Source organism: Semicossyphus pulcher, unplaced genomic scaffold (assembly GCF_022749685.1).
Source record: "Semicossyphus pulcher isolate SPU_LCO1_2020_fin unplaced genomic scaffold, fSemPul1.0.p SCAF_15, whole genome shotgun sequence".
Taxonomy (NCBI): domain Eukaryota; kingdom Metazoa; phylum Chordata; class Actinopteri; order Labriformes; family Labridae; genus Semicossyphus; species Semicossyphus pulcher.
Genome location: NW_027211659.1, coordinates 8,916,701 through 9,050,037, shown reverse-complemented (window position 1 = coordinate 9,050,037; position 133,337 = coordinate 8,916,701). Strand labels below are relative to the sequence as shown.

The 133,337-nt window shown below is 41.0% G+C and overlaps 2 protein-coding genes across 2 annotated transcripts; one reads left to right on the top strand and one right to left on the bottom strand.

Annotated features, from left to right (window-relative positions):
• The first annotated feature begins 39,373 nt into the window (after nt 1-39,373).
• st6gal2a (ST6 beta-galactosamide alpha-2,6-sialyltranferase 2a) lies at nt 39,374-104,339 on the top strand. The gene is made up of 7 exons (XM_069662912.1): nt 39,374-39,499; nt 63,044-63,100; nt 63,191-64,228; nt 83,861-83,958; nt 84,900-85,001; nt 91,590-91,764; nt 100,200-104,339. Exons 3-7 carry the CDS (start codon nt 63,277-63,279, stop codon nt 100,445-100,447), a joined length of 1,575 nt encoding a protein of 524 aa, XP_069519013.1. The 5' UTR covers nt 39,374-39,499; nt 63,044-63,100; nt 63,191-63,276; the 3' UTR covers nt 100,448-104,339.
• tmtops2b (teleost multiple tissue opsin 2b) lies at nt 97,230-133,123 on the bottom strand. The gene is made up of 4 exons (XM_069662913.1): nt 132,674-133,123; nt 116,722-117,047; nt 104,385-104,618; nt 97,230-97,445 (listed from the first exon to the last, which is right to left on the bottom strand). Exons 1-4 carry the CDS (start codon nt 133,038-133,040, stop codon nt 97,230-97,232), a joined length of 1,143 nt encoding a protein of 380 aa, XP_069519014.1. The 5' UTR covers nt 133,041-133,123.
• Nucleotides 133,124-133,337: the final 214 nt, after the last annotated feature.

The following is a 133,337-nucleotide window of genomic DNA, read 5'->3' as shown; positions in this document are numbered from 1 at the left end:
TGTTTTTGGATTGTGGGAGGAAGCCAGAGTACCTGGGGGGAACCCACGCATGCACTGGGAGAGGATGCAAACTCAGAAAGGCCCACTTCAACCAAAACTGGGATTCGAACCTTCTAGCTGTGAGGCAAGAGCGCTATACCCACTGGACCACCGTGCCTCCAAAAGAGACCTTTCACTTTGGAATTTCTTTTCAGCATTGTTAGGGAGCCCGAGAATTAATTGCAAATATTCTATATTCTTGCAACTTTATTTTTATGTGTGTGGTTTGTGCTCCCTTTGATGTTCATTTGATAACATTGGATCTTTTTGTGCATACTTGCAGACCCTACCTCCCCCCGTAATACATGAGCATACGGGTAGAGAATAGATGGCCAGCCCTTGAGGAGAGCATTTGGCACTGTCTTCGAGAATATCAGCATGATTTGGTGCCTCTCCTCCTCTGTCTGTCCTGTCTCTCCCACCTCTTCTGTCAATTGCACTTGAAGACTTATGATTCCTCCACAGCTCAGACAGAAATCCATCCAACCAAGGACAATATCAGAACTGTGTGTTATGTCTGCAAAGCGTGTTACAGAAGGGAAGGAGAGCGAGAAATTAATGTTTGCCCAGAGGAATTATGTTTTCCCTCCTCCCTGTATTCATCCAGAGAAGTAAGAAGAAAAGAGTATGGCTCTGAATCACTGCATATGATGGTATCAGCTGAATGGAACACAATCTGCAAGTTACTGATGAACTGCAATTGACTGCATATTTCATTTAATACTAACAGAAGCAAAAACAGTATATGAGTGAATACTTTTCCAGGAACATAGCAGGATGTGATACAGAGAAAAAGAGGCGGTGCAGGTAGTGTACTCTGTACAGTGTGTCTCAGGTAATAAAGCTTCCATTGTGTCTTAATGTGCAGGTGTTATCTGCAGGTTAGAGCTAAGCAGGTAGAAAAAGATGACGTTAAAAGAATTGACAGAACGTTGCTGAAACCTGCAATGTTAAGTGAGTGGAAGGAAACAACCCAAAGCCCTCCGAGGGTAGTAATCACAATTTAAAACAGATTAACTGTTTTTGATTGTTAGATCCTCGCAATGAAATTGGACACCAAGTTTTTACAGATTTATAATCAGTGGGACATATGGTACACTAGGGCGCCACTTTGGCTCAGTGGTGACAGCAAGAACCACATATACAGAGACTCAGTCCTCGATGCAGGCTGCCAACCCTAACCCTAACACTCCCTAACCCTAGGGCTCCTGGTCAAAGGGCCTGCGCTCTATCTACTGAGCCACCAGATAAGTTGGAAACATGAAACCAACATTAAACGTTAACCACCCTGCAGTTGTTAATCAATAAAATAAAATAAAAATCCAAATGGAATTCGCCCCCACCCCCTTGATTTCGTTCTCATCAATCTTTCCCTGGTACTTTTTTTCACTCCCGCTCTCTCTTTTACACACAGAACAATAGATAAATTCATGGGAGTAATCAAGAGTCCATATCTATATTATGCTTACCCAGAATCCTGAACCCAAACCCCAATCATAACCATTAACACACTGTAACCCTAACCCAAGTTGCTATTTTGAGCTGCTTGCTCCTTCCCACTTCCAACTTCCAAAAGTAATCAAATTACTATTCATCAGATTACTTTTACCAAGTAATGAAATGATTAGTAATCAGATTACTTCTGCAAAAGTAATCAAATTACTTGCATTCGGACTACTGTAACAAAAGTAATCAAATTACATGTAATCAGATTGCTTTTACAAAAGTAATCAAATTACTAGAAATCAGATTATCCCTTAAACAGTAATTGAGTAATGTTTGGAGTTCATTCCAAATAAACAGCTACAGGCAGGAAAATCAGATAGCACATGGATAGAGTTACTCTCCCTACCCTCATCTCCGAGAACCTTCAACTTCCACACAACAAAACCATAGCCATTTTTCACAACAGGGCCGGGGAGGTTCCTGTTGTCACATTTTGAGGTCGATTTCTGACTTCAGTTTTTGACCCTGTTTTTTGACGACGGGGGGGTGGTTTCTCAAATTCAGATTTCAGGTCGATTTCTGACTTCAGTTTTTGACCTCGATATTTCACGACAGGGCCGGGGTGGTTCTCAAATACAGATTTCAGGTCGATTTTTCTTAATTTTCTGACTTCAGTTTTTGACCCTGTTTTTTGACGACAGGGGGGGTGGTTTCTCAAATTCTGATTTCAGGTCGATTTCTGACTTCAGTTTTTGACCCCGATATTTCACGACAGGGCCGGGGTGGTTCTCAAATACAGATTTCAGGTCGATCTTTGGTAATTTTCTGACGTCAGTTTTTGACCCCGATATTTCACGACAGGGCCGGGGTGGTTCTCAAATACAGCTTTCAGGTCGATCTTTGGTAATTTTCTGACTTCAGTTTTTGACCCTGTTTTTTGACGACAGGGGGGTGGTTTCTCAAATTCAGATTTCAGGTCGATTTCTGACTTCAGTTTTTGACCCTGTTTTTTGCCGACAGGGGGGTGGTTTCTCAAATTCAGATTTGAGGGTGGATTTCTGACTTCAGTTTTTGACCCCGATATTTCGCGACATGTCCGTGGTGGTTCTCAAATACAGATTTCAGGTCAATTTTTGGTAATTTTCTGACTTCAGTTTTTGACCCTGTTTTATGACGACGGGGGGGTGGTTTCTCAAATTCAGATTTCAGGTCGATTTCTGACTTCAGTTTTTGACCCCGATATTTCACGACTGGGCCGGGGTGGTTCTCAAATACAGATTTCAGGTCGATTTTTGGTAATTTTCTGACTTCAGTTTTTGACCCTGTTTTTTGACGACAGGGGGGGTGGTTTCTCAAATTCAGATTTGAGGGTGGATTTCTGACTTCAGTTTTTGACCCCGATATTTCACGACAGGGCCGGGGTGGTTCTCAAATACAGATTTCAGGTCGATCTTTGGTAATTTTCTGACTTCAGTTTTTGACCCCGATATTTCACGACAGGGCCGGGGTGGTTCTCAAATACAGATTTCAGGTCGATTTTTGGTAATTTTCTGACTTCAGTTTTTGACCCTGTTTTTTGCCGACAGGGGGGGTGGTTTCTCAAATTCAGATTTCAGGTCGATTTCTGACTTCAGTTTTTGACCCCGATATTTCACGACAGGGCCGGGGTGGTTCTCAAATACAGATTTCAGGTCGATTTTTCTTAATTTTCTGACTTCAGTTTTTGACCCTGTTTTTTGCCGACAGGGGGGTGGTTTCTCAAATTCAGATTTCAGGTCGATTTCTGACTTCAGTTTTTGACCCTGTTTTTTGCCGACAGGGGGGTGGTTTCTCAAATTCAGATTTCAGGTCGATTTTTCTTAATTTTCTGACTTCAGTTTTTGACCCCGATATTTCACGACTGGGCCGGGGTGGTTCTCAAATACAGATTTCAGGTCGATTTTTCTTAATTTTCTGACTTCAGTTTTTGACCCTGTTTTTTGACGACAGGGGGGGTGGTTTCTCAAATTCAGATTTCAGGTCGATTTCTGACTTCAGTTTTTGACCCCGATATTTCACGACAGGGCCGGGGTGGTTCTCAAATACAGATTTCAGGTCGATTTTTGGTAATTTTCTGACTTCAGTTTTTGACCCTGTTTTTTGCCGACAGGGGGGGTGGTTTCTCAAATTCAGATTTCAGGTCGATTTCTGACTTCAGTTTTTGACCCCGATATTTCGCGACATGTCCGTGGTGGTTCTCAAATACAGATTTCAGGTCGATTTTTGGTAATTTTCTGACTTCAGTTTTTGACCCCGATATTTCGCGACATGTCCGTGGTGGTTCTCAAATACAGATTTCAGGTCAATTTTTGGTAATTTTCTGACTTCAGTTTTTGACCCTGTTTTTTGCCGACAGGGGGGTGGTTTCTCAAATTCAGATTTGAGGGTGGATTTCTGACTTCAGTTTTTGACCCCGATATTTCACGACTGGGCCGGGGTGGTTCTCAAATACAGATTTCAGGTCGATTTTTCTTAATTTTCTGACTTCAGTTTTTGACCCTGTTTTTTGCCGACGGGGGGGTGGTTTCTCAAATTCAGATTTCAGGTCGATTTTTCTTAATTTTCTGACTTCAGTTTTTGACCCTGTTTTTTGACGACAGGGGGGGTGGTTTCTCAAATTCAGATTTGAGGGTGGATTTCTGACTTCAGTTTTTGACCCCGATATTTCACGACTGGGCCGGGGTGGTTCTCAAATACAGCTTTCAGGTCGATTTTTCTTAATTTTCTGACTTCAGTTTTTGACCCTGTTTTTTGACGACAGGGGGGGTGGTTTCTCAAATTCAGATTTGAGGGTGGATTTCTGACTTCAGTTTTTGACCCCGATATTTCACGACTGGGCCGGGGTGGTTCTCAAATACAGATTTCAGGTCGATTTTTGGTAATTTTCTGACTTCAGTTTTTGACCCTGTTTTTTGACGACAGGGGGGGTGGTTTCTCAAATTCAGATTTCAGGTCGATTTCTGACTTCAGTTTTTGACCTCGATATTTCACGACAGGGCCGGGGTGGTTCTCAAATACAGATTTCAGGTCGATTTTTCTTAATTTTCTGACTTCAGTTTTTGACCCTGTTTTATGACGACGGGGGGGTGGTTTCTCAAATTCAGATTTCAGGTCGATTTCTGACTTCAGTTTTTGACCCCGATATTTCACGACAGGGCCGGGGTGGTTCTCAAATACAGATTTCAGGTCGATCTTTGGTAATTTTCTGACTTCAGTTTTTGACCCTGTTTTTTGACGACAGGGGGGGTGGTTTCTCAAATTCAGATTTGAGGGTGGATTTCTGACTTCAGTTTTTGACCCCGATATTTCACGACAGGGCCGGGGTGGTTCTCAAATACAGATTTCAGGTCGATCTTTGGTAATTTTCTGACTTCAGTTTTTGACCCCGATATTTCACGACAGGGCCGGGGTGGTTCTCAAATACAGATTTCAGGTCGATTTTTGGTAATTTTCTGACTTCAGTTTTTGACCCTGTTTTTTGACGACAGGGGGGGTGGTTTCTCAAATTCAGATTTCAGGTCGATTTCTGACTTCAGTTTTTGACCCCGATATTTCACGACAGGGCCGGGGTGGTTCTCAAATACAGATTTCAGGTCGATCTTTGGTAATTTTCTGACTTCAGTTTTTGACCCTGTTTTTTGACGACAGGGGGGGTGGTTTCTCAAATTCAGATTTCAGGTCGATTTCTGACTTCAGTTTTTGACCCCGATATTTCACGACAGGGCCGGGGTGGTTCTCAAATACAGATTTCAGGTCGATTTTTGGTAATTTTCTGACTTCAGTTTTTGACCCTGTTTTTTGCCGACAGGGGGGGTGGTTTCTCAAATTCAGATTTCAGGTCGATTTCTGACTTCAGTTTTTGACCCCGATATTTCACGACAGGGCCGGGGTGGTTCTCAAATACAGATTTCAGGTCGATTTTTCTTAATTTTCTGACTTCAGTTTTTGACCCTGTTTTTTGCCGACAGGGGGGTGGTTTCTCAAATTCAGATTTCAGGTCGATTTCTGACTTCAGTTTTTGACCCTGTTTTTTGCCGACAGGGGGGTGGTTTCTCAAATTCAGATTTCAGGTCGATTTTTCTTAATTTTCTGACTTCAGTTTTTGACCCCGATATTTCACGACTGGGCCGGGGTGGTTCTCAAATACAGATTTCAGGTCGATTTTTCTTAATTTTCTGACTTCAGTTTTTGACCCTGTTTTTTGACGACAGGGGGGGTGGTTTCTCAAATTCAGATTTCAGGTCGATTTCTGACTTCAGTTTTTGACCCTGTTTTTTGCCGACAGGGGGGTGGTTTCTCAAATTCAGATTTCAGGTCGATTTTTCTTAATTTTCTGACTTCAGTTTTTGACCCCGATATTTCACGACTGGGCCGGGGTGGTTCTCAAATACAGATTTCAGGTCGATTTTTGGTCATTTTCTGACTTCAGTTTTTGACCCTGTTTTTTGCCGACAGGGGGGGTGGTTTCTCAAATTCAGATTTCAGGTCGATTTCTGACTTCAGTTTTTGACCCTGTTTTTTGCCGACAGGGGGGGTGGTTTCTTAAATTCAGATTTCAGGTCGATTTCTGACTTCAGTTTTTGACCCCGATATTTCGCGACATGTCCGTGGTGGTTCTCAAATACAGATTTCAGGTCGATTTTTGGTAATTTTCTGACTTCAGTTTTTGACCCCGATATTTCGCGACATGTCCGTGGTGGTTCTCAAATACAGATTTCAGGTCAATTTTTGGTAATTTTCTGACTTCAGTTTTTGACCCTGTTTTTTGCCGACGGGGGGGTGGTTTCTCAAATTCAGATTTGAGGGTGGATTTCTGACTTCAGTTTTTGACCCCGATATTTCACGACTGGGCCGGGGTGGTTCTCAAATACAGATTTCAGGTCGATTTTTCTTAATTTTCTGACTTCAGTTTTTGACCCTGTTTTTTGCCGACGGGGGGGTGGTTTCTCAAATTCAGATTTCAGGTCGATTTTTCTTAATTTTCTGACTTCAGTTTTTGACCCTGTTTTTTGACGACAGGGGGGGTGGTTTCTCAAATTCAGATTTCAGGTCGATTTCTGACTTCAGTTTTTGACCCCGATATTTCACGACTGGGCCGGGGTGGTTCTCAAATACAGATTTCAGGTCGATTTTTCTTAATTTTCTGACTTCAGTTTTTGACCCTGTTTTTTGCCGACGGGGGGGTGGTTTCTCAAATTCAGATTTCAGGTCGATTTTTCTTAATTTTCTGACTTCAGTTTTTGACCCTGTTTTTTGACGACAGGGGGGGTGGTTTCTCAAATTCAGATTTCAGGTCGATTTCTGACTTCAGTTTTTGACCCCGATATTTCACGACAGGGCCGGGGTGGTTCTCAAATACAGATTTCAGGTCGATTTTTGGTAATTTTCTGACTTCAGTTTTTGACCCTGTTTTTTGACGACAGGGGGGGTGGTTTCTCAAATTCAGATTTGAGGGTGGATTTCTGACTTCAGTTTTTGACCCCGATATTTCACGACTGGGCCGGGGTGGTTCTCAAATACAGCTTTCAGGTCGATTTTTCTTTATTTTCTGACTTCAGTTTTTGACCCTGTTTTTTGACGACAGGGGGGGTGGTTTCTCAAATTCAGATTTGAGGGTGGATTTCTGACTTCAGTTTTTGACCCCGATATTTCACGACTGGGCCGGGGTGGTTCTCAAATACAGATTTCAGGTCGATTTTTCTTAATTTTCTGACTTCAGTTTTTGACCCTGTTTTATGACGACAGGGGGGGTGGTTTCTCAAATTCAGATTTCAGGTCGATTTCTGACTTCAGTTTTTGACCCCGATATTTCACGACAGGGCCGGGGTGGTTCTCAAATACAGATTTCAGGTCGATCTTTGGTAATTTTCTGACTTCAGTTTTTGACCCCGATATTTCACGACAGGGCCGGGGTGGTTCTCAAATACAGATTTCAGGTCGATCTTTGGTAATTTTCTGACTTCAGTTTTTGACCCCGATATGTCACGACAGGGCCGGGGTGGTTCTCAAATACAGAATTCAGGTCGATTTTTCTTAATTTTCTGACTTCAGTTTTTGACCCTGTTTTTTGACGACAGGGGGGGTGATTTCTCAAATTCAGATTTCAGGTCGATTTCTGACTTCAGTTTTTGACCCCGATATTTCACGACAGGGCCGGGGTGGTTCTCAAATACAGATTTCAGGTCGATCTTTGGTAATTTTCTGACTTCAGTTTTTGACCCCGATATTTCACGACAGGGCCGGGGTGGTTCTCAAATATAGATTTCAGGTCGATTTTTGGTAATTTTCTGACTTCAGTTTTTGACCCTGTTTTTTGACGACAGGGGGGGTGGTTTCTCAAATTCAGATTTCAGGTCGATTTCTGACTTCAGTTTTTGACCCCGATATTTCACGACAGGGCCGGGGTGGTTCTCAAATACAGATTTGAGGGTGGATTTCTGACTTCAGTTTTTGACCCTGTTTTTTGACGACAGGGGGGGTGGTTTCTCAAATTCAGATTTCAGGTCGATTTCTGACTTCAGTTTTTGACCCCGATATTTCACGACAGGGCCGGGGTGGTTCTCAAATACAGATTTCAGGTCGATTTTTGGTCATTTTCTGACTTCAGTTTTTGACCCTGTTTTTTGCCGACAGGGGGGGTGGTTTCTCAAATTCAGATTTCAGGTCGATTTCTGACTTCAGTTTTTGACCCTGTTTTTTGCCGACAGGGGGGGTGGTTTCTTAAATTCAGATTTCAGGTCGATTTCTGACTTCAGTTTTTGACCCCGATATTTCGCGACATGTCCGTGGTGGTTCTCAAATACAGATTTCAGGTCGATTTTTGGTAATTTTCTGACTTCAGTTTTTGACCCCGATATTTCGCGACATGTCCGTGGTGGTTCTCAAATACAGATTTCAGGTCAATTTTTGGTAATTTTCTGACTTCAGTTTTTGACCCTGTTTTTTGCCGACGGGGGGGTGGTTTCTCAAATTCAGATTTGAGGGTGGATTTCTGACTTCAGTTTTTGACCCCGATATTTCACGACTGGGCCGGGGTGGTTCTCAAATACAGATTTCAGGTCGATTTTTCTTAATTTTCTGACTTCAGTTTTTGACCCTGTTTTTTGCCGACGGGGGGGTGGTTTCTCAAATTCAGATTTCAGGTCGATTTTTCTTAATTTTCTGACTTCAGTTTTTGACCCTGTTTTTTGACGACAGGGGGGGTGGTTTCTCAAATTCAGATTTCAGGTCGATTTCTGACTTCAGTTTTTGACCCCGATATTTCACGACTGGGCCGGGGTGGTTCTCAAATACAGATTTCAGGTCGATTTTTCTTAATTTTCTGACTTCAGTTTTTGACCCTGTTTTTTGCCGACGGGGGGGTGGTTTCTCAAATTCAGATTTCAGGTCGATTTTTCTTAATTTTCTGACTTCAGTTTTTGACCCTGTTTTTTGACGACAGGGGGGGTGGTTTCTCAAATTCAGATTTCAGGTCGATTTCTGACTTCAGTTTTTGACCCCGATATTTCACGACAGGGCCGGGGTGGTTCTCAAATACAGATTTCAGGTCGATTTTTGGTAATTTTCTGACTTCAGTTTTTGACCCTGTTTTTTGACGACAGGGGGGGTGGTTTCTCAAATTCAGATTTGAGGGTGGATTTCTGACTTCAGTTTTTGACCCCGATATTTCACGACTGGGCCGGGGTGGTTCTCAAATACAGCTTTCAGGTTGATTTTTCTTTATTTTCTGACTTCAGTTTTTGACCCTGTTTTTTGACGACAGGGGGGGTGGTTTCTCAAATTCAGATTTGAGGGTGGATTTCTGACTTCAGTTTTTGACCCCGATATTTCACGACTGGGCCGGGGTGGTTCTCAAATACAGATTTCAGGTCGATTTTTCTTAATTTTCTGACTTCAGTTTTTGACCCTGTTTTATGACGACAGGGGGGGTGGTTTCTCAAATTCAGATTTCAGGTCGATTTCTGACTTCAGTTTTTGACCCCGATATTTCACGACAGGGCCGGGGTGGTTCTCAAATACAGATTTCAGGTCGATCTTTGGTAATTTTCTGACTTCAGTTTTTGACCCCGATATTTCACGACAGGGCCGGGGTGGTTCTCAAATACAGATTTCAGGTCGATCTTTGGTAATTTTCTGACTTCAGTTTTTGACCCCGATATTTCACGACAGGGCCGGGGTGGTTCTCAAATACAGATTTCAGGTTGATTTTTCTTAATTTTCTGACTTCAGTTTTTGACCCTGTTTTTTGACTACAGGGGGGGTGGTTTCTCAAATTCAGATTTCAGGTCGATTTCTGACTTCAGTTTTTGACCCCGATATTTCACGACAGGGCCGGGGTGGTTCTCAAATACAGATTTCAGGTCGATCTTTGGTAATTTTCTGACTTCAGTTTTTGACCCCGATATTTCACGACAGGGCCGGGGTGGTTCTCAAATACAGATTTCAGGTCGATTTTTGGTAATTTTCTGACTTCAGTTTTTGACCCTGTTTTTTGACGACAGGGGGGGTGGTTTCTCAAATTCAGATTTCAGGTCGATTTCTGACTTCAGTTTTTGACCCCGATATTTCACGACAGGGCCGGGGTGGTTCTCAAATACAGATTTCAGGTCGATTTTTGGTAATTTTCTGACTTCAGTTTTTGACCCTGTTTTTTGCCGACAGGGGGGGTGGTTTCTCAAAGTCAGATTTGATGGTGGATTTCTGACTTCAGTTTTTGACCCCGATATTTCACGACAGGGCCGGGGTGGTTCTCAAATACAGATTTCAGGTCGATTTTTCTTAATTTTCTGACTTCAGTTTTTGACCCTGTTTTTTGCTGACAGGGGGGGTGGTTTCTCAAATTCAGATTTCAGGTCGATTTCTGACTTCAGTTTTTGACCCCGATATTTCACGACAGGGCCGGGGTGGTTCTCAAATACAGATTTCAGGTCGATCTTTGGTAATTTTCTGACTTCAGTTTTTGACCCCGATATTTCACGACAGGGCCGGGGTGGTTCTCAAATACAGATTTCAGGTCGATTTTTGGTAATTTTCTGACTTCAGTTTTTGACCCTGTTTTTTGACGACAGGGGGGGTGGTTTCTCAAATTCAGATTTCAGGTCGATTTCTGACTTCAGTTTTTGACCCCGATATTTCACGACAGGGCCGGGGTGGTTCTCAAATACAGATTTCAGGTCGATCTTTGGTAATTTTCTGACTTCAGTTTTTGACCCTGTTTTTTGACGACAGGGGGGGTGGTTTCTCAAATTCAGATTTCAGGTCGATTTCTGACTTCAGTTTTTGACCCCGATATTTCACGACAGGGCCGGGGTGGTTCTCAAATACAGATTTCAGGTCGATTTTTGGTAATTTTCTGACTTCAGTTTTTGACCCTGTTTTTTGCCGACAGGGGGGGTGGTTTCTCAAAGTCAGATTTGATGGTGGATTTCTGACTTCAGTTTTTGACCCCGATATTTCACGACAGGGCCGGGGTGGTTCTCAAATACAGATTTCAGGTCGATTTTTCTTAATTTTCTGACTTCAGTTTTTGACCCTGTTTTTTGCTGACAGGGGGGGTGGTTTCTCAAATTCAGATTTCAGGTCGATTTCTGACTTCAGTTTTTGACCCCGATATTTCACGACAGGGCCGGGGCGGTTCTCAAATTCAGATTTCAGGTCGATTTTTGGTCGATTTCTGACGTCAGTTTTTGAACCCGATTTTTTATGACAGGGCCGGGGTGGTTCTGAAATTCAGATTTCACGTCGATTTTTGGTCGATTTCTGACTTCAGTTTTTGACCCTGATTTTTCACGACAGGGCTGGGGGTGGTTCTCAAAGTCAGATTTCAAGTCGATTTTTGGTCGATTTCTGACTTCAGTTTTTGGCCCCCTTTTTTCACGACAGGGCCGGGGTGGTTCTGAAATTCAGATTTCAGGTTGATTTTTGGTCGATTTCTGACTTCAGTTTTTGACACTGATTTTTCACGACAGGGCCGGGGTGGTTCTCAAATTCAGGTCGATTTTTGGTTGATTGTTGGTCTCAGTTTTTTGCCCCGATTTTTGATGACCGGGCCGGGGTGGTTCTTGGTGTCACATTTTGAGGTAAATTTTTGACTTCAGTTTTTGACCCCCATTTTTCACGACGGTGGTTCTCGGTGTCACATTTTGAGGTCAATTTTTGACCTCAGTTTTTGACTCCAATTTTTCACGACAGGGCCGGGGGGTGGTTCTCGGTGTCACATTCTAATATAGATTTTTGACTTCAGTTTTGACCTTGATTTTTGACAATCTTTGGAATCAATCCATGACCATCTTGGGCCACTTTCATATGTGGACCTAAATCAGATACAGGTCTGATGTTTTGCAATGTGACCTGAGTCTGAACTGTCAAGTAGGAATTTATTCGACTTTTATATCACTCTCAATCAACATTGGTCACAATTCTACTGTAAATATAAACATGGAAGGAATCTTGGCTCCAACTCCGCATCCACACACACCTCCGTACTGAAGTAGCAGCCATTGCTCCACAAAAAGCCACGAAAATATGCCAAATAAATAAAAACATTTAAAAATGTGTAATGGCATATTACATAGGCTATTGTGTTAATTACAATACAGGTTTCCAAGAGAACTTATACAGCCTTTTCCTCCACTGTTAAAACATGGAGAGATGGACAGGTGGAAACAGACAACAGCACAGTGCGACCCATCATTTGCATCTCAGTACTTGGCCAGGTGCAGTGCTGATAATGACAGCACTGCGTGGCCATGGTTGAAATTCCCCAGGCTCTGTCAAACTTTCATCCGGGATTTCAGGGAAATCTACTCCGACTGGGCAAAACTGGCAAAGACTGCCAGCACATTTCCTGTTTCGAATGTGGCTCCAGAGCGTGGATTCTCAGCCGGAGACCGACACCAAGCTCTCCATCATGTGTGGTCATTCTGAACTAATGCTCGCAGAAACACACACAAACACTCATACAGGTGCAACTAAAAAGGTACATATATTTTAATCTTTATTTTAATCCATTTTTTTAAACATAACTACCAGGGGCACCGACAATCATGCCCACAGATATTAATACACGGTCCAGTGTCTATCACGCACACACAAGAATACAGCCGTGTGACCGAGCAGTAAGTAATAAATAAACACTTACAGCCTACCTTTCTTTGATGTTAAGCTCACATAACTTCAATAAATATAAGATCCTGTTCGGTCCTGATGACGGCGTGTCCTGAGTTTTAAATAATTCATGAGTTACGCTGTGGCTCGTGCGTAAATGTTACGCTTCGTTTCTGCTCAAAACCTGTCAGTACGTTACAACAGGCTATGGAAACTTACATGGAAACCTACACCAGTCCTTATTATGTAAGAGACTGCTTTTCAACTGGTGACGAAATAGCAACATATCGACATGCTGTGGGGTTAGTCTGGTGCGCAGTCGGTGAATACCCCATCAAAAAAAAGTCTAGCATGAGCTCTGAACGCACATCACTTTATACATATACATTAGCTTAACACCAATTAAGCTAACGAGCATGTCTTTGGACTGTGGGTGGAAGCTGGATTACCCGGAAGTAAAGGAAATCTCTATTTACAGATTCTACATAGTTGAATAGTTTACATAGTAGAATCTGTAGGCAGGGACGTGGATTTCCGGGAAGGCAAGTGTTCTGGCTTTCATTTGAACTACAATTGTAGTCCAAGTAATATTGACCAATCACGTATCAGAAGGCTGTGGCGTATGCAAGAAAAACAGTCCGCGAGGAGAGCAAAAGCAGGCAGAACGTAATCCGCCGTAAAGACATCCCGGCTCCCATCAGTGTCATCTGACAACGATTTAGCTTTTTATTCATCTCTATAAGAAGACATCTGCAGCAAGTTCAGCTAACAATGTATTCTGGATCTAATATTCAACTTGAGATGAATTCCCTTGATGCTGTGTCACGAAAGCTGTTTTCCTGACTTCCTCGAATACATCAGATCGATCCGACCTCCGTTCAACAAACGTGCATTTTAAAAGTTTTCTTCTCTTGAGGACAGACCTGACAAAGCTTGAATTTTTACTTCTTACTAATCTGCATCATGATGTTGAAATTTTGGCAAACGTAAGACCTTAAGAAGATTAATAACAAGTAAATCTTTTAAGTCTTGTAAATCAAGGAAGTCTTGACGGGAAGTCGATTATCGCTTACCACCCGGCACATTCACCGGTGTCCCCAGAGGCTATATCGTCTCAGACTATAGCCGATGGGGTCCGAGATTGGCCTAAAGGTAAATTGGAAAATTGATACCACTCTGGCCAGAGAATTAAAAAAAGGGAAACCTGTCATCCACAGGTAACAAAATCTGCCAACGAGCACCTGTTAAGCTCGCAAAGTATTGTAACTGTTCTACTGATTTAATTGCCACAACAACTAAAGTATTATGATAAAAATGTGTGGTTTATGTGAGGGTCATGTGTGGGACTATTTCTCGGCTGGGTGCAGTGACTTCCTGAATATCCTCTGGTTGCTTTGTAACCTCACAGCAATGACAAGACTCCAGGAATTCACTGTGCATAGCGGAAGAAAAAAGGACCGCAGATTACCCTTCTTACTCGCAACAAGAAAGCAAATAGGCGTATTTATCCCTTTTTAAAGGCTCATTTACATCAACCAACTCTCTTTGTTGCTGTAGCCCTCAAGAAAAGTCTTTTCTTGCAGTCGCATCACAAGAAACCACGACGTAATGTGAAAATAACAAGAAACTAAAGACAGTGAAATCCTGCTGTGATGATATACAGATCTCAAGCTGCTTCGAGCCTTTGTAAGAAGCTTTTCAGAGCATAAAATTTATGAAAAACAGTGCTTATCTAGAAGGTACAATGTCTATTTTTGACATGTGGAAAAAGTCACAGACAGTCTACGAAGACTCTATACAGTAGGGTTCAGGATAGAGATCACAGGAGGACAGATGAGAAGGCCACAGACCCACAGGGAAGACGTATAAAAGGAAGTCTTGCTCCCACTGTAAATGGAAGTCGTTTATCATCCTTTCATGGCGGATGGGTATAAGTTATCAAACATTCTCCTTTTTTCCTCCCTCCATCTGTCATATCCGCTTTGCTGCATCTATCATTCACAGTCGCTGCCTGCTTCTGACTCCACATGTTACTGTTGTGCTTCTTTTCCTCCACTTTTTACTGTTAAATCTTTCCACTTTTGAAGACAGAACATGCATAAATGTGGCCCTTCTCCTACACTGAGACTCTTCTGTAATGCAGGCCAAGCTGCAAATTTTCATCAATGTTAATCTGTCAGAAAATGTGTGAATGGATAAATAATTAAGTCCATCAAATGTCAGAAAATAGTGAACATGACTGGGAGCCTCCTAGAAGCTCTTTGAGGCTGATCTTAGTGACTGTACAAAAAATATTTTGGGGCGATAGAGGGTCAAATTGGGGGGGAAGGTTTCTGTATTTTAAATTTGATGAAATGAAATACGCATGAAGCTGAATTAACGACAACAGAAACAAAATGTACTTGCTATAAATGTGTAAATATGTGCTTCTCACATCAGACCAGAAAATATATTCAACCTCATCATGCCATAAAAATACCGAAGTATCAGCTTACGTTGACCAGAAGTGTGTGACCTGCTCGACTCAAAGTGTTGGGGGTGAAAACATCACAGTATGCACAGATTTATGTCCGTGAGGGCTCAGTCTGCAAGGCCTGCAGCCTTTAACATTGAACATTTCCACACACATTTATAACACTTATAAAACAGTATGTAAATGTGTCAAGAAGAAAGAAACGTCATATGTATGTTTGGGTTTTGCATAGTTCATACAAACAAACAGTGCTCTATGGAATAAATGACGTCTGAGACTGGAAGTACTCAAAAGATAACCCTAGCCACACACACACACACACACACACACGCACATCCTCTTATGACTTTGCCACCCCAACATTCACCCTTGTGTTGTCTCCCTCCCCCCTCTCTCTCCCAAAGATCCACATCTCCTTTTATCTCTGCTCCACCCCCTCCCATCTGACTCCCCAACCGCACATTCAGATCTTTGTCTGGCGACCTCTGGCAACAGTTGTTTTACTCGCCCATACATCACAACCCGCACCCCCCTATGGCCATTTACCACTTTCTGTTCCCCCATTTGCTCAGCCCCCACCACCCTCACACCTCCTGCCTGTCTTCACGGCCTGCAGTCAGCTCAATCCCCAGTCAGTCAGGAAGTCACACAGGAAGAACATTTACACATGTTTTAAACAGGATACTGGAAAGAGCACAGTGGGCTGGAAGTGATGCCTCATATGAGCCCACATAAGCAAACATGATGTGTATAGTTCAGATTACAGATAAAAGTGGTTACTGTTGAGTAACAGCCTGATGTTTCAATTAAAAAGGCTTTACTCCCCTTTCAGTCGATTCACCTGGTACAACACATATAGTATGGAATATCACGCATACTATGTGTTGTACCTCGTTCCTCTCCTACAGGGAACAGAAGTTATAGTCATAACATTTCGTTTTATGTCTCAATATGGTCATACCACGGTCATCCTGCCACCACAGCATAGAATAAGCGCCATAAAGTATTTAAATCTGCTTATTTAGCTAACTTTAGCTAAATGCTAATTTAGCAATGTGTGAAACTTTTTGTTATAACAAAACAAAAAATCACAAAATGTATTATTTTTAGCAGATATTTAGATTTTTGTGCAAATAAAAAAAATCTTGTGAAGACAATATAAATATTTTAATAATTTATATATTTTTTAAAAACAACAACAAATTGTCTAAATAACAAGAAATGTAGGGTTTTTTTTGTTTCTGTCATTGCTGCGATTAAAGCTGTAGCTTATTTGAAAAGCTGAAGCCTATATTTCCTCAAAGACACAGACAGACACGTTTCTGTTGACCTATGCTAACTTTATGCTGATCAGGTTCCTATCTGAACAGGAAGTTTCATATCTAGGAAAAACATTTTCCTCTTTTAGATCGAGAGAGCATGACACCGCAAGGAAATGTTTACACAAATACCCAAGGTGGATTATCTTGCAAATGAACAGTGAATTAGAACATGCAAAAATAGAAAGACACATGTTGGGGTAGGGAGGATGACCAAAGAAGTGCTTCAGAGTAGAAGCGCGCACCGGCAGTGGTGCTCTGACTGTTGGTTGGGTGGGGTCACCGCTGCAGATGAGCTGGACCTTCAGGTCATGCTTTCAGCAAGCTCTAATGCTTATTCAGCCTTCTCCCTGTGGTGTGTCTGTAGGAGTATCAGAAGCAGCAGCCAGGCCTTCAGGGAACGTTCATTTCATCCAGCTGCTCTTTCATGTGACTAAACTCCTCTCAGCAGCCACAGTCTCTGAATCCCAGAAGATTTCTACTGTTTTCATCAGGGTTAAAAAAACACAGGAAAAAAATCAGCTGAATAACCAGGTCTTGAGTGTTTCAGTTGCATATATTGACACAACGAAACCATGGGGGGCACTTATATATAGTCAGCGCACATTGGATGAGACAGTATTTTCTCATCTGAGTGTGTTCATAACTGTCACAGCTACTGACGTGCAAGTGTTTGTTTTCTCCTTCCTTTTGTCTGCTGTTCTCACGTCTGTCCTCCTCTGTGTCTGTGCAACTGTAATGTGCTACTCTTCTTACATGTTGATTGTTATCGTTTTATATCGATTTTTGATTTATTTTTTAGAAATACTGTGGAGACAGAATTGGCACAGCATTCCAGTCCAAGACAAATTTTCTTAAGACAATGAAGTGAATTGTATCATATTGTATCGTATTGTATTGCATCGCATTGTATCGTACTGTATCATACCATACCATGCCATATTGTATCGTATTAGTATTTGTATTGTATCGTATCGTACAGTATCGTATCGTATTATTTGTATTGTATCATACCGTTTCGTACCATATCGTACCGTATCATATCCTATCGTACCATATCGTACCGTACCACATAGTACCGTATCGTATCCTATCGTATTGCACCGTATCGTATCGCACCGTATCGTATCGTACCATATCGTACCGTACCGTACCATACCACATAGTACCGTATCGTATCGTATTACTATTTGTATTGTATTGTATTGTACCATATCTTATCGTACCTTACCGTATCGTATCGTATCGTATTAGTATTTGTATTGTATTGTATCGTATCGTGTCGTATCGCATTATTATTTGTATTGTATTGTATCATACCGTACCGTATCGTACCGTACTGTATCGTATCGTATTTGTATTTGTATTTGTATTTGTATTGTATTGTATCATACCGTACCGTACCGTATCGTACCGTACTGTATCGTATCGTATTTGTATTTGTATTTGTATTTGTATTTGTATTGTATTGTATCATATCGTATCGTATCATACCGTACCATACCGTATCGTACCGTACCGTATCGTATCGTATCGTATTTGTATTTGTATTTGTATCGTATCGTATTGTAGTGTAGCGTATCATATCATATTCAATTGTAACACACCATATCGTATCATGTTGTATTGTATCTTCCTGTACGGTATCCTACTGTATCTTATCATGTTGTATTCTATTTGAACTGTATCTTATTGTGTCGTACCATACTGTATCATAGTATAGCACACCTGCCGATCCTGTCCACCTGCTTTCTATTTAGTCATCAAAACCCTTATCCTTTACCTTTCATCCTCACCCACTCTGTGTCTCTATTTGTTCTTTGTGTTCAACTCCTAGTTTGCACTAGTTGCTTTCTCCTTATGCTTGGCACCGTTCCTTGTCTGTCTGCCTGCCTACTAATCCTCATGCCATTCCAGCCTGCTGTGCCATTCACCAACTCTCCTCTACTCAGAGCCAACCTTTGGAAATAAACCTTCTTAAACCTCATCTTATTTTAAATGTCTGCATCATGCGCTTTGGTCCACTGTGCAACAAAACAACGGATATTACATTAAGTGATGTTTGCTTTGCTGTACCACAATCAAAAACTATGACATTTTCTGCCGTTATTTTCATTGGGTTTCTTATCTAGACATCTGGGGAGGAAACTGAGCATAAGTCAACAGCAGCTGTGGTTTTCCAATTTACAGCCTCACCAACACTTTTAGGAAATGAGATCCCTCATAACATTTGCAATCTCAGCTCACAAACCAAGAGCCTCTGGGATATTGCTGCAGAAAATAGGGAAGTGAAAGTGATGCTGTAAAGCTAAAACCAGCGGAAAGATAAAAGGTAAATGTTCTGTAAAACATTAACTTTTTGTTCTCAGACAACCTTTTGTTTCACAGGAGTCTAAAGCTTAAACCCAAGTTAAGTTAAAACAGGACTTATCTAATATATCCTGGCTGGTTACAGACAGTTCTACACAGTTTTCCTTTTTGCTCACATGTAATGCTGTCCCTAAAATCCTTCTCTCTCTTTTTTATTTTTTTAGGTTGTAGTCACTGAGTGCAGAGCCCTCCTGTATATAAGCTGCTGCTTTTTGGCTTTAAACCTTTGTTTATTTCTTTTATCTAGTCTAATTCAATCTATTATTTATTCATAAAGCAGTTAACACCTATAAGTAATACTTTTTTTTAACCAATGAGTAAATGAATATTATAGGATCTTTCAGTCAGTTGTCTAGTTACTCATTATTGTCTACTGCATAGTTCTCCATTTGGAATAATAAGGGAAGTACTTACAATTGAATCATAGTTCAAGTTGTTTCCCCATGTGTTCTTCAATAGATCCACATTCCCTCCTGTTGAGGTTTAACACCGATTCCTTTTTCATTCATTCATTCGTTGCCTTTTGACATTTGCCTGTTTTGTGAGCTGCTGTAACGAGTTAATTTACCCTTTGGGGGATCAATAAAGCTGATCTTATCTTGATTGTTCATATGAACTTTAATTAAAGCAGCTTAAACTGTTTCCAAACTGTGGTCTTTGTATGCTTTAAGAAAAACATAATAATCAACATGAGTGCACTCACAACAGTATATTAATTCCTATCTATAATTCTCACCCCAGTGTCGTGAGTTCATGCTGTAATGGTTAGGTGTATAATTTTTATTACTTTAAGAGTGTTTCCTGTTTTATTTTGTACGTCATGTCTTTGTGTGTTTTCCCGCCTGCTTGATTACGTGCCCTGCCCTTATTGTTTTCACCTGCTCACCCGATTGGCTCACCTGTGCCCCATTTGTCTCACCTCCCCAGTGCATTTAGTCATTGTCATCCCATGTCCCTGTGCAGGTTCATTGTTGTCTTACCTTTTCCTTTACCGTTTCCTCGTGGCTCCCTGTGATTTTCACATGTGCTGTTTTTTCCTTTGGATTAACTTTGCATGGACTCTGAAAAGTAAGCTTTTGTTTTGCCTTTTTTGCTCTACCTTTTGACCTCTACCTGGATCCTCTACCTTTTGACCTCTACCTGGATCCTCTACCTTTTGACCTCTACCTGGGTCGTCTACCTTTTGTGTTTTTGTGAACCGTGACATTTCGTGACTCAAAATATCATCAAGCCCCAAATACATCTCCATATTCCAACCACACGTCTCTCAAATTAACCCCACACAGCGTCCAACACAAACAGATCAGCAGTGACTAAACAACACCCTGGAGTGAAAATGGCTCACCAGTTGATTTAAACAGTGCAGTTTTTCTGGCTTTCTTTTCACTCTTCACTCTCCCCTGGAGACCCTCCTAACCAACCCAAGCTTTGTCGCTGCCTTGTTCCTGCCTCCAAAGTAGTCCAGCCAAGCATGAGATGCTTGAATAAATGTTATCTCACATACTGGTGACCTTTCAGGGGCATCATGCCAGGCAAACACTACGGCTGAAAGCTGTGAATGGATCTGTGATGGTCCATGTGTCCCCCCCACCCCACCCCAACTGGTCGTCACACTTGGATGAGTGCACAGAAAGACCTTCTCATTCCACGCTCCTAATGGCCGCCTCTGGGCAGCCTGAAGCAGGAGGTCACAGGGATGCTGAGAAAATATGTGTAAAAGCAAGCTGTAGACTGACTGAGGCTTTGATTTTGGGAATATATTTCACAAAGGTCAGTTTTTAACACCGCACGGTGTGTGTCACTGCAAAGCCTGAAATCCATCCTGGGAGGAATAATGAGAAATCCAGGGGCTCGCAGCGAACTCTTACATGGTTAAAAAGAAAGTAATCCCATGCAAAAAATGACATGAATTTGGTCAGGAATGTAAGCTGGTGTAGTAGACTTCATTAAAGACAGAAATGTGGGTACCAGATGAAGAGGGTATGTAGTATTCCTAGTCAATATTGAGGGACATTTTTATTCTCATTTCTTTTCCACAGCTCTCTTCATAACTTAAGAGCAAGATAATGAAAATGATTTTAAATAGGTTCAAATCAGTGAAGAAATATGTGGTCCTGTGGTCAAAAAATAAACCTTCACATTATTGCTATTTTAAAAGATTTATGTCATCTGCAAAAATGGACTGGCTCTAACAATGGCATTACTGGCTGTTTTATTATGAGATTTGCTGACAGTGGAATAATCAGACGCTGGGAGATCTTAGACTTAATGTGAGGGAAAACCAGAGCAGGTATAAGCAATTAATCTGATTGCAATAAAGATGCTGATAAAAACATTTGAACTTGTAAATATTTAACTCTGTTCAAGATTCTAGTTAAAGGTCTAATCTCGATCATTCATGTGAGCGTCCAATTTGTTTCTTTTTCTTTGGATTTTCACTTATTGTTGAAGTTGTATCTGTAGTCATCGATCTTTCTTTGTTTGTTCAGCCATAGTAGATTACTGTTTACTCGCAACACTTGCAGAGACCGGAAAAGCAGCCGCTTAGCTCCGCCTACCCTCTCTGGCAGACCAACCACTGCTGGCTGATGGAAAACGCGTCACTAACTGGGCGCTGCTTGTGATTTTTTCCACGAATGTCACCCCAGACACCCAGTCTGTAATCATACTATATACTGCAAATGCAAAGGCTTTCATCAGTGGGCCATAGGCTCGATCATCATTGTGTTAACTCATTCGGTGATAGATAGTGACTTAACAGACATTTATCTAAAGGAAAATCTTCGAGATTATACCTTTAGTAAACTAAAATGTATGAATTGATGTACCCTTACAACCAGTGTCAGACTGGGGATCAAATTATGCTTGACCTTCCACAAACAACATGGAAGGATCCACTTTTACACGCAGCCTTTTGACAGTTTTGGAACGTGTTACCCCCAATCACATGGGCTGTTCCAACATCAAGTGGGATGCAGCTGGCAGCTCCATTTTTTTTCTTCACAATTTATCTCCCATTTTGCTGGTGGTGGCCTTTTGGACCACTAGGTTTACCGGTCCATCTGGCATTTGTGAGGATTGCCAGATTGCATGTCCAAGCTTGATTAGAACGGTAACAAAAAACGTGGAATAATGAGAACCTTATCCCTTAAATGGCTCTTGTCAGGGTTGGTTTTTTACTACCATTCTGCGATAATCCAAAAGATAATCCAAAGTAGCTCAGGTATATAGATTTTCTTCTGTTACCTTCGGCTAGTTGATTATTTTCAGGAAGCACTGTGTTGTTCTGGAAGAGCAATAAACCTGCAAGCTCTGTCAGGGGGTTAAAAATCATCCCTCATATTAATATGTAGCAGCCATATTCATGCAGAGATGTTAATAAAGTCACCATTGTATTCCCCCATAATGCATCTCCTGCTGGTTATGCTGCTACCTGCTACACAGTGGTGTTCATGTGGCTAAACCAGCTCAGCCTCCTCTTGTTCTGCTTTCCTACTGTCCAACCTCTCTGTGGCTTCTCTGTTTTGCATCTTATGCTTCCTATTCTGATGGCATGACTCTGTTATAAAACATGTATATCAGTTTTTGTTTCATTGGGTGACTTCTTGAGGTCAAATTCTAACCCTGATAGTCACAGTTACGCGGTTTCTTTGAGCCCTGAGGCCCCATTAACCATCTGCTTGCATAAAAATGAATAAAAACATGTAGCCTAATTAATTTTAGCCATGCATGCAAGCTGCTTTTGGGATGGTAGTTTCAGGTGGATGTTTCACTACTTTGGCATTTTAACTTCCCACAGTTGTTGCAATAAAAATATCCACAAAAATTCAATATCACTGCCGCTAACTTTAATGATCTGCTGATCCCTGCTGATCAACTCTTAATCAGCCATTCAAGCTTATAAAACTTCTTTAAGACTAAACTTTAAGACTCATTCATTACTAATTACTGAAACATGAGGTACTGTTTTTCTGCAATTCATAAGATAAGATAAGATAAAACTTTATTAATCCCGAAGGAAATTCTAGTGCCAGATAGTGCCAAAAAATACAGTTCAAATTAACACTCAAATATCAGTGAAAATAAAAAAAAAGCGTATGGGTTAATGCAAAAGAGACAGTGCCTAAAAGAAAAACATTATTACAATAGTCATTTACAAAAGTAGGCAGGAAGTAATGGTGGCAGTTAAATTGAGTCATATTGACAGTTATTACGCAGCAATTCAATTCAAGTGGAAATACATTATAATGAGTAACTATTATCTGATCTTTTTGTGGCCCAATAAAGTTAAGTGGTGCATCATTCCAGGTGGTTTCTTGGTAATGAGTGGGCGATTCATAATTACCACTTTCTAATAGCGCCACCAACAGGTTACAAATGTTAATTATCTGATAAAATATGCAAACTTCTACTGGATTTGGCTTAAAATCTTGTACAGATCATGATTCTCAGATTATTAATTTTTTTACAAATGTTAGGGGTCAGCACAGAATGAATTGTGACTCTGGTGGTGCTTTGATGTTCTTTACTTATACTGTAGCAAAATGGCATGCAATAATTAAGTTTACTAGCTGCACAACTTATTTTAATAAAGAGACATAAGGCCTACTTTTGGTCTCTGCTGTACCTTTGCTTTAGTGCTTATATGTTAGCATGCTAACACGCTAAACCAAGATGGTAACCATACTGAACATTACACCTTTACACCTGAACATCAGCGTGTGTAAGTGGCAAAAGAGCATGTTAGTAGCATTTAGCTCACGGTGCTACTCTCAGTACAGCCTCGCAGAGCTGCTAGCATGGCGGTACAAACTTTGTCTCAATTCAGAGGCTGCAGCCTTCGAAGGAGGCTGTCTACGGAGGATGCTCCATTCGTAGCCTGTGTAGACCGTAAAAGCCGAACTGAAATGAGACGGTCTGGTCTATGGAGGATTTCCTGTTTGTGTCACCAGCTGTTCATCACCAAACGCCGCTCCTGTCGCCTAGCAACAGTTAGCTAGTGGGCTAACAAGCTAACATAACTAATGTCACATTACTTAACCTGTTATTTTAAAGATAACTTCTTTCAAGGGCCTTTTCGTTTTTTTAAACATGTGTATCGCTAGCTATTCGACTGAGTTGAAACCAAAAACTTTTTTGGTTTATTCGTGGGCCGCGTAAGAGTCCGCCATCTCGTTTTAATTGACGCGCAATGAATCTCGGGATACGTTGGGACATGAAGGATGCACCTGGGAAAAGGAGGATGCATTTGTCGGACACGTTTTAAGGAGCCTTCAAATTGGGACAGCCTTCGAGGCGCCGCAGTGACGCAATCTGCCTTCAAAAACGTCCTTCAAAGGCTGCAGCCCCTGGATTGGGACACAGCTATAGTCTCTTGTTCGCACTTTAATAATGTATCAGAGTGAAAGAACAGAATTCAAACAAAAGCACTTTTAAAAGACTGTTTTCAACTCAATACAACACAAACCACAATCATGGAGGTCTGTCATATGAGCATCACACAGTTTTCATGCAGAATTAATGTGTCAGAGGCGAGCGCACAGTGGGACTCAAGCTGCTGCAGCCTACATACTTTGCTAATTAAGTAGACAGCAGGAGAGACAATAAGCTGGAGGAAACTATACATTCACATGAGCTGGAAGGCATCTTGTGAGGCTCTGCGTCATGAGCGTGTGGTCTGGGTGTTTGTCACACTAATGGTGACTGAACAAGCAAGATATATAGGGAGTTATTTTGAAGAAATGTGCCTGTTAGCGGTATGAGCTAGCTTGTTTGTTGTGTTCATTCTTCTCCACAGGCAGAGTGAACTTTTTTAACTATGGGGCATTCTGCAGAGTGATTTTGTGCAGCGAAGAACATAGTTTTTTTTTTTACTAGTATGTCGCTCTGGTAAAAATAGACGTTATGGATGTGTAGCTAAATTCTGAATTACTCCTTTCCTTCTCCTGGGCACCACAGCTAAATATACATGACTGCCATCCAAATGTGTCCCATTACTGTCTTCCAATCTCTAATTCCGCTGTGCTAAATCAGTCTCTCTGTCTCTTTTAGAAGCAGGGAGTCTTACTCATTACCATTTCAAACCTCTAGTTTGGCTTCCATGTTCCCTCATTATATCTGATGGGGAGCCGGGGCCAGTTTGGGAAAGAGAAAAACAGGCATTCAAAGCTTCGACAGAGAAAGAGAGAGAGAGAGAGAGAGTGAAATGACACAGTGCTGTTTGAAACCACACAATCATACAGCAACAAAAGCAGCTTTGGTGGTCAATATGGTGTTTTTGCATGCTTGTGTATCCGTCTTTCTCTTTCTTTAAGTATACAGTTCATATATATTCAAGGAATGGATGCAAAACAAGCTGCCTCACTGCAAAATAATTACAACTCTGCTCTCTAGCAACCGTCAGCCACACTGGGAATGAATTATGTATGACTAACAACGCTGACTACCAATCACGTCGCACGCGTCTGCGGCCTTACCTGTTGTGCTTTTCATACTCCAGTATAACAGAATCCACTCGTGCTGGGAAATTATGCAGAGGGAGGGCGACGGCCTCCGTTTCATGTTAATAGCATGTTTATTTTGTCATGCAAATCGTCATCGCCCTAAACTTGCTGATGGATAAGACGGGATCGTTGTCAGTGAGGCTTACAGCAAACACACATATTTAGGAGGCTAGCAGTTTCACAATGAGGCGTAACTAAGTTCACTTTGACCTCAGGTGAGAGAAATGTGTGCAAATTTAAGACGTACTTTCAATCTTTGATGTTTGTTTTGGATATAGCGACTATGAAGGTGTTTTTGAGTCTTGCATAAAAACTAGGCCCCTCTCTCACGCGTGGGTGTGGGGGTCCTGCTCTTCTTGTGAATTGCTAACCAAGGCATATGTTGTCTGTGACCTGCAGGTGTTGAGTCACAGGCCTGCTGAGAGTCCAACAGGAGGGGACTCACACGGTCAAGCATACATCCGCTCCAGTTCTGGATGTTTACAGTTTGTTCGGCTCTTTGGATGAAACTGTTATTTGTGTTTAAGATAGTGAAATCGTATTGGCTGTTTCTTTACTACCTGGTAGAAAATGAGCTGTTATAATACGTTTCTAAAGCCAGAGAGGGAAGATATGAGGAAAAGAAGTGCAAAATCTCATCCTACTCACTCAGTAATCCTTTAAAGAAGGCTTTGCTGCCTCTCACTGCCAAACACTTTGATACATCCCTTTTGAAATAAGTGGAAAAAAAGCTGGAACAGGCAGATTTTCAGGGGATTCAGGAAGAGAGAGAGAGATTTGCACTTATTACACATCCCTTCTTAGCATGAAAAAAACATATCTAAATGATCTATTTTAGATGTAATAAAACTCAGGAAAAAAGGAAATTGCCCCGAGCAGCTGCTGATGGCAGTCTTTGAAAACTTAACGTTCTGCCACAAAAAGTGTTTACAGCCTTTCTCAACTGTTTTCGTCTTCGACTCATAATCTGTCTGCAAACATAATTTACTTGGAGGAAGTATTTAGATCATTATCTTAAAAGAAGTAGCAATACTATTATATAAAATACTAGTAAAAGTCTGGCATTGAAATGTCTCATGAGTGAGATTATGTAGTAGGTGAGTGTTGTGCTGTTATTGGCTTTATTATATCATGAATTACATCTCACTCTCACAGTTCGGGACATTGTCAGGAAATGTCATCTTCAAATATGTGAACATGGACATGAATTTTAGGATTTTAGTTACCGTCACGCACTTTAAGTCTTCAAGAAGTGAGATTAGAAAGTATAAAGTAAGACAGTCCGTGTCAGCGGGTGGATGGATGTCTTAAACAAGCGTGGGATTTCAGCTGACATAAGTGACACATGTTACCCAGATTGACTTCCCCTCTTTACTATTTCCGTTAAGGCAGCATGTTTTAACCTCAACCACGATAAACCACTGCAACCGTGTCTGACGCAAGTTAGTCACATGTTACAAAGTCACAGCTGTTTGGGTTTTAGGCACCAAAGCTACATGGCTATGTAGAGGAAAGGTTGTGATTTGGGCTACCATAGTACATCAACGCTGACATTTTGTTTCACAAGGGACACAAACAGCAGTCTCCTGGTGTGAAGAGAAAAAACGTACCTGCAGAAAACCCAGAAAGGATTCGCATCACCTTGTAGTGTGTTAAACAGTTGGGCTGTCTGTCACAAAAAAGGGTTTATTGATGTCCATGTACGCAAATCCTTAAATTACATTGTGTGACTATTTCACAACTGCTTTTCAGATCAGATTGTGGATCATTTCTTATTCATGAATGTGTAGCGAAATATTATTGTAGTTTGTCATAAAGAAGCTGAGTTGAACTCTGGGCCGCTGCGTCGAGAACTAAGCCACTGTACTTGGGGTGCGCACCTCAATCACTGAGCTAAACTGGCGTCTCAAAGGAGCTGATTTGATCTATTTCATACTGTATGTTGTGGTGTCGTTAAATCTATAACAGTATTTTATTAGAGATAACTTTAGTTATGATTTCAGGCTATACAAATAAAATTTGATTCATTGATTAGCTTGTCAAATGCCATATATACATACAGTAGGCTTAAGGCCAGTTCAGATCAATGATACGCAATGAGACTGGATGCAACTGCCAAAAGAAGAAGAAGAAGAAGAAGAAAAAAATATTCTTTAAAAAAAAGGACAAAAACTTGTACACGTGACATTTATTGCATATCTGTGTGTGATAGAGGGTCTAGTGTATACGGTGTGGTATGCTGTATAGATTGAAAAGGTGCATTCTTTATGTGTCATTTTGATAAACAACAGAATGTACCTGACATACAGTTCTGCCCAAAATTAATAAACCACTCCAGATGTTCCTTAAATCAGCATCTCTCTCCTCATGTCACGGTCGGCCCAATCCAGATCTGAACTCCGTCGGAAACCTGCTGAATGTGATCAAGAGGAAGATGGACAGTCACAAGTCATCGAACAAAGCCGGGCTGCTTGAATTTATGCGCAAAGAGTGGCATAGCGTCACCCAACAGTAATGTGACAGACTGGTGGACAGCATGCCAAGAAACATGAAAGCTGTAATTAAAAACCAGATATTGATTTCTGAACTCCTCCTGAGGTAAAACATGAGTTTCTGTTGTTTAAACATGAACTTGATTCTTTGCATTATTCAAGGTCTGAAAAACATCATCTTTGCCTCTTTTTGTTATCTTAACCAGTCGTCGTTTTCTGCAAATAAAAGACCTAAATAAGAATATTTTATTTGCTAGTAGGGAGAAATGTTGTGTACAATAAACAGAAGTTCATTTTACACAAACCTGTAAATAGTAGAACCACAGAACAATATGTGTTTGCAGTGGTCTCTTCATTTTTTCTCTATAGTATAATGGGGCCCTTTTTCCACTCTGAGATGAGCAGAAGTAAAAGTATAAAGTAGCATGAAATGCTAATTCTTGTTTAAAGCACCTCAAATTTGTACTTATGTACTGGTGTGCAGTAAATGCACCTAACTCCGACACACCAAAGAGCATAGCTGGAGGCGATCTATCCTACGTCACACTAAGTGATGTCAAACACAGAACATCAATATGCAAAAGCTTTCTGCAAGAGGAGACTCAGAAACATATCGGGGTTGTTTAAATCTGCGAGCTGTGTTTTTGTTTATTTTCTGTCTCATGTGATGAAGTAACATTTTGTACACGAGCCAAATTTTACACGTCAGAGACTCTTTTCTGTTTACTGTGGGTGTATGTTTGGCTGTACAATAGATGCTGTAGGCGTTAGTAGAGTTAAAGTGTGTCATTTCCACAGTAGCTTGTCAGTGAACGCATCACCGTAATATAAAATGCACTGAAGGTATTAATATGAGCAGATACAGACATGCTAAATCTTTAGCATCCCGTCTTGGCGACAGCACAGGGTAGAAGCGCTCACAGCGGGACCGGCCATCATGCACAGAGCTGTCCGTCAAATACTTCGTCGCCATGGAAACAACCTAGTTCCAAGCTTGCGAGAGGTGGGTGCAGCGATATAATGGAGGACCAGACAGAGACGTGCCTGCCTGCCTGCCTGCCTGGGGATGTGTCGCTTTTAAAGCGACCACCCTCATCCTGGTCTTTCCCAATTAGACTAAATGAGACCAGGGGAGAGAGACTGAAAATATACACAGCTAGAAAACAAGCTGATGTGTGCAAAATGACAAACCCACGGCCATCTTTTTTTTTTTTTTTCAAACAGAGGCCCAGGCCACATGACAGATCTTCCACCATCTCTTTGGAAACGATATTATGGGTTCAGACAGAGTTTCAAAGAGCTCAAGAAGGCTTATCTCACCACCAACATGTAATCATTAAAGGTATTACATCCAGCTTACATCAGTCAGATAGCTGGCAGATTACCAGCAGAGCCACGAAATAAAACAGGGAGAGATGGAGAACAGGAGAAGAAGAAAGACGGAGTCAAAAAGATTGAGCCATGATTCTGAGTTGACGTTAAAAATGGAGCGTTTAAAGCAAACACACAGACTTGGAAAGGATGACAGCAGAGCTTCTAAGGAAGAAAGAGAGTGTGACATCCGACTGAAATCGTATCAGCACTGTGATGATTGTGACCTCGCACCGTCAGACATGTAAAATGGAGAATAATTGCTGTTTTAAAAGGTGTGAGGGAGAAATAGATAGAGAAAACTAAGCCTGAAGCCCCAGAGACAAATGTAGAGAAAGAGAGAGAGAGAGTGACAAAAGGTGAGCTGACGGGGTCTGCCGTTGCCGTATGGTTTGGCTGTGGGAATGGGGCTGCCATTTCCGAGGAAGTGACAGGTACAGTGTGAAGAAATCACAGAGAAACCTCCTGGGGTCCAACACTGCTGTAAAAAAAACAGCAGCTCAAATGAATATAGCTGCAAGTGACAGCAGCTGGCAGGGTCCAGACACTGTGGTTAACTGAAACAAAAATATACTTGAAAATGTGTTGGAATTTCTACTTGATATTTTTCTCACACTGGAGTGTATAAATCTGTTTGGAAATGTACCAACAGAAAAAATAAATAAAAAATAAAAGTAAACTGTCCCTTTTTCCTTTGTCTGCGTTCACATTAAGCCTTGTTATTCAAAATAGTGAAATTATGTCCAACTACTTTATCAGGTCATATTTCCTCTCGCGCTACCATAGCCTTTGTTTAAGTCATTAGTCGTGCATAAAGGATGCAGTCTAACTTGCCCATGTTGTATAGCAATGTAAACTGAATGTTTAGTGGGTTTAGACAGTTGTTTGAACAAAAGATAAATCAAGTTTTTTTTTCAAATTTAGTTGATTCAATGTGGACGTGGAAGCCCTTCACAAGACTTGGTTTAACACAACCCCTCACCTCTTCTGCCACCTTACTAAAATTCCACTGGTGCTACTTCAAAGGATATTATATATGTCTGTTTATCACATATAACAAATATTTAGATAGACATTTACATAGATCAAATAAATTGTCATATTTCACTGGCTCAATCTCAACTGTTTGTCCTGGCACGAAAATGTTGTTTTTGTTCAGATTTGCTGCTAACTAGTATTAATCAAAGTCTAAAAATCTCCATAATCAACATGTTTTTGGTGTCTGATAACCAGATGGATGGATGGATGGATGGATGGATATTCTTTACCCTTTATGAGCTCAAAGCTCATCATGTGCGTCACAACCAAGAGACTATAAAAAAACCCCTGCACCAGTAAAATGCAGTGACTTAATCACGGGTCATAAATGCAACAGTCTGAATGACTGAATTGTTTCAGGTGGCTGAGAGTTGACTGTAAGAGGTTGGTTTTCAAGGTGCAATACACCATATTCAAACAACAGCCATTTTCCCTTGACATCACGCTCAGGGTGGGAAGCTTCCATGTTGTTGTAATGATGTACTGCTAAATTCCAGCTTAGAAATTGTAAAGACGTAAAAACTTACACACTCTTTTCGTTTTACCGCTTAATGTTTGACGACAAAAGACAACAGATAGAAACAAAACAGAGCAAAATAGTGCCATATTTAAAGTTACTAGATAGCATTTAATAGCTTATTAGCCACCATAGCACAACAGCCAACATTAGATTTTAACCACTTACTAGTGAACATTACTGTTTGATATTCTTACATGATACAATAGGAAATTCCATATCTAGCTAATGGTAATGTTAGGAAGCGAAAGAACAAGTTAACTAGCTAATGGTAATGTTAGGTATAGCTTAAGAATAAGTTAACTAGCTTATGGCAAAGTTAGATAGCTAAAGAACAAGTTAACTAGCTAATTGCGATGTTAGGTAGCTATAGAACAAGTTGACTAGCTAACAGCAATGTTAGGTAGCTAAAGAACAAGTTAACTAGCTAACAGCAATGTTAGGTAGCTAAAGAACAAGTTAACTAGCTAACGGCAATGTTAGGTAGCTAAAGAACAAGTAAACTAGCTAATGGCAATGTTAGTTAGCTAAAGAACAAATTAACTAGCTAATAGCAAAGTTAGCTAAGAACAAGTTAACAAGCTAACGGCAATGTTAGGTAGCTAAAGAACAAGTTGACTAGCTAACGGCAATGTTAGGCAGCTAAAGAAAAAGTGAACTAGCTAACAGCAGTGTTAGTCTAAGAACAAATGAACTAGCTAGCAGCAAAGTTAGCTAAGAACAAGTTAACTAGCTAATGGCAGTGGTAGGTAGCTAAGAACAAGTTAACTAGCTAACAGCAATGTTAGGTAGCTAAAGAACAAGTTAACTAGCTCATAGGTAGCTAAAGAACAAGTAAACTAGCTAACAGCAGTGTTAGGTAGCTAAAGAACATGTTAACTAAGGCAAAGTTAGTTGGCTAAAGAACCAAAATTTTCACCTTAAAACACGTGAAAATGTTGTTCCAGATTTTTACTATCCATTGTCTTTTTAATTACTAATCACACAAGACGCAGAAAAATTATAATTATTATGGCTCAATGAAAAAAGTGCCTTTTAGACATTATTAATCTGCTTTTTATCATGACATGTGGAAGAAAGGATATAAAAGTGGGATAACGGAGCATCACAGAGGTCTTTGTTACATGAAGAGAACATGTCAACAGTCTCAAGGTCTTTTCCCAACATTTTTTCCCTCTTGGGTTGCTGAGGTTATCCTGTGGTGTTGTGAACTTGAGGAAACATAGAAAAGAGCAAGTAGCTAGTACCACAACACATCCATCATCGACCGCTCCTCCTAATGCACATGTAATATTTAGGTGGAACAAAGTAGATGTTGGAACAAAGGGAGAGAAGTGCAGCAGCCTGCCTTATCTTTGGACTGATTTATCTTCTGTTTGTTTTCTGCCTGTGTGAGAAGTTGCAGTGGCATTTTCTCAGTAATTCCAGTGTGTGGCTTCACAAACTGGTCTTGACAAAATCCCTGTGCTGTGAAGAGAGGGGAGGATAAGGCTAACCTTAAGAAGAGGGGGATAAAGATAAAAAAAAGGGCAGCGATGAATCCATCAATAAGCAGCGTAAGAGCAAGAAAGTCTTGTTGATTGACTGCATCCAAATGTGAGTTTGAGCTCAGTTAATGGCCTTTACTTGCTTATTATGTACATGTTTGCTAATTGTCCATATATATATATCTTTACAGGTGTAAAAAAATGTTCTTATGCACATGATGCACATTTAAACACAAGATCCAGTGGCGTGTTAACTATTAAACAGTTGGACAGTTTTTTTATGGATGATGTTTTCTACACAAGAATGTGTCAAAATAAATATTACAGATCTAAATGTCAAACAAATAATAATAAGGTTAGTCTATCCAAAATCTGGTGTCGCTCTTTCTTCATTCAAAAAAAGGATCGATCTTGGGTATCAAGCAAAACAAATCTCAGAAAACAATCTCAGAAATAAAGCATGACATATCATCCAAATAGGAATTAATAAAGGGCAAAAGTTCATATTCAACTCACATGTTGGTTCTCTTTGTTCTGCCTGGCAGGTTTTGGAGGGAAAAGAGTGGACAACAAGCCCAAAGGCCGGCTTCTGTAATCTTGGGTAAGCTGCTTGGTCAAGTGTGGCTGTGATGCAGGTCGGGTGTAGACTTTAACAGGTGGGTTCTATTGAGATCACAGGACTGCGTTTTTGAGGGAGCCATGGCCAAGAAAGCAGGATTGCAGTGTTTCTAAAAACATCCTTTCAGGAATGAAAGCTAGCTAGTTGTAAAAAAGTTGAAAAAATGAAAATGAAAAAAAAAAGGAAAAAAAATTCATCATGATCATAAATATTGAGATGAGAACTACTTGTATCACCTACAATTGGCTTCCCGCCAATGCCAATATTTTTGCATCCTTTAAAACATTCCCATCTGCTTTAGCTGTCCCATTTGATTTGTCCTCATTATCAACATGCTAACATGCTGGGTGAACATTGCTAAAAGACCTAACACTGTCAATGCGAGCACTAACCTCGAAACACCCAGCCTCACAAAATCTCCAGTGTGGCTGAATAGTAAACTTGATGTTCTGGCTCTGTTAACTCAACACACAAATGTACAAATGTACAACATTTATATCTGAAATAACTTTTCAACAATATGCTAAAATTAAACACACAAAATTTGGTAAAATGCTTTGACTGCGTCTTCCTGTAAATGCTCAACAAATCAGTGAGCTCATCACACCATCAGAAGGCCTGTAGCCACCTGATATAAGTGACCCACTTGCTGTCATTTCACTACATCATCTGCTGTTTACTTTTCACTCTGTATCTTGTATGTGAATTGACTATAAACTTCATAAACTATGAAATGCTCCCAGAAGGCTCATTCTTCAGTCTGTCAAACCTCCATCGAGTACCTCCACCAGCGTTTTGTTGACGTGAGCGAGCCCATTAAGGCAGTCGAGGCCTCCGTGATGTGTTGACTCACATAATTTCCAAATCAGTCGAGATATTGCGATCAGGGGAAACAGATGGCATGAAATGACCGGGATATTTAGGGCTTGAAACACCCGGGCACATCAGCGAATCACCATGGAAACCGTCACGCTCTCCCAGGTTTCTAATGGGAACAATTAGCTGAGAGGAACAACAAAGCGGGATGACGGCCAGATGTTCAGATATGATTTTAGCTGTGGCTGTTAGCTTTGACTGCTCTCTGATTCATCTCAATCACTGTTATGAGTCTCAGAGATGATTACGCAGGTAGCGATGATGAGGTTAGTGCTGGTGTCCGTGTTGTGATTTTAAAACAAAAAAGCTGACAGTTTATTTATACACAGAGAACAGCGGGGGGCAGTGCTGCCTTTACACACCTTCTTCATAGCATGACAGCTTTTAAAATGAGAGTGAAGACGGTTATTCTCCTGACAGATCTCAGATATATGTGCACAACAAAAACAAACATACTGTATATCTTCAGTTGTGTGAGTTAGGAAAAAAGGAAAAAAATCCTTCCAGTTGCAAGTCTATAAAGGTATGGCAGGCCTTTCAACCTTTACATTTCTTTAAATCTTCAAGAAATACTACAATATACAAAGTTTATAAGTCTATGTATTTTTTAAGACAGTCAAAAACTACAAAACAACAATGTAAAGAGTAAGTAAAGGCTAAAACAGTGTATCTGTAAGATGGAAAACGGTTCACTAGCATGCAAAGCTAACAGGCTTAACTACTAACAGTGATAAACTAAATGTTACTTCACAGGCAAAGACGCTGATTAGCTTAATACATTATCTGTGGGGTTAAAGGTTATTCTAATGCCCCTTTAATGTGTGACTGGTCTACAATGTGGGAGCTGGTAAAAATGCTATTGATTTTACATCAGAGTTTAAGCTAGCAATGGCTACTCTGTCCTGCGCTTTAGCTTGGGAGGATGCAACTAAGCTAAACTTGTTAAATGAGACAGAATTAATTGTGGCACTCTCAGTTAGAAGTTGTGGTTTTTCCAGCAAACATTGTGTAAACTAAGACTTAATATTCAGCAATTACACATTTACTCCATTATTTTCATGTCTTACATAAATCATGGTGAAGATGCTAAGTTATTGCCTGGGGCTTAGCTTTAGCCTCAGACTTTTAATAACATATTTTGTATGTATTTAAAAAGGTTTTTTTTTTAAAGATTATTCTTTTGGCCTTTCTCTAGAGAGGACAGTGGATAGTGTTGGAAACAGGGGACGAGAGTGGGAATGACACGCAGCAAAGGGCCTTTGTATATGGCTGCCAAATTAATCCCTGAGCTAAACTGGTGCTGCATTCAAGATTTTTTTTATTCATCATTTTAGAAATGGAGTTGTCACCCATCTCAGGGAACTTATTAGCTAGCTTAGCCCAAAGTATTTGACAATGGCAGTTGAAATTTTAGCAAGCAAAATTGACTTGAAATGAATCTGCTTTCGTCCCCTTCGGTCTGAAATCAAGGACATATTGTTTGAAAAATTACCATACATTTGAATAAAAAATCTGCCATGGCTATTTTTGTAAGCTATACATGCTAAGCTAGAATGGAGAGCTTGATGAGGGGAGCGGGAGGTCTAATTGGTCCCTTTGATCCTGGTGATCAGCCAGTTTCAAGGGATAGCTTTACAGCCCAGCTGGAAGAGCGAGATACACGATCAAGCACACATATTACACACATACTGTACAGTTTTCTCCAGTCACAGCCCACATACACACACGCTTTCTCACACCTGGTTATGCACCCCTCTTTCCCTCATTGTGAGATTCCTTTTCTTGTCGTCCACTACAAAGACAGCAGCATAATGAAGTGTGGCTGACTGACACGCACCTGGAGAAAGACGATAAGCACCGGAGTCAGGTGTTCAACAAAGGGCTGCTGACCCGCTGCAGAGGCTGCTGGGACGTCTGTAGGAGACATTTCAGTACATAGGTCTTAACATATTGCTCCGGGGACAGAAACACACTTCCCACAGCCCACTCATACTCTCCATTTTTCAGTCACAGTCTCTGAGCACACCAGTGAGTTGGTGTGAGTCATCTGCCTCCAAACGCCCCGCTATTCAGCTTCACTTTGAAGAGAGCAGCATGTGTGCCATGGAGCCGATGCCTCTGGTTGCATTATTTCGAGGCAGCATTTTGAGAATCCGTGCTAACTCCTTGTTCCACATGCATGTGGATCTGGATGTTTGTGTGCAGGTTTTTGGTTGTGGGGCAAATTTGTGTCCCTCCACTGTTACCTGAGAGCTCAGATGAACAATCAAACAGTTTCAGCAGTTAAAGAGGAGTTTCTACTGTAAACAAAATGCAGGTTTAAGTCCAGTTGGTTCACAGACAGCTGCTTAGATCTCTTTGTGTTGTGATTTATTATTCATTGGCAAATTTGGCCGTGCAGCAGTAATTGCAGCATGCAGCAGCAGCGCCTGCATCTGATGGAGCACAAATGAATAAATAAATCTAGATGGCGGAGCCATTTGAACGTTTGACGTTTACTGATGAGGCAATTAAGAGAGCAGCGCACAAACGCACAACCTGCATTACACTGGCTGATCCTTACACGGCACAATAACACAATCTACAAACTATGTTCTTTCTTGCACTCACATTTTTTATGAAGACAAATATTTACCCTTAAATGAACATGTATGTTTAACAGTTCCTATGCTTCACCCATAGGCCTTTAAATTGTCGTGTAAACAAGTCATAGGTGGCTGATCTGCAGGAATGCTGCATATCTAGCTCCACTGCTTATCTCTATTTAACAAACACACACATTCACAAACTGAAACAGTGGAAGAGTACACACAATTCAAAATAGGACATTGGAAAATGACATGAGAACTCACAAAGATAAAAAGTAAATCTGTTATTATTGAGTTCATTCTCTATCTCGGACACAGACAGTTGACTAAACCATCCCACCTCATCAAGTTGCTGTTTTCTGACCTCCTATGTAGATACTATCTTGATTGATCATGACCTTTATCATCAAATGCACTTCGGTCAGTGATTGTTAAATTGCAGGTTTCCATTTTTCTGAATGCTTTGAGGCATTGAGGCAGTTAAAGATTTTGCGCAATTATTTGTTGCAAGTTTTTCCTACTAACAGCAGCCCCTTAGCTTAGCTTAGCTTAGCTCAGCAGAAAGACTTCACATAAAGAGAAACAGCTTGACTGGTTCAAAAGTAACAAAATCCACCTACCAGCACCTCCTAAGATCACCAGTTAACACATTATATCACATTTGATTTATTCATGTAAAAGCAGAAGTGGCTAAACTGACATTTGTGGTTTGTGGTTGTGGAGTTATGTGTAGGACTACTGACTTGGCTGGATGCATTGACCTACTAAAGTCTCTGCTGATTGCCTGGCAGATTCACGTTGCTTCCGTGATGTAAAACCATGTTTCCCCTTTTTTATCAGTTGGAAAAAACACAAAATAAGATAAAATATTTATCTGGAAGTTATTTCTATGGTTAATGACTATATGGGACTTTACAGAATGATGCATTTCCTTTGTTTCCAGTATTGTATAGAGTTATTCATTTCCACCTTACTGTAGTTAACATTTCAAGCAGCAGTCAGTTGACCCAAAAAATGTAACACCAACGGGATCATATTGCTCCACATCTTGGCTCCCATCTTTGACAGAACTCCAATCAATCAATCAATCAATCAAATTTTATTTGTATAGCGCCAAATCATAACCAGGGTTATCTCGAGACACTTTACAGAAAGAGCAGGTCTAGACCGACTCTTTGTTAAGTTATTTAAAGAGAGGCCCAACATGAATCCAACATGAGTAGCACTTAGCAATTCGGCACATTGGCAAGGAAAAACTTCCTTTTCACAGGCAGAAACCTCGAGCAGAACCAGACTCATGTTGAACAGCCATCTGCCTCGACTGGATGGGCCGAACATGGGATAGAAGGAGGTGCAGGATAGAGACAGGCAAAGAGAGCAACAACAACACATGTTCTTGTTGCTACAACAACATATGTCCTTGTTACATGAACAACAACAGACACAGAGAACTGAAATTAGACCCTTATTATTTGTTTATAGAGAACTCATATTCAAAACCTGCATTGTTTCCTGTCCTTGTATCAGCCTGCTAGACATCTGAGTTCCTTTGAGACTGGTGGCAGTGGTTTCAATTTCTATGTCGGTGCAAAAAAGTTATGAAACTCCTCCCTACTGGTTTCTGATCAAAACTCACTGATGACTTAGGAAACAAAATTAAGCACGTTTGGATTATAATGGTGTCTGACTATGTTTAAAATGACTTATGAGCTTACATGTTGGGAAGGACAGAACTGTGGATCAGTTGAATATCTATTAAATAATATTTTGCATGGGTTTCACATTTTTGTGTGTTTAAAAAGTGAAAACTGCTGAATTATTTCTGTAATTTCCAGAATTAATAATTCAAAAAGGTCACCTCTGAAATGGGCCGTTCAGAACAGCTGCAGGTTTCTACGTAGAACCTCGCTTTCGCTGAAATCGACCAATCGTAATTCAACGTCATTCACCTCAGGCTGCCTTCTTGCACTAGCCTGTAGTCAAGTCGCTGTCAAGATTTCAACTCACCATTCTGATACCTCCAGGTGATTCTGGCTCGTACAAGTAAGGCCGAATAACCGATCCTAGAGCAGTCATGTTCGCGACAACTTTGGAGTTAAAGTGCAGTGCAGCCGCTCCCACATGTGGGCCACTCTCAGCCAATCGTAGCTAAGGTCTAATGAATGGCAAAATGGCTTATTCATTTCAGGAGGAAGGAGAGGCTCCGAAAAATATGTATACAATTTTTAAAACGAAACAAACGTAACCGTAGATGGCGTATTTGAGCCATTTCCATAATGCAGATTTTTATACATCTGGCAAGGATTGTCAATATCAACCCCAGCATTTGTGTGTACAACAATATAATTTAGATTACAGTTCTAAAAACATGTTAAAGTGTGCAGTTACCCTTTAAGTAATCATTTAAGTTTCCATTCTAAAGGTCAAAAGCTCCCTCCAAGATTTCATGAGATAGGGTTTTATCAGTATATGGTTTTAGAAAGCAGCTGATTACAATAGCTTAGCTTATGACTGGAAAATGGGGGAAATTACAAGCCTAGCTTCGTGGAAAGGTAACACAAATCCATCTGTTTTCACCTGTGAACTTCGCCAATTTAATTTCTTTAATTCATGCTAAAATAGAGAAGTAAACGCAACAATTCGACCAGGAAACTAGCAAAGATTTGAGCAAATCACTGCTTCCGGCCAAGCTAAGCTAAACTAAGCTAATACGCTGATGGCTGAAGCTTCATATTTTCCAGGCAAATATGAGCGTGGTATCAATTTTTGCCATCACATTTTCATAAAGTACAACATGTCCCGTCACTCTATTGAACAGGACAAATTGGTCATCTTTATAATACATAGCCTATGACTTTCCCTCCATCCTTCCTTCCTCTTTCCTTTCCCCACTTTACTCCCATACCTTCCTTCCTTCCCTCCTTTCCTTTCCTTTCCTCCAGGCCATCAAAGACACCTCGATGCCTGACTAGAAAAATCAGCCCTCGCCGACTCCGCCCCTCAAACTCAGATGTGGATGCGAGAAAAAAGGCCAGCAACAGTGTGACAGACAACACAGCCCCTCCGCTCCGCTCGGCGTAGTATCTCCCTGTATGAACGGAGAGCAGAGGCGAACCAAACCGAGCCGCATGCTCTCTGTGCAACAAGGCGATCAGGAGCGAAATGGACCGGCGGACAACAGCAGCAGCATCCAGTGAGGACCGACTCAGATTTTAGGTAAGGCTTTGTTCGCGTTCCGCTGCATTTCCATACAGATCTGAGCGCTTTGTGCAGGGCACGGAGCAGCACAAGGGGAGGATGTGCATGCACCGTGTTAGGTTGAAACGAGCCAACATGTACGGTTCTGTTTGATCAAAGCTGCGGGGGAAAATGTGGCAGAGGAGCCTTTGTCTTCGTTACTTTACACTGGAACACGGTGATCATCTTAGGGTGCTCATTTAACTGCAGCTCATTTAGTCTCCGCGCGGCTCTTTAACGTCCACACGCTCACAGGGAATATGATTTAATAAACATGAGGGGCATTATGAGCAGCTGAGTTCCCTGTGTTTCAGATATTGACTTTGTCTTGTATGGTGCCGTTGAGTGCTTATAGGATATTCATGTTTCTACACTACACTAGAAACTGAGTTCATTCACAGCTCTTCGTGAAGCCAGGCAGGCCTGAACGCTGCTCTACAACTTGGGCAGAAGATGCAGAGGTTTATGGTTCCCTTGTTAAACACCTTCGTGCACATGATGTCACTCAAGCTAAACAGAAAAGCAAGGCCTCCAGGGACATAATTCTAATAATATATTTGCTTAACCCCACGATAATTTTCTTTTCTTATTTTCATGCAAGAGTAGTAACGCTAGCAGGTTCTGACAGAGTCACAAGACAAAATCTATAGCAGCACATTGATATCTGATAGAGGACATGACACGCACAGGTCTGTGCCCTCTTTTGCTCACAAAGTTCGTTGTAGCAGCGGTTTTAAAAGACCAACATGCAGCTGCTTGAAATGTGTTCATTTCACATCATTACACTTTCACATCCACACAGCTGCACCGCTTCTCAACCGTGGCGGGCTTTTGTTTGGAGCAATTTTAATTAGTGACAGCCAGATACCATCTCAGCTTTTTCGGACCAAACGCTTGAAGTTAAACACAAAAAGTGTTTCCAATCGCCTTCACTTCACAGGAGGAAAGCTTTTGAAAGGCAGAGGAAAACACGCACGTGTCACGGGTAATTAAGTGTTTTTATGTGTGTGTGTGTGTGTGTGTGTGTGTGTGTGGGGGTTGCATGTTGCCTTTCTGAAGTGCTGCGAGTTGTCTGACATAACAGGAAACTTGAGGTCTATCTCTCTGAGCTGTCGAGACTTATCTCATGATCACATCACCTTCAAGAACAGCAGCGGAGGTCGACAGTCACCTAAGACTCATTACAATAGAAAAACACACACACATTTCCACACTTACCAGTAGTCCACCGCAATCAAAGGCACCAGTCTGTTCTTTGTATTTTCTCCCCGGGCGGCTCAGGGAAGAAAATACAAAGCGTCTCTCCAGGTTATAGTGACATTGCGTCAGGAAAGTGTCGTTTTGTTTGTGGGTGCAGCTGCTGAATAATTGCGTTCCCTCTGGTTTTCAAAGCAGTTGTGACGAGGACAAAAGTTGAATCTAGTCGACAATGTTTTCAGCCCGCAGAGTGTAGCAGAAAAGACACATTATATAAAGCTTAAGCTAAATAATTCATCTCTTCTTAGGCAGAACATTTTCTTTTATAGTAAGTGAACTACCCACTCTAATGATGCATTATGAATGTGCTGATGGATACCTGATAAACGCACACAACGTACCCACTGTCAATGTGTGAAAGGGTTCTCGCTGAACATCTGCATTATTGCTCTTACACATAAATATCTAATTACTGCTCCACAACGGCTGGTACCTCTTTGTGTCTGCAGCTGGATATTTATTGTCTCAAATAGGGCGCCCTCCCACTGCGTGTGCAGACAGAGCACAGGTGTGTGTAGGAGAGCTGTGTGCACTCTGCAATATTCCACTATTATCCCACCATGCTAAGCCATTATACAAGAGTCCAGCAGCCATTTCACACACAGACCCTATTTTCCCACATTACTGTATTGCACCAAAATGCATCAATTCCGAACTAAATCTTGCACTTTTTTTCACTCTAGGTTTACTGAAACTTGGCTCAACAATTTGCTTGTCTTTGGTATTATTGGAAGGAGGGTTACAAGCACGTCATGTGGGTGCAGGGCAATTAAAATAACAGCACAGACAAGCCAAAACGCACGTTCACACACTTATTTCATGCCATAAAATGTTTTGTCACAGTGTTGCTACATTTGGGTCTTTGTCAGGTGAAATGTTTATCCCCTCAAAAGTACCTGTTTCGTCCGAACGCCTAGTTATCCAAGGTAACAAAATATAATTTGTTTTCATTAAAGGTATAATAAGTCGGATTTCCTTGAATTTTGTCAACAACACATTCACACTGGGCCCCTCCTCCTGCGCTCTTCATCACCAGAAGCTCACGCTCACTCTCTTGTGCGAGAACACACCCACCCCGCCGAACTAACACCGACAGCATCACGGTTGCCTTTGTGCTAGCATGCTAACCGCCGGTTACCTTTGCGCTAAGTTAGCTTGTCTTACCCGGTTTGAGGCACCTACCTGTCCAACAAACAGAAGGCCAACTCTTCATCGCTCTTTCGCCATGTTCGCCGGTCAGTTGCGAATTTGAACCACTCCCACACTCACCTTTTACGCTGTGATTGGCTCAGGGAACCACGACAGCATCCCTCCTGAAAACGTCCCGTGCAAAGCAAAACAAATGCAGAGGGAAGGGTCTCACAAGGGTCTGCACACACACTCACCTACACACATGTATAGAGGCCCATAAGAGTTGATTTATATTATATTATATTTGTAAAAGTCTGTATTTATTTTTTCCAGGAAAATCCTACTTATTATACCTTTAACAATTTATCCGGATAAAAACGAGTGCTCCAGATCACGTGATACAAAGGAATACCCAATTTTCCAAAGAAATAAAGCAATGTACAAAAAGGAAGTACACATGTCAACAGCAAGTCATGGAGAGCAATTCTTTGTCAGCATATTGAAGCCCGTACTGAAGTTGGAAAGTGTACATTTTTGCTAATCACTGCTCATCCCTTCCTGGACAAACCTCAGATTATTGTGGAATTGATGCACACAGCGTTGCACGTGGGCCTGCAGCTGAGAGAGGCGAAGCAAGAATGAAGTAAAGCAATGTTTTTTTTCTGTAAACAAGCTCACTGATCAGTGGGTCAAGAAGGACCTTTTGGTGGTTGACAAAATAATCACAAAGCTGTTAAAATTCTAACTCGTGAAATGGATAATTGCTGTCAGTGATGACCCAGTAATGCAGAGTAGTTAGTCAAAGATTGACCGCTCTCATTAGCATCAAGCAGACAGTGTGAGGATGGAGGTGATTTATGTGGAAGAGTGTTCTCCGAAGAGACATTCTCATCAGATGGAGTGAAACTTAAATCCCATCTAATTGTATTAATTGAATCCCTCTGTTCTTGAGTTTAACTTGTACTGAACAAAGCAGAATATAAGAAATGTGCGACAGTGTTTAGGGGGCATAGATAATCGATCCTTGCACAGACCAGGCAGGAGTTAATCTTCAAGGACACGTTTCTTTACTGTCTGCATTTTAAAGAGACGCAGACTTTCTGTCTCTGAAGGACAGATGTGTGACGGTCGATCATTTCTCCAGCAGCTCGGTGAATCACCTCTTTAATATGGCACCATTACAGCTTCGAGGCTGCTCAGATCAGTCCCATTGATTTACAAGTAAGATGATATCGCCCATCATAAGGATGAGGTCAGAAAGGGTCAACTTAATCCGACACAAGTCGTGACCAACGCTCTGACGCACCGCCACCTCTTCACGTTGATATGGTCAACTTTAAGCAAACAGCATTATCATTCATTAGGATTCTTGTTTTGTATCTAACTGAATGAAAAGGTGTCATTCACACATTTATTTTGAAGGTTTTAGAGGTTCTGTTATTTATTAGCTGAAAATGTTATGAGAGGTTATGAGAGGGTGAGAGCGAAACAATGACATTAAACACTACGTTAGTGTATATACAGTGTAATATTATTATATTAGTGTCTCAGTAGGTTAATCATTACAAGTGACCCCTTTTGTATTGTCACATTGTAATTTGATTCAATGGTAAAATAACAAATATTAGAGTCTGAGAGATATATGTGTTGACCAATATTAGGCCGATATTTGCCTATCACAGATATATCAGTATATCGTTTTTTTCCCGATATTCGTGGATATGGAAACTGCAGACAATGCAGAGAACAATGCTTGGAGTGTTTCATAAATCATATTAATTTTACAAATTTTTTAGTCATAGCTCCTGTGAGGAACTTTCTGTTTGGGTTGATTTTGGCGCCCCCCCTGTGGACAAAGCCGTACTTCTTATCTCTTTGCTGATATTGTACTGTACATGCTTAGGTGGTGTTTTTTTCTTTTGCGGTTACAGGCCCTAAAAATAACTATATGTAAATAATCAGTCTTGGTGCTGATGGTCTGTTTTGCTTTTGTAGGCCATACAGAGACATCTGAATCACTTTCAGTCGGGTTCATAAACGGTGAAAAACTCGCTTTAAGCTTTAAGTACATTTTTAAATAAAGCAATAGAGATGTTCCAATACTGATACCAGCATCTGTATCGGCCACCTTTTAATTTTTTTTAATTTTTACCTTTTTCAGGTGAATTATCCTTTTAAAATTGCGGATTTTAGTCGAGTGTTATGTTAGTTAAAGCTAGCAAAATATCAACAATCGGTGTGTTTCAGAGAATAGACGGGTACTCGGTATGGTCAAATTCAGTGCGCACTCCATGTAAAATAAAAGGTCTTTATCCATTCCTGCTTAGAAATTCAGTATATTGGTAGCCATGTCATTAATCAGTGATTTTCTTCCCCTAAAATTGGTATTGGTATCGGTCTGAAAAAACCCATATAGTTCAGGCCCTAAGATATTGATTTAATAGCCGCTTCACACACTAAAAATGATGAATTTCTTTCTTTAAAATTCTGTCCTCCGTGTCTCCGCTGCTCTTGAATTGGCAAGGCTAAACTTTTAGATCAACACTTGAGCCTCTTTTTATTTAATGGTAAAATTCTCATAACTGTCAGCCAAAGCTCGAGTTTCCAGTTCCAGACAGGGTATGCGGATACAAAGCGCACAGAGGAGCGGAGAGACTGCTTGGGCAGGGCAGTCTGGGAAGGTGGAGGTGTAATTTCAGATGCGCGCTAACCGGCCAGAGCAGCAGTTATCTGAGCTCAGCCTTCAAAGTAAAGAGCGCTGGAGTCATCAAGAACAGCTGTGCCTCTCACTCCTGTCTGAGTGTGTGAGCGCTCTGAGGACAGGGCTCTCCACGAGACACACACGCAGGTCCGTGCTTATTAACCGCCTTCACGAGATTGTAAACTTCCTGAGTGGAGCTGTTTAAGGCACTCTCGTCTGTGTTGACGTCCTTATGTTGAGTTGTCTTAAAAAGCGACATGGGATGTTTGAGCAGCTTATATTGGGGTAGCTTTCATAGTTGCGCTATAAATCTCTCATAGGCTGCTAATCTCAGTCTGTGTCTAGAAGTAAGTGCCCAGAGTTCAGACAGATTATAGAGAGGTTAAGCTGTCTGAAAATGGCTGTAGCGCTGTAGATTAGTGGGCTTGTTCTCTCGCCAGTCAAACATGATCCCCCCCCCCCACACAAATACAACAGGCAGTGTGTGAAACTCTGATAGGGACAAATCCTGTCAGCATCTTTTTTTTTTAAGCATTAGCATGTGTCGGAAGATCAGCTCTTATGTCATCTCCGAACCAGAGAAATGTAACTCTTAACTTCTCATACTACATCTTCATCTTTTTGTCCTAAGCATGGATGAGCCAGCAGTTTAAACTCCGGCGTAGAAACAAGCTCCGAGGGGTCACTGTTGGTGTGAAAGGACAACTAGTCACACACCTGATGGTACAAGCACAGTAAAGTCCATTCAGCCTCCACAAGAAGGCCAACCGACAGTGAAATGAGCTCTAAGTGGACTTTCTCTACTTCCTCACATCAAACGCCTGCCCGCTGTGGGCGCCGGCGCTCCCAGCTGTATTTATGGGCCATAATGTGAGGTGTAGAGCTGCATTTCCTTCACAGGACCTTGCTGCTGGCAGGCTGTACTCTAGCTGGGCTCTGTGCACCGTGAAAGCCTGTCATCAAGAACCGCTGCCCTGTGTGATTTATCAGAATAGGATGTGCTCAGAAGGTCAGAATGATTCAACTCTTCCCGGCCGCCGAGTTTCCATCAGACGTCCTTTTCTTCTTTAAGTGGAGGTTACTTTTAAAGCTAAACATTAACGTCATTGCTTTTCTCGCCGCTGTGACTTCTGAGCAGCGTTAAGTGCGGTGTTGGTGAAGCTCTGTAGCTGGGCCTCCTCGCTCAGACATGGAACATTTATCGGATGTCTGATGGTTGATGACTTTCTCTTGTCCGTTACTCACTCGGAATGAGTCAGAGGCTTGTTTTCCTCTCCAGCGCCGTGTCAGTGCTGCTTTTTAAATGAAACGCGTCCTCTGCTCTAGTAATTACAAGGTGCATGAACACTTCACATGCTGCTCTGATAGAGGAAGGGGCTAATTGGTAGTGCAGTGTCCTTGTCCAGGTGTCAGCTTGGTGTTATGGTATGCATGTCTGCAGAATGAAGCCTCTGTGTTTGCTTATATGCAGCGTGTAGACCCCTGTGTTTCCTCTCCGCCATGTGGATCAGGTGTGAATTTCCTGCAGCAGATGGACTGTGACAGGTGTGTGCGAGACACTTCCGCCTCCCTGCACCTCTTGGAGATTATTGGGTGTAGTCGCCTCTCCGGAGCAAGATTAATGAGTGTCTAAGCACGCTTTTGCAAAAATAGACATTTTTGCGGTGCAGATATAATCGGTGCTGCGGTTGAAGGAGGAAAGCAGGGGACAGGACAGACTTAATCTCCCTCAGCGGGATCAGTCTTTAATGGAGTTAGTACTTTCTGCTCTGACCTTGCTGGACCCGGCATCACAGCAGCATGAATCCATCCCTCACGAGTCCGATCCTGCCGCCGCCAAGAGAGAATCAGGATGAAAGACGTCTTGTTTTTTCCTTTGATCATTTCAGCGGAATGAGCTTTTTTTTGTGTTTGTGTGTCACATAGAGGAGAGCCGTCTCTTTATATTTTGTGAAAATGTGTATTTCCTCTTTTACCACAGAGACAGTGCGACCAAGTGAAAACGGACACAAATTGCTGAACAGCAGATATGTGACAGTTTTAAGATGAACCAGTGACTCCACACACTAATCTTCAAGGACTCAAAAAAAAACAAACTTAAAGATGCTTTTATTGACATTTCCACATCACCACCAACTCAGTGTTTTAGTGTCTTTCATCTGTTGTTTTGTTTTTTTCTGCCTGAACTAAGCAGTGTTAATTTTGTTACCGAAAATGTTGACGACAAATGTTCAACAACGATGAAGACGAGACACTGATGAGCTAAAAATAGATCGTTGATAATAAGAACACTGACGACGCGTATTATCTGTTTTCGTTAACGAGACGAGACTAAAATGTTAGTGTTTCGCTGTCTGACATTCAAAATCAAAATACAAGCGATGCACTCCTGTGACTGGCCAGAGCAGATCTGCCTGAATCTGACCCAGCCAAACAGGTGATGATGTCCCAAAGCAACAGCTTGTAGACAACATTACAGCATCCACCCAAAACGTGTTTGGTTGGGGAAAAACAAACACAATGCACTGTAGTAACAAAAGACGGAGAGACGCCCTGTGACTACAGATTAGGTGGGAAGAGTCTTTTTACACTGCGGTAACAAAGCTCCGTCCTCATGCCACCTCTGTCATTGTACACGTGACGAAGCAACGATGACCTAAAACCACCCCAGTGTGTGTTTTTTAATAGCCTTTGGGCGTCGAAAAGCAAAGCGTGCGTGAGGTGTAAACAAACAGCCCGTGTTTCAAATACACACACGGCGCCGTTCCACCTATGAACGTTTTACATAGAAGATGGAAGGTAACAGAGGCGTAATAATCCCGCCTTGAACTGGCAGTGTATAAGGGGCTGAAGAGTAATGACTAAAATGTTTTGAGTTGTCGTCGACTAAAACTAGACTAAAATGTTTTGAGTTGTCGTCGACTAAAACTAGACTTAAACTATTAAAGGTAAAAATGACTTAAATGGTGCTTAAACGTATAAACATTTTAGTCTACAGACTAAATTGAAAATGGCTGCCAAAGTGAACACTGTTCCAAAGTTAAGTATACGTAGGTGAGAATTTAGCAGCTTAATGGGCTTAGTGGAGAGTGAGTATTGGACTTTTAGTCATCACAGAATGACTTTAAAACCCTTATAATGCACCTCCATGTCTGGTGGATGTGTTAAAACAACTGTCTAACAGCTTCAACATAAAAACTTGTATAACATGATACTGTGTAAATATGTTTGCAGCTCTTTGTGCTGCCTTAAGGAGGCTGAAAAACATTGTTTATGGCTGCTGTAAAGCTCTTATAACCTGTATCAATGTCCTGTGCAGTGCAGTTGGCAGCTGACTTTGGCTGACCAGAAGTCCAAAATATAAAAATCTTTATTGTCATCGTAGACGATGAGAGCAATGAAATATTCACATTTTAGAAGTTGCAACCAGCGAGTCTTTGAATTGTTTGCTTAAATTTTTTTTAAATGAATCTGTTTTTGTCCTTTTTAGGTTAAAAGTTGTGTTAAAAGTCTTTAAATGAATCAACTGATTGAAAAGAAAGTGTCTCCGTCACATGTGAAAATGCCTCGGGTTATTCCCTTTTCCTTGTTTCCTAAGCTCACCGTATTCTTCGTCATCCACAGTGCCGTCACACTGTCGGAGAGTAACTGTCACGGTTTCGGTTTAAACAAAAAAGGTGAGGACCCAGATGCAGACTGAAATAATGGATTTAATAAACAAAAGGCAAAAATGCAAAAACAAAATCTAAACTCCAACAAAAGACAAAAAGGAAAATCAAAAGGCAGAGCAAAAAACTTATAACAAAACCAGGAACAGGTAATCCAAGAGACACGAGGGGTCAGGGGAAGCACAAAGAATATCCAGGGAAAGGTCATGGACATAGACTAACACACGTTGGATGACAATGAACAGGCAACAAGACAGGGGAGCACAAAGACTAAATAAACTTGGGAGGTGAGGCTAATCAGACACAGGTGAGACAATCAAGGGGCAGGTGAAAACAATCAGGGCAGGGCACAGAATCAAACAGGCGGGAAAACACACAAAGGCAGGAAGTGGGCCAACATGAGAGACAAGGTGACAAAGTAAAACAGGAAATGATCTAACCAAAGAGACACAAGTGAAATACTTAACTAAACAAGACTAAACACTGACAAGAACACAGAATAAACTAAATACAAAACTAAACGATGAAAACTCATGACAAGGGACAAAGTGACAAGGTAAATCAAGAAATAATAACTGAACATCGAAATACAAGACAAAAACAGAACTAAACTAGAATGACTCATGACAGTAACACTCATTGTCCTGCATTACGTTCCCTTAAGTCCCTGCAAGTTGATTTGTAGTCGGGCAGAGCTGGACACGCCTGGCTTGTCTGTGGCCTGCTCTGTGTCTCGTCATCCCATTGTTAGAGAAGGGAACCGAAATCTAACTTCCATTTCGTTGTGTTTGTTTTGTCGTTTTATCGCTGCTCTGTACTTGGCCGCATGCGTGCGTGCAGTCATGCGTTGACATGCTCTCGCTGTATCTGATTGGCAGGCGGTAGGATGGCTGGAATGAGCTGTATCGCCTGCAGTGTGTGCTCGGCTCCACATGCTAGGTGCCAGTGGTGAGACGCCGGCTGATCCACCGCTGGTACTAACACTGCAGCTACACGCATTCGCATTTGGCTCTCACGGGCCGATATACACTAGTGAATGTAATATTTATCGTCTCCTTTGCGTGGGTAAAAGCAGAATGATGAGAGACTTTAGAACAAACGCATATAGACACAGACAGTCAGTGGAGCGGTGTCTGCACTTGCATGTGCATGCACAGCACCACGGCTAAATGTAGGTCATAGAATAAGGCAGATGTGGGGGAAGGAGAGAAGGTGAGCGCTGGAAGTGGAAGTGAAGAGAGGAGGAAGCCTTTCATTATGTCATCATTTCGGAGCAGCGGCAGGATTAGGACTCGGCAGGATATATGGGGAGGCTTTAACCCCTGGATTGTGAGCTTTTGCCTTGGAAGTTTGAAGTCATAATTTTCCCTTCAGTTGGTGAAAAAAAGAAAGTAAGAAAAAGATTCTCCTCTCCAGTCCTCTGGAAGGTATGGCGCAGAATTAGCAGTGATAGCAGACCTTGAACACGGAGAAATGTCAATAAAACGGTTGATAAAACGTCCGTTAGCTCGACATCCTCCTGCCTTCACTTGCCCATTCATTTGGTACCAGGTAGCGAGCCGCTCAGTCTCCAATCTATTCTTAACAGCTGCACTTTGGGGTTTCAAGAAGTGATGAAGTGCACTGGACCCTTCGGAGAGCTCGGACGCTGGCAGTATAATTACGCAGGGTGAAGTCTGGTGTCCTACACGGTAATAACCTCATTGCCTCTTGAGGCTAAAGCGGGGAAGCGGGGAAGGGGTTCATTAAGTTAGGAGAGAGAGACGCGGTTCATTTAATCCGTGCATCTGCTTCTGCTTTGAGCTCCGTTTTATCACTTCTGATGGTCCTGTTTCAATAAGTCTTCGCTCGTGTCTCGTATTTCTTGTCTGATCTGCAATCAAGTTTCCATCCCAACATGATGGAAGAAAGTGCAGCTGTATGTCGTACCATGACAGATTACAGCTTTTATATCACAGCAGTCCCTAAACATGGCGTAAAATCAATGCCTCAGTTTTAATTGGGATTGCATTTAAAAACAACTCTTCTAGGGTTAAACTGCAGTAGGCTCAGATAGATACCTTTCATATAGACGTTTAATTTGCTCTAAGTCAGAACTGAGCGTGTAAGAAGGGTGTTTATAAGATGGTTAATTTCCATCTGTGCGATCTCTTCCTCGTGCATCACGGTTCAGATGGTGAGATTAAACGCTCCTTAGCTGCTTCACAAGTTTGCACCTTGTCGTCTAGCCCTGGGATTAATTTATGATTTCCTCTGCGCACACAGCCGCCATACAGTCGCCCTGTCAGAACGGTAATTAATTCAAAGTTGAGAGTTGGAATTTCAGGAGTGGAGTATGAACTCTGAGTCACGGATGGCAGTTTATTTACTGGATTGTATAAAGATAGCATAAACTGGGCAGGGCGTCGTAATTGTTAGTATCTCCACCCCTTTATGGTTGTTCAGGCAAAACACAATTACAGTTACAAGTTTAGTCAGAGAGAGTCAACAGTCGAAGGTGAGGTGATCTTCCTGCCAAACCCGCCTGACTGTATCGCACTGCCTCCTTGATCTCTCTCTTAAAGCTCAAACTCTAGAGACCGGTTTGCTGGACCTTTTCTGCGAGTGGACATCCAAATATGATGTGATAAAGGCCCTAAGGTCTCCCTCTGCTACAACTCGGATCTTGAGGTAAGACAGAGAGAGTCAAGTGTTCAGTTTGCTGGTTAATGAATATTTGCTCCAACTCAGGGATTGGAAATCCAGAGACGACAAATTGTATATCTTTTTGATGCAGCTAAATGTTAGTTTCAACCAGTGACTGTATGTAAAGGTGGATAAGGCTTCTCCATCTGCTCTCATTGTACAAAATTGAAGCCAAAATACCCTCGGAGGTGGGCGCTGCCATCTTGCTCTGGTGACATTTTTTGGAGCCAGAGACAGCGTTGTGTTGGTCTGAAGCAGAAGTTCACAGATATGTAAACTTCAGTGAGTGATTATTTTATTTACGTCTCCTCTCACCGATCCTCCTCTACTCTGCTAATCCAGAACAGATCGGCTGCAGGAGCTGCATTTGTCAACAGAGCTGTCAATCATGTTTTTTGCAGCATCAAATAACTAATTACAAGTAAACTTGTCAAAAAAATGAACACTTGGACATAAATCAGCATGATAAGAACTAACTATAATGACAGAAACCGTGTTTGAGAAAAATGTATTTGACGTGTATTTTGATTTTATAGTTTGACTCATGTCCCATCTGTTAACATGGAGGAGGCGGGCTTCATGACCTGTACTGCAGCCAGTCAGCAGGGGGCTTTCACTTTTATTGCTGTCATGTCGTATATCCTTTTATACAATCTATGGTTTCAACTTGACGAAAACGTGGAAAATACAAATTAGTCTAAACAACTTCCCCATTCAGTGATGCAATTTTAAAGGGTTGTCAGGACTTGTTTCCAATACGTAGAAGCCGAGGAACAACGTCTTCATTATTTCCATGTGATTACGAAACCAACCCTTGAAATACAGGAATGACTAAGTAATCCATCAGGACGTTGCACTCGTATTTATTGGAGTAATTTATAAATCACCTTGCAAAAGGTTCCACTTTTTTGCTGGACAATGTTTTCTACCACAGCCCCTTGCGTTGACATCCCAGGCCTCTCGTACAGACTGGCTTGATGATAATGAATGATAATCTTGCCTTCTTTCACGCAGAGCTACTGTCTTTCTAAAAACAGCATAGGGTCTTTAGCTGGAGCACAATCTGGCTGTGGTAACCCAAAAACCACTCTACTCTAGCTCCGGTTCAGAAATAACTCTGGGCCCCAGTAGTGAAGGTGTACACACCCACCCTACACCCACCTCTATTTCCAACTGCAGCCTTTTTCTAATTGTGTCTCCCTCATGTAACACTGTACTGGAAAACCTGAAAAATGGGCTTTTTTCCTCACTCTTCATACAAAGAACACATTCGGCATTTGCATTTAATTCATGTTCATTCATGTTCACACTCCTGGGAGACGAGTCCTTGCATTTGATCACGCTCTTCATACTTCTATCTGTGTGTCTGAAAACGCTTAGCGGACCTCGCCTTGTTGCCTCTTTATAACCTGACTGTGATGTATTAGTTTCTATCTGCTTGAACAGCTGCAAGGTGAATATTAAAGGAAAACAGCTTTATATTTTTAGACGAAGAACAACTCCACTCTTGTGGGCTCAATATTTTATGAGGAACAAGCCCTTTGGTCAGTGTTTTATTTGAGGGAACGTGCACAGTATTGCCATGCAGCGTGCTGGATAGAGAAGACAGCGTGTTCTCTTGCAGAGGCAGCCTGAGTTTGGGGACTTAATACCTCGGACATCAGCTGCTTTATTCGTAAGACTCTTTTAATGCTTCCTATTTGTCTTTTGAAGCCACTGTTATGTACTACAGATTAATTTATTTAGCCTAATCTGATTCTTCCTTCTCATTGTGAATTCTCATTTGCTTTGTGCTTAATCATTGAGAGAATGTTCCTGTGATTAAGTCTGAATTCACTGTGCCAAGGCCAGACCTTTTCCCTCCTACATAAACCTCTTTAACTTATTTAAACATACTTTCAAGTTAGCTCTGGTTAAAGCATTCATTACACGGCCTCTTCACCCCGTTTTCTCAGCAGGGCGAACTGAAGGGGACTAAGCAATTTTCTGTGCGATGCTGTGCGGCCGTTTTCCCTCAAGGGCTGTTCAGTCTTTTACCTGGTGGTCAGATAGGGGCTGGAGTTCAGCACGGTCACCTCTGGCAATGCCTGCACTGTCGTCACATTGAGAATATTACAGCAGGCAGCAGCAGTGCATGCTGGGACTCAAGGAAAGTGGTTACATAAAAAATACCTATAAATATAGTCCCTTAATTTACCCTTTTCTGGTTCGTTGTAGCAGCATTTGGCTGAGGGGTTTTATGTTGTGTTCAAGCTTTTTTAAATTTGCACCTGATTTCATGTAGTTTTACAGTTTTAGTTTCCACGCTTATACAGGTCTGAAGATAAAAAAAAAACAAAACAGGAAGATTAAGATGATTGACTGTTCACATTTACCCTGGAGTTTACTCAATCCTTAGATTGTATCAGGAAAGAAAACTGATTAAAAGTAACAACTGTAGCCCCTTTTACACTGCGGTTTCAAGCCGGGATTATTACGCCTCTGTTGCGATTCGTCTTATATGTGAAATGCACAGAGGCAGAATGGTGGGGCGAAACAGCGTCAGTGTAAACAGCGGAGCCAGCAGGCTGACGCGCCTCCATCTGCTCTCATTGTACGGAATTGATGCCAAAACAGCCCCCGTGACGGGCGCTGCCATCTTGCGATAGTTACGTCATTTGGAGCCAGAGTCTGCGCAGTAGAGATCAGCGGGTGGAGCCACTGTACCCACTACCGCTAACCAAAACACACACTTAACTTACCGATAACAGCAGAACAGCTTCTTGTGTTGGTCTGAGGTTAACGTTCACAGATATAGAAACTTCAATGACTGTAGTGATTGCCTTTGTTACCTTTCTTGAACAGATCGTCCTCCACTCTGCTAATCCGGAACTGATCGGCTGCAGGAGCCGTATTGGTCAACAGAGCTGTCAATCACCATTTTTATAGCATCAAATAACTAATTAAAAATAAATTTGTCCGAAAAATGAACACTTGGTCTTAAATCATCATAAGAACTAACTATAATGACAGAAACCACGTTTGAGAAAAATGTATTTGGTGTGTATTTTGATTTCACTTTTAAGGAGGTGTCATGTCGTCCATCTTTTTATCCAGTCTTTCGTGTGTACGTGAAGCACGTGCTGTTTGTTTACAGCTCGCGCACGTTATAATAAGAGTTAATGTTTGTGTTACATCCACAGCACTTGATTAAAGTTGCGTTAGCTTACCTCTCGATGTCAATGTACTGTCTTTTGTGTTTTTATGTTGTTTTTTGTACCTGTTGTGTCGCTGCTTGCCGTCAAATTCTCATTGGATTATATGGGTGTCTTCTTTCAGTTAAGGATTCGAATATGTCAAAAAGAGTCAGAAATTACTTCCACTTTGTTTGTTAAATGTCCGCACTTCTGTCTTTAAGCAGCATCATTGCTGACGCTAACGTTAGCTTAGCCTGTTTCTAGCTTGTTTTTTGAGGTCAGGATTCTTTCCGTGTGAAACAAAAATGCAGGAAAACCAAGCATTTGTTGTTGTGTGCTCTCAGATAATACCTTGAAAACCCCTGTTTTATAACGGGAGTATTCATTCAACTTCATTGTTTTTGAGGCTAAGGTCTGTGGTGCTGTTATATGGTTTGTACTATACTAAAGGTGTTTTTATCATTCATTCAACCCATTTATAGCCGTTGTTTTGAGAGTAAATGTAGATGTAGAAGAGGAAGAAATGAGAGAAGTGTAGATGTTACAGATGGAACGTTAAACCATTTGGCACCATGTGATGTACTGTAGCTGCTGACTGCTCTAATTGTGAAATGTAAATTAATAACGTGTGTTGGGTACAGCTGGGACACAATAAATGCAGGGCATTTCATGATGCCTTGTAGACTCATCCCCATTTTTAAAACAATATAACTTCTCTCTTTTTCTCGCTTTTCCTTGCTGCATTTGCACTTTTTCTCCTGCCTTCCCGTTACATAATCTCTAATCCAATTTCTTCCCTCAGTTAATTATTTAGGCTTATCATTTTAACTTGTAAAATCATGCTCCAACAATCTTTATCTGGGTCAGAGACGGAAAGTAATCTTGATTGCTTCAGAATGGTAGTAATAGTCTTGTAACACAGCCAAACAATCATAGTGGGGGTATGCTAAAGGAGCGGAAACAGCCAGGTGTGCGTAGCCAAGACAATTAGCTTCTGAAACGCTGCTTTTGCCAAAAATAGGCAACTGGAGTACAATCATACAAGCGAAATTACAGGCACCAACACGCAGTGCACCTGGTGGAGGCATGGCAAAATTATATAGCCTGGCACGCAGTGATAGCAACATACACACTGTCCAACGGACAAACACACAGCTGGCAGACACAACAGCAGCAGTAAATAACAGAAAGATGCACAAGCACCAAGAAACGAGCAGAAAGAAAATCGACATGCCTACTGGATGCACCAGCGGGACAGCTTTGGCACGGCAGCCAAACTATAACACACACACACACACACACACACACACACACACACACACACACACACACGCACCTGGCAGACGCAGAAACATCCATCCAGCATTTGTACTCAGATCATATTCACCAGAGGCCATTTTCCTCTGACATAACGCTTTGGGTGGGAAGCTTCAGTACTGGTAGGATGTTGTGCTGCTGTGTTCAACCTTGTAACTGGTATAAATGAACTATATAATACAGCTGTTATTAATTCACCATATCCTCATAAATGAGCACCTGAATGGATGATAAATGATGAAAATGTTGAGGGTCGTCTGGCCATATTTCAAGGTAAAACATGTTTTAACATCAGCTACAGTTTGCCTTCAGCTAGCACGCTAGCATTCAACCATTTCCTAACAGACAATGCGCTAGCTAGGAGGTAAATTCTTAATTAACCCGACGTTAGCTAAGAATTTCTCCTTCCTACAGTGTCGTGTAACAATTGTGTCCCAGTTGTTCCTTAAACCGTTATATAAGCTTTCCGTTACTTTCTAGCTTAAGCTAATATTAGCTTGTAAGTGGCTGAATGCTAGCTGTTGTTGATATACTTAATGTGTTAGCAAATGTGTACTTTTACTTTGAAATTTGACCAGATTTCCCTCCAGATTTTTACTCATAAGTGCTTTTCAGATCAATCCTGAAGTGGTACCATGTGATGATTTGTCAGATACTCTTAATCTATATTATTTACAACCTGAAAAATAGCAGTTTGACATAATAGCATTTGGGCCTCCCACCATGACGGTGACATGGCCACTGTGTGAATATGGTCAATTTCACACGTTAAGCTGCATTTTAAAAATACTTATGTTGATGACAATAAACTTAAAATCTTTTTTACAATAGTCTTAATTAAATAAGCTCTTTATTAAGGAAATTATGGACAGTTTAGACTCAGATTGAATTAAAATGTCTGCCAAGAAGAATTGTGGACTCCTCCCCATGCGGAGGTTAATACATTATTCTTTGACATGTTCATTGTCACATGAAATCATGTGAAGATGCTGAACCATTATGAAAGTACCGTATTGGGCAGAATATTATAATATATTATACATTACAAGACGAAAAACCTCAAACTTTTTGAAGACCAATTTGTTTTCATAAAGACAATTTTAAACAAAATCATGTTTTTCTATATTCAAGATTTATTTAAATAAAATAAAATGTCAATAAATCATTAACCAACAAAGTAAGGTCTATTTATAGTCTTGAAACAGCTGGATGACAGCTCTGGTAACGGGCATGCCTTCATTCTGTTTTTCACTAACATACTCACACACTCTCCTGTCAATCTCTTGGAAGCGACCGCTTAAAAGACCACGGTAAGATTTTCTCTGTTACAATCTGTTAGGTCATTCTGTTAGCATTTTTAAGATGCGGCGGTTCGGCGGCCCGATGCTGCATTTCTCTGGGGGGACTCCCAGGAGCTTAACCATGGTGCAGAGGCTAAATGGCGTTACAGCCGGCCCCTGATCTTTTCAGGCTCGCCAATTTCGGACAATACACTCTGTGACAAGAATTAGAATAAAATTGACATCATTACTCCGCCTCAGTTGTTGGTTAACTTTGCCTACTTTTAAGCCATTTGTTCTGGACGATCACCGGGTCTCTCCATCTTTCATCCCCCTGGAACTGTGAGTGACGGCTGGCCTCACATGAGGGGTACACTCGCTTTACAGATAAGTGGCGCCGTCTATTGTTGTGAACATATTGGCCTTTAAAAGTCTAGACCCCGAATATAAGACGACTCCACTTTTACATAAGTATGTCAAGAGCAAAAAATCGTATATTCAGATCAATACCGTAAATGTGCTAACACAAAGCTTTGGACCTCAAATATTTACACAAAAAGTTTTTCTTAATGGAATAAGAATTAGCTTCATGGAACTCGACGTTCGGAGCGTTGTCATTGCTTATGTCAGACTCACATCCACTGGCGCTGACTTTGGTTAAACATTGGATGGCAAAGAGATGTAGGTAATGTGTGATGGCGTCATGTTGTGAGGAGACAGCGTGGCTCTAAACTAGTTAGGGCTGTTGCAGGTAGCTATAAACATAACAGTCTGTAGAACCCAATGCCTCCAGAGAGACAGACCATTGTTCACATCAAACCCTGAACTAAAGCATGTCACACTGTAGGTGGATGAAAACAGAGCTTGGGCTGCCTATTGTGTAATATCAAACCTCGCTCCATCAACAAGCCATTCAAAACAATGAAACATTCAAATGTCATTGTAAATTAATGGTGCCATATTATAATTGTTGTTCCTTTCTTTCACACGCACGCATAAGAATGTCTTTGAACTGAGGGGAGTCTCACAGGGTACAGCTTGTGTTCTTCAGAAAGTCCGCTTCAGGCTCCTTTCAGGGTTGTTGATTTGTGGATGTGGACAGCCCTAGGCCCTCGCAGACTTCCCCGGAACAAGTGCAGGTTTGCAGCCCCTGAAAGTCTGTGCATCACCTTTCATGCCCTGTTTTTATCTGACTGACGGTAACCTGTAACGTTTGATGACAAAGGCCTGCAGAACATGATTAATCTCAAGGCAAATGTCCATCACGTAGACAAGTGATGGAATGTCCCTCTTTGGAGAATCTAAACAGCTGTATAAACACTGCATTAACTACGCTGTGGGGGAAAGGCCTCGGGCAAAACCAGCTGCTTACTATTTCAGAAAATATAAAGGCCTTAAATCAGCAACAGAAGTATCGAGTGGTAAATAAAAACACAAAAGTATTTGATAGTCATCACTACAATTAAAATGATAAAGCCTAAAAACAACATGACTTAGGTTTGGAGCTACCTCCAACTCGGCACAATGGGGGAACCGTTCTTCTACCAGCACCTCTAATGCTCACCAATTAACACTTTATGTCTTATTCATTTGTTTTGGACAAAAGCAAAAATTGGAAACCAGTGGAGACTCTACTCTAAATCCACTTTGAAGCCAAAACATGTTGGTTTGACTCTGTTTTTTTTGACTGGATTACTGAATGAGTCTCATTGATTAGTTAGCTTTAGACTTGCTGATAGGAGTGCTTCTTGACCTTTGGACATAGTCAGGCTAACTGTTGCCCTATGTCTCAAGGGTTTAAGCTAAGCTAAGCTAACAAGCTGCTAGCTCTAGCTTCAAATTTATTGTACAGACATGAGAAAAAAACACATTTCCCACAAAATCTAATTATTCTTTATTTCACTTTTCAAGGAATGCCAGTTCTTTGTCTTACATCATGAAAAACGTAATGAGTATATAATAAAAGTAATTTGAATGTGTCGCTTTAGGCTTTAGTAAATTATCATTTTCAGTATTAGCTGACCTTTCATACATGATTCATAAATAAATCATTACTTTTAACTCGACTAATTACCATAACGCAGACTACATTTTAAAAATCTTAAATTGTTATAAATTCAACTTCTTTGACAGATTAATTGTTTGTTTGTTTGTTTGTTTCATCAAGCCATCGTAGTAAAGAAATGCTTAACATTAGCCAATATATGAGGATTTGTAAGCAGTTGTCATAAAAGTGTCCACACTTCTTACTGGAGTCCACATTCACGCTTATTCTTCATAGAAGTATCATGGAACACCATGAAAGGCAGTAAATGAGACAATGTAAAGATCAAAGCTCAAACATGAAACAAACACTGTCTGGGTCCCATTTCAGGGGCTGCATCCTTCGAAGGCCATATTTGAAGGCTGATCGCGTCACAGCGGTGCATCAAAGGTTGTCCCAATTCGAAGGCTCCTTCAGATGCGGCCGACATATGTGTCCTTTTTCCGAGCCACGAAGGATCCATCGGGTGCATCAGTGCACGCCAATTCAAACAAGATAGCAAACTCTTAGACGGCCGAGGAATACGCTTTTAAATGTCAAAGTTTTTGGTTTCAAATCAATCCAATAGCTAGAGATACGCATGTTAAGAAAAATGAAACACGAACAAATTATCTTTAAAATAATAGGTTAAGTTACGTGAGTTTAGTTATGCTAGCTAGTTAGCCCGCTAGCTACCTGTTGCAACAGGAGCGTCGTTTGGTGATGCAAGGGTAAGGGCGGATGGTGGTGCAAACAGGAAATCCTCTGTAGACCAGACCGTCTCATTTCAGTTCGGCTTTAGCGGTCTACGCAGGCTATGAATGTCCTCGGAGGCTGCAGCCCCTGGATTGAGACACAGGGCCTGTGTCTGTATGTTCCCTTATAAAATAAAGTAAAACAGTATTTTCATAACTCAAATTCTACTGTGTTCACCAGCCGAAAAATGAGAGCTGGGATCATAAAAGATGACCGATTTCACCAGCTATTTCTCTCTCTCTGTCTGCGCTGCATCTAGCTTCCAGACTGTACAGTCACGTGACTTCCAATAAAAACTTTATTGACTGTGTATTAACTTAACAAAGGTGAAATAATTACTTTGACTGACAAAATATCCCCAACAACAGTAAACCAGATGTTTATGTGTGCATATAAACGAAAAACAATTTAGCAGTCATTAACAGGAAAAGTCAGACTCATTTACTTCCTGTGTTGTTATGGCAACATGTGTATGTATGACAATTTTTTTTTTGACATTCAGACTAAGCGTCAATTTATGGAAATAATAATTTGCAAATTCAGCTTTGCCCCGACAGAAGAGGAAGCCTTCTGATTGGTTGGGTCTAATTTCCTGTTGCCCCACCTGATTTTCCATGTAAGGCTGTAGCTGATACATGCACTGAGAGGTCATCCGTGACTCCCAACAGACCACATCTCCTCTCTGTTCACCTCTCTTTCTATTTTTTCCTCTCATGCAGCTCACAAGCCCCATAATTATCCCCCTGAGGGTGAATGTCATTCAAACATTTAACCCACATCTCCTCTGCCTGACTACAAAAGCTTCACCATACGTTCTCATTGTATGCCGGCTTTGCTCTTTACATTCAATGCTTTTATTTGACTCCTTCTCTCGTCTCCGTCTCCTGCTTTAACTCCCACCAAGTCATTTAGTCGTCCTTTTGCTTCCTGGCAGCGTCTCGTTTCCATGTTTTCCGTTTTGTACTGCTTCTTTGTGTAGCCCTCACAAGACTGGCTCTGTCCTCCACCCCCGCCTCTCCATCTGTGCCACGCATTTATGTTGTTTCGCCGCAGTTACTGAAGCACTCATCCTGATTGCTGCCAGGTGAGGCAAGCTAGCTGCGCACGCAAATACATGCACGGCATGCCTTGGGGACACACATGAACGCACGTGCACGCACACACATATCTACAGTGGGGATGAGGGGCAGCAGTGGTGCATATAGATGGCATTTGCTTGATGACAACATTGTATTTGTGCGTTTTTCCAGCTTGTTTTTGTAGTTTTTTGTGCGCCAGGCCTGCTGTTGTTAGTTCCAGGTGTAAATGGTGACTTTCCACTGAGTCACATTTGACGCAAGCTTGGCAGACATACCGAAACTGTTGCACAGCAAACCCGTTTCAGGCCTTCAGGCATTCAACAAGTTTTCCCAGACAGTAATCATATTGTCGTGTGTTTTTGCAGATGTGCGTTTGTCTGAGTGTCTTTATTTTCTTTCTCCCTTACGGTCTCCGCTCCCTCTGGCCCAGTTGCTCCCTGCTGATTTCCTCCTGCTTAACCAGGGTCAGTGCATGAGCTTTGCCCTCCTGTGTGGCCCTCGGGGCAGGAGGCCTGGATGTCTGAGTTTAAAGGGAGAAGGGGGGGGGACCACTTGAGATCCCTCTTGCTGCTCTCTGCAGGACCCGGCAGCACCAGAGACAGGAAGCTGTAATTAGGACTAGAGTAGGCTTAACACTCAGGAGCTTTTTTTCCCCCCCTCGCCTGCCTCACCCTGCCACCCTCTTGAGAGAAATGCTTCCACATTAAGAGACCAAAGCTCATAATTACGTGTGGTTGAGAGGATTGTAGTCCTCTGATGTGAGGCAATTTAATGCTTCATTTATTTACCTTCATTGCTGTGTATTTCACTCTGCAGCCATCAGTGAACCTGAGGTGTTGTACTCAGGAGCATTAGAGGAAGCCAGGCTGATAATGAGAGTGTTATTTTTAATGATGATGTTTTTTTGGTTCAGCAATTAAATGAGCAAAGACAACTTGTCGGTGTACATGTGAAATGTTCTTTTTAGCGCAGCACAGGAACAGGGGCTTTTATACTGACAAGCCAACTAGAAGTAATGGTAATCGAGCAGGTGTATATCTTTTTATCTACATCACTTATATGTTATTTGAATCATAGACTGGACATATGTTTTTTTTGTTCCAAAAGTGAAGCCAATGCCGAAGCGTCTCAAACCTGCCTACTTTCAATTGGCCAGCAGGGGGCGGCTGCAAAAAGAGACAGACTTTAGGACAACCAGATAAGAGGACAGCCTTTTTTTACATTGCAATTCCGCCGACTTAAAGCCGCCCCAGTGTGTGTTCTGACAAAGCGGAACCAAAATGTGCGCATTGTGTAAACAAACAGCACATGCTTTACATACACACACGGCGCTGTTATGCCCTGCCGGCTCCTCCACTTGCATTGAAGTGTGCGGCTCTTTGACGCCTCTGTTACTGTCTCTGATGCAGGCTCAGAGGCGGAGCGACTTCGCCCCACCATCCCGCCTCCATGCATTGACACATAGAAGACGAAACGTAACAGTGTAAAAGGGGCTAATGAGCCGGCATGTCAGTTGATTTATTCCCTCAGTAAACATTTTTTAAATAAGTTTATTGTCTCAATTACTAGTTTCAAGTCAATGCAGCGTAAATTATAGTCCCATTTAGACAAAAATAGAGAAGAAAGCTGGACACACTTTATGGCGTGGCTACCTTGTGATTGACGAGCTGCTGCAGGGTGACCTGTCAACCAGGATGTAGACATAACAATGCATAACCACTCTGACGTCCAAATACGGTCTCTGGTTTAAAAAAAACAAAGATGGCAACTGCCAAAATGCTGCTTTCACGTGTTTAATTCAGGCTATGATTTAAAACCAATAAGAAACTTCTTCACCAATGTTTGGATTGCTTATTCCCAACGTATTAACAGAATAAACGTGTTTTATATTGGAGATGAATCACCTCACCTGAAACAAGGAGTGCAAAGTGTCATGATTACTTTTTTAAACATGCAAAAAGCCAGAAATCTTAAGAGAAACTGCCCAATTAGTTGCAATAAGTTAGACCTCATTGCTACACAGCCTGAAGTAAGTTTCATAGTCAGCTTTCGGGCACACATTTTACCCAAGTGTGCATCAAGGTGAAGTTGGGTCCTCAGCCTAAACCCTGCTGATTTGTTAGTATTTTATGAATGCAAAATTAATATCCTGTGTGATCTTTGTTGTCGGATAACGTTTGAAACCAGCTGTTTTATGTTCTCGTTGTGTCTTAAGTGCTGCAGATTTTCTGAGGGAAGCTTTAAATTTGGTTCCACTTAATAGACAGTTCCAGCCCTAAAAAAAGTCTCCTTATTTTTATTGTGAGTGGAGAGCAGCCAAGTTGTGCCCTGCAGGAGGTGTTTCCCTGCAGCGAGTCTGTGGGAGCTGCAGTGTTTTTTCATGCACACACCGCCTCATGTATGCATGTGCACTCTTCAGCCTAACTAATTTGTACCACTCCTCTTCTCAGGGTCCTGCTGTATCCCCGAGGACACACGGACATGAAGTAATTGAAGCATCGGTTGAGGTAAGTGTGTCGTCTAAAAAGACTTTACTAGCCAACATTCCCTCACTTTCTACCCTGAACTTTCATTGTGTTTTTTTTTTTTTTTTACAGGCCCTCCAGCTGACCTCTGGACTGCGTCCTGTGGGGATTTGTTGTTGGTGGGCCAGCTGAACAGGCGTGCATGTGAGTGAGAGGTGATGAAGTCCAGCATGAGGCAGTGGCGGAGGCTGGTGCTGGCGGGAATGCTAGCCTGGGGCCTCCTCTTCCTCGCCCTCCTCTCTTACTTCCTGGATGCTCGTGTGAATGAGCCCCTGACCTCTGCTGGCTCTCTGCTCTCCCAGCACCCAGACACGCGCCGCCTGGCCTCCATACAGGGCACCCATCAGCAGCATACAACCTTAACTACAACCTACCCCCGAGATGAGCCCGAGCCACAGCCTTCTGCCAGCTCCACGACCCCAGATCTCAGCCTTGAAGTGAGCCGCAGCCCCAACAGCGCCCCCTACGCCATTTATGCTAGCCAGGAAGCTAGCCAGCAGGACTACCTGGACCAGCAGAACCTGGCTGCCTGGTCTTCCTTTGGTACAGAAAATGTTGGTTCTCACTCAAACCCTATAGTCCAGAGTCGAGAGAAAACGTCGCAGACCACCGAGTATCAGAACCATGTCAGCGCCGCACACAACCACGATGGAGGAGAAGAAGAAGATGATAGGGACAATGAAGAAGAAGAGCTAGGAAACAGAGTAAGGACTGCAGCAGGCAGGGGAGCAGGAGGTGACTCCTCTGATCTGGAGGAATATTACTTCTCTAAGTCAGCCACCGTGGTGCAGAGGCTGTGGCGAGGCCGCGTGTCCGCCGGCATGTTAAGTCCCCGGCTGCAGCGCGCCATGAAAGACTACGTTAGCGCCAACAAACACCACGTTACGTTTAGCGGGCATCGCAGGGCCGCCCAGAGCCCCAAGGAGCTGCTGTGTCAAATGAAAGCTCAGGCCAGGCTGAGGACGGTGGACGGGTCGGAGCAGCCCTTCTCCTCGCTCGGGTGGGCTCGTCTTATTCCGCCTCACGCCCTGGACCAGAGCAGCTTCAAGACCTGTGCCGTGGTCACCTCGGCTGGTGCCATCCTGCGCTCCGGACTGGGCAAAGAAATTGGTGAGTTGAAAAATAAAGGTTTTGGGAAAAGGCAACAAGCGGTGGGTGCGAAACCTCAATTCTAAAAGAATCTGGCATCCAACGCGTGCTCAGATTTGTACTCTTCTTTACTTATTTAAGATTTCTTGTTTTGTTTAATAAAAAAAGTGTTCTTTCATAATCCTCAAAGGAAAGAATATAGTGTTTTTATCAGTGCTTAACCTCAGGCATTTTGTTTGGAAAAACTTAAAATAATAGCAGCCCTGTAGTTGACAGAAGAAAAGATGAGGGATGACACGCTGTAGCCAAACATGTGTGCTGAAAGACCAGGATTTTTAAATATGCTGTTTGTTTCAAGAGGAGCTTAACATCATAAAAGAACTGTACATGTTAAGAAAAGCTGTACATGAAAAGAACAGATCTAAAAAGAAGATCCATGTTAATATATTTATATCTATATATATATATATTTATATATATATATAGATATATATATATTTATATATATCTATATATACTGTAAATATAGGGCAGATTGTCTTGACTATGTGGACATGCCTTAACGAGCAGTTAAACTTAAAAAATTGAGTTTGTATGTATAAGAAATCAACATTATCGATTCTAGCTTCTTCTCTTCTGCTTTGAGCAGTTGCCCGCTAAGGTCTTGAATCTTAAAGGTCAACAAACATCATTTGCACATTTGCAGCTGAATGATTTGCATTTGCTCTCATTTCTGTGCCGCATTTACTGATTAGCTTGTCAAGCTGACTGTGAGCAGGTTTGAATGTGTGCCTAGTAGGCTATACAGTATGTCTTTGCATTACAATGTGTGTGTGCGTGCTGTTGGTTTGGAGGCGTTGGCAGCTTTTTGGTAAGTGGGGAGAGTGTGAACTCAGTGACAGATGGCTCACTAGAAAAAAGCAGAACCCCCCTCTGGTAACCAATCAGGCTTCTTCATATCATGTATAATTTTACTTGTATTATCTTGTGAGTTCAGCTGCTCAAATCTCACGGAGGCTTTAATGTGAAGAATTTTGTCTTCATGCAATCTTATTTCTCTATTATCTCTATACACTGACATCGTTCCGCAGACTGTCCCAGATAACTTGTCCTCAAAAGAGAAGCAGAGCAAACAAGTTTAAGAAAATGAGATGCAAACAATTGGTGCAACCCTGCATCTGAACGTGTGGTCACAGTGGAATTAACTTGTGATGCTGTCGGGAAAAAGTCAGCGCTGCATTCTTTCACTGTTACCTCAACTTCCTGCTCTTCTTCAAAAGAGCTGCAGATGCATCATATTTACGGAAATAAAGATGCATTCAAGTACAAAGCCAGTGTGTGTCTACGTGCAGGTTAATTATGTTAATATATTAGGCATCACTACGATTACTGATACTAGTATAGTGTTCGCCTCCGGTGCAGCCTTAAATGCTGTATTTGGAGTAAGCAGCTGATACCATCATTTATTAACCTTCAAAAGACTTGTTTCTTCCTCTCCGAAACATTAACCTAAATAGCAACAATATATGGTATGGCTGCCATTAGCAACCACAGTTTTAGTGCAGCAAAGAATAACAGCAAAAAATAACTGTGTGGTGCTAACAAAGCGTGTAGCGCAAGTCAAAGCTAGCATAATGTTAGCAACGAAAAACCCTTACATCTTTTTATGCCTGTATTTAATAATATAAGATAATTATATCAAGTAAAAACATTAAATAAAGAGGTTTCATGTTAAAAATCTGATTTTCTCTGATGCTCTTTGGTGGACACAGAATACCCTTACACCTTTTATGGCTATATTTGAAAACTGATGATAATTATAACCAAGAAAAACACAAAGTAAAGATGTTTCATTTTAAAAAATCAGACTTTCTCTGATGCTTTATGACACAGAAGTCAGTCGCTGCTTGCTGAGCAGCCGCTAACATTAGCTTAGTTTGTTACTAGGTTTCATCATATTTCTTCTCAAAAACTGTAAATAGCAGCATTATATATTACGGCTGCCATTAGTAACTCAATTTTAGTGCAGCAAAGAAGAACAGCAAAAATAACTGTGGTGCTAGCAAAGCATGTTGTGTAAGTCAAAGCTAGCATAATGGTATCAACCACTGTTTTACCCTTACACCTCTTTAAGGCTGTATTTAAAAAAATAAGATAATTATAACCAGGAAAACAAAACAAGAGGTTTCATATTAAAAATCAGACTTTCTCTGATGCTCTTTGGTGGACACAGAAGTCAGTCGCTGCTAGCCGAGCAGCTGCTAATGTTAGCTTAATTTATAACTAGGTGCTGAGCTTGGTTTTAGGTTGGAATTCCTGCAGTGTACTGAGCCAGGCATTACAACTATGATAGCACTTCAATACAGGGTTAGTAGTATACTGTTGTTAAAGATAATAATTTATATTTTTTCTATCAAACTGATGTTGAAGTGGTACTTTGTTTTGACTAATCTCGGAACCAGCTATTGTCTCTAGGGGCAACCGCCAACTTTTCGGGGCTGTTTAGCTAGCTCTTGTTCAGAAAAGAGATTAGGGAATTGCAAGACCGAGACTTCTGCTTCCTGTCGTGGTTGGAACACTTCCAACACCCATAAATCCAAAAGTCTTTCGCCTAAAGATTCTTTAACCACGTGGAATATGTTTTATAGAGATAAGGTTTCGGCCAATACTCAAATCTTGGTATGAGAATCATATCAGCAAGGAAAATATGGTGTCTGAACACAACAAAGAATATTAAGGCGTTATTCTGGTTGCTGTTTTCGTGCTGGAGTATGAAGAACATTCGACTGTGTGGTAACTTATTTTAAGAAGCAGAGAAAATAGAGGCAGTCTTCAGCTCTGGGCTCCAGGCCTTCGACTTTAACTCGGCAGGTGCTTCTAAATCTCTGTCGATGTATCATCATTATGTCATGTTTGTTTTTGGTTTCTGTCCAATAATGTGACCCATATGCACATTCTCACGAGCGAAGCAAGGAGTCTGTGTTTTTAACCTCACACTTACATCATTGTTCTTCCTGCGTAGGGCACACATCGCTCGTAAAACGCAATTTTACACCTCAAACACGCAACCAGACAGTCATTATGAAGAGAATAGAGTTGTCAAATATAAAATGGTAACTGATGACTGTTTCTCCTCTACCTGGGAATCACGCACATGTTTAAGTCAAACAGCAGCATCAGGGTGTTGGTTCAGTGTGTCATCATCATCCTATTCCGTTGTTTAAGAAGAGATTTTGCTCTGCAGGGAGATTTGTGACTTGACGAATAAAATGAATGTTACAGAGCAGATTAATTATTGAACAGCCTCACAGTGTTGGAGGAGCCTGACTTTGTTACATTAATACTCAGCCTCAACAGGAAATCAAACCTCATTGATCCCGCTCTGTCTTCTTCTTCTCACCCTGCCGTGCTTCCCAAAAGGCTGCATCAGAACCCATCACATTATGCAGCGCTGAGTCGTGACAAATCACTGGAAGATGAATTTGAAATTGGTTCCATCTTCTGTGAAACCTGCAGGTTGGCTGACATTTAGATTAGCATGTTTCTCAGTGGCTGCAGCACCTCAGCTCATCCAGTGAGGTTTTGGGATGGATAGTGCTGTGTGTGTGATGTGTGGCTGCCATCATGTGGTGAATTGAAAAACTACATCCTCAGGACAACATGGGAAGGAGATAATACAGCATTGTTTAAGTAAATTCCTTGCATATTCTCTTTGTGAGGTTTAGAGGGCGTATTGTTCTGACTCAACTCTGGTGTCAGTTTTGAAATCTTAGTGTTTTTTTAGTTGACATCCTGTTAAGTTTCCCTCAGCCTGAGCTGGTGCCTTCTGTGCCTGTTTGTTAACTTTGCTTTGTTGCAGATTTATTCTTGTCTTGATGCAGATTTCAGAATATGATTTTGGAATGAAAGTATGACAAATTTGTGTAGATGTCCTTATTTTATTCTTCAATGTTTGGAAATAACTGACTTGGCGCCCCCCAGTGGAAGCATACAAAATTACACCGGGGTAAAGTTGTAAAGCCAGAAGATCTGACCTGGTGACACTGAGATAGTAAAGGTTAAAAGTAGCTCATTAACATCTTCAGTCACATCAGAAACACTATTAACACATACATTTCCAATTGGCATTACATTCTAACTAAGTGTATTTCTGTTATTTTTTCCCACCCTGTGTGTCCACAGTGTTAACATGCTGCTCTGACTTCAGTCATCATATTCTAAATGTTATATCAGAAAAGAAGCACTGTATGTCACTGAATATATATTAATTCTTTCATATGTTCTTATCTTTAATGATCTGTCAGCTAGAACTTATTGAAATGTAAATTAGGGCTGCATCTAGGGCTGGGCGATATGGTGATATGGCTTTTATATCTCGATAACGATATATATCACTATATAGCATGTTGTCTTGTAACTGAACAAATAATGAGTCTATATGAAATAACCACATGGTAAAGCATATTTTTGGATAATCATGTGTGAATTGATTACTTGACAAATAAAAAGTATTTGAGAACTTTAGTGCAAACTTAAGAATTTCAAGTAAATTTTAGGATAAAAAATAAATACAATATAGCCCTAGCCTTCAGCCAATACAGCCAATACAGCAGTATTATATAACAATATCATATCATAAATATTAACATCTCTTCCTGTAGAGAATGTCAAAGACATGGAAAGTAACAGTTCTGTTGTGATTTTTCAAAGTAAAAGCCCAATCTAGCATTCTGACCCCCCTCATTTGTTCACAGTGCTTTTATTTTGAAGTGTTTCCTGGGCAACTGTTTAGTTAATTTTTGTTACTTTATTGTTTACATTTCTAGGAAGTTGTTTGGTAGATAAAGTCATTCACAAGACTCCTTATTGCGGTTCCTGCTTAATTTCCAAAATGCCCTAAATAATTACCCAAGACTTGATTTTCTTTTGATTGACTCACTGAATTTTTGATATATCAGGATAAGTTTTCAGCTCTCATACAAATATTAAAATAATCTTTTTTAAAAGCACTTATTGTACCACATTTTCAGAGTCCTTCTGGAGAAACATGCACACAATACGTAAAGTCAATCCAAACACAAAACTAGAAAACACAGGAAAAGAACAAAGTAAATGTCCAGAACAAAATTGTAAAACCTGATCATGTGGACAATGACAAAGAGCTTCTATGTAAAAAGTATGAAAAACACGTTTCCATAACAAAGTGTGTAAGCACAAGAACTAACTTGAAAAGCCTTGGAACACCCACCTGTGCCCAGCAGGGCCTCATCTGCTGATATATAACAAATCTCCGGCGCCTGATGGGTTAACTGGTTGGAAATGTTACTGGAACAAGGCCATGATTAACATTTTTAATAAAGTAAGCAATCATTCCACTTCAGACAGACCCTTGCTACCATTGTTATAAATACAGTGAAAGCACATCTTACCGCCTGTTTCTTTTAATTGTCTGGAATCCTTTTAGAGGGAAGGGGGAGGACAGACAGTGTCCAGGGTAAGTGGGGTCTTTTGTAATACAGCTGACCTTCCTACGCAGCTGGCCAGTGTGCTGTATATGTCACTGAGGGGTGGTAGTGTGGTCCAATTCACCCGCTCCACTGCCTCCACCACCCGCTGTAGATCCTTCCGTCCTCTGCTGTGCAGCTGCTAAACCACACGGTGCAGCAGTAGGCCAGGAGGCTTTCAATGATGGCCCGATCAGTCGATCAGCAGGTGTTGTGGGAGGTGAGCCTGTGAGCCTCTGCTGGGCCTTCCCACCCTGATGGGAAATGTTTGTGGACCAGGTGAGGTCTGCTTAGATTCAAACTCCTAGAGCTTGAAGCTTTCCACTCTCTCTACCTCCTCCCCACGTTTCCAGAGGACAGAGTGTTCAATGTGCCTTGATTTTTGTGCTTTGATTTTTACAACCTTACACAAGGCAGAGGAAATATATTACAGTAATAACTGCAGCCTTGATTTAAGTTGAGCCAAACATGACTGATTCTTTGCTAAATTTACCTCCACACATCCAGCAGCCTCCTTGTTACATTGGCCTCCTCTCCTATGCTTTATTTGTTAGTCATGGAGGTCGACATCAACACTTTCAGACATGAAAAAGTGGCTCACTTTAAAGTAACTAAATCATAAAACACAGGGTCAATTATATGAAGTTTAAAGCAAACCCCTGTAGCCGTGTGTCAGCTGCACAGGAGGCCGAACAAAAGCGACATGAGGCGTCTAACAAAAGCGAAAAATCCAGAATAGACTCGGCTGCAGAGGTCTTGATCTCGAACTGTAAACAATTAATCATGTGACGAAAAATGTAACACGTCAAACACGAACAAACCGTATCAAACAACAAAGGGGCAGTGGGCTCAAGCTTAATCTCGCAGACACTGATAGATGAGCTCTTTAGCCGCAGATTAATGGAACTGTCTGTGACAGGGTGTGAATAATGGTGTTGTAATACTGCAGTGTAATTACTGTACATGTCACACGCTTCATGTGCTTTATGGCAGTTCTGAGAAAAGGCTACTGAAGTACAAAGAGCACAGAATGGACTGTTCCTTTTTCTCTGGTTTTACACAGACGGATGAAGAGAGCTTTACTTGTATATCTTTTACACACTCTGATCCGTCTGTAATGCAGTAAACAGACAAGTTTCTTTCCTGCCGCCTCCTGTGAAGGTCTATGTAGCACTTTTCAATATTCATTTTAATGTTGTCGTAATACCTTTTCTTTTGGCCTCCCAGCATGTTCTCCTGTGAGCAGCTGGGAATATATTGTTTTGGTAAGCGAGAATCAGGCATATGGACGACATGGTCGGTTCATCTCAGCTGGAGTTGGGCGATGGTGGCAGTGATGGTGGGGATGTTGGCTTCAAGAAGGACGCTGGATGGTCTTGAGGACTTGTCCTTTTCCTGCCTTCAGGTGCCTACTGGAGATGGTCCAGGTTTCTGATCCGTACAGTTGGGTCGGCATCACTGTCGCTTTGTAGACGGGGATTTTGGTCTTGGAGCTGGAGGTCATTGTTTTCATAGACCACTCTTATCAGTCTTGAAAAAGCCCAAAGATGGTAGTTCAGTCTGTAGGGACTTGGCTTGGGAGGGTGTTCGGTTCAAGTCCCAGTAGGGACCTATATTTGGTCCAGCTGGTAGCCAGAGAGGTCCTTTCCTGGGCACTGTCGAGGTGTCCTTGAGCAAACTTGGGGCCCATGTCCATGTGCAGCCCCCTCACTCCCTATGACATGTATTAATCTCTCCATTAATGCATGTCCACAGGGTTCTGTTTGTGCATGTGTGTATTCCGGGCCTGTGTGTGTGTGTGTGTGTGTGTGTGTGTGTGCTTGTAAAAAACAGAGTATTAATAAAGTATGTCTTCTTCTTCTTCTTTCTCTTTTACTCATTTTTCTTCTTTTTATTTTTCTTCCTTTTTTCCTTTTTCTTGATTTTATTCCTTGTCTTTATCTTTTAGTTCTTTTTCTTTTTTCTTCTTCTTTTCCTTTTGTCTTCTTTTGTTTTACTTCTTTTTCTTCTTCTTCTTCTTCTTCTTCTGCTAAACTTATACAACTGTTTAATACCCAACAGAACAGATTCACAAACACAGATATTCAGGACAACATTGTCAAACAATCATGCTAATGTAACATTAGCATGATTGTTTGACAACGCCAGAATAAAATAGTAAAATTTATCTTAATTTATTTATCTTTGGTATTCAACGTTTGTATATGACTTTGGTTAGGCACCACAAACAAAATGCTTAAAGGGTGCATCCTTGTGAAGATCTAACACTTTAGAAAATTGTGATTTACTATATTGCACGATGATACAGCTGCTAAACACTGCCACACAGTGTCTTTGACTCATGGGAATTGTCAGACAGAGAAACAGGAAGTAGACACTTGCTGAAACAATCTGAGGGCAGAGTATTGATCATGGTCAGGCTGAGGTTAAACCACCAAACAAGTGTTGTGGGAAATGGTGGAGAATCGAGCGCTGCATGTTGCAAATTCAATACTGATGGTCTTAAGGAGGTGGTTCCTCAGAAGAGTGCGAGCTTTGAGAAACAGAGAGGCTCAAAGGTCAGACATCTGAAGGTCAAACTGTTTTCTTCTTCGACTGTGAAAATCGAAGCTGTTTATTTGAGGCTTGGGTGAATGTTTTCAGTTTGTGCTAGTGTAGCGTACACAGAGGAATACACAAGGAGAAAATAAACACTTTTTAATGATGAAAGATATAATTAAGTTTATGTATTTTATTATTTATAAGACTTGAGTCATGTAATCATTTTAGTCTTGTGTAAAATTTTTGGAAAGCAGTTTTTTACTGCTCTTATTTTAGGTTATTTTGGGATTTTTTTGTGGAAAACTTCACAGCGTTGAAGCTTTGCAGCCTGTAGAGGAGGTCATGAACAGGGCATCGATTCTTTTTAAAGGGTCACACTGGAAAGATTGAGAATCAGTGGCTCTACGAGGGGAAAAAAATCTGGAAGTTAATTTCTTTGGACACATTTCCACATGTTGGAACCGTGCCATGTTACATAATTGATGTCAGTGAAGCAGAGGCTGAGTGGACCTCTCTATTAGCATTAATGAGAGGACTTATTGTGCTCCATCATCTGTTTAATTATGAACAGTATAAAGGCACAGCATGTTATTCAAAAAGAACATCAAGTGTAGTGATCTCATAGTCAGCTGATAAAAACATCCCATAAAGGAAGTTTATGTAACACAATTCACGCACTTGTATTTAAGAGAAAAACAACACTGATGTAAGAGACACGTTTCCCTCAGAGCTTAACAAGACTCGTAAAGACTCGTGACAGAATGAGCTGAAGGTTTAGGTAGAGATTTAGACCTTACTGTCCCAGAGGGAGATTTGTTTTTACAGCCAGTTCAAAGAGATAAAAACAAAGAGAAAGACCGAGAGTCTCCGTAAATACATGTTAGAGTCAGTTTGTTCAGTGATGCAATAGCAGAGAAAAACTGATGGAAGCTCACCTCCATTAAAGGTCTGATATCTCCATGTATGTGAAGGGCACTATGATGAGTCACTGCTGATGATGACAAATGAACAGTAATCTGCGCATCGTCAAAAAATCAATATTACAAACCTTTTTTTTTTTTTTCACATGTTGTGTGTATATTTAATTCCTATCAGATTGATGGGGACAAAAAGCATTCAATATTATTAAATTAGAAGAAATATTAACTTTTCATATTAGAATAATAAATAAAAAATATAATATTATCAGTACTGTTGTGAAATAAAAATACAGGATACAAGTGATAACCATAGACTGTATAAATAATGGACCTAGTCTCAGTGACGTCACCCACTGGTTTCTGAAGAAGCGTTTGGAAGCCCGAATTGCGCCGCCGCTGGGGGTCGCCATATTGGAAATGCCAGAGACGGCTAATCTAGAGACAGGCAAAGAGGCGGAGCGCGACCGAGCTACAGCCTATGGCTGAGCTCTATGGGCGGGCCCCATGAATCAGCCAGCTACGGCTATGAAGCTAGGCTATATGCTCCTCAGCGTAGCTAACGGTTATTATCCATAGACTGTATTAATCATGAATGAGCTGGTTTGACTTTCCCAGGAGGAGATTCTGTCGGTGACTGACTGCAGGTGTTTAGTTATCAGACTAAAGAAGTAGCGGACTCGCTGCTCGCTCGCCCGGTGAGAGAGCGGCGAGCCGACACGTAACGGGAAACGTAAAAGAACCGGTCTCTTCATCACTACGGTCCGCTGTAATCTCTCCGGGGAAACGCCGACAACTCCTGACTCCTATTTACTGACCGACGATTAAATAAATAAACACTGCACAGGCTAACAAGCAGCTAAAAGGAGCACAGTATACCTGCTACTTAGTGCTAAAAATATTTCAATACAATAACACTAGCATTTAACTCACCGAAAAGCTGGAGATCAGACTTACTGCACGGCCATAAAGTTCCATAAATCCAACAGAGAGATTATATATATATATAAAAATTAAATAAGATAGAAATAAAAATAAAATTAAAGAAATAGATCTGATGGGAAATATGTAATAAAAGGAAGTTTTAAAAAAAATGAAAATAAAATAGAAATAAAAAAATTAAAGGAAATAAAATGAAATAAAAATACAATTTAAAAAAAAGAAATAAAATATGATAAATAAATAAGATGGGAAATTGGTAATAGAAGGAATTTGTTCAAACAATGAAAATAAAAGTAAAGAAAATAAAATGAAATAAAAATAAATATTATATTTTTATAATTATTTTATTATATAAAAAATAAAATATAATACAAACGGATAAATGAATAAGATGGGAAATAAGTAATAAACGGAAGTTGTTCAAACCATAAAAAATATAAAAGAAAGGTAAAGATATGAAAAAAATACCTCTTAAGAAAGAAACATGTTTTTTTCTTTTACATAAAATGTTTTTGTTCCTGAAGATTTTGTGAAACATTAATAACGTGCAGTATCTCTTAACTTAATCTACCCTCAGATTATTAAGCTTCATTAGCACAACACATCACTTCAGGATGAACTCACAGAACGCTCCCTCCCTTAAGAACACCTCCTTGAAAAGCCATCAGTCTGCTGCAGCCCCGCAGGGAGCACACATGTTTACAGTATTATATTGGAGCAGGAGGGCAAAGTCAATGTCAAGCCAGTGAGCGCGTGCTCCCTCTCTGTGTGCAGTCTGCCGTGTTGACGTGAATGCCAATCAGCTCCCTCACAGCCGAGCTGTGGCAGTGATGGAGCCGCATCAGATCAAAAGCCGTAGCTTCATCCATTCTGGTGTGGGATCGATGCAGGAGGAGGATCCGCCGCGGAGGATCGATCGACACACAGGCAGACATGTTTCTAATTATTACTGCGAGCATCCATCAAGCTGAGGATTTCATGTTGGTGTGAGAAGTGAAGGACTGAGAAGGACAGAAGTGGAACAATAATAGTTTTCTCTTTATTAGTGATCAGTTACAGGAGCGAGCCACTAGAGAGCACTTTGGTTATGTCGATGTGCTTATAATTTCGATCTCTGCTGTCTTTGTGACTCTGCCACACACACGCTGATGGTGCTGGGGCATTGATCGGACTATCGACAAAAGATACTGCGTGTGAGGCAGAAGTCATTCATATGCAAATGACTGTGAGCGTGTTTCAGCGAGCCACAGTCTGCTTTTATGTATTTAATGTTTCCTTTTGAAGTCATCTGCAAAAAATGTGGCTCAGCTTTTATTCTCTTTCAGTCTTGACTTCAGCGAGACCTTGAGAGATGCTCCTGTTAATGTGAGATATTTCATGTGCAAAGATTTTAAACTGCTTGGTTTGTCCCTGTTTGCATCTATGTAAACAACTACAGGGCTGCAGTCAAACCTCAGTATGTTTAAAATGCTGCATGATGAATCAAATTGCACTTTAAGGTCGGTCTGTATTTTGATAAGTAAGTGAAAGAATTTAATAAGTTCTGCGTTGGAGCAGAACTCTCCTCGAAAAGCTGCTGCAGAGGTTTTGATGGACTGAAACACCTCAAATAGGTCAGACTCAAGAAAACAAGGTTACACAGCGGGGGCACGAAGAGCTATTTTTAGCTACAGAATCCATCCAGAAAATCTCAAGAAAGTGAGTCACCCCAAAGTCTTCTAATCTCTACATCAAAGAGGGTATGAAGGGTGCATTGACCCCTTTCGGCTGTACTACAGAGAATTCTGTCTGAAGTAGGCGTCCGATGGCAGGCTGATGCACACAGTCTTCTTACCGTGAGTCAGACTAACATCAACACAAAATAACCTTTAACAATATGGCCTGTGAGTTGCATCTCTTTACGTTACCAAGTTGTAAAGGTGCCTTACAGAAGCCAGAGGTCAAAGGTCATTTGCTCCCATTAAAGGGGGGGTATTATTCCAATTTCAAGATTCATATTTCACTCTGTGATACCTCTGGAGTAGCTTAGCATAATTTACAGTTTAAAAAACTCCTAATTTTTCTCACACTGGTGCTCTGTGCAGGCCCTCACACAGCCTCTGCCTGAAACGACTCAGTCAGCTCTGTCCCTTTAAGAAATCCCGCCCCTCCAAGCCCACTTTCTTCTGATTGGCCAGCTCTCCGAAGACTGCTGAAGAAAAACTGAGTGAAACCTGGCGTTCACAGCAGCCTGCAGACTGAGCTGAGAAGCCTGGGGATTACGCCAACATACTTTTACCTTTTAAAGTTTTGACTTTAAACTTCACCAACGTTAAGTTTGGACATAGGCTTGATTCGCCAAAATACACTAACCAGACAGAACTGTACAAAAAGGAAAGCCCAAAATAGACTCAAGAGCAAACTCACAAAATTGCTTGTTTTTTGTGTCAAATGAGCCAGACATAAACAGTCTACATTCAAAGCTGCTGCAAAGGGTGAAATGCGCTCTAAACTGCTCTTCAAAGGTTGCAGTGGTTCGGTGCTATTTGCATGTATTTCCATGTTTTAGCAATTATGCATAGATTCAGGGCAAAAATGGCCTCTTTCTATATAATTGAGCCTAATTGCAAATTCACAAACATCAGAGCTAACAGCCATGCACAGTTAGAGTGAAGTATTAGCTTCTTCAGAGGGTTTGTGCTAACTGTAGACTAGACTAGGGATGGGCTATTCGATATTCACTGGGAACTATTCAACGATTATTTGAAGACCTCTGCATCTTCCTCATGTAATACACAGACATGGGTCATTTCTCTTATGGTAAGAATCAGCCTGTCATACTATACCTCAGTATGTTTTAGGCAACATAGTCCTGACTTTTCAGGCCTCACAAAAGTTAACATATGCAAACGGCACGACCGGATAAAGGACGATGAAACGTATTTCAGTATTTCTCATATAACACAGCTGAAAAGGTGACAAAGTTTGTCATTGATTGTTGTAACGTGGATGAACCTTCTTGGTGCCTCGTTCTTAATTGACATGTGCATAGTTGTTGTAGTCTTATGATGAGGTAGTTTTACCTGGCTAAGTTTGTATTTAAACTCTTTTTCGTTTATTTCTTCAAAGGAGTTCTACGCATAACTTTCATAAATCTCTGCATTTTTCTCCGGTTCCAGATCTCAAAGCGCCACACCTGTTTTACCGACACCTAGCGCTCATGCTTCTTTTCTTATTTGATGGCGGTTAGCAAACAGCTTTCAGATGCGCTACAGCCACCGTCTGGCGTTAGGACCGCATTACAACCAGGTGCCAGTAAAATCACATTAATAATAATAATAATAATAATAATCGCATTAACGTTTCCATTTGCTAAAATAAATGAATGACTATTAAAATATTCTAAAATCTTGACCCGTCCTGACCTTATAGACTTTACAGTGATCATGACAACAATTCCACCTTTGGGTGACATAAGAAATAGAATCATCTGTAGATGATGTTTTTTACTATAAAAGTGGTTACTTTGAATAAGGGTGCAGTCTTTCCAGATGTGAGGGGACGGCTGTGGAACCATTATGAAGATGAGACAGCTATTTTTACTGGAGCACCTGCTCTCGCTGGCTCGCTCCAAGAAGGAATCCTCGTTACAGATGGTGGAGCTGGTACCACATCTGCTCGGTCCGGGTTTCTTTATAAACATTAAATTGTATAAGACGAATCAAATTATTCCTGCGGCACATACACAAGCGATTCCACCGTCATTTGCTCGGCTACATTACCCCTTAATGCTTATTATCCGATGTATGTTGCTTTCCTCTGATGTCCAGCAATCAGTATTGTCCGCTAACATGTTACCGAGGGAACAGATTGACTTGGATTTAAGAGTTGAATATTGGATTAGTTTAATAGCTGATGTCATAACCCTGCGGAGCTTGCACATAAGTCAAGGGCTACAACAAATGCATGTCTCAGATCAGAGTAAATAGAAGCAGGCTGGTCCTCAGACAAGATACAAGCATGTGTCAGGGAGCAGAACTCAGCCAGAATCCACCTCCATTGCATCTGTATTACTCATGATGGCATGAGCTCAAAGATATTGCATATCTGAGGCTGAACCATCACAAAAAATGATCTATTCGGAAACAGAATGGGAGAATATATATATATATATATATAGTAGTGGCATTGGACTTGTAGCGTCAAAGCGTGACGTCCAGCAGCTGCTATGTGAAGTGTTCAGAATACGCAAACCAACACGAGGAAACAAATACTTAACATGCAGCGCCGACAATAATTAGGGCACATTTTTTGTCAATTAAAATAGCTCGGGCTGCATCTGGAGAAGAGAAGAAGAATACGGAACACGGGAAGGGAGCGAGAGCCTGAGGTGAAGCCTGAAAGAAATTAAGAATTATAATCTCCAATCCCAAAACTGGTGCAGATGTCAGATGTAATCTGTGAATGCAGCTGTGATACAGATCACCGAAGCCAGTCTGGCGCAGATTCCAGATTTGCAGCACAAAAATCATTACAGTAAAGACGTGCAGTAATTAGTCATACTAAAGATTCTCGATTCTTAAAAGATATCCAAAGTAGGCAACTGTAGGCTGACAGAACTACAACCTGGGATGTGATGCTCTCTGACCTTGTTTGCACACTTCCTCAGAAAAGGAAAGCTTTTAGGAAGTCATCTGTAAAACTGCATAACTGGGCGAGTCCTTGGAGCGCTCTCCTGCGCACACACTTGCTGACCCTCGGAGGGGAAAACAAAGAGATGCTGACTGTCAGTCATGATGCCTTCAGTAGAATTTCCTTTCATGGGCATTCCAAATAAAAACATCACCAATGTCGGAATTTATCACATGAATATATTTTTCTTATGTAAACAAGCGATGCTTTCTCACTAAGCATGCAGGCAGAGATGTGTGATGGAGCCCTGGGCATGATGGCCGTGCTTTCACACTATTGTGATGCGATCAGATGAAGCCCAAATTAGCCATCAGTGGCAATTTAGTGGTGAAAAAAAAACAGCCTTTTGCATATGTTTTGGATTCAGGAGGGACGTGTTGCAAAAACAGGCACTGTGTAAAACCAAGGCTCTTCATCACCAGAAGCTCACTCTCTCGTTCAAGACCACGCCTGCCCCACCGAGCAAACACCACAGCGTCACTGTTACCTCTGTATCGCTCTTTCACCATGTTAGCCGGTCTGAATGGGGCCCAGTTGCTAATCTGAACCACTCCCACACTCACCTATAAATTGTGATTGGCTTAGGTAACCACGACAGCGCCCCTCCTGAAAACGTCCCGTGCAAAGCAAAACAACAGAATAGATGCAGAGGAAAGGGTCTCACAAGGGTCTGCACACACACTCGCCAACACACATGTATAAAGGCCCATAAGTGATGATTTATGTTATATTATATTAGTAAAAGTCTATATTTTATCTACCTTTACCTTTAAGAACCCAACTGCCGAAGGAACAAATGACCTGAGGTATGTTTGATTTGCCCTCCTAGTGTAAGTGAACCTCCTCTAGAGGGTGGCGAGGGTCTTCCAAGATGACCTTTGCCTTCTGAGTGGCTCTTATTTGATAAAATACGGCCAAGATCATTAAAGTTAATGCCAACAATCTTTCCTTTTTTAGAAGAATACGGCTGTATCAGTTGGATTAGTATTACTAATTTAGTCATTTGGAGTTCTTGTTAATGCTTTTGTTTTGAAGATACCAGTGTTAATTTCAATAAATGTCTTTTTTCTATGACGAAGACGAGACGTTGACGAGCTAAAAATAGATTGTTGATAATAAAAACTCTGACGACACGTATGTTTCATTAACGAGACGAGGCTTACAGAAAAAGGGGCGCTTGACGCACCATTTGAAGCTTCTTTCGCACAAAAAGGACCAGCTGTCTGCTTCGGTCAGACTGTTAATCGAGAGCGATGATGAAGACATAAAAAGTTATTAAGGTAAAAAACAACAATGTTGGGAATACGCACACATTGGTCTGACTTTCCACATCTCCACCAAACCCAACTGGATATGTCAAATTTGAACAACTCCATCCAACCAACTCCAACCAACAGCATCTGTCAGCACACACTGACCCAACAGCTGGAGTTGGTTGGCGTTTGTCTGGGCAGTGTGCAGCCACTTTAAAACTAATGTTTAAATGAACACTGGAACGTACCAGGCAGCTTGGGCACACCAGGTGAATGTACATATAATGGAAGTTAAATGACAGGTAGGCACCAGGCTTTTTTTCATTTATTATTTATTTTTTATGTAATTTTTTATGATTCGGTCTGAGGACAAATCGCTGCTGAAGCATTCAATGCTTTATAATCTTGCACAAAGCCTGTCTTCAGTCAAATGGCTTTAGCGATGGGGAGAGATAAGGGAACCTCTGCAAACTCTAAGGAGGTGTATACTGTAGTTTTGGAGCAGGTGCAAATGTTAAAACACAATAATTTATGGACATACATGGTTAAAAAGTTGAAGTGGGCTCAAATGTGAAAGGGGCACGAGGAGCAGAGTCGGTGAAGCAGAGTCTGAAACAATGTGTGATCAGGAAGCTGTAATGAGAGCATGTCAGGCGCACAGTAAATTACTGCATTTAGTGCACAAAGGCTGATCTGGAGATGAGACTTCAGAAGCATGAGCTGCTCTCCTAAACAACACGGTTTCAACACTCCACGTGTGCCTACATTTATTTTTTTAGATTCTCATGCACTTGAACTTTACACAAGTGTTTTATGTCATGCCGCGTCATGCTTCCTCTCCTCCAACTTTGAGAGGTTATTACTTTGTCCTCCTCTGAATGTATCTGACGGCTGTAATTGTTCCTTTTCGTACTGAGATTTTATGAAAAAAAGACGATAGGCTAATGAAATGCAACACATTGCAGAGGTTTTAAACAGATTTCCCCTTTAAACTTCTATCATGGTTACTTTCATAAAAAAAAATTGTTATTTTATCATTAATAATCCTTCAGTTTAATTTTGTGATCCTATCGAGGTGCTAGGATGTAAAGCACTGCATTTTATTAAAGTGAAAGAAAAGTTACTTGTGAAAAGATGCATCCAGATAAAAGTCAGAAGGACAGCTCTCTGAATAAGTCTGAATAAGTGTGCAACTAAAAGACAGAGAGTCATTGGTGTGATGCAAATTTGCAGTGGACTGCCATATGTTTTGGACATGTCCAAAACTGTACATGTTCTGGGCTGACATTTTTTGGCTGACTGCCGGGGTCAGCCCTTCACACAGGTCTGTATGTGACTGACTGAGTGACGGTACTTCCAGAGCCGTAGAGAGACAGAGTTGCGACATCGCAATGCCGGATCATGGAGCATATTGGACCTCCACTGACGCGACTCTCTGTCTATATGGCTCTGGACACTTTGTTTGGGGAGTAGGCGGGGCTGCTCATCCGCTGCTCGTTCGCTGACCTCACCTACGTCCTCAGCGCGCATCGGCCTCATAAGGACAGTCCTTGTAACACATTGCCCACAAAAGCGCACATTGACCTGATGCGGTCAGCCACATACTAGGTTTTGACCTAGTCTTGGTTCAGGTTCTCCTACATTTGTAAATAAAGGGTTGACCCAGATTCTGTCATTGCAACATTTTGGGTTATTCTGAGCAACTGCGGGATACCCAGACATCAGTCAGATCTAATGGCATTCTTTACATTGCTAGCCCACCGGCTTATTCTTCTGGAAATCACCCACTCCTCTGTCTCATTCAGCTGGATTCATGAGGTTATGTTAATGGCAGCTCTTTTTTAGACTATTATGGCAACAAATGTGATGCAAACACTTTAGATTAGTTGGTCTCTGCATTTCTACCCCACCTTTTACCCACCATCCCATCCTCCTTTCGTGCCTTCCTGATGATTGTATCACCTACATTGCCTTCACTTATGTACATGACTTAAGTATGACCCTCAGTTTTTTGTCTTTTTTGTTCTCTCTCTCTTTCTCCAATGTGGGGGCCTTAAGAAGCCATGTGTTTGGGCCGGCAGTATAATGATAATAAATAATCTGTTTATTTATATAGCACCTTTCTAGAACAGAAGCCACAAGGTGCGTTACAGAGAGAATCAAAGAAACACAGACGAGATAAAAACACAAAACAAAGTTAAAACAGGAGAAACAAGTAAAATCAGGGTAAAAAGCAGAAAAAATAATATACTCAACAGATTAAGTAAAAGCTAGTCTAAACAGGTGGGTTATAAGGTGTCAACAGTATCCAGAGATCCAAAGTATTGGAGCTACAAACTGAAATGCGGTCACCTTTGGTTTTGAGCCTGGAGTGAGGGATAACAAGCAACCCCTGGTCAGAGGACCCCAGACACCTGCTGGGGTTGTAAGGCTGTAAGTGATCTGAGATGTAGGCAGGTGCTTGTCTCGTTGTCCATACCTGGAGCTGGCAGGAACTGAGCCTGGGTCTGTGTAAGTTGGCAATGCTGGTTGGTTAGATTAATTATTGGTATAAGGGTACATGGGGAGGGGTTTCTTCACCTTGGCTTATCCTTATGGGTACAGGGCACTAGGGCACAAGTATCTTGTGTTTAATTAAAAAAATGAACTCTCTCTTTCTGAAAACTCAAAACAATTGAAATAACAAACTTGCAGTGGGCAATTCCAAGATTTCAACCAGAGCGATAAATTAGCTTGAGGCTATGTTGTGAAAACCAATCAGCGTTTAGTTTTCCCTGATTTCCTGGAATGCATCAGAAAAGAAAGTTGTTTTTTCGTCCCCTTGCGGGCAGACCTGACAAAACATGCATTTGTGCTTTTAACAAATCGGCATCATGTTGTTGTTTCGGCAACTTTCAGCCGGTTGAGTGCAAGAAAGACTGCTTCTCTTGCTGGTTCATACCGCTGAAGTAAGCCAGAGTGACTTGCTGCTCTGAGACTCACCAGAAACGGCTGAATGGGCGCTCCTCAGCTGTAATGAACAGAGAAATGATTGCGTTTTTTTTTTGCAGATATGTCTGTGGGGGCGACTGAATGATTCTGCACTTACACCTGCAGGAGTAACACAAGGCACATTTCTTTGCTCTTGGTCTGAACCGGCCTTTATACTCCATGAACATGTCAACATACAAACAAGTGGAACAACATCAAGCCTTCAACTACAGAGGCCTATAGTATTGTATTTTATTTGGACATTTTCAGCCTGTGCATAATTTTCAATGTTTTTTTCAGTGCATCCTATAAGTACACGAAACCCAGACAATTAAACAGGAAGCCACTATAATACATAGGACTAGCTATACAACCTGTAGCAGAGACCCTACATTTTTACCTCTCTCTCACATTGGTTTTTGACACTTTACTCACAAAATACTGGCCAATATATTGGCGGGACTTTCGGATTGGATTACAGTTCTTTCCCTTTGTATTTCTTTCACACTAACCTGAGGTGTTCAAGTCATTTTGAACACTGAATTTTCCTGCTTCTGGTTCATAGAGCTGTAGTGAGTCCCTTTCCTCCATGCTGATCTGCCATGATGAGTAACTGTTAGAAGAAAACACATGAACAGATTTAATAGATGACTCTGGTTTTGTAGGTTACATTAAGGCAGCATGAATTACACCAACCAAAAGAAACAATACATTTAGAGCTTAAAGGTCGCACCTTAACAGTGTATAGCAATATCATTTCCGCATCATTTTGGAGCTCATTTTTATTATGTTGTTATCATTTCCTGTTTATTCTCATAGTGTAGTGTATAACTCGGTCTGTGGTTTATCTTGCAGATACCCATGATGCAGTTCTTCGGTTCAACGCTGCACCCACAGAGGGATACGAGCGAGACGTGGGGAACAAAACCACCATCCGCATCATCAACTCGCAGGTGAGTGAGAGTCCTGTATGATGCATAATAATGAATCATTAATATAAGTCAGGGAGCCGTGTCACACGTGTAGGACGAGCAGAGCGACACACGATGAAAACATTAATGATTTATCAGTTTGATGATTTTTTTGCATACAATGAAGGTTGTTTTTTTGATAGCCTGGTTGGTGTTTTATAAATCATTTTTTTAAGTTGATGTCCGATCAGTGAAATAGAAATAATAAACTATCTAACACATTTGCACGTTTTGACACATTGTATAGTTTCCATGGTTCTTGGAGGTCAATCTAAACAACAAAAAAAACGTCCTTCAAAATAAAAGCTCCAGCATAATTGTATTGATGGCAGTTAAAGCACAGACTCTTCTCGGCAACAGCAGCAAATGCTTTTCTGTTTTTAACATTACACAAAACGTTTAAACATTCTCATCTGTCAGGGGGAAACGGGTCCCTGTAGCCTTGCTCTGTCAACATTAAACAAACAAAATCTGTGCGAAAGCTTCTTTGAAGCATTATAATCCAATTGTAAATGTATTTAAAATGTTTAATTTTTTTATATATCATGTATCTATAGATCTATCTGTCTAGTTTTTTGTCGTCATGTGCCAGACTGTTCCTTTGCCAGGAGCAGTAAGTCTCCATTGGCTGCCTTTCAACAAGGAGAGTCCAAAAGTCACTGTGACCAGAAAATAAATATTCCTGCACACAACCGTCATAAAGATCACACTTTTTATATTATATATATACCTGTTTTGTCTTTAGGTTGAGCCTTAAATGAAGATTTTGTTACCTTAAGACAGAGCGATTTTGTTTAGACAGAGCTATGCTAGCTGTTTCCCTCTGTTTTCTGACTTTATTGCTAAACTAAGCTGGTTAAAATTACTGGCTTTACAATGAATCCTAACACACTGCTGTTGTTACATGATATTTCACTCTACAGATTATGGCCAACCCACGACATCAGTTCAACACAAGCTCCATCTACAAGAATGTGACTCTGGTGGCCTGGGACCCTGCACCTTACACTGTCAACTTACACAAGGTATGTTTGGGCTCTTGTAGTAACTGAGTTTGTTGCTCACACAAACCAGGACCACACGGCGGCCATTTTTCTCTGACATCACTCTCAGGGTGGAAAGGCTGTTATAATGTCAGACTGCTGTGTTCCAGGTTTTCATACAAAATTTAAAAATTTGATAGCCTATATTAACATCATTTTACTGCTTCTAAATTGATTAGTAACTTAATGGCAATAGATCTTGAGGGCCATATTTGGTCATGTGTGAAGTTAAAACAACAGGTTAGGTTAATCATTAGTTAATGTTAGACAACAGCTAACATAAGAATTCAACCACTTCCTAGCTAACATTACCGTTTAGTGTTACATGATATCAGATGAAAGGCCTGCATTTTTATGCTAACAGTAATGCTAGCTAGAAATTTACACGTCTCCTATTATCTGGTTATTTAACAAGCTTTCTTGTTACTATGGCTAACCTAGTTAGCAAGCTAACTTAACACGTTCCATGAGCTAACGCAATGTTAGCTAGGAATATAAGCCTTTCTTATAGTTTATTGCGTAACATTGTCAAACATTAATGTGAGCTAGTAAGTGGTTGAATGCTAACTTTGGCTGTTGCTTGCCGTTAGCGCTAATGGCTTCTCTGATAAGTTGTAGTTCTATAAGGAAGAATAAGGAGTTTTTGTCAGATTCTCTACGTACACAGCAGTAGGACATTATAACAGCATTTGAGCTTCCCACCCTGGGAGTGATGTCAGAGGAAAATGGCCGCTGTGTGAATGAAATGAGTTAGTACAGCTGTCTCATGGGTCGCTGTGACACCTACGCAGATTGAGAGACAGAAAATAATTCTCGGGATGTATGAAAAATCGTTGAATTGTGACTCCCTCTTTCACTCTATTCTCACACGCCTCCCCTTCTTCTTCTTTGTTCTACCTTTTAATTATAATTCGAGGAGCGGGCTCCCGCCGCAATCAATAAGATCCTATAGCCTCCTGAGAGGAATAGAGCGTTCAGGTTAATATCCTGAAAACCGCTGTCTGCAAATAGAATTAATTTGCATGCTGCGATTTTTTTTTTTTGCCAATTTCTATGATGTTGGAATATTAAATACGTCCTTGTCTGTTCTTATTGATTTACTTCAGCCGTTTTTGTTTTTTTTCCACAGGTTAATAATAGAACCACTTGTCTTTTTAAATTAGTTGACCTTTTGTTCTCTGCAGGAGCATGGTTGTTATTGTGCTGCCTGGTGATCTCACACTGCACAATACAACGCTGCTAGATGGAGCCCATTTTCTTCCCAATCACTGAAATGGCTCATTTAAACAAAGAGTCAACCACATTGAGGTTGATCAGTTAGCGCGATAGTGTTTGTGTGCTCTTATACACAAACATACATGAAGCACATTGTTATGTAGCTGCAGCATGCTTCTTGTTATCCAATAATAGATAGGGTTTCTGCTGAACAAAGCAGTCAGCCACACAAAGAGAAGGATTCTGGGTAAGGGATTGTTGGGATTTTTACAAAGGACACGATGTGCTTCACAGCCACGTGCCTTTTTCTCTGCAGCCCTGTAGCCCATTTAGCCACAACTAATGGCAGCTACTAGCCTGTGGAAATACTGAGATTCATAGTGCCCAAATTAAAATGTATGTTCTGTTGTTTACTTATTTACAATATTACAATAAATACATTCAATTTCACTTAAATATTAGTTTCATTTAAGTCCATTTATTGTTTATAGTTTGCAATATTGGGTTGTGTGTTTTTATTTCAAAAGCAAAAACTAATTTAATTCTCTGGTTCCAGCTCCTCAAGTTTTGAGGCTTTGCTGCTTTTCCTTGTTTTCTATGATAATAATCGGAATATTTTGGGGTTTTCCGACTTGAAATGGCCAATTTTCCAAGATCTTAATTTTTATTTTTACATACCTAACAACTAGGGCTGCACGATATTGGAATTAAGGGATATTGCGATAACTTTTTGTTCTGTAATATTTATTGCAATATTAAAAAAATACAGGAAATTATACCAGATAAATTCAGTGTGTTCTTCTGTACATAAACCTTCTAACTTTTCTTCTAACAAAACAAAGTCCTCCTACTTTTATCACGCTTGGTTCAGAGACTCTGACACCTGCATGAATAAGTAGAGAGAGTTCAGGTGGAGCAACACTTTCTTTATGAAATACATGTAAATACAATCAGACTTGCAGCTGCTATTTCTAATGAGCTTCAAATGTATGTTTAATCAGCATGATCAGCCCGGTGACGGCAACCTTTAGGGAACGAAAGCTCACGTCTCCTACATCCTGTCGGCACAGGCACAACCTCACGCTGTGTGTGCTAAGCTAAACAGCTAAAGCTAAACACTCCGGGGCGTGTCCACTCCGTGAACGGTCCGTTTTTCTGGCCACAGCGTTAACAAGCACCGGGATGCGGTGCCGCTGATCACGGCAATACACGCACTGAAAAAACGATCGATCATCCCACCGCTATGATCTGTGACGGCAGCAGCGTTGTATGCTTGTTTATAGTTTCCAGGCAGGTGACTCTGCAGCTCAACAGTCAGTTCACTCTGTGCTCTCGTAAAGATCTGCACTCATGTGATATGAGTCAGACTTTTGTTGTAGATTAGTGATGGAAAATGAGAAAATGGCGAGTACTCCTTTTGCACTGAGCAACAATAAAGTAGCTTTGCAGTTAATTTGCCTCTGCACGTCCTGCAACGTGACTGTTGCACATGCGCACAACAGATTTTTTAAATTAAAAATTTTACTAAACCTACTATTAATAACAGCGGACAGTGAAGTGCACAATGCATGTATTCAGTATTATAGAAATGTATTGTGTTAGAGTCATTCATAAGTCCGCTCTGTTATGTATTTTTTCATTATGGATCCATTGAAAAGCCCAGTGTTCATCAGGCTCTCCTTTCTTTATGAAAAACAGCAAATGATGGACGAGTTAATTAAGCTTCTACATCTCTTCTGCGAAATTAGAGGCGGTTTAATTGAATGAAAAACACATCCGCACTTTTATGTGGAGGGAAAAACCGATAACTTATAGGATGATGCATTTCTGCCGTCAACCCATCATAACTGACCTTCATTAGCATCAATAAGTGACAGCCTGTTTACATGACCATGTTTATATAGTTTGATGCATTGTATTGCATTGAATACGTACAATATGTTCAATGGATAATAATCCAGAGTTATAGAATAAATTGAATTAACTTGTTTATGCAGCAGGCAAGAACACTTCTCTTCGTTTCCCCGACAAAGACGCTAAACGCAGCACAGTAAGAGCGGCGAACTGCACACAGGAAGGTGTGCAGAAGTTTATATAACTTGAGTAAGTCCATCTATGGGGACTGTTTGTGCTGTTTGTACCAGGTAGGCTTAATGTACTCATGAACAAAGGATCCCCTATACTAGAGGTGTTACGCATTGCTCCGAGGGCAGCATTCCCTGATTCATAATAAAGGTGAGTTCAGTTCAGTGTCATGAATTATACACAGCCCCTCTCTGTACACAGCAGTGTTACATCGCCGCTAATGATTTCTGTCAGAGGCTTACAGCTTTCCCAGCTGCTTTGATAATCCTGGCTGATGTGTTTTGGTTGCCAACTGTCAAATCAGACAGACGTGTTAAACATAAAAATGCACAAAGTCAGGCGGTGAATCCTGAAGCTCCCGAGTGACTCTGAAACACTTTAATTTGACATTAAATCGACTCTGGCAGAATTTTTTTTGCAAATAAGTCAAACAAGAAAAGAGTTTCCATGATGACATGATTGCATGGACAAACTCACTAAGGGCCCTTACCTGTACTTGCATCCATACATGCACACAACATGCCGTCTCCTGCTGCACTCATGTGGATGTTATGATGTAATTATGTTTTATATTAAGTTATTTTGGTGCCTTACAGTAACTATGTTTTAGTTCTATTTTGTTCAAAGCACACCATGCATATCATAGATTATTTATCTTAAAGTGTAACAATAAAAAACATACCTGGATGATGTAAATAAAACATAAAACCCACCTACTGTGACGGAGCACATTAAGTGAAGCACCTGTAGTGCAGAGCTGCAGCAGCTGCTGAACCACACAGCACGACGCAGCACAAACTGGCAGTGAGAAATGTTCGCAGGCTTTTTATGCTTCTCTTTGAAGGTGAAGTCATTAAAGTACAGCTAAAGTACAGCTGCAAGCTATGTGTTCTTACTGAGTAGTATCATCATGCATAAGATAAAATAAGGTATATTGCTTTATTATAAATTTGTTACAGCAGCTCAAGAGTCAGAGTAAAGTAGCAATAAACAAAAAATACAAACAACAATAAGATAATAAACAATAAATATACTCCTAATAATAATATTAAAAACTGTATACACTATGTACATCTTATTTACAGCTTATTCAGATAGTACTAGGATGGGTTACTGCTCAGATTCACTAAGAATGGATTGCGGTCGCTGATAGCGCCATAAGTTGCGCATCATTTCCATCCGCTCCATCTCAGGGTCCGATTCACAAAGCAAATTGCACTCATGATATTCAAGCGCAAACACTCCCATTAAGTTTTGCAGATCCGTTGCAGTTTGCTTTTGTTTTGCAACCAATTTTGATGAGGAGCTGCCAGCACCTCCACTCTCTGCTGCGCGGAGCTGCGCTCTTAACTGAAGCTCAACTCCGTCCACAGATGGATGATAAGCAGGGAGAGGAGGGGGCAGCTCTTTTAACAGTAAAGGCTTGACATGGGTTTTACTTGTTTCACTGTCTGTAACACAGCTTTATTTCTTGAGTGAGCCCATGTATAATAATCACCATCATGTGTGACGGCTACAGAGCGTCTCCATGCGTGAAAAAGTGTGCCTGTGTGGCGGGGTTGAGCCTCGGACAGCCCCGTACTGTTTGATCTCCTGATTATAATAATAATGACAACATATTAACTGACGGTATTTACAGACACATATATTTTTTTGATCATACAAAAGTGTAATATTTTCACTCTTAACTGTGTGGTGCTGTTAGCGCTTGAGTTTTGGACTTTAGACGTTTTAGAAGGGGCCAGATTTGCCCTGATTGTCTGCATAATGACTCTGTTTGCTCTGCAGCGAAGTTCTGGGAGCATTTTACCCTTTGCGTGTGCTTTGAGAATTAGGCAGGGCCTTTTTGTGTCATTTGCACATGTTTAGCAGGCGCAAAAGCTGTGCAATCGTTTAGTGAAAGTTGCCCTTGATGTGTAGCTTTATGTTTCCCTCACAGGATTCAAGATTCATTGCACAGGAGAAAAGCCATTGCACAGAAAACTCACAGCATTGTTATCTTTTTGTTATTTTAAATCCTTGGCATTTGCAAAAGTAAAAAATTGTTTTCCCCTGGATGTTGACAGGGAGGGTGAGATACTGAACAAACACTATGTGCATGTACGGAAATTAGTTTTTGTAGTTCTGATGAAAGCCTGCTGCAGCCATCAGATCTGAAAGATGAAAGAATGCTGTGAGTGAAATCAGAGGAAAACACATTTCTCTGTGTGAGTTAAAACACTGCATGTATGTATTTTGGCCTCTTTTTCATTCATACATCCATACTTTGCCAACCGCCAACGAGTGTGCATTTCCATGCCGACTATTTGTTTCCTTTCAACAACTATTAAATTGGCCTGGTCTATGAAAACATAATTATACATATACATAAACGATTTTATTTACATGTTGGCCTACTTCCATATAAACAGCCCTTGCACACAGATTTCCAGCACTAAAAAGTCCCACGAAAAACATACTTTTTAGACCTAAAAAGCACTTTGCTTTACATAATAAATTGTGTCTCTTTCCAAAAGAAGTTACAGCTACTCATTCTACCTCATTAACAAGGTCAAAACCTAGTATGTGGCTGACCCCATCAGGTCAATGTGCACTTTTGTGGGCAATGTGTTACAAGGACTGTCCTTATGAGGCCAATGACAACGTGTTTGAAAGCAGGTGCGCGCTGTGAAAGTAGGTGAGGGCAGCAGAGGAGCAGCCCCGCCTACTCCCCAAACAAATGTCCAGAGCCATATAGACAGAGAGTCGCATCAGTGGAGGTCCAATATGCTCAGTCAGTCACATACAATATCCAAATCTATGAATACGCACATATTCTTCCTTTCCTAATTTAAAGCACTGGATTAAATATGTCTCCTTCTTTACTGAACGGACACATTTTTGTGTTTATTCAATATGCAGCTTATAAGTGTGATGTTACAACACTTCAGGCACAAAGTGTGGATTGGAGTTGTTACAAAATGCTGCTCGTACGTTGTGAGATTTAAGGTGAGCAAAGAGAAGCAGATGAATGTAAAAGCTGCCTTCAAGTGTTTAACTCTGCATGTGAAGGCCACACATTTAAGTGGAGGAATCAAAAGCACAGCATGTTTTTATGCCCCTGAAACGGCTGGATGTGGATTTTAAAACGTGCCACCTAATGACTACAGTATTGATTTCTTTTTTTGCCATTTGATACATCATAAAGTGTGAATTGAATGTAAGCTGAAAAAGAATCAGTAGATAGTCTTGACTGAGGTGTTCGCCCCCCTTTCTCTCTTTCTTCTTCAGTGGTATACCAGTCCTGACTACAACCTGTTTGGTCCGTATGTTGATCACCGCAAGCTCCATCCCGACCAGCCCTTCTACATCCTTCACCCCAGTTATGTGTGGAAACTTTGGGACGTGATACAGGGCAACACTCAGGAGAACATCCAGCCCAATCCTCCCTCGTCTGGCTTCATAGGTGAGTACACGCACGTACCAACATGCATACATACAGTCGGTATGCATGCAGGGTACGTCTGTTCTCTCGCAGTTGCCTTTGTGCTCTTATCTCGGCGTTTCCTTGCCTGGTCCTGGAGGAGATATATAGGCACGAAGACACACATTCTAATACATGATGAAATTTTTTATCTTCAGTATGCATAGCAACATTATCAGCATGCAGCAGGGCTATGCAATGCACTCCAAAGCAACACTTCTGTGCAGGGGGGGCAATGGGAATGTGACCACTGTAAGCTCATCTAAGAAACTCTCCAGCTTGTCAATATCCACTTCATGTCCGTCTCTTTCACTATATAATTTCCAGACATTTCAATTTGCCTTTTCCCGAAAACAGCCACATAATACAAAACATCCAATTATGGTTAGTAGAATTGGTTTACCCCAGAGCGACAGAACATTATTCTTATGGCTGATCCTCAGTAGTCAGGGAGATTTAATGTATTTATCAAGAATAATTTTATCTGCCTTAAATTAATGTGAGGTTGTCACTGTGATGTGTAGAAGCTGACAACACAACATCATAGTACAGATTTTATACTGTCAAGTTTAATAATAATGCCTTTTTGAATGCCTCCCTTCACTTGTTATTCAATAAATGCAACAATTTAAAAGTATTGTTGTTTAAAGTTATATCCTACAGATATATTTAGCACAGCAATTTAGAAATAAATATCAAATATCTGCTGATTTTCTATTTCATGCTTTAACAGCGAGAAGGATGACACCTTTGATTGCTAAAGGCTAAGACAGCAGCTATTTTCCTCTGACGTCGCACTCAGGGAGGATTCAAAAGGATAATGTCGACTTATTGTGTTGACAACAGCTAATGCTAGCATCCAACCACTTCTAGCTAACACAACCGTTTGATAGAATTAAATGATGCAAATTCTGAACTAACGGCAATGATACAAATTCCTAGCTAACATTACCAATTGTAATACAAATTCTTGGCTAATGGTAATGTTAGCTTTGAATTTGTCGAATGCTAATGTTAGCGGCTGTGTGATGCTAGCTTATTATCTTTTTTATCAATTTGGAAGCAGTGAAACAATATCACCTTATATTAGTATTCACCCACTTCCCAGCTAACTTTAACATTTGATAGAATTGAACTATACGAATTTCCTAGCTAACAGTAATGTTAGCTAGTAATTGTTTGCTAATGGTAGCTGTCGTGCAATGGTCTTTCTGATCTATTTGGGGAAGTGAAACGATAATGCCTATAAGCATTTACCCACCTCCTATCTAATACTACCATTTGATAGGGTGTTAGCTTTCGAATCGGTTTGATGCTAATGTTAGCTGTTGTGTAACGTTCCTTTTTGTCTTTTTGTCAATTTGGAAGCAGCAAAAAGATCAGGCCTCATATTAGTATTCACTCACTTCTAACATTATCATTTCATAGAATTGATACAAATTTCCTAGCTAACAATAAAGTTAGATTGGAAGTGGTTGGATGCTAATGTTAGCTGTTTCGTAATGGTAGCTAACGGTCATTCTGATCAATTTCGAACCAGTGAAATGATAGTGATTAGTCAAATTTCCTTCGTTTATAAGACTGAAACACAGCAGTATGACATAACACATTTCAGTTTCACAACCTAACACGATATCAGAGCAAAGTGGTCACCGTGTGAATATTGTAAATAAAGCATCTGAACTAAATAAACAACAAAATGAAAAGCTAACAATCACCCACAGACAACACTGGGTGATTTCACACATGCACACCCAAGAGGCGCATAGGTCACACACTGATCTTTTAGGAGCTGAATCCACCCTTCATCAAACACTGTCAACCTGTCCTGCTAAATTACAACCCAGTCAGCTGAGCTTTTATTTTCATTACAACCACCAAGTCAACAGGTCAACTACGTCATGGTATTATGACATAAATCAGTTACTGGCAGCATTAAATTAAAAACTAGAAACCAATCTGGCCGGTATGTTTAATGTTCCTTACATGAGTCTTTCCTGTCTGCTCTTGTCATGTTGTGTTAGACTACACATACAGTTAATTAAACTGCTTGCTGATTCATTCTGCTACATGAACAAATAGATAGATTTTTTTTTTTACCCAGATGTTTACAGGAACCAACTGTGTATAAAGTTCAAAGTCAATTACTCTCACTTTTGTTAGAAACATGTTTTTTTTCCAGAATGTAAATTAACATCTTTTCATTAATAATTTACCTCTATATCGCCCATCAGCATTATAAAGAATTGAAAATGGGTATGCGTTTCCCTCTACACTTCATTTGTTTTGTTTTCTTTTACCAAGGGACTTAAATTAGAGCATTCAAGCTCCAAAAGATCAAGAGCCTTTCTTTGTTTCACAGGAAATTAATAAGGACTTGGTCCTTAGTTGCCATGACTACTCTTTAAACTGAGGTCGCTCTGTAATTTTTTTGTCTTCTTGAAAAGCACTGTCATTATAGATAAAAGGGGAGGAGATGCTCTGTGCAGTGTAAGTGGAGCTGCCATGATGGGATGTGCTTCTTTCTAGGAGTTCTGGCTCTATCCAAAATGAACACAATCCTTTGACTTAAAGATTGTTGTCACATTTTAGTTCCTGTCACATTGAACATATGTAGTGGTGCAGTTCAAGGTTATATGCTGCCAAGTCTTCTAAAGAAAATTTTATATATGCTGCCTTTTCTTCTCAGGAAAATTTTATATATGCTGCCATTTCTTATTAAGTAAATGTTATTTTTGCTGCCATTTCTTCTAAAGAAAATTTTATATATGCTGCCATTTATTGTAAAGAAAATTTTATATATGCTGCCATTTCTTAAGACATTTTATATATGCTGCCATTTCTTCAAAAGAAAATTTTATATATGCTGCCATTTATTTTAAAGAAAATTTTATATATGCTGCCATTTCTTAAGACATTTTATATATGCTGCCATTTCTTCAAAAGAAAATTTTATATATACTGGCATAAATTCTCAAGAAAATTTTATATATGCTGCCATTTCTTAAGACATTTTATATATGCTGCCATTTCTTCTAAAGAGAATTTTATATGCTGCCTTTTCTTCTAAAGAAAATGTTATATATGCTGCCTTTTCGTAAGAAATTGTATATATGCTGCCATTTCTTATAAACTACATTTTGCTTTCTCCTGTTGTGTGAAGTTGATGCACATTTAAGCAAAGTTGTAAAACACTATCGTATCAAATATAGGTTTTCAATCTCATAAATTAATCAAGTCAATTAATCATGAATTAATCACTCGAAGTTTAAATGTCAAACAATGCCTGATGTTCTTTTTTCATCTCCGAAAAAAAAATAGGAATCTTTATTATCTACATATATATTATTATTATTATTATACATTATATTACAATAATTTAGCATCAGACCCGCACATGTCCCATTTTATTAGACCACCATGATCTCACTCATTTAGTTCCTTTTCATATCATTCTCACAAGAACCTCCAGCAACGATTCTCTTCCACAGCAATGACATTTATTAAAACAATGAAAACCAACAGTAAAACACAATGAAATGACTTCCTGTCATTTAGAGTCACTTGGGGTTAGCATCCACTCACAGCTGGAACTGACTCCAGGCGGGCTTAAGTCAGATTGTCAGAGAGCCTCATCACCACCCTGATGCGAGAAGGTCAGCCATGTCTGTTTCTCAGCAGAGCATCTGCAACACGAGCAAGTCCAGTCTGTATCAAACGTTCTTGATCTCTGCGCGATGCTTTGTGAATGTTGCTTCCTGTTCTTGTAAGCTGTGGAAAAACCCTCCAAACCACACGTCAGCTGTTGTGAAAAAGTCATACAGATGCGTTCAAGAAGCTTGGATGCTTCTGTGAGCATGGTATGGGTTTTCCTCAGCCATCACATATTGTCTTTCAGTTCACCATTACTCTTTTGCTGATCATACTGTTTACCTCTGAGTCAAATACCACAGCTCTTGTCCCATCTCGCCCCTCCAGGCATGGGAAACCAAAAGCAGACAAAAGATGCACCATTTGGCATCCCAGATCCACTTCCATACGTTCCCTTTCCTTAAACACATTGTGGCTGTAATCCACATCGTTTTCTTGCACAGCTTCATGGTGGAAGCCTCCCATGGCCTCTGAATACAGGTGTAATGTATTGAATTGAATCAATTTGAAAAAAGATACATGCAACAAAATCATGCAACATCACAGACCAAAATTATAAAATTTTCAGTACATACAAGTTGAAAGTTAGGATTAGGTCTTTGTGTGATCATTTTTAGGATTCTGCAACATTTTTCAGACAGAGCAGCACAGAGTGAAAAGGAGGGAAAAAAACTGAGCTTGAATCATGAATACATCGATCCACTGACACTGATTGAAGAAGCACAGATGATTATCAAGCGTTGGCATTTACAGCGGCACAATGACATGAGTGATTGAACAGCAACAGAAAACAGGCACTAGGTTTTTGTGTTGTAGAAAAGATCAGGTTGGAAAGACCAAACACGATCTGGATTTCAAGACGGAATTCAGGAAACATGAAATATATAGTTGAGGGTTACAAGCGTAATAAAACTTCAAATATCTTAGAGGTTTTTTTTAACCATAAAAGTCTAAAAAAAAATTAATATTTGGCAAAGATAATTTTCTTAAACAATTTCACCCTGATTGGAATTGTGCTTTGTTAGTGATGCCATTTACAGTCAACAAAAATCATGTACACGTTTCAAACCTGTTCAAACAATTAGCATTATGAATTGATCAAATTCTAATAAAACTAATGGTGCATTTAAGTACATTATGTGGCCAAAAGTAGATGATAATGCTATAACACGCATTATATTCGAGACAGGAAGTGGTAAAGTAAAATGTAATATTCTTGCACAGAGTGAGACCCATAACGAAATGGTTTTAGAGTTTTAAACCTCTCTCCACTCAAGCACAGGAGTGGCCCGCAGAGAGACTCGAGCTAAACCCTTCAAACACCTTTTTGGGATAAAGTGGAAGCCGCCTAAAAGCCCGGCCTTATCACCAAATATCAGCGCCCGACCTCACATAGTGACTTTAAGGGAAGCAAATCTCTGATGCCAGGCTCCAAAATCTTGTGAAGAGCTTAACCGGAGAAGTGGAGGCTGTTAAAGCAGCATTAAAATAATGCTCGGAGTTTAGGGATGAGGTGCTAATGGGTGTAAGATTCAGGTGTTTTCAAACCTTTGGCCATATAGTGTACATAAAAGATTTGAGAGTACTTTTGTGTCTTGTTCAAGTCAAACTAAAAATATACAAACTGAATGGACACACAAAAAAGATTTGTTCTGTACAAACACAAGCTCACACGTAAAATACATTTATTTCTACACACGTCGTGCTTTAGTCCACATTCCACGGTAGTTTGCATCACAACTGCAGGTCTCAAGCCGACCGCATTTCCTTTCTGGCCGTGTTGAGAATATTCCCGTTCAGTTCTGGACCTCGGGTGGATTCGTGCGCATGATGTTTGGCGTGCTGCTGCACTGGTTGAGAGCGTCCGTGGAGATCTGGGCGGTGCAGGCCACCGTGTTGCTGTAGACTCGGCGGTTGAGCTGGATCACGGTGGTCTTCGAGGGTATGGAGATGTTGCCGTTCTCCGCTGACCAGTGGTCACAGTGAAACAGAATCAGGAAACACCTGTAGAACTGAGAGAGAGAGGATATTGTGAGCATGGCCGAAGAGCTCAAATTGAGAATTCCTGTGTTCATCAGAGGCGGATTGACCTTGGTTTTACACTCTCTGAGAGACTTGGGGGGAAGGTTTGTCGTTCCGAGTTAGATTGGGTTGAAATCATGCCTTAGTGCACTTTCATGTCTTTGAAGTCAACAGGTAGTGCCACTCTAGCAGAGAAAACGGTCCCCTAAGGCCGCTAAGGTTAGTTTGACCTTCATGCCCATCTGAAATATAGGCAATGCTGTTTCTCTGCATCTGAATGTTCAGACTCAGAAAAGTCAACACGCAGTCGCTTCTTGCATAAAAATGGGACGACACATTAGGGTAGACAAATGCGTTATTCCACATTAGCGCTATTGTGCTGATTCTGGTTTATTATAGTCCCAATTGAGGAAAGCAGATTAAAAAAAAAAAAAGGGAATAAAAATGGTCAAATTATGCCTAAAGGGAAATTTACTTAAAAGTCCAAACATGTCTAAATGGAGCATCATTTCCCTGGAAAAGCATGTGTCCATTGGTTTTGTATAACTGTTGAAAAGGCTGATGAGGCTAGCTCAAAAGTGGTCTAATGCGGCTTAGGAGATTTGATTTACTATTGTTGATAATTATGGTAAATGGCCTGCACTTATATGCTGCCTTTAGACCTCTGAAAAGGGCTCTCCACTACAAGCCATTCATCCCATTCACTCTCACACATTCATACACTGAAAGCAGAGGCTCATCAGGCAACAAGTCAGTACAACTCTCATTCATACGCATAATCACACTATGATGGCACAGCTGCTGGGAGCAATTTTACCTTCCAGTATCTTACACAAGGACACAGATCTTCTGAAAAGCTAAAAAAAAAACGCTTTTCAGAACCTATTATAAGAAAATTAGCGAGAAAGGAAAAGGTTGGATTGGAACCTCCTGGATCTTATGAAGAAAAAGAAACCAGGCCGACACTCTTACAAACACACTGAAGAGAACAGGCTGTAGCAAGCCAAGTAATTCAACAGATACTAACACGACACGCTCACACATCCTGGAGGAAAGATTGTCCTTGTTGGTGGTGATTGTAATCATACTGTAGAGCAGCGATGGAAAAGGGGGAGAGGTGGGAGCAAAATAACAATCAGCAGAGAGAAAATGATAAACAGAACTGGTACAAATCCAGGTGAAATGAAAACCAACAAAAGGTAACAAATTGTATGCGAGCTTACTGCTGTGTGCGTCGGCACGCACCACGTTGTATGAAAGACACCATGCAGGGCATGCTGAGGCAGGCAAACTCACTGTCTTCATTTATTATGTATTCACTTCTATTTTTATCCTTATCTAAAGCAGGATTTTGCTGAGCGTGCACGCTCTTTTCAAATGCTGAAATTTACATTTACCTCTTGAAAAAACAAATTGTATTTGCACCTGAGTCCTTGACTTTTGACACTGTGCAAGATTTTATGGATAAAGCTTTTTCTAAAGGTGCGTGTGGAGCAGCTGCTGAGGAAGATTATTTCTCCTGTACTTTACGTAATCAGATTTCCACAGCCTGGAGAACATTTTATCCCTGCATAGTAATGCTAGCTTATATGCAAATTGGTAATGCAAGTACAAGAAGCTGACAACAAATTTAATTGCATGTTGTTTTATTGTTTTTTATGAAGCAAATGGAAAGAAAATATCTGATTAATCAAACAATGTGCAACCAAAGAAATGTTGATTCAAGTCATTTCTCATACTCAAATCAATCGCTTTAACATTTGTTGCCATGTTTCTGTCACTATTCTTCCATTATTGTAACTAGCGAGCTAGCTTGCTAGCTGACATAGGAGGTTCTTTATCCTGCCTTGTAAGCTGTGATGGATCTACGGTTCCTCTAACTGGGGCAAAAAGGTTTCCATGTGCACCAAACCTTCAAGTTTGAACTATTCTGAGATGTGGACAGCCATTCAGACGTTTTAGAACCAGGCTAAGCAGTACAGGCGATCAGATTGTTTGTTGTTTGTTGTTTGATTCTGAAACGGAAAGTACAATACCACCGTAATATCTCTCTAATGAACCAAGTGCTATAACCAGAGGCTATATAGCTTAGCTAATCTTGGCATAAATACTTGAAATGATGCGAAGCAGTTAGACTAGCTCATGCTAAAGCTAACAAAATGTACCTCCCAGGTCCTTAAAGTCCTGCCATGTTTCTGTATGGAACAAAAATACATTATACAACATTTGACTAAGTTAACTAAGTCAGAGGGACGTGGATAACGTTACCTTCAGACGGAGCCGGACTAGCAGCCTCCCTGTTTTTCCAGTCTTAAGGTTAAGCTACGCTAACCAGTTGCTGGCTGGCTGTAGCTTCTTATTGACGGTAGACACCCATTAAGAGCCGTGTTCATCCTCTCATTTAACTTCTGGTAAGAAACGTTGCCATACAACATAATACACGTATTTCCAAACTTCCCTGGGAGAGCTGCTCAGGGCCAGTTTTCTTGAGTTTCTGCATAAGGGAGCACTAGCTTTCACTGGAAGAAAAAAAGCTTTAAAAATTATAACCTTGTAGAAGATGGCAGCCTGTTTGGTGAAGATTTTCTAATTTAGTTTTTAAGTACAATTAAGTTATGGACTCAAGATTGTACCATCTTTACCCTTAAGTGGTTTTCTGGCATCAAGTACCACTGATTTAGTCTAGAAGTATTTTTTTTAACATATTGCCTAAAATCTGATTTTTCTTCCTCTTATCATTGCAGGCATCCTCCTGATGATGGCTCTGTGCGAGGAGGTGCACGTGTACGAATACATTCCCTCCATGAGGCAGACGGACCTGTGCCACTACCACGAGCGTTATTACGACGCCGCCTGTACACTGGGTGCCTACCATCCGCTCCTGTACGAGAAGAGCCTGATCCAGCGGATCAACAAAGGCCCCGAGAGGGACCTGAGGAGGAAGGGGCGGGTCACTCTTCCAGGCTTCAGCACCGTCAACTGTGACATCTGAGAAATGAGAACTGACCCTCTGAGCCCGAACATACAAACACACTCTGGCCTTTTCTGGCTGACTACGGGAGAGGTGCAATAAAGCCACTGGAGACACGGAGGCTAGAGCTTACAAGTTTGAAATGAGACCCATGAAGAACATAAGCCATAGCCCTCCAGGGGGGGATCAACGTGGAGAACTTGTCTTCATTAAGAGGGTTTACCTGAACAGAGCCTGGCAGGAAGAATCTCCGAGACGGGGCTGAAAAAGACGTTTCTCTCTGCTTTAGCTGAGCCACGTTAGCTGTGGAGCTGACTAGGGTAGCAACAGATCTGTGTTTTTAGATAGACAAGTGAATTTTCAATAACTGGGTGTTTCAATGGTGTAAACTCTGTATTTTTCAATAGTACGGGTGGTTCTCCACTTGAAGGAAATGCCACTGTTTCTAATGGTGGATGTTTGTGATTTTCTTTTCTCTTTTTTACCGGTCCAAAGGGTTGTGAATAAGCAAAGAAGTCACCCACGCTGAATGTCAGAAATGAAGCTCGTAGATATACCCATTCATGCAGAAGAACGCGCCGGCTGAAGGAGAGATGTGAAGCTCTCAGCGGTCTTATTACTGTTCTTGTCATCGCTCTGTGGCGGGCGTTCCCTGTTTGACATTCCTCTGAAATCTTCTTGTGAAGCCGTGTTGTCATGAGGGGTTTCTTTCAAACACCTGACGTTTTCGAGCCTCGTACTAGATCACCCTCCTGTGCATGCCAACCTGCCAGCTCACCACCACTACCGTTTAGTGTCAAGAGGCCTGTCTCTCAGTTAATAACTAAGAGGAAAAGAAGGAAAGGAGGCACTGGTTGTCCTTTTGGATTCATCACATATTCAGTTTAGTAGTTTTTTGGGGGTTTTTTTACTAACAGCTAAAATAAACGGGGCCAAAATGGATCTTCGGTGCTCAGAACGGCCGTAACCCTGTGCCTAGTGGTCGACTGAACACTTTCCTCGGGTTGCCTTGTGCCTGTTCAGATACATGCAGTACAAACTGTGGCAGGACTGCAGTAACGTGGAGTTTAATTGGAGCCGCTGAAGTGAGCTGCATCAGGGGATTCTCAGCTCTGCCTCAGCAACCACCAGCCCCCACCCCCCCATACCACCATTTCTGACGGTCACTTCACCCTTTATTGAATGTAAACGCCTCCCCAGAGTGCAACGCTGCAGCAGCGTCTGTATGTGCAGGGTTATTTCTTTTGTCACGTAACAGCATTAAGCTCATTTCCTACATCTATAAATGTCTCATATTTCCTGAGTCCTCTAATAGCGGTGTGAACCTGTCTGCAGCTCCGAGTGGAGAAAATAATAAAAGAGGAATTTTAGCTGGTAATGTCATCAAAATTGCTTTGTCTCCGGCTACGATGATTTTTTTTTTTTGTATGTTTACAGTCAGTCAGTGCCACATCTGCAGCGAGCTGGAAAGGGTTGTTAGGGGAGGAGAGGGGAGGAGGGGCTGTGCTTGTGATTTCTGCTGCAGACGGTCACAAACATCTTGCCTATAACAAGAGATTTTTATAGCTGAGTGTGCTACAAAATGTTCTCGTGCCATTGGTCGTGGTTTTGATATAAGATGTGAAAAGTTGTCAGAGAGATGTTTCTTTGAGTAGTCAGTATGTTGACATAGATGGAACTGTAGTTGTAGTATGTAGATGATTCTGGGGCTATGGTTACTCGTTGTATCGAGGGGGCTGGGTATCTTTTTTTTTACTGTAAAAAGAGCTTGGGTTGAACCTGATTTAAGAAAAGAAACATCCAACAACATTTGATTATTGACAGTAAGGATGGGTGATATAGATCAAAGTTTTTGTTGTAGTGTTTTATGCTGCAAAACGTTAGTGCTCTTTAGCGTGAGGAAGCTATACTCAGTTTTAAGTAGGTAGACTTAAAGTAATAGTCTCGAAGATTTGCAGTAGGTAAGATGGAGAAGAGAGCAGACCTCTCTCTCTGCGGCGCTCAGTCCTGCCTCGAAGGCCCTCCCCGCAGAGGAGGCTGCAACGCGCGTGCAGGCGAGTAACCACGGCAACTAAAGAATGAAAATCCACAGAAAAAGAAACAAACTCCACGCTCAGATGAAGGCAAACAGTCTAAAAAGGAAATCGACCGTCGGTGAAGAAAATCAAGAGTTACAACCGGAGCCAACCGTGGACGTCACACATGCGACACTGTCTGGATATCTGGGACGTGTGCTCCCGCAATTACTGTTTATTGCCGCCAAAGAGGACGAAACTGAGATCTTCGAGATTATAACTTTAACTAAAACTAAGTCTTATACAATGTCCCTGCAATAAATCCATTGAAATAAAAGGACAAAAATGTCTTTAAAACAGTCTCAGTAACAAACAATAGTGAGACTCTTGCATTAGACTGCATTAGACCTCATAAAGTGGCAACTGATTGTAGGTATAGAATAAAACAACTCAATGGGAAGGACTAATTCAATGAATTACATAAATGACGCAAAAGTATTTCATCACATTGATGCAAAATTCTGTAAATCTCATTTTGCCATAAAGCAGTCTTCTTTAGTTTGCAGCTGCCGCGGTAGAAAGTAGATAGAAACATCTGACATTTGACGCATGTTGGTCTCAGATTAGATATACTGTATGTTTGGTCGTATCGCCCAGCCCTACTTCAGTGTCTGATGCACATGAACATATGTATTGAGCTCAAAGTGCAAATAGTACTATGGTTTGATGCCCAGCCCCAGTTTGAAGTGATTTTGCATGTTATTAGAGAAACGTTGATAGAAGGAATCTAGTTAAGTCAGTACCTGTTTGAGGACAGAAGCAGAGGTTTAAAGGAGTATAGAGAAACTGTTTTTGAAGCTTGAGGAGATTTTCGGTTTCTTTTGGACCATGCAGGTTCTCAGCTCTGCTGTAGGTTTTCTGATCGGATGTTTTATTGCTTGTGATTGTAACACACTGAAGGTGCAAAAACCCTGAACATATTCTACATGTATATTTCTAATAACTTTGATTACTTTCCAATGCACAGAGCATGCAAATCAGGATCAGGGCTAATAGTCTCAAACTGTCTGTGCTGTACTGTGCTGCAAGTAGGCACCATTGTCATTAATGTTGTAAGAGGCCAGTGTGCTATAAGTTTTTTTTTTTTTTTCTTAAGTGGTGTTTTGCAGATTGTTGTGCATGCTTGTGGGCAGGGAGGTCACATCCAGCTGCGGTGCAGCTAACAGTGGGGAGCACTAAGTAAGTGCAGCTCCTTCTGAAAACGTCGTCCTTGCATCTAAATAATGTGCCAAACTCCATCTTTAGTTTGTCTCAGCAGGGGTAAGCGCGGCAAAGTTAGCGAGTAATAGCAGGTCTTCTAAGGTGCTATTGCTTCTTTTTGGGATGCTAACAGTAGAAAATAATCTTATTCCTTTTTAAGACTAAATAATATTGCAGTTATTAAACACAGGACATGTTCTCCTGAAATGTGACGTTAACTTTTTGTTTCACCGGTGGTGAAGTCGGGAGATGAGAGGACATATTTGCCAACACTGTTTCTTACATTCTTTATTGTTCTTTTCTCTGAAGGCCTATTTTTCATGTCTTGTTTTTACTCAATATTGTGGGAATCGCTGTACCACACTGCCTCTAAAGGATTGTCAAACATTTCAGTTTCTCTCCTGCAGCTTCTTGCAGTATTCCTGAAAAGAGGAGGAAGGAGAAGCATCCGTGACTGGACATAATAAGAGTGAAGGTCCTGTTTCACTCCCAGCAGCCTTAGGGTGTCCTTCTCGACTTTGATTTGTTAGTGAAATTTCTTCTTCTTACACTTGAATTGATATTTAAATAGACCATTTGTATGATTTCAGCTGTTGTAATTTGTCTTTTTTTACCGTGTAAATAAATTGGTTGTACATGTCAAACTGTCCGTGTCATTAAGTTTACGTGGGCTGCCAACTCACCTGTTTATTCATGAGGATGTAGATGAGCGGGTTGATGACGGTGCTGCTCTTGGCCAGCAGTGAAGGCACCACGCTGGCCACGGGGCTGATGATGCGGGGCGGCCCGAACGTCGCCATCATGGCCACGACTCCGTACGGCATCCAGCACAGCAGGTAACAGGCCGCCGTGGTCAGAACCATGAACAGGATGTGGTACTCTCTCTTCCGGGCGGCTGTCTTTCGAATCTTCCCCACCTGTGGCCAGAGTCGGAGAGCTTTAATGAAGCCAGAGCAAAACAATCACACTGTGGTCTTTTCTTTATGTGCTGAGGTCAAGTGCTCCTTTCATTTAATGGAAGTGAACATGACAGCTTTCAAGGCAGCGAGTGTTTTCCTTTCATTTCACTTGGAGTTCCACTAGGTTAAACCTTGAACACTTCAAAGAGAAGTGCAGTGCTAACAGAGACTAATGTAGCCTCTCCTTGTTTTAATCCTGCATATAAAAGCATCCTCGTGTGCACTGATTGAATAAGCTGTAATGCTACGTCCATCGACAAAATGCACTCAAATGGAATAAAACTGGAGTGCATTTGTACCCTGAGTTTAACAGGACCTGTCGATATAAACGTTTTACATTGGACTCTGCTTTTCACTTCTCTGTGAAACAGTTAACGAAGTGATGAAAAAAAGCTTAAACATAAGATATGTAAGGGAACTGTTATTTAAAATCCATCAAGTTTTAAGTATAGAGTAAATCATATTTTTATGGGCTTTTCTACTTTTAATTTCCTTTCAAAATAAAACAAGATTCAAGACATTTTTAAGGGTTTTAATTGCGCTTGTGTGTGTGGAGGTTTTAATTATTTAAATGTCTTATAGAGTGGTGGAAAAAGCTGCTCCTCCGTCTAACTGAGGGCAGCGGGGAGAACAGGCTGTTGATGTGACTATGGCTGTGTTCGAAATGCCATACTATATACTACATGCTATATACTAAATGCAAAATACATGCTATATACTACATACTATATACTACATGCTATATACTAAATGCAAAATACATGCTATATACTACATGCTATATACTATATACTACATGCTATATACTAAATGCAAAATACATGCTATATACTACATACTATATACTACATGCTATATACTAAATGCAAAATACATGCTATATACTACATGCTATATACTAAATGCAAAATACATGCTATATACTACATACTATATACTACATGCTATATACTAAATGCAAAATACATGCTATATACTACATGCTATATACTATATACTACATGCTATATACTAAATGCAAAATACATGCTATATACTACATGCCATATACTATATACTACATGCTATATACTACATGCAAAATACATGCAATATACTACATACTATATACTACATGCAAAATACATGCTATATACTACATGCAAAATACATGCTATATACTACATGCTATATACTACATACTATATACTACATGCTATATACTACATACTATATACTACATGCTATATACTACATGCAAAATACATGCTATATACTACATCCTATATACTACATGCTATATACTACATACTATATACTACGTGCAAAATACATGCTATATACTACATACTATATACTACATGCAAAATACATGCTATATACTACATGCTATATACTACATCCTATATACTACATACTATATACTACGTGCAAAATACATGCTATATAGATGCTATATACTACATGCTATATACTGCATGCTATATACTGCATGCTATATACTACATGCTATGTACTAAATGCTATATACTACATGCTAAATACATACTATATACTACATGCTAAATACATGCTATATACTACATGCTATATATTGCATGCTATATACTACATGCTAAATATACATGCTATATACTAAATGCTATATACTACATGCTAAATACATGCTATATACTAAATGCTATATACTACATGCTATATACTACATGCTAAATACATGCTATATACTAAATGCTATATACTACATGCTAAATACATGCTATATACTAAATGCTATATACTACATGCTAAATACATGCTATATACTAAATGCTATATACTACATGCTAAATACATGCTATATACTGTGCTATATACCGCATGCTATATACTGCATACTGCGTTCGGCGGTAATCTATAGTTTTGAGGAGCTTTTCAAATTCATCTTCCAGTATGCTACGCCAGGTGGAAGTAAATAATAACCACCGCCACTTTAGCTATTGCGCCCCCTTCTGCTGGAATGCTGCTGTTGTCCGTCATTTCAACTGCCGCTGTGACATTCCAGCGCTTTGCATTGTGGGATACAGTAGGCGAGGTAGGTCCGATGCATATCAACAATCAGTACGACATCCGGGTAATTTTAGCACACTGCACATTTTGCTTTTGTTTGCATACTACATACTACATTTTGCTCAAATCAGTACGCACTGCTAGTATAGTATGGCATTCCGAACACAACAAGCACGTTGCCCATGTATGTTTAAGTCCCAATGGCCTAAGAAGGTTAAACGTTTACTGCCATCTGTACAAGAATCTAGATAAGATACGATAATCCTTTATTGATCTCCAGGGGGGACATTCGGGTGTTGCAGCAGTACAAAGACAAAATAGCAAGTCAGTAAATACAGTATAAAAATAAGAATATATCGATAAATAAAAAATACAAGGTATATACAACTGTTATACAAGTAGGAGTAAGTGACAAGTTAAAGTGACAGTCATGGGATAAAGTGACATGGTATGCAGGATGAGAAAATACAGTATGGTATGAGGTCTAAGGTTTACGATATGCGACAATAACCTATGCAACTCTCTTAATATAAAGCTCTCAAGTTAACTGACTTTTAACTGATTAAAATACAAAATATACAGTATCCTGTACTCACACATTTATCACACATTGATGCATTTTACCTCAAACATTCAATCGTGGCTGGAATAAGATGTTTTGAGCTCAAAGCTTGAAAACCAAAACCAACCAGTATTTAAAAGCTAAAGTAAATTCCTCTTTATTCCAGTTAACCACGTGTCACATCTGATAAAACACATCTTGATAAGGAAGCATGCTTCACGTGATTAAAATAAATTGCAGCAATAAAGGATTAGATTTAGATTATGAGTGACACAGCACCCTCTGGGAGGCAAGAAGCTAAAAAAAAAAAGAACCTCCTCATTGATATTCCACTTCAGCCGTGCTAATTACATAATATTATGGAAATTAAGTGTTGTGCACCAGAAGCAAAAGATGCCCAGTCATCATGAATGACAGCAACAAAATTAAAATGTAACACACAAACATACATATCCAACAATGTCGAACCAAATGCGAACCCGGTCCTGCTCCTGAGACCTCACAGCTCAGACACGGACTGTTCCTTTAACACAATAAATATACCTATCCCAGCTGTCATTGGGCGAGGGTGGGTCGCCAGTCAATCACATGGTTGACACATACAGACAACCAAGCATACACAATTTAGAGTCTCCAGTGAACATATCCATTATTTATCATATCCTGTTCAGGGTCGTGGCAGGGCTGGAGCTGTCGCTGCGCAAGAGGCGGGTTAGTACACTGGATGCATGCACGAGGGGAACATGCAGACTCCTCACTGAAAGTCCCCTATGTCCGAACCAGGATTGGCAGCAGGGACCTTCCTGCTGTGAGGCACGGGACGGTCATCGCCCCACCGTGCCGCCCCTACTTACACATAAACAAATTCCATAACTAAACTTTCACTTCTTATCTCTTGACTTTTAATCAGAATTCATCCGGCTGTATCTTAATCCTGATCCAATTACCGTTATCATCTTCAATCTCTACCATCAGATGGCTCATCTTTAATCGCAGCCATTCCTCCAGCCTTCTGTTATGCTGATACATTCAAATTAGTGTGAGTTTCGACAGCTCCCAGCACGACGTCCCCTCAAATATTCAGCGCAGCCCACCGAGCGCTCCACTTTTAATGTGAAAGTCGCTCACGCTTACTTCAAATGATTCTAAGTTCTCACGACCGGAGGCTGAGTCTGTGCCAGCTGAAGCTCTGCTCTGCTCACGGATGTGTAAGTTACTCAGAGCACAGAATCTATTTAAAGGCGGATTTGAACACATCATTTATCTTTGTGCATGGAAGTGTCAGTTAATTGTTTTCCTGTCAGTCTGGTTTATTCCTGCATCTGAAGATTACCATTGATTTGTTGAGAGTCAGAGGGGAATTGAGGTAGCGCGCTGCTTCATTTCTTCTGCATCAAATTGACCACATAAGAAAAAAGTTTACTTCTGCTGATCATGTGTATTCTGATGTCTCTGCTTCTCTAACTTTAGAATATTTTATAGACTCAAGAAATGTTTTACAAATACAAAACCTGTATTGATTAAAAGACCTCCTGTTTGGGACAATTGAGTACTTTTTTTCGTTGCAGTACCACGTTTGGCCACAAATGGCAGTAAAGATAAGTGGCAACCTTGGTGTTGGAAATGAAGCCAATGCGAAGGGGAAAAAAACTGCTGTTAAGTGCGTGCACGCTGACTATAAAAAGCCAGCATTAATGGAGCCCCGATACCACGATTCACCATGGCAACGGTACACAAAAAGAGGTCCTCCTACGTCACACCAGGGGAGCTTGAAATCCTCATGCGGACGTTCAACAAATAAGAGCATGTTTTAAGAAAAAATAAAGTAACATGGCTGCAGCTGCAAAAGAGAGAGAAGCGGCGTGGGAAGAAACTGCTGCTCGAGTAAACGCGTAAGTTTGAACTGGTCTATTTGTTGAATCACGGCTGGAAGAGAAGCTTAAATTGATATTAATTTAGGAGCAATCCAGCGGGAGAAAAACGTACATGGAAGCTTTTAAAAAGAAAATACCAGAACATCATTGTGTTCCTGTCTTGGTATTAGTCTGGTTTAGTTGTGCATTTCATTTAGAGAATTTCATGTTTTACTTTGTAGTCCTGTCAGTCCTGAGTTTGGTTCCTAGTGTTTCCTGTTTTATTTTGTAGTTCTTGCCCCTTGTATGTCATGTCTTGTTTTACTTCCCTCCTTTGTTCTGTTTCCCGCTTTTCAGATTGTGTGCCCTGCCCTCATTGTGTTCACCTGTGTTAATTAGTCTCACCTGTCCCTGATTACCCTGTGTGTATGTAGTCTCTGTGTTCCCTTCTGTGCCAGTTCATTGTCCTCTATCCTGTGGAGTCTATGTTTTTGACCTTCCTGGTGTGATTTTGTTCCTCGTGTCTTCTCTGGATATTCTTCGTGCCTCCCGATTTCCTCGTAGCTTCTCGTTCCCTTGGATTTCCTGTTCCTGGTTTTGTTTGTAAGTTTTTTTGCTCTGTCTTTTGATTTTCCTTTTTGTCTTTTGTTGGAGTTTAGATTTTGTTTGTGCATTTTGCCTTTTATTTAATTAAGTCCGTATATCTAAGTCTGCTTCTGGGTCCTCACCTTTTTGTTTAATCTGAAACCGTGACAGAAATATCATTCAGCGGAAGTGCATTAGCTTTATCCCTAACATAATACTGATTTCACATACAGTATATTCTCTCACCTAAATCCTGTTTAGTTGATTTAACTAAATTGTGTTAGTTTTAAAAATATATATATATTTCCAATAACTAACGGCTGCTTTTGTATTGGTAGGAAATGAAGAGGACCAAATAAATGATCATTTGTCTTATTTGAGTGCTCTCAGCAGTGGTGGTGGAAAATCTCCAAATGAGGACTTTGACACAGATTTGTCTTTTGGTTATTTTAAAATAATTATAAAAGACTTTTACAAAGGCATCAGAGCTGCACAGAGACGCAACGTTTCTTCTTTTAATTCGGTAACCGCCCAAACACACGCGTGAGATGGGCTGAATGAATGAGGAAGTCGAATGAGGGTTTTATAGCCTAGGGAGGAGACCGAGCGAAACTTGGAGTTTCCTGCGGAAAACCTGCTCCCGACCAGGTTAGGTTCACAGACATAGTTGCCGTAGTAACCAACTCAGAGTTGAAGTTATCTCTCTTTCTGAAACAGCAAACCCGAGGTTTCCCTCATTTCAGACAAACCCGGGGTTTTCACTAAACCCGCTTTCTGAAACGGACCACTGGTTTCACTTGACCTAACGAAGGCAAATCACGCTGAGCAGTCACATGACGCTGGTTATCGACCCAATAAATCAACCCAGGGTTTCTATGAGCATGTTCACATAAAAGGGGTGGAGTCTGCACCGTATGACCAATCACACACAGCGACAAGTCTCATTCTTTAAGCCTCAGCACGTATCAAACGGACTTAAGAAGCAAATAAAACTTTATATAAGCTTAAAAGCACAATTTATTTATCTATTTTTTATTTATTAAAATTTTTTTTTTATTAGTGCAAAGCTGGTGACATCAAACAAAGCAATACACGTCACTAACAAAAGGTGCAATACATTAGGCGGGATAAGTTAGAGTTTTGTATTTGTTCCCATTACCTCTCTCCTGTCTTCACCCCCCCTTCTCTACTGTGGTTTTTATGCTGTTGTCTGCTTTAGGCCGCCACCAGACCCGTAGGGCGTGGCTGGCCTGTTGCTGGTCAGATCTACCTTGAGACACATCTGGGACTGACAAGAGGCTGTCTGTGAGGAGAGGGGTCAGGCTGGGATCAGGTCCTCGGTAAGAAGACTTTCATATCTTATAAGTACAACAAGTGCAAGGCTTCACTGCGATCAGTCTCTATTGTAGATGTATATCAGTAAAGCACGATGAATATCTTTCATGAACAGATTTCAGATCAAAAAACAGACCGTAGAGCAGAAGTGTTTCACCGCTCTCTCTCTCCCTCTCATGATCAGCTCTCAAAGCTCCTGAATCAAGACACCTGATTGCTCAGTAGGTGGTGTTTAGTTCAGGTCGATCCTTTATCTCCGACATACCCTGCTCCGGACCGTGCTCTCCTTACACGTCAGAATTCAGATTCTGCACTAAATTGGTCGATTGCCATCAGCTGTCTCATTCAAGCTTCAGTGACTCACTGACCAGCCGTCTGGCTCGCGACACCCAATCACACACGCTCAGCTGCACAGACGAGCGTCTACAACCTGGAAACGTCTCCGCATTACTCTGCTGGTATGCTCATGCTGTCTGCTGCAGCATCTCCACCATCAGACCTCCTCTGTGTGTGCTGAACGTTCGGTATTGTTGCTGCACGGAATCTCAAGGACCAGCTGTGTAACTTTCTTGCTGTAAGTTGTAGCATTACACAGCTGAATGTCACAGTCTGGAGGAAGGTCTTAAAACTTTTTTCAAAAGCTCACTGAAGAATCGACTCTCACCTATCTATTCAACACCTGCTGTCAGCTCTTATTGTCGCCCTTGTACACTGAGATTAGCTTGTAGAATGAATCAAATTAATTACAGCAAACTTGAGAGCTAGGTTGAAGCTTGGACTGTTAAAAAGAAGAAAACTACCTTGAAAGACGCCCACTTGACATCTTACTCAGACGACTAATGTGCTATAAGATTCTTTTATATGATCTTTAGAGACATTTTCCGCCTATAGTATTGCTTACATTGAACTCAAAGGAAGGAGAAACTCTGTCAGTGTCGATATGAAATTTTGCTTTGATAAAGATCTAAATATCTTCTCAGGACTGAGCAGGCCCACACGTATAAAACACAGGGGGAGCAGCTTTAGCAGCCAAAGCTCCCAGACAGACAGAAATCCCCTTAATGCTCCCGATATTTCTACAGGAATGTTCAATATGCTCTACCTCTGTATATATTGCATGCATCGTCGTATTGAAGTGTTTGTGCATGAGTCCCTTTAATTGTCTGCACCTGGTTGGATTACAGGGACTCGCTTGTTCATTTCTTCTTCAAGCCGCCACTTTCCGCCTCGTTTGTTTTTCGCCTCCACCTCGACTGCTTAGTTTGATCGGACAGCTGCGGCTCGCCGTGATCGGAAAACCTTTTCCTGACGCGCACCCAGTTCTCTTTTATTATCTGTCAGCCTTTCCCTGATTAAAATGGAGGGGAAATGTGCAATTTAGGTCAAATAAATAAGAATATAATTATTTAATAATTTGTGTTGCGTAACCTTAAATAGGCGTCTACCGCCCCCCAGGGCTTTAATTTTATTGCGGATTCCCAACCGTTAAATCCAACTGGATCTCCTAGGCCTCAATTCACACACACACACACACACACACACACAAATGCGAATACATCCATTAATCTCTATTTACAGATTCTACATGGAAATGTAGACGTGGATTTTAGGGATGGCAAGTGTTCTGGTCTCTGTTTGTAGTCCGAGTAATATTGACCAATCACGTATCAGCAGGCTGCAGCGTATGCAGGAGAAACAGTCCGTGAGGAGAGCAACAGCAGGCGGAACGTAATCTCATCAGCAGTCATCTGATGATTAAGCTTCTCATTAATCTCCATAAACAGACATCTGTATGCTAACCGCTAACAATCCATTCTACGTCAAAAATTCAACTTGAGATAAATTTGTCAACACAAAAGCCGTTCAGCGTTTAGATTTCCCGACTTCCTCGAATACATCAGAAATTATCGTTCCGACCTCCGTTCAACAAACGAGCATTTAAAAAGCTTCAATTTTACTGTTTACTAATCTGCATCATAATGGTGACATTTCGGCAAAAGCGAGACCTGTTAATCACGAATAAATAAGTAAATCACAAGAAAAACGGTTTATTTTCCTGTAAACAATGCAGCACGCGGAAAAGGAAGTCTTGACTGGAAGTCGTTTATCGTTGACCGCTGGCTAAACCGGACATGCCGGACCGCTTTCCGGAACATGTCGTCGGATCCGAGATTGTACATCATGTACAGTATTGACCACACCTGCATGCACTTACACACAATTGAGAACAGACATCCGAGAGGAACACATAGTCCAAAGGCCAACATGCACATACACACACACAAACTATACTGGCACTAAACAGATGCATCCTCATGCATGTATGGCCACTTACATGCAGCTTCCTGCTTTATTCAGTGGTTAACACAGCTGATTATATAGAAAGCAGACTGAATACACTCTGTCAGCCAACGCGACGTGTACTTATTAGATGTACTCACTCGAACAGGTGCTTAAAAGAGTTGGACAACAAAGTACTCCATCCAATTCAGCTGAAGTGGCCCACACACAGGTTATTATGGTGAGAGGCGCTATGTGAGAGCTGCTTACTGACAGAAGAAGATCATTACAAACTGAGAATACAGTTTATTTAGGAAAGAGCCGTCTAACTGTGAGAGGAAACCCCCAAAGGAACATCGGTGCGGCAGCAGAGAGAGTTTCCTCCTTGCTCTTTGTTTGTGTACGGTGCAAGGGTCCTCCTCTAATCTGTTTTTGCGCAGCACTTCAAAAACTGAAGCCCAAAGCCTGCGATGCAAAGCGATGTGTTCGTGGCTTTCGGGCTTTGTCACAGCAGCTAAGCTTTGTGAGGCGTAATGCCCTGCTCTGCTAACCCCGCTCTGCTCTCACGAATAAATCACAGAGAGTGCAAATAAATCTCTGCAAAAACTTTTAAATGTGCATGACAGTGATTGGTGTAAAGACGTCTAAAAGTCCAACACAACCTCTTTCTCTGGAGGTGGGTCCACGTTTGTTGCACTCAGGGTGGTTACAGATTAATTTTTTTTGGAAGATAAAGCAACTTTAAAAGATTTTTTTAAGTGCTTTAGAAGCAGAGTGGGGATTTCTGGCACAACTTCAAAGCTGCATGGAGAAGGTCTGAAGAGGCCTAAACTCCAGCAACGCTAATGGAACAAAGAGCAACTTTATTGCCCGCCGACCGACACGTCTCAGCATGCGGCCTTCATCGGGGTCATCCAAGAGGGCAACAAACGCTCTGGAATGACTACAAAGTTGTTCTGTATTTTTTAGTTGCCCTCTTCAAAGGTATTTAGTGCCCCAGTTTATCTGCCCGAGGCTGATAAGAGCAAAAAAAACCCCTCAGGAACATTTTAAAGGGCAGGAGCAGGGTTCATGTGCCTTGTGTTTATCCGGCTTGTTAGCACTTTTGCATTGTAAATGAGGTTTAAAATGGACGCCACTTTGGAGCCAAACGTAAAAGCCACTTCCCTTTTATCCTGTCCTAAATTTAAAGTGATGAATTGTTTAACTTTGACAGATTTATCACAATCCCACGTTAAGGTGAATTCGTTTCCTCGCCATGTAATTAAAGTTTGACAAATGGTCAGACAAACATTTGTGCGTTTCTGTGAACGTGACTGTGATTGCTGTCTTCTCGCTGCGCTGCATCCTGGTCCGTCAGCTGATTCGAGGAGGGTGCCTATAACTTTTCTCTGATAGATATCTGTGATCTATGGACTGTCAGCCAAACCTGACAGTTACCGTTGATGTATGTACACAGACAATGATTAATCAAACTTCAGATGTGCTGTAAATTTCATTCACGTCACAGCTTCACGTCGTGTCATCTGTCACCATCCTGTTCGGTTTCGTCAGGTGTCTGAGATTGGTACGGAGAAACCCGGGTTTTCAATATGATTGACAGGGAGCGGTTCACCTTTTCAGTGTGGCGGCGCATGTGTCAGAGCTGTCCAAACGGAACATTTGGAAGCTGAAGAGGCCCGAGGACTTTTTCAGATGCATGTAAGCTTTTAAATTAGAGCTAGAGAATTTAGCAGGTGTATGGAAGCCCTGAGGGGCAAGCGGGGGAAAAAACTGAACAAGTTCCTTAATTTCATCTCATAAACAGGTTATAGGGGGAAAGTTTTGCCAAGTGGAAAAAGTTTTTCCTGGAACATTTCCTATGTGACCTGATTTCATATGTGAAAACAACTTTTCTTTTTTTTTGTCCGTGAAAACACGAAAAAAAATGTTTGTCATGCTGAACTGAAAGAATCGCTGTGTCTTAGTTTAGGGGCTACATCCTTCGAAGAACGCAGGCTACAGAGGATGAGTCATTCGTAGCCCGCGAAGGCCGCCATGGCCGAACCGGAATGAGATGGTCTGGTCGACAGAGGATTTCCTGTTTGTGTCACCAGCTGTACCCTTGCGTCACAAAGAGCTGCTCCTGTCACCTAGCAACAGGCAGCTAGCTGGCTCACGTAACGTTTGTTTCAAGGCCCTTTTTTTTTGTATCCCTAGCTATTGGATTGAGTTGAAACCAAAAACTTTTACATTTCAAAGCGTATTTCTTGGCCGCCATCTCGATTGAATTGACGCTTAATGTATCTCGGGATACACTGGGCCGCACCAGATGGATCCTTTGGGGTCGGGGAAAAGGAGGGCGCATTTGTAAGCTGCATCTGAAGGAGCCTTTTAAATGGGACAGCCTTTGATGTGCCGCTGTGCCTCCAAATAAGTCCTTCAAAAGATGCAGCCCCTGAATTGGGACACGGCTCATGAATGCTTTTAGTCCTATTTATAACACGTGGTCGAGGTGCTCTTCAGGTTCTTTGGGCCAAAATGAGGAGTACACCGCGTTTCACCCACCAAAACTTTTTACCTTGTTTCCACTGACAAAAAAAGTAACTTGAAACCTAAAAAACTTAGGTGTCTTAAGGTGTTAGACGAAGCAGTTAACTGCACGCTGCCTTTGTTTACATTTTCCAGGGCAAAAAGTTAAAGTTAAAGAAAGAGGGATGAGATTTTTTGTTGAAAACCACCACATAAGCACGTACAGGACAAAATCAGCAAAGAGAAAAGAGGTACAGCTTTGTCGGGGGGGCGCCAAAATCCCCACAAACCAAAACTTCCTCACAGGAGCTTTAAGTCATAAATACATGAGAGAAAACAATTAAGTTCCAACTATGAAAATAGATCCCCATGATTTTCCCCACTTCCTCGTCGGGCTTCTGCACAGCTGTTTTCAGTTATGAAGTAATACCGAATGTACGGAACAAACACCCCTGGGTACTTCAATTTTGGGATATGTAACCTTCTTTCATGCCACCCCAGGAGACAGTGGCTGTTCTCCCTGGCAAAATAAAGCAGCTATATGTGACGTCCCTGCAGAGGAGGACAGGGCGCCTCTGGTTTTTTTCCTGATATTTCCTAGCCCCTTAGGAGACTGGAAACATTACTAAAAATGGCTCTACGTTGGCCTATTCTTAAAACTACCAGGGCTGTATGGGCGTTAGAAGCCCCATGCATCAGTGTCCCGGCTCGGGCATGGCTGGGCCTGCAATGTCTGATAAAGGTCATGACTGATCGCTTGTTTTCTGTAAGGTCACCCAGCACTGCAATTTAATGTTGACCCACTGGTTGTGTGCGTTCACTTTCTACACCCACAGAGACCTACCTAAGGCTGCAGCGTGCGTCACAACACTTAAACACACATCTTGCACGCTTTATGCCTCTCTACCTGTTTGACCGCCCACAGCAGCCTGCTGTAACAGTAGATCATCACCAGCACAGGTATCCCCAGGCAGAAAATGAAGAGGCAGATGATGTAGGCATGCGACTGGGCTGTCCGAACCGTCCAGGACACGGAGCAGCTGGTTCCTGCCCCCTCGATGCCGTAGCTGCTCCAGCCCAGCAAAGGGGGCACCGTCCAGAACAGGGAGTACAGCCAGGAGCCCCCGACAGCCAGCAGGGGCTTACGGTAGTTTGGCCCACGCTTGTTGTAAACAGTCAGAGTGCTGTAGCGGTCGTAGGAGAGGATCACCAGAGAGATCAGGGAAACAATACCTGAGAGAGACACAAGGAGAGGCAGCTAAGTCATCTGGATCAACACCACAATATTAAATACAAACCTATAAAACACTTACATAAGACTCCCTACATTAACACAAACAGTTCTGTTAGACTCAGCAGTGCTTTGGGCTTAATGCCAGTGTGCTTTAGTTAAGCAGATATACAGTTGTCCGTGATCACTATTGAGCACCGTGAGCGACATTTGCTAATTAGCAGTAAACACAGATTACAACTGAAGCCGATGGTGATGTCATTAGTTGAGCAGATATTTGGTTAAAGGATCATCAAAGTTAAACCATTCATCCAGAGAGTATCATGACAGTCTGTACCGACATTCCTGACAATCCACACTCGCAAAGATGTCAAAATATTTTACGAAAAATCACACATTTCAAACTTGTGTTAGCACCAGGGGATTTTCAAAATAAAAGTAGGATTCATCCTTTTGGAGCCATGAATTTCTTGTAGCTACTGAGGGTTTTTTATTGGCTGATTCAAAGGCTTACGGAAAAGTCTGGAGAACAACAAAGTAACAAGGATTCTTTCTCTGTTAAACATGAGGTTGTGAAAAAAAAAAATCATTGCCATCCATCAAAAATTTGTAGAAGCATTTCAGTCTGAACCAAAGTAATCGACAATCCTTGGAGCCAGGAGGCTAAAACAGGTCAATACAAGCAATATTCTAAAACAGGTCTTGTGGCTTAGCATTAAAGGCAAACAGCTGATTGAACCTGGAATAAAACACTGCTTAAAAACGTAGCTGTGTATTTGTAAAAAGCATACCAAAGTGTCTCCAAGATTCTTTAAGGCTCAACATGGAGCTCTCATTATGTCCGTTCACGCCTGGCATTAATATGCGTCTCCACGCGTGTCTCAGTCTGCGTGTCATGCGTCTGAGTTCATTTTAAGACTCGACAGTGAGGAGGCATTTTATAGAGGAGACTGGATTAAATAACACGGATCCAACTGAGTCCAGTGGGCTGTGGAGTTCATACACTTCGCTGATCTCATGATCAAATAAAATTTTCTATCCACATGGACCCCCTCTCTCTCTTTCTCTCTCTCTCTTTTACCAATTGATGGCTCTATTATAAAAGTGATGTACATGTTTGTTTACATATAAAGCGGGGAAGACACATTCCAATGTCAGGTGTAAACTGAGAGCTGTCCGCTTGTGTTCAGATCATCTTAGACACATATTAATACCAGGTGTAAACAGGGCCTCTGAGACTGTTTTATAATGTACTTTTACTGGCCATATGTGAACTGACATACATCACACTTATCATTGGTGTAAACAGGGCCTACAAGAATGTTTTCACGATCACTTTTACTGGCCATATGGTAACTGATGTACAGGACACGTATAACTGACAGGTGTAAACAGGGCCTTGAAGCAGTCCACGCACAAGATGCCTGCTCATACCAGGTGTAAACAGGGCCTCTGACACTGTTTTATAATGTACTTTAACTGGCCACATGTGATCTGATGTATAGGACACAAATAAATGGCAGGTGTAAACAGGGCCTTGAAGCAGTCCACGCACAAGATGCCTGCTCATACCAGGTGTAAACAGGGCCTCTGACACTGTTTTATAATGTACTTTAACTGGCCACATGTGATCTGATGTATAGGACACAAATAAATGGCAGGTGTAAACAGGGCCTTGAAGCAGTCCACGCACAAGGTGCCTGCTCATACCAGGTGTAAACAGGGCCTCTGACACTGTTTTATAATGTACTTTAACTGGCCACATGTGATCTGATGTATAGGACACAAATAAATGGCAGGTGTAAACAGGGCCTTGAAGCAGTCCACGCACAAGATGCCTGCTCATACCAGGTGTAAACAGGGCCTCTGACACTGTTTTATAATGTACTTTAACTGGCCACATGTGATCTGATGTATAGGACACATATAACTGACAGGTGTAAACAGGGCCTCTGACACTGTTTTATAATGTACTTTAACTGGCCACATGTGATCTGATGTATAGGACACAAATAAATGGCAGGTGTAAACAGGGCCCTGGAGCCGTCCACTTGTGAACATAACACCCAAGATGCTTGCTAATGCCAGGTGTAAACAAAGCCATACTTTTTTCTTACAAGTTATTCAGCTTTGTTTGAGGTTTATTTTGCATCCCATTCAAACTCACCCAGACTATTAGAGGAATAGGATAGTGAATTTACATCAAAGAGTCTACAGGTACATCAAAGTAAAACCAGCAGCCAGTCAGGATTTAGATAATGTGTTTATCACACTGGGTGATAAGGACAGACCCCTCCACACACTACCATTACTCATTTGAATCTCTCAGTGTGACTTCTTTACTGCCCCTCCACTTAATAATTGATCACTGAGTAATTATTCAAATTTGGCATCATTGCCGAATACATGATCCCGCCAGCTGTATCATTCCTCCAAAAGTGTCCTTGACGAGTAGTTTGGTTCTTTTTGTTGTGGATTAAAATACACTGTTTGTGCTGACAGACTTATTTTCATACACACACTGTGCACTCTGGAAAACATCCCTTATGCGTCATCTTGTTCTAACAGCCCATCTTAGCTCACTTTGAAGCCTTGGAAGCAGAGTGGCAAGACCCGCAAACAAAACAGATAATATTCCAGTGACAGCGCCATCAGAGCCCTGTTTTCTGATGCTGTAAATCATCCTGAATGACAACAAAGTGTTCCCCGCACTCAGTGACAGTAATAAAACCACTCAAGTCTGTGACTGCGTGTACATGAACGTAAGAGGATTTGCGGAGTTATGATTCAGACTTTAAATGAGGAAAAGCCTTACTGTGAAACTCTTTCTGACTTTCAGCACCAATTCTCATTCTGAAGAAGCTCCCATGAGGCTGAGCGCAGGAAGCGAGGGGGAACCTGTGCGGCTGTAAGCTGATGCTGTATGCAAGTCTTGTTTCTGCCCGACACATATTCTGTGCTTTCTCTGCATACTGAAATAAGAGCCTCCTTCCTCGTGTAGTTCGTTCACAGGCAAAAGGATTAAAAATCAGTGAAGCCTCAACCTTTGTTATCCCATTTCTAACAATAAATACAAATATGTTAGCACAGTGGTGTTCTCAGGCTGCCCGTGGGGCAAAAAATGCACCAGCGCACAGAAACTTGTCAAATATGTGGGGCAGCCAATATGGCCGCCGGGAGAACACCCCAGAGGGGCCCTTCATCGCGCTTTCTGCATGTTAAGTCAGCCTAGAGGGCACTCGGTCTTTTTCCACTTCATCACGATTTCTCCACTTTAGACATCTTTGTACCCTCACCATTGTGTGTGGAAGATACAATATGTTCTCCTGTGTATGATTTGCATCATTCAAACCTCTCCCGGTCTCTTAAACTCTGCATTAGAGAGGACAAAAGTAGCATTAGATTAAATACAGATTAAATTGATTACTGAAAGCAGCAACAGAATATTTTTCTGAAGGATTAAAATCTGATCTTTTCAAATCCAACCATGTGACGTATATGCGGCTCTGTCGGCCTTCAACCTTACAATTTAATCCTATTTCAGCATCATTCTGAACTGCCATTACTATGGTGGCAAACGCTGCATATCCAGTCAGCGCAGCGCCCCCTACAGGGCTGGAGCACTTCTGTTGATTCCTATATTTGCAGCGTTTGTTTGTTTTTTCGGCGTGTTTGCATTGATGTCTTTGTCTTGGATTGCTGTGTGTGTTTTTGACATTATTGCTGAATATGCAGTTGGTTTCTCCTCAAGGAAATCTTGAAATGTAGCGCGCTTGCAGTTGTTGGCCACTGTACATTATAAATCTGCAAAACAAGGGAAGAATACGGCCAAAAAAACCCTTTCAATTGGACGTATTGAGTCAAAATACCCTCTATTTCCATTTTACATCTAAGAAATGTGGAGGCATAAAATCCTGCATCCCTCAGAGGAGAAAGACACTCAGATAAACAACCCAAACAATAAAAAATACAACCATTTCACTACCACGGAGATCTTAAAATATCTTGTGCAGATTAAATTAACGGTCAAACATCTGGAGCTAAATTCTTAAAGACAATGCTCCATGTCCAGAAGCGCAAGTTTATTTCTGGGCAGGTTGCCAGACTCTCACAGAGCAACAGCCATCGGAATAATCACACTTATGTTTCACATTTTTCCATAAAATGTTCCGGAATGAATTACGTAACATGTTGTAGAGGCGGCGTACTGGCTGACTCATCCTCTTTTACAGAGGCTTCACCGCACAGTGTAACCGTCACCACACAGCATAAAACCCACCAGGAGTGTAATGATTCAAAAGGATGATCTCTCTTTGTATGCTGTGACATCAGACCTGCAGAGAGAGAGAGTTACCCACTGTGATGAACTTTTACACGATGAATCATATGCGACATCCCTCCTCGCCTCTGCCCTTTTGCAAACTGCGCTCATACAAAAAACAACTGTTCGAGAAGCTGACCAGGATACTCTACAGTACACTCACAGTTAGTATCAAAAGAGGTGACATTTAAATAGCATCATAGCACAGCAGCAGTGCAGCTTAGGTTAGAGGGATGTGGGAGCTAAGCGGTTGAGTTTGATGCTCTGAACACTTAAAACCTTCTGGCTTGATATGATAAAAGTACATACATGACATCAAAGTGTAGACTCTTCTTTGGCAACCACAATTGGAGTAAAAATAAATGCTCATAACTGTTAGAAAACCCAGTAAAATTTTTTGAGACTGGGGCGTGGCCATTTAGATTTTGATTGACATCGCCCCAGCAACATGCACAACAATAGCACAAATGACAATTAGCATAGAGCACCCGTAAACGGTATGTTTGAGCCGCCGGCTGGTAAGTTACAAAATGCCTCGCTAACGATATCACAGTTAGCAGTTAGCATACAAATGTAACATTAGCTTACATGCCCTATTTGTTCTCAAAGCTATGCATTCAAGGCGACGCTCAACACCCCAATGGGCCGCACTAAACTCCCACAAACGCAAACAGACAATGGTGGTCCACACTCAACCACACGCACTAACTACGCTAATGCTAGGTGTAAATAGCTGAACAGCCATCAATGGCTACTCCTATGATTGGTTTGGGGAATTTGTAAGGTCGTTTTCATTATAAATATTCAACTTAACCAAGACCAATTTAAACCCAACAACAGGAAAGTTCACAGAAAAGTTAATGACAATATCTAATTTGAAATTAAACTAATTTCTAATACTTTTAGATGCTTACCGTCTACATTAGACCCTAACATAGTTAGAAGGCTATAATTGTTTGAATCTTTGCTGATGATATCAGCCAATTTTACATGAGTTAGTATTACTCAGTATTTCACTTGTGTCTCTTTGGTTAGATCATTTCCTGTTTTACTTTGTCACCTTTCCTGCCTTTGTGTTTCCCGCTTGTTTGATTGTGTGCCCTGCCCTGATTGTTTTCACCTGCCCCTTGATTGTGTCACCTGTGTCTGATTAGCATTAGCTATGTCTTCCCGTGTTTACCTGTGTATTATTTGGGATTTGGGATTCCCCGGCTCCATGTGTTTTCTCCTGTTTTTGTTGGATTTTCAGTTGGACTTTTGTTTTCCTGGGTTCTGTGGAAGGAAGCTTTTTGCTCTGCCTTTTGTCTATTGTTGGTGTTAATACATTGTTTTTGCCTTTTGTTTATTAAATCATATATATATATATATATATATATACATCTGGTCTGCATCTGGGTCCTCACCTTTTTGTGAACATTGAACCGTGACACAAATAGCTTTAAACTTACTGACATTTCTGCTTTTATAACTGTGGAGACAGTATTGTGGCTGTATCATCCAATCATGGTTTAATTAACTATTCAGTACATTTTTGTACTTTTAGTGTTTTTCTCTTGATTCAGAGAGTATTCCCCATTTCTTCCTCTATCAGCAAGGCGCTAATCAAGGCTGTGAAGTTAATCCAAGGAACCCCTGTGGTTTAACATCTGGCCGTGATAACTATGTCGTTTCCCATTTGACAAGTTGGGTCTCCCCACCTCAGAATGACAATTTATCTTAGATGTTGGTTGTGTATTGCTCCTGTTAATTTCAGAGAAGCCATTGAGCCATTTGCTTCCTGTAACCAGTGTATAATCTCAACCAGAGCTCAGTGTACTTCTAAGATGCCAAATCTTATATGGCGTTCACATTCAGCACAATATCTGACCTGACACTTACAGCAGCTGTGAGGAACTGTCATTTTGTGTTGATTTAGCGCTTCTGTGGACTAAAAAACATATCTTATCCCTTTGCATAGCCTGTCTTATGCGCATTATCTGAAGAAAGATCTCGCCCTGCCTGACTTTAACTGTCCATCCATCTATTTCCTTCCACCTATCCGTGGTCAGGTTGCAGTTGCCATTTTATAGCAAATTAGCCCAGACGTTTCTCTCCCCATCAACATTTTCCAGCTCCACCCGGGGGATAATCCCTCAAGCAAGTTCCGGGCCTACCCCGGGATCTCCTTCAAGTTAGACGTGACTGGAAAACCTCTTCAAACAGGCGCCCATGAAGCATCCTAAACAGATGGACGAACCACTTCAATCCGCTCCTTTGGATGTGAAGGAGGAGCAGTCAGTGTTAAAATTGCCGTGGAAAATCCAAACTGGCACTATAATTTCCTTCTGGATTAATAAAGTTCTATCTTATCTCATCTTATCTTAAACACAAGCTTTTTAAGTCTGTGTTCTGTAAATTTCTTTGTCAGAATCCGACCTGGCGGTCACAGGCATTAAAAATAACTACATAGAAAAAGCCAATCTTGTAGCTGATGGTCTGGTTTATTTTTGTGGGTCACACAGAGACATTAGACTGTTTTTTTTTATTATATTATCAATGTGTATAACATGGCTGTGTGAAATACTTGATTCTGACTGGTTAATTATGGAATTATGAGTTCTGTTAATTCTCGATAACAGACCGTTGTTATGAAGAACAGAACATTGCTAGGGATGCAGCTCTAATCACACAATACAGAGGACTAGGCCTAACTGTAATCATATCAATCCACCGAAAGGCGTTGGACAATAGTCTGTTTACAGAGGAAAAAAAAAAAAAAAGAGACAGAACAGATGAGAGAAAGCAAGGTTACACGATGCAAAAACCGAAGACTACAACAGAGAGATCTACAAAAATGAAGACAGCACAGGAAGTTTAAAGATGGTGAAAGGAAAAGAAAAATGTCAACAGACTCACGAGTCAGCGACGAGACAGAAAACCTCAATCAGGTGCTGCTCTGCTTCCTGAGGTCCCACTTACCTTGTCTTACTTCACCATCAGTGGAAATGTTTCCATTTATCGCATGTAAAAACAGCCAGCTTATCTCATTTTAATGCGAGTAAAAACAGCTAGCTTAGCTCATTTTATTGCGAGTAAAAACAGCTAGCTTAGCTCATTTTATTGCGAGTAAAAACAGCTTGGTTAGCTTATTTTAATGCGAGTATAAACAGCTAGGTTAGCTTATTTTAATGCGAGTAAATACAACTAGCTTAGCTCATTTTAATGCGAGTAAAAACAGCTAGGTTAGCTCATTTTAATGCGAGTAAAAACAGCTAGCTTAGCTCATTTTAATGCGAGTAAAAACAGCTAGCTTAGCTCATTTTAATGTGAGTAAAAACAGCTTGCTTAGATCGTTTTAATGTGAGTAAAAACAGCTTGGTTAGCTCATTATAAGAAGGCTACAGAGTTAACTGTTGCTATGAAAACAGCTCTCACTGTGAGTGTAACGGGCTATTTTTCAAAGGGAAAATGGAAATATAATCATTTTTTATTTCCAAATCAATAATTTCTGTCAAATAATTGATTTCGTAAGTAACTAGTAGTTTAATAAGCCGGGTCCTCCTCACCCTGTCAGGAATCCATTCCACGGTAGCAACCTGCTCACGATACATTATCCCTTACATAGTACTTCAATCCCCGCACATCTTAGTCATTAGTATTTCATCCTCGTATAGAAGTGGTTAACATGGGAATCCATTTCCTCTCTACCATCAGATCCATTATGATGTCAACACAGCTTAAGCCTTAAGCACTGAACCCTGTCTGACGTGAACTGACGTCACCTGTGTGATCAGCCTGAGTGTCTGTGTGAAAGCTGGTTTAAGGGTTCAAGCTGTGCGAGGTACAGTGCAGCACTTTATGGAATTACATCACTCAGATGGGCCTCTCTGTGGTCTGTAAAGTGAGGATCATGTTCCAAATTTAGTTTAATGAATTGGAGTGTTTTTGTTGGGTCAAGCTGGGCCCAAACAACATATTATAAGACAAACTAATGCAAACATTGGCATATAGTAACATGTGAGTTCACATAATTCAGCCACTTGACCTTTTCGTAAAATGTAAATGCATATTTGTGACCTTTTACAATGACTTTCTGTCCACGGTGGGCACCGAGGGACTGAGGCTGAGAGCTGCAGACGGGTCAAGGTTGTCGAAGGCATCGTGGGGTTTGTTCTTTTTATGGGATTAAATCAGATAATGCTTGCTTTATTTCAGATCTGATATGATTGCGTATAAGGACAAAAGACAATGCTATCAGACTGTGCTTTTGGGTTGAATGTTTGGTTTTTATAAGTGAAAGTGAAGGGCAGCTAACATACTGTTGCATAATAAAGGAGAATAATAGAGATGCTTTCTACCTGATTAGATTAAGAGAGTGTGCAGAGTGTTCTGAGCTGCAGGAAAGCTACACATAAAGAGTGTTCTCCATGTGAAATAAAACAGCATAGAAAAAAGGATGTCATTGAAGAAAGGGGTATTTTAATTCCTTAGAGGCGAAAAGATAGTGGCAAAACCTCCCATCCCTCCTGCGTGTCCCTCGAACAACTGTCATTACCAGACAGAAAAAATAGAAGCCTTCTTAAGTCTTATTAAAAAATAATGATTACAGGGTTTCACAATCCAACCGTGACAACATTATTTATTATCATGATCGATTTCACGCTCGCAGTGCCAAAGCCTATTTCATCACATCGTTCAGCAGCGGAGAATGAGCAGGCCTAATGCTGTTACACATAGTCAATGATAATCATCAGCATTGATGAGCAGACTTAATCCTGGAATTAGTTTGTCTCATTGGAATTAATCTGGATGTAATCTGGATGTTATTGAACCTTATGTTAACTTTTAAGAAATATCAAGATGGAGAGTCCTCCTGCACCTTTAACCTTCTGACAGGAGCAGGAAGTCTTTAAGTCTTTTAAGTGTTCATGTTTCTGACAATTTTAGTTTTAATTAGTTTTTTATTTGAAATGTGTTTTTAGATTTTTTCAGGAAATGTGCATCACATATATTTTTAAATAAACATTTAAAGCTGCTGTGAGGAACTTTCATTTTGTGTTCTTGGCGCCCCCTGTGGCCAAAGCGATACATCTTAAATCTTTGCTGATCTCGTCCTGTACGTGTGGAAGCAGTATTCTCTAATTACTGTGAATCTTTTCTGTGGAGAATGTAAATAAAGGCTGTTTTGGCAGCATGCTGTAAATCGCATTGTTTGACACCGACCAGGTGGCAGTGATAACAGGCATTAAAAACTGCTGTGCAGAAATAACCAGTCTGTCCATGATGGTCTTGTTTGCTTTTGTAGCTCGAGAGGCATCTTTATTATTTCAGTCTGTTTCATAACCAGCTAAAAACTCTTTACAGGAGCTTTAAAAAAAAGTACAACGTGCAGTTCTAAAAAGTACCAGGGAGTTCTAGTACCCCTCCCTTTGAGAACAAATAGGTGTTACACTACAACAATCAGATGGTGTGGGTTAATCGCTCTCTTTTAGAGTGGTTCATTATTGTGTTAAACACGCTGCCGCTTTAATTTTATTTTATCGTGCACCAATTTATTTCTGTGATGAACTAAATATGAAAAATGTGTCTTCTTCTCCTGATTAACTCTTCATTTCTCTCTCTGTATCGCAGCTTCCTTTAAATGGCTGAAAAAGACAGGCCTTGGTTATGCAGCAACCTGACTGACATGTTGCTGGTTAGGTGACCAACCTACCACTTTACCTCCCGATCAGAAACACGCACATGATGGATGTGGTGACACTCTCTGATGAAGAGTTTTCTACCTTGGTGTCACTTTTAAAAATAAAGCACACTTTGGATCTATGATGGCCACAGTCGCAGGGCGTGTCAAGGAGGTCGCCTGGGGTGGCAGAGGCCCCTATTAGAAGCTGGTTGGCCCCTCATTATCTTCACATTGATTGGTTATCTTTGAGGTTAGATGACTCATTTGGCTCTTGAAACAGGCTGCAAACAGCTTTTGTGTCATTTAGATGTCGCACTTTTTCTTTGGTTGGTACTTTATACTGTGACTTAAATGATACATCTTTTGAGTCATCAAAGAATTAAGTATGGAGGATGTGTATGGTGCCACTCTGTTTTGTAGTTTACTGACGGTATAAAAAGATGGACAACATGACAGCTCCCTAAAGTTGAGGCCAAAACATCTCTATCGCCCCCTGCTGACTGGCTGCAGTATAAGTCATACAGCCCGCCTCCTCCATGTTAACAGATGGAACATGAGTCAAACTATAAAATCAAAATACACGCCAAATACATTTTTCTCAAACATGGTTTCTGTCATTATAGTTAGTTCTTATCATGATGATTTATGTCAAAGTGTTCATTTTTCTGACAAGTTTATTTTTATTTAGTTATTTGATACTGTAAAAATAATGATTGACAGCTCTGTTGACGAATCCGGCTGCTGCAGCCGATCTGTTCCGGATAAGCCGAGTAAAGGAAGTTAGAGGAGACGAAACTAAAACAGCGGGTGTGGCTACGGTGGTCTCTACTGCGCAGCTCTGGCTCCAATCTGCTTCAGGGGTTTCAATTCTGGCTTCAGTCCATCTTTATATACAGTCATTGGTGCGTACATATACAGTTGAGGCCATATATTTAAATACATATTGGCTCAAGATGTTCAAACAAAATTTTTCACAATTAAAAATGTTTGATTTTTAAAAATGTTTGACCCACCATTTGTCCATCTTGTCTTTTATTTTGAAATTCTCTCTTGTGGAAATAAACTAGACACCCTGTCGAGAATTGAATGGCAACATAAAATATAGGAAGTCGAGCCAAAGTGTATTTAAATATATGGCCTCAACTGTAGTTCATGCCCCCCCTCCTGCTTACGTCTGTGCCCCTGTTGGGCCACCCCAGTCAGAGAAAATGTCTGGACACGCCCCTGCACTGTAGGTCGTAATAGTTCTGTCGACTTGTCAAAAGATCCCAGGTTAAATAACTGCATAAAATCATTCACAATACTCGTAAAGTCACAATGTTGTCTTTTTTTCTCCAGCTGTACAAAGATCTTGATTTGAACAAACACTTCTACGTCAGAGGAAGCACTTACAAAACATCCATTAAACTACAGTAATACACAATAATAGATCAATTCAAGGAGCGCTGGTACAGTATGAGTCATCCTACATCACGGCGGTTTGTGGTGGTGGTTTCTCCTCTCCCCCAGCACCATTCAGGTAAAAAGACACAAAAGGTGACTCGCTTGAAAGAGAAAATCTGACACTTTTAAGACCCAAAGGGGCTTCGAGTGTCTTCAGCGCTCTCTGCAACATAAATGCAGTCCTTGTTTGAAAGAAGCCTCGAACAGCTGGTGATCAATCATGATATAACATACTGCATGTTGTGTGAGTTAGTGCTCCGGCGGTGACACATGGGCACCGTATAGAAGCGGCTCCTCTGATATCTAATGTGGAGGAAATGGAACCGGGCGGGGAAGGTGGCAGGAAGATTTATGGATGTAATGAGCAGAAATAAATGCGTGTGTTTGCAGTTTAACTAAGGCGCTCACATTTTAAAGTGTGGACATGCATCACTGTGCTGTGAAACTGCTGGTTTAATGTTCCCTTAACAAGGCCACTGCTGAGGAGAACAAGATGTACTCTGCGGTGTGATTGAGGCTGAATGTTTGGGGACACTTCGAACAGAGAAGTTATACCGTGATTCTTACTAGTGTGTTGGGCATCTCTCTGACCTTCTAGCTGGCTGTAGCCCAATCCGATCATCAGGCATGGTCTCGGTCACTGGTGCTGCCCTCTGGGACAAACTGCCTGCCGACCTGAGATCTGCTGAAACTTTATGTTCTTTTCAAAGCAGGGTCAAAACTTTGCCCTTTTTCTCGCTCCTTTAGCTGTTGATGTGTCCTTCTATTTGTCCTTGTGTGTGTCTGCTGTTGTCCTGTGTTTGTTATGTAGTAGGAATAGGCCCGAGAACACAAGACCTGCTTTTTACGTATGTATGTGTGTTGTGTGAGATGGCACAAGCTTATATTATATAAGTGTTATTTGGATTTTATATATGTTTGACTTACGTTTGTTGTTTAACTATGACGCACATTGAGTTTACTTTAACAAATAAGATTGAATTGGAAATTACTGTAAAGCGGTCGCATGTCAGATAGAGCACAGATATATTTGGATGCATTTATGTAACACTTTTATCCAAAGCTCTTTACAAGGTTTGAGCCTCTCATATAAACTAGCACGCAATATACTGACCCGACCCGAGAGCAATTTGGGGTTCCTGGTTCCTTGCCCAGGACACTTTAACATGTAGACAGGACGATATGGGAACCGAACTACCAACTCTCGCCGTACCTCCTGAGCCATAAACGCCCCAAAATGAACAAGGTAAGAACAAAGGTGACTCACATACAGAGGATTGATTTATACAGAGGGGCGGCTGTGGCTCAGTGGTAGAGTTAATCGTCTCTCAATCGTGAGGTTGGTGGTTTGATCCCTGACTGCTACAGTCTACATGTCAAAGTGTCCTTGGGCAAGACACCGAACCCCAAATTAGTCCCGAAGGCATAGCCAACGGGTATGAATGCAAAGATCCTGATTGGAAATCGGCCTTTGCCATCAGTGTGTGAATGTGTGTATGAAAGGGTGAATGTGACATGTAGTGTAATAACAGCTTTTAGTGGTCAGGAGACTAATAAGTGCAGTCCATTTACCATTTATTTGTAATGTCCCTTTAAATGGTCAAATATTGTCTGTAAAAAAGAATCTTTTACCTGCATCATCTGTTTGTGTCTGGGGGAACATGTCGGTGCATTCCAAGGTGAACTTTTAAATCAATGTCTGGCTAAATGTCTGCAGGTGTCATGAGACAAACGCTTTATATGTCTGCTGCAGAACAGCCCTGAGATAAAGACGGACTCCAGTGTGCAGCTCCGTGCTGAGTTAAGCGCTGCGCGCAACAACTCAGCATCCTCCGCACAACACAGGAGCCCGGAGGGACATAAAAGTCAAAATAAACACATGCCGGCTTCAAAAACACAGTTTGAGATAAACAAGCCTGTTTGTCTTTTTTATCAAATACATGGAAATTCTTCTCAGTGAGAATTATTTTTATTCTGTTTATCTGTGAGGCCGAATAAAGCGCAGCAGGGGTTAAACATAGGCGAAACTTAATGCATAAATTAAGTATGGCAAAAGACCAGAGAATATAAGAGCAGAGAGTGGCGGGTGGAGTTAAAGAGAAGATAGTAAAGTGTAGAAAAAGGAAGTAAAGAACTGAAGATGACTATTGATTGGCTGTCAAAAGACATAAAGTTGAACTCTTTTAGAGATTGAGAGCCAACCTGAGAACTATATCTTCAGCTTTTGTTGGAAAATCTTTGGGTTGGAGTCGAGCAGAGTGTATAGTAATGTATCTGGGCTCAGTAGCGGAGTCTGGAAGCCCATACATTAGCAGCCTTTTCCAGTATAGCTGCTCCAACCAGTGGAGAATCCAGCATGTGTGTTTGCCAGAAAGATCAATTCAGTGGCTCAGTTAATCCCATCAAACAATGTGAACACTGTTTGCAACAATGAATAAAGGTTGTAAAGCTTCTATCACAATCATAGTTGTTATGATATTGATTCATCTACAAAGCCTACAACGACAACTGCAAACCAAGAAACATCTGCTGCACACCTTGAAAATGCACTTATGTATAGATCTGTTATTTTTCTGCTGCAGTCCAGAAACCAAAAAGGGTTCAAAGCCAATCAGTAACTGTTTTATTACAGCTTGATCCTTGGAGTTTGGCAAACGTGCCATCGGTAAAGTTCCCTATAAAATATGGCTGATCACTACCAAACCCACAAAGCTCCAAATAAAGACATATTTTACCAAAGTGAAGTTTAATCCAATGTTAAGCACCCTAAACATCTGTTAAACAAAATGTTCACCTCTCTATATGAATGCATTACGGCCCTGTACGTAGCATCTAAGCTAACGACTAGAAGGTTCTAGAAAGTGTAGCTCCTCCTCCCCTGTTTTTGGTCTTTTGAGATAACGAAAGCAAACAAGCAGGTGTTGTCCACTAGAATCAATGACAATTTATTTTCTTATCTTTTACCCCCTGAGGTCAAAGATTATCAGACGTGGCCTTGAAAGTCGATGCGTCAATCTTCTCACATTACTACACCGCCTTCTGGTGGAGGGTTTGGACAACATATGGCCCCTCTGGAAAGCACTAACCTCATGATAAAGACCTATTTTTCATGATAAACTTTTTTTTTTTATTGTAGTGAAATAAAAAAAAAAGGATCTTAGCACTAGATTTACTTTAATTCCCACCACACTGTAGGTCTGCAAGACTTTTACCCAGAATGGTCTGGAGTAAAATAAACAACCTTTTAAAGAGGCGCCTGTGGGAGGTCTTTAACAGGGTGATGCAGGAATGTGAACATCTGACAGAAATCCCTGCTCCTCGTAATATTTCACATTCGGCTGGGAAACATTGGAATGCAAAGTAGAGCTAGACCGATATACTTGCCAGGCCGATATTACAGCAGATACATCGACATATACAGTATATGTCAGCCATTATAACATTCCAGCACATAAATGTCAAAGCAGTTACATACTTCGTCCACTAGAGAGCAGTGACGAGCAGATTGTTCAGCGCTCAGTGTGTATTTTGGTTCATAATTTAATCTTTATTGTCCATATCAAGAGTGTATGTCCAGGGAAGCACAGTCACTTTAAATGTCCCAGCATTAATAATAATAATTTTATACTGAAGACTGACAACACAATGTCCTTTGCAACTGTTGCACATTATTATATCCACAAATAAGCACTTTGAGTGTGAATCACAACAGTTAAGTCATTAAACAGATGGTGCAGAGAGGGAAACCATGCTCTCCTGACAACAACACCTTTAAGCCCCCTTAGTCCTCAGTCACCAATGTACTGCAACAAGGAATAAATGGCTTTTTTTTAATACTAAAAAAACATCTAGTTGAATTCAGTCTGGACAATGTTGGAAAAAAACAGCACATTTTCACTTTGTTCATTTTATCTTGAGTGTTTCTCAAAGAAGTTTCCAGAAAATGTACAATATCACAACATAGACCCAGTGCTATATCGGGATATGTGTAATTTTGCTTATTTTGCCACTTAACTGCTTAAAAATGCTGAAAAATAGGCAATTACAAACAAAATAGGGGTCTTTATTGATTAAAAACTGTGTTTACTATCGTAGTACTCTCTCTGACATGTACCACAATTAGTTTCTCAAACATAACAAGTTAAAAAAAATGTGTTTCTGCTCAGGCATCTGCAAAGAATCTAGATATATCCGGAACTTACCGAAGCAGGAGTTGATGAAGCCGTACCAGCTGCAGCCGCTGCGCCCCAGCAGCCACTTCCCGCGGATACTGGAGGCGAAACTGAGCGTGGTGCCGAACAAGCACACCAGCATGTCGCTCACGCTGATGTTCAGCAGCAGCATGTTCACCGGCGTCCGCAGCTTCTTGAATTTGCAAAACAGAAGCAGCACGACGAAGTTGTTAAGGAAGCCGAAAGTCATGATGAAGCCCAGCACCACGGACAGCGCCACGAAGCCCGCCGGGGACAGCTTCCCCCTGCCCGCAGGCGCGTCCGCCAGCTCCTGGTCATCGCTCAGGTTGAAGCTGAAATTCAGACCAACCTGACCAGAAAACATCCTGCTGTCCATTCATCGGAGCCTGTCTTCACCCTGGAGCCGCTCTGCCTGTTGGATTTCTCACTTTGCTCACCTGGAAAGTTTATGAATATCGGCTTCTTTCTGTCTCCATGCTGCTTTTCCTCAGGGGCACGAGACCTTTGCATTTCATTGCTTCAAAACGCGTATTCCTCCACTCATGCTGAGAGCATAAAGCTGCTTACTCGTTCCTAGAAAGCTGACACTGACGCAAAAGGCTTAACATATATTGTAACCATAAAGTGCCACCTGTTACCTGAACGCACCACGCGTCTCCTTCTCTTCTTTAGC

What these genes read in the sequence shown, in the direction of transcription:
- st6gal2a (XM_069662912.1), top strand. Translation starts at nt 63,277, where the DNA reads ATGAAGTCCAGCATGAGGCAGTGGCGGAGGCTGGTGCTGGCGGGAATG. An exon ending in ACACTGTCAACTTACACAAG is followed by an intron (nt 85,002 to 91,589) that starts GTATGTTTGGGC and finishes TTTCTTCTTCAG; the next exon opens with TGGTATACCAGTCCTGACTA. An exon ending in TCCCTCGTCTGGCTTCATAG is followed by an intron (nt 91,765 to 100,199) that starts GTGAGTACACGC and finishes TTATCATTGCAG; the next exon opens with GCATCCTCCTGATGATGGCT.
- tmtops2b (XM_069662913.1), bottom strand. Translation starts at nt 133,040, where the DNA reads ATGGACAGCAGGATGTTTTCTGGTCAGGTTGGTCTGAATTTCAGCTTC. An exon ending in TGCTGTGGGCGGTCAAACAG is followed by an intron (nt 104,619 to 116,721) that starts GTAGAGAGGCAT and finishes CTCTGGCCACAG; the next exon opens with GTGGGGAAGATTCGAAAGAC. An exon ending in ACATCCTCATGAATAAACAG is followed by an intron (nt 97,446 to 104,384) that starts GTGAGTTGGCAG and finishes TCTCTCTCTCAG; the next exon opens with TTCTACAGGTGTTTCCTGAT.